Source organism: Poecile atricapillus, chromosome 5, assembly GCF_030490865.1.
Source record: "Poecile atricapillus isolate bPoeAtr1 chromosome 5, bPoeAtr1.hap1, whole genome shotgun sequence".
Taxonomy (NCBI): Eukaryota; Metazoa; Chordata; class Aves; order Passeriformes; family Paridae; genus Poecile; species Poecile atricapillus.
In genome coordinates this window covers 14,022,342-14,156,345 of record NC_081253.1, presented here as the reverse complement: position 1 = coordinate 14,156,345, position 134,004 = coordinate 14,022,342, and the positions used below count along the sequence as shown (strand labels likewise).

Below are 134,004 nucleotides of genomic sequence, written 5' to 3'. Positions count from 1 at the left end.
TTGTTTAGACTTGAAATACAGAACATATACAAATTTATCTAAACTTAATTCCCATAAAATGTTTCTATATAGTTTTTAAAAAAAAAAGTCTTAAAAATGAAAGTTTAAATGTCACATTGGAGAGTTTGAAGCCAGGCATTGTTCTCATCACCAAAGCACAAGACACTTTCATTGTTCTAGCTAATATGTCAAACTCAAATGTAAATATTAAAAGGAAGTAGTTGTTACATGTTTATCATTTTAAAAATACTACTTTTAACTTTATTCACAGTTCTTCAACAGTAAGAACTGTAAACTTCCCATTTTAACTTGCTGAACCCATAGGCAAATACAGAGTTCTGTAGGATGGAAATGTGACTACTGATGTATTCAGAGAGGTTTTTTGCTATCTGGTGCCTAACAGAAAGAGTGGACACCTGGGAGTTTGGGTTTGGTCTTTTAAGAGTAATTATGTTTGTTTGGTTGTTTTTTTTATTATTACTACTTTTCCTGTGACAGCCAACAGAAAACTCTTGCATGATACTTTGGATAACTTTAGTATCACTGCACTAACCTTACATTCTCATTTTTGAGAGAAACCTTGTACCCTGTATCCACTTTATGCCTTGAACAACATTCAAGCCTGCATATCCAAATATGATACGTATGTAATTATATATAGTTAGCTGTTTACATGTCAGGCTCTGACTGTTTTTTGGGAGATAGTTTACATAATGACAATCATAAATATTTCAGCTAAATAAACTTAGCAAAAGTTTTGCAACTTGGTTTTTAAAATAGCAAAATTTTTCTTTGTCTACCTTTGGAAGTCAAAGACAGGCTAGAAATTAAATAACACTGTAGTTTTAATGGTGTACATGAAATTTCACATTGCTAGCTAGCTACTACAGTTGCATTGTTATAGTATCTTGATTCCTTTTTGTGGTGCCTTTTCAAGGTTTAGACAAAAAATCCCAAAATCTCCTTTGTATGGAAGTCATATACAAAATAATAGCACTAAACAAAATTGATCTGATCTATAAGAAGATTAAGTGCTTACATAAAGACTTTAAAATGTTATCCTTGTATCAAGTGTATATGTGTACTGTAAGAAAACCAGGTATTCTGTTAGGAGTATTTTCCTAGAACAAGCTTGCCTTCTTCCAGGGCTTCCACTTACTCCATGTTTTGGGGTTTTTTTCCTTTTTTTTTTTTTTTTTTTTTTTTTTTTCCCCCATTTTCTCATTGTTCATTTCAATTGTCTCCATCTTAAATCAAATGAAGAGATTTGTATTTGCCAGAGCCAGCTGACATCCCAAAGGAGATGTTTTGCAAAATCAGTTTAAAAGTCTATGGACTATTTGACTCCATAACTCTGCCTGGTTTTGTTGACTTGGAGACAAAGAACTCCTGCCTTGAATCTAAATTCGGATGCCATATGGTGCCTTGTTTTTGCTTTGTCATAGCATCATTAGAAACGCTAGACACTGCTATGTTGCAGTACATTTGCTGCTTGGTATGAATCCCTAAGTAATACATCAGTGTAGAAGATGGAAAAGACATTCTAAAATGCTTTTTGTAGCATTTGAATCTTTTAATGAAAACAGCCAACATTCTGTTCTAATAGAGCACCTATCCATGCAAGTTGTCTTTTATACATAATAAAATATTTATACAGAATTTAAAAGTCTTGGTTCTTATTTTAATTACTATTTATACTTGCATTTTCCTTTAACAGATGAAAATCTTTAACTTGTTGTATTGAGCTGAAATATTCACTGCTTCATGGGAAATTAACAGTTCAGCTAGAAAATACAGGGATTCTTACAAGAATTGAAGGTGTGTAATGACTTGGCAAAAGGGGAAATTACATTATGTTAAGAATACTGTCATTGGGGAGGAAAGGTACTAGCAAAATTATCCAAGAAATACCCAAGGACTGACTCTAATGTTAATGTTTTGATTAATTGCTTAATACATAGAAGAGTAAGATATAAAGAAAAAAGGCATAAAGTGTGAAAATCAAACCAAAACAACAACAAAAACAAAAACTAAAATGTAATAGAAATGGGCTGGAATTTCATAGCAAAATATGTGTATGTAGGAAATAAAAATAATTTATTTGAGGAGCTCACTGCTTGAGAATGTAATATGTAGAGGAAGGCCTACGTAATCACAGGTGACTAGAAAGTGCAAATATGTGAGAATAATGACAAATACAGCCTACAATGTATGAGATGTAATCTGACCTATTCTTTCCCAATTTCTATCAGAGATACTTCTTAAGTGCTACAGTACAGTGTCCTTAAGTGTTCAAGAAAGGTGGAGTTGGTTTTGGACAGATGAGGATACACTAAGATTATCAGGTTAATAGTTTCTGTGAGTGGAGAAAGGGTTATACTACAATGGTTTTTGCTCTGCCTCCCTGTGGTTTGATGGCAGATCAAGCCCTGGCACATCTGGAAGCTATGTAACCGTAGGCTTAGGAGAGGTTGGTTTGTTGGACACAAAACTGCTGGACTGATTTTATTCCTTTCAGTTGGATTAGATAACAGATAGTGGAAACACAGATGTCTGCAAGAGACTAAATTTATTCTCAAAAAATTAATGTAATTAGACTAGAAAAGTGAATATTTTAAGAAGACATCAATTTTCTCTTCAAATACTTTCAGGTTAAGCTCTTTACTCCTTAAGGTAAAGGACAACTCCTGCTCAAAACAAGTATCACCAGTAACAGTGAATAAATGAACTGGTGTGGAAAGTTTCAAACTATCAGGACAATTTGAGTTTAGAATAAAGTCACTGTGAGACTTGGCAAAGACTGAAAAAAATAATATATCCCCAATCATGAAATGATAAAGCATGGTAAAAAGAATTCCATAAAGTTTAACTAGAATTAGTCTATTCAGTCAGTTTGTTCTCTGTTTTTCCATACTCCCTTGTAGGCAAGGAAGGAATCTATGAGGTCAGTGGTGAAATAGTCACAACGCCAGCAACACTGTATGCCAGTGGTGAATGAAACTCCGGAGCTTCTTAAATAGCTCAGAAGTGATGTGGCTGTGAAGATGGAGAGTAGGATGCCTGGCAGCCATGAACATGAGAAGTAGGCACTGGGGGTGTGTTTGGAACTAGGAACAGAAAGGTTGTGCTGGTACTTGGGACTGGGAAGCGAGGAGTGGGAAAGCCACACGGAGCAGAAGCTTTGTGGCTGTACCAAATATCACATGGGCTGCAAATTCAGGAAGTGGAGAGGTGAGCTGTGGACTGCACAGAGGATGGGTCAGGCTAAGAGAAAAGGGATGAAGCAGGAGCAGTTTGGGTGCCTGATTTGCAAAAAAATAGGCCACTACTGGTTTTGATCACTGAGGCTTTTCCTTCCAGTGGTATGTTGTCATACGATGTTTATATTAACATTAAAACATGCTATCATATAATTTCATATAATTACTAGAGATTTGTATCTTTGATAATGCCAAACTTCACCAGTGCATGCCCAGAGAAAGACTCAGAAATGCTGTAACAAACCACTGATTCTCAGTGTTCAGAACAATGTTAGTTTGCACTGGCAGGCTCCCATGGTGGCAGATGCATCCAAGGGTTTTTCACCTCCTGAAGTGTCACAGAAGTGTCAGTAGAGGATTTACAGGGGCAAGTGAAAAGCAGATGGTAGGATGATTTAAAATGCTACCAAGTGATAGTCCCAGCGCTGTACAGCTACTGATCACTGATGTAAATATGTAAGCCAATACCATCACTGGGGAGAGCAACTGGTCTTACACATTGGACCCTTCTGAGTTTTAGGAAGTGAGCACGTCTGTCGTGGACAATATTTATTGAAGCAAGATAAACTACAGTTTCCCTGGAATGTGTGTTAGAAAATATTTGGGAAGCAGTCCAAAGTTGCTAAGTATTTCTTATTCCTGTGTAGGTTTTCACCTAAACCTTACACATGCAGTAGTAAATAATAAAGGTGAATGGAAAGGTGTGAGTAGTAAATTATTTTGGTACCTGATCTTTTAAAAGTGTGTATATATATATATATATATATGTGTGTGTTTGTGTATAATAAAAAGAAAAATATTTCATCTGCTGTGATTAATGCATGTGTTCCCTTTATGCCTTTCAAGGGATACTTGCAATAGAAAATAAGTATACATATATGTATGCCAAGAGCTTGAAAATATTTATGCATGTTCTTGCTGGAAAAAAAAAAAAGACCAAACACGTAAATGTCATGTGGGTATTTCAAAAACAATTTCAGCTGAGTTTTGCCTGTTTTTCCAACAGGATTCTCCTCAGGAAACCACTGAAATACTACACTGTGATTTTGGTACCACTAGGTGGTGCTGCTTTTATATTATTCCTTAGTGAAAATCTGTGATTATATATCTATGGAGAAAAAATATATATAGCTAAGAGCAATGTACTTATTATGGCTTCTTAAAGACAGAGGAGTTTGGTTACACTTGTTTGACAAGGACTCTTAGCCCCTGTATGTATGAACATTCTCAATTTCTGTTCATCTTTTGCATATCCTTGCTCAAAATGGGAATTTGCGTGGAAAAAACTACAGTAAGTCCAAAGTTTCATATGGGAAAAGTTTTGTTAAGGAAAATCCAGCCTTTGCAGTCCTGTATGGCTCCTGCTGAGATTTGTCTTTAACAGTTTGTTAATCATTGAGCTTTGACACTCTACCTGTTATCATGCAAAATTCAAAATTAAGCCAGTTCTTACTCTGAAGAGATCACAGTCTAGGTGAGATAAAAGTAAAGGAGACAGGAAATAATTGAGGGGGGTATTTGTGTGTTTCAGACACTACTACAGTAAACATTGCAGTAAACAGGAGACCATCTGACACCATTTAGAGGGTGTTCTACAAATCTTGGCAATGTCTGAAACGTGTTTGCTGTCAAATGTTTATCTAGTTGGGAAACAATTACATTGAAGTGTAAACTCACTGAAGCAGCCCACTTTACTCAGACAAAAGGAAGGCTGGAGTCAGGGATTTTGGAAAGAACTGCAAGAGAATTTTTGCCACCACAGTTAAGTATGGGATAAGAAACATTTAGACAAGCCTTTCTTACTTTCAGCAGCTCAACTTGTGAAGCTCTTTGTCTACTTTGTGCAGATGGGGTGAACACTTGAATTTGTTTGAAGATTCCCAAAAAATGCAGAAACAGTCTCAACCCAGATGCAAAAAAGAAGCATTAAGTCTAGTTGATTGAGAATTAGACTAATCAGCTGGGAATCAGTTACACATATCTGGAAGGGCTTGGCTAAGAATCTTCATCTAAGATACCACTGAAAAGGCAATCAGTATTTCACTATCACATTTATAATGCTTCTTGTATGGTCACAAATTCATAAATAATAAATGCATAATAATCATGATAACTGTCAAACACCCATTATTTTCAGATGAAGCTGTATGCATTTCTTTTCACAAAGAATAAAGGCACCAAATTCATCCAAGAAATAATCATTCACTGCTAGTCAGCTTAGTTTTGCAATATAAATAGATACCAGCTCCAGAAAGTGTGGGCAGCCATTTGTCTCACCTCTTTCCTACATTGTATTTTAAAAAATGGTTACAAACATCCCAACTTTGCAGATTTCTGAGATATAAATCTCAGCTGGCAAAGCTTTCTAACTCATCCTGAGATGCAGAGCTCAATCATCACCTCTGTAGGGAATGGCTACACCTATCCATCCACTGGCAATGTCGGATTAAATTGAGGCTGGAAAGATCTAATACAGCCATGCTGCTCTATCAAAGCAGATGTCTCGAACGTTTGTATGTTTGCAAGGCTGTAAATATGAGGCCCACACCGATCAGTTTCATTGTGTTGAATTCCTCTTTCTGCATCTTCTGTGACTGGGTCATCTTGATTGACAAAACTTCATTGGCAAATGCATAGGTAGAGATTAATGTTTTGATCTGTCACAATTCTGGGTCACATTGGAATGCAAGAGTACTACTTGTAATTACAGCAATTGTGTTGATGTATAATTTGGTATTAAGTACTTTCATTATTTTGATGTTGGCATTTCACCACACAATACTATAGGCAAGACAAAATTAATTTTATGCTATTATTTGGACAGAAAATAATTACAAATAGTACATTGTCATTTTTCAACTGGAACAGAAAATAGTGGGCTACTAATGAGTTTCTGCCATGAGAAGTGATGAAATATCAATTGTGCAATTCATGTAAAATTAGAATGAATTAAATTACAGAAAAAAACATATAGTGGGTGGGGAACAACGTTACATTTCCCAGGTGCTGGGTTAGGTCAGGGTCCTCAGGCTTTTCCACTGAATTGGCTACTTCTCAGAGGAGAAAATCTTCCTAGGCCTTTACTTTACTTCTATGACTATCATGTAACTGCGTAGTGATAAGAAAAAAAGAGACGAGAAAAGAGTTTGTTATTTTGAGATGTCTTTAGGAAACAAATGGAAGCATTCTCTTTATTGGTTATAATCATGTACTTGACATCTAAAGTTTGGAAGTCTAATGTTGAACAATTTGACTGGAAAGAGGGATGTTTACTGTCAGCAGCAGGAAGCAATGAGAATCCATTATTTATTTCTCCAGGATCCATAAAGAAGGACTAAAACAACGAAGGCTTGTCATGCTTCAATGTTTTTTGAAGTATTTTTTAAGGGCAGGGCAACTCATGAAAAGTTAAGAACTGCTAGCTAGAAGACACTTTCTTTGGTTGGTTTTTGTGATGGTGATTGGTGTTTTTAGTGACTACTGGTTGCAACCAAGGGGCCAACAGAAATACATCAAACAGCAGTGAGTCAATAGAGCCTTTGTGATCAGCTGGACATTCTTGTGGGCTGAATAACAACCTCTAATTGCAAGATAATGTGGGACTAGTATCTAAAGAACTGCCTCTAATATTACATATAAACAAACAGGAACCTGTAAAATATTTTTTTTTATAAAAAGAGCATAACTGATCTACTTAGCTTTATCAAAATATGTCTAGGGCACTGTTCTATCCTATATGGTATAAAGCACAAATTTCGTGTATTTCCATTTATATATTCTGATATTTATATAAGAAGATGAATACTTGTTTGCTGTGATAATGGATAGGATAGGATAGGATAGGATAGGATAGGATAGGATAGGATAGGATAGGATAGGATAGGATAGGATAGGATAGGATAGGATAGGATAGGATAATTAATTAAATATCTCCAGGAAACATTCCATTAATGACAAGGTCAAACCTTCTTGTTCTCCCCCATAAAGAAAAGCTTTCTAAATAAAATGGAAAAAAAAAAAAAAAATCCTTCTAAATAGAAAGGAAAGAGCTGTGTGGTTTCTAGGATTACCACACCCTTATGAGGCTATGAGTTGGTGTAGCGTTGGTAGGATTTGCAAGTGGATTGTACCTATTTGTTGCTCTGTCTAGGGAATGTAGGGTTGCCTACCTTTCTAAATGTTTGCTGTGTAAGTCTTGGTAAATCTGGATCATGTTGGGATGCTAGGAAAGGCTATTTTTGCTTGTTTGGTTGGTTGTTTTAAATCTAGGATCTCAGAAGATCTGACAGCACACATACAGCCAGAGGATAATGTTGTGCAAGATTATTCTTATCCAGGCAGTTTGTTTTGTTTTACTGTGATGAAGCTCACTGCTGTTATGTAGACCAAAAATACTGTTCTCTTTTAATAGCTGCCTTTTGGGCTTCTGTTTGCTACCAGTTTCTAGAAGTTGTTTTACAAGCAGCACATTTCTACAATACATATAATAAATTTATCTTTTCCTCCATGTCCAAGAGAGAAGTGTCACGTTTTGTCTTTCCTTAGCTTGTGACTCAAGGCCATGAATTCCTTAAAATACATGAAAATGTTGAAGTGATGGCTTAATTCCCCCTAGCCTTCTTTGGTTTTCAGTTGTTAAGATTTAGATTTTGACTTTTTTTTTTCGCTGTCTGGACACCTATTCATGTGATTCCAAAAGGTGGGGTTTTGAGGGAACATCCCATATTGAAAAATTCCTAGTAAATTCCTCTTGCAGCTCAGATGCTGCAAAATTTCCAGACTTGTGCTTTGGCTTCCAGAGTACAGTAGTAGAAATAACATGTATTTCCATCACTTGTGCAGTGACTTGTTAAGAAAAATTTTCACAATTTACTACATTTGGTTCATTTATCTGGTAGTGTTGCCTTGTTTCAAAATCTAGCTTGGAAACAAAGCAGAAATTTACCTTGAAATTTATGTTTATTCTTCTACCATGCTGATGACCCTGATATCTGTGTACACATGGCTTTGACTCATTAAACTGCAGAGGATGCTTGCTTTAGGACTGTGAATGTTCTCTGCTAAATTTGGCAGGGAGACTTGAAGATGTCACAGCATTGAATGATACATTAAAATGTCACATAATTTGGGAAGATAAATATATCAATTCTAACTAATTCTAACTATTTGAGGCCTTCACTGTTTTTTGCTGAACCTTTGTGAAAGCCCTTTTATAGAGTTGATAGAGCTCTGGGAATGGCTGAGTTGTTACAGATAAAACTAAGTTTTTTTGCAGTTTTCTGTGTTGTATTTTCTTCAGTTCAGTCCTGATCGAGGTCTAGGAAAACATTATTATACATGTCAGTAATTATTAAATATAATAGATTGTATGAATAAATTGTATCTAATGTTTTTATTAGATATGTGCAGAAAAACAGGATTTGCCCAGACTGGAAAGTTACCATCCTTATTTTCTGAAAACCAAATCTGAAACCTCAAAAGTAAAGAGTTGGGTAATTTTGAAAGCTGCAAAGATTTGAAATGATAGTAAGCTTGCAGTAATTGAAGGAGAGATGGCTCTTGTAAGTAATGTGCAGTGAGTAAGTCACTCTATTTCGTTGCCAAGGAAATAAAATGAGGCTCTTGGTAAAGGGAAGCAAGGAGGAAGACATTGCAACTGGGACAACTGTTACCATTACATAATCCACCTGGCATGGTTATCATAAATGTGGAACCTTGTGGATGTACGTTTGATAGAAAATATCAAATATCTCCTGCATTTCAGTGAGAGTTTGTACTATTGATATGGTATCCTGGAGATTCAATAGCCTTTGTGTGATTCCACCAGTCAAATCATGTGTTCTACCACAGCTAGAGATGGGGATAAACTGGGCTGTCCATTTGAGTATATAATTAGTTCTGATTTTTTTGATATTTTAATAAATAGTTGAAGTCTTCCAGAATTCTCAGAATATTTTCCAAAGGAAGCACATGATTCACTTGCCTGTTCCTTGCTGACTGATGATAATGAAAAAGTAAAACCAAAATTATTTCATATTTGCCAAATCCCTTCTTTTTCTGCACAATAGGGTACACAGAAATTTTGATAAGCTTCTTGGAAATACATTTGTGCAAAGCTTACAGACCATCACTGTTCTTTACTCACTTCATTTAATAGTGAAGGGTAGCTAATCTGTCACAAACTCAGGGCCAAAGATCGCTTTGTGATGGCTGAATACACACAGGCAGAGAAAAAAATACTTACATGCAGGTGTATCGAGCACCCAAACAGGTATGTGGATGGAAAAGAAACATGATCTGAATTTTGAAGTTGTGAAAAATTGCCAAAGTTTGGAGGTCCCAGTAAGACACATCATGAACACCACATAATTCCTAGAATTCAAGCAAGCTTGCAATCATGGGAAAATCTTCAGTGAGACATGAGACAAAATTTAATTGCCATTTTATTTCCTGCCTCTCCCTCTTTCTGAACAGCCGAGTCTGGACTAGACAGACAAAGCTCTCAGCATTGGAGCCTTCCCAGTGCTATAATATTAATTTTTTTGGTGGTAATTTTGGTGTGTTTAGAGCATGAGAAGGGTAACTTGGGTATTGTGTTCTGTTTCTCATAAATGGTAATGGAGAGATTCATCAGGAATCGAGTGAGAGATGTGGGAGAGAACACCTTCGGACACTATTTTTAAATCCAAGTTCTTTCATGCTGCTCTTGTTTTAAAGGACGCAACATGTAATCAGCAAGTTCTTATCTGTTATTTTTATGGCAGAAACTTCCTGATTCTTCCCTGCGCCTTTCTTCAGGAGAACAAAGGGAGAGTTTGCAAGAAAATATAGTCAGTCAGAAAGGAATTCTAAGGCAAACTAGATAATAGTGAAATTGATAGCCAAATTACCCTGACAATGTTATCAGGTTAAAAGAAAAAACAGAAGTCACCTTTGCAAGCTCTTCTGGAATTCTGTCCCAGAAGAATGCATGATCTGCAATGGAAAGAAAAAGGCGGGCAAGGTTGGAGTTAGAACTTGATTAGACTTTGTATATATTATATTTAGTGCAATTTGTTGTTTTCAAGATGTTGGATTTACTGTCTCAAGTTAGTCCTTCAACTGATATCACTAAAGTGAGAGAATGGTGCTGCAGGGAGTGAGGCCAGCTGACCTGTAGTGTTAGAGCCAGAGTTAGTCAGAAAAAAACTACACATCCAAACAACCAGGTTGTTTAATATCTGAACTTCAGCTTTGAAGACCCATCTTGCACTATGTGAGTACTTGGGGTGAGGGGCTTTAGAGCTCTTCAAACAGCTTACTGAAAATATTATTTAGTACAAATACAAGCATTTAAATAATTCAATAATGATATATTTATATTTTCCATTAACATTTAATTGAGTGAATTCTATTAAATATTTTCTAAAAACTGTAATTATACACTTAAAATAAGAAGTACTAGCTGAAAAGAAACAAAAATAAATTCAACCAGCTTTTAATCCTCTTTGACACTGGAACAGAGAACATATACTTCTAGTTCCATGAATAGTAGAAACCACTACTGCTGTAATTTTAGAATTATTTTATTTAAATGAATTGGATTATACTTGAAAGATTTTGCCATCAGTAGCAGGGAAGATTTTATTATCACAGCTTGTAGTTTTAAACACACAAACTACAATTAAAAAGTTCAAGTCAGAAAAAAAAAAAAAAAAGAAGTTAATGAATACGCTGGAAATCACTCTTTGAAAAATAAATTTTTATACAGTTTAAATTACTAACCATGAAGAAAACATCCTGTTTCCAGATGGACAAAATTGGTAAAACAGGAATACTAATAATAATGAAAAAAAGAGCTGGAACAACAATTTGTGCAATGAAGGGAATAAATTGTACCTAAGCTACAAAATAATAGACTCCAAGCCAGTGAGCATTTAAGCGTATGTTTAATTGTAAACAGGTGAACAGTTCATCTCCCTTTAATGAGACAACTGAGAAGTGAAATGCACTTATGGGGCTGAAGCCTAACATAGTTATTATTGACTAGAGTATTAATCAATTAAGAAAGCCATAAAAAAGCAGTGGTGGGTATGTACATATTAAATATGCCTGTTTGTGCTAGAGTGTTTGACAGATTTGCTTTTTCCCCTCTGAACTGTGGAAATGAGTCATCCTGTCACCAGGGAGATGGACTACAGGTGGGTTTCATAACCCATCTGGCTTTCTTAACTTTAGCAATTTAAGCTAATCTCCCTCTGTAGCTAAGGGGGAAGGGAGATGTTTCTGGTTTACCTTTTATCAGCTTTGGAGACACGGATTCCTCTCTTTTGACTATAAAAGGAACCAAGGTGACTCAGCTTAAATTAAACATATTTAGCTGGTTACAGTCAGGTGAAATGATGTGTTCTGGGGTCTAGTGTTAGAATAGATTAGACAGCTATGCACACATTGAACTTAAATGAATCTCATTGCAGGAGATACTCATAAGCATTGAGTCTGATTTATTTTAACTCCATTTGTGCAGTATCTGTCACTAGTGGCTTCCAAAAGCTTTGACATTTCTGTCTCACCATGCCACAAAGCATAAACAAATATAAGCGTTATGTTGCTAGCCTGTATGTAACTTCATGATTGCACTGCAGTCTAATTGAAATAATTTATGTTTATAACCTTGTGAAACATGGTAAACTTGAGATAGAACAATAGTGGATAGATGTGGGACTGAAGCCACTCTTGTTCACAAAGGAACAAACTCCTGCATATATTGCCTGGCTGAAACGGCTTAAATGGTCATTCGGTTGCATGGCCACTCATAACACAAGGGTCATGCCAGGGGAGTACCTTTTGCAATACACCTGGAGCCCAGCAAATGCTTTGCAGCTTTGGTGCTGATCCAATCAAGCACAGAAATAACTGTGAAGTGACTCATGCTGAGAGGTGGATACTTGCTGTTAATCCCAGCTTTTAAAGTGTACACAGTTTGTCATCATTTTTCATTGTGGTGAACGTGTGTGTCTGGCGGTTTTTGTTTCACGATTGTCTGATGTTTGCTGTGGACTCTCTTTTCAGCTGCAATCGTTTGCTTTTCACTTGAAGGGACTTAATCAGACAAAAATCCCTTCAAAATCAGTTTGAAGAAAAGACTTAAGCAGGAGAAGTAAATATATGAGGTAAGGTGGAAAGGAATGTGTTCGGACCCTGATACATCTGCTCTTTTAAACGTGATGTTACAAATGTTTAACCACATGTGCATCTTTCAACCTGAAAAGCTCAGCTAAGATGGGGGAGGTGAGAATGAGAGAAAAATTACAGATGATACCCAAGAAGAAAGGTAATATGAAAATAACTAGTAAGGCTGAACTTATGGAAAAATCAGATGCATTTGGGACAAAAACTAAGAAAATGAATACTAAATTAATACTAAATACTAATCATACAGACAGATGCATGCTAAATGTAAAGCCAGGAAGTAATTGAATAAATTTGCAGTTTCCAATACAGATTGGCATCATGGGTACTCACACATTGAGTATGTCTTGTATCACTGCACTTTTCTCATCCACAACTGAAACACATGCCCTAATATTTTATTAAATGGGAACAGCATATCTACTAACATAATTGAAGTATATCTTAAATGGATTCTGAAGGAAGGTTTTGTCATTAAAAAAAAGCCATTGTCAAAACAGGCAAGAAATGCAGAGGCACTGTCTCACGAAGCCTTACAAAGAGGTGTTGACTGGTTCTCTGCCCACAGTTTCTAAGGGCTCTGGCAAGACAATGGTTTTTATTTTGTTTTTATTTTTATTTTCTGTTTGGAATGAACAGAAAGAGTACTGAAGCAGAAATGGAAAACAATAAATGACATGTATGTTGGAAGACCCGGACTAGCTCTCTTAAGTTATCACCTTCAACATTTATCTGTTGTTTTACTTTGCAGTAGTGCATGCTACGCTATTCCCTGTGTGCGTTAAACTGGAGATAACAGTCTTCATCTGGAAAAGTAATGACTGTGAAATGGTCTGGGGACACAGGGAGGTTTTGGTCCCATTGTTTAATAGGTGTTTCCATCTTAAACAAAGGTAAATGCAAGTTTGTTATATATCTCAATTTTCTGCAGAGCACTGGACTGGTTGGCACTGTTGGGTACTGAGAGCACACAGTCCCAAGCTCCCACAAAGAATTGGGATGAGCGTGCAGAAGCAGGATAAGAAGGAAGGAAGCTTCCCTACCACTCACCCAAGCCCTGGTGTATGGTACTGACGGAAGCTTGGGGGCAAGAATTAGGATGTGAATAACAGTGCTGAGGTGGCTTCCTGTATTCCAGGAAGCAGAACTTTGTCCTGACGTGTAAAGAAATAAAGTTTCACAAAAGGTATTTGCCTGGTAGATCTAGTAATGCAAAACCAAAGCCAGGTGGCCAGGAGGGCCAATGGCATCAGAAATGGATGGCCAGTGTGGCCACCAGGACCAGGGCAGTGATCATCTCCCTGCACCTGCCACTAGTGAGGCCACATCCCAAATCCTGTGTTCAGTTTTGTGGCCACTCAATTCAGGAAAGATGTTGAGGTGCTGGAGTGTGTCCACAGAATGGTGAGAAGGCTGGTGAAAGGTATGGAGGACAAATCCCATGAGGAACAGCTGAGGGAGCTGGGAGGATTCAGCCTGGAGAAAAGGAGTGTCAGGGAAGACCTCATCACTCTGTAGTCACCTGAAAGGAGATTGTATCAAGGTGGAGGTCATTCTCTTTTCCCAGGTAACAAGTGACAGAACTAGAAGAAATGGCTTCAGGATGTGCTGTGGGAGGTTTAGAATGGATATTGGGAAAAAACTGTTCACTGAAAGTGTGGTCAGACATTGGAATATGCTGCCCAGGGAAGTGGTGAAATCACCATTCCTGGAAGTGTTCAAAGGATGTAGGGAATGTGGCATCTAGGGATAATGGTTTAGAGGTGAACACAGTGATGCTGGGCTAATGGTTGGACTCAATCACCTGAGAGGTCTTTTCCAGCCTTAATAATTCTATGATTAGAGGATGGAATCTTCTGAAATTTCATATCACCTTTTAAAATCAGGGGTTTGATTCACTTCTAGGTACCTCCCCTCAAGGAGTTAAATTTCCTCTTTGTACTTGCAAAGATCCAGGAGTAACTTGAGAATTACCTTTGTCGTATGAATTTGGACAATCAGAGATAACGATTAGTAGTACAGATTTCTCAAAAGCGTCGTTTTGCTGCGGGATGAAAGACGACCGCAAACTCATTCCACCACCTAAGATTAATCCCTTGCGATGCTTCCCAGGCTTTCCCACCCTGTTGGCTTCCTCTGGGACAGGCGGCGGCGGGGACCCGGAGGAGGCAGGCAGGCAGGGTGGGGGAAACCCGTCCAAAACCTGCCCCCATCCTTGTCCGTGTAAGGCAGCACTATCCCTTTAAAAGGCGGCCGGCGGGCGGGAGGCGGCGGTGACGGCCGGGGCCATCGCCTGCCCGCCGGGTTTTCCCCCCCTTCCTGCCGGTCCGTCGCTCGCAGCCCGTTAAAAAGAGGAGGCAAGATGGCCGAGCTGGGCAGCAAGGGGGTCACGGCCGGGAAAATCGCCAGCAACGTCCAGAAGAAGCTGACCCGGGCGCAGGAGAAGGTGGGGGAGAACCGGGGCATCCCCGGGATGCGGGGCCGGGAGGGGGCCGCGGGTACCGGGGATGACAGCGCTCCCCGGAGCAGGGATGCGTCTCGCAGTGGGCGCTTGCGGGGGGTGGCAGCTGCCTCCCCTGGCTGCGGAATGAGGGCCCCTTCGCACCCCGGGAATGCCGAGTGTCCCTGTTGGAGCGGGGAGCGCTCACCGGCCGCCTGCGGAAACATGGCATCGGCTTCGGCCGGGAGCGGGAGGGAGCACGGAGCGCCGCACGCTCGTGTTGGATCGGCAGATGCTTATTGTTTCAACAGGAGGAGACCTTCCCGTTGTGGCATTTAGGTTCTGCTTTATGCAGCATCTTCCAGAGCGGCTCTGTGTTTTGCCACAGCGCTAAATGCGTAACCTCAAAGATGGTGAGGGGAGGGAGATGGACGCTCGCCCCTTATCTTCCAGCAGCATCGCGTGATAGTCGCTGCTTGCTGCTCTGACCTTGAGCTCCTCGCTTTGGAACGCTGCTTCAGCCAAAGCCATTCGGCCTTTAAAGATTGTGCCGATCCGCTGAGAGAGGGGGGCATTTTTGAATCCCGGGAGCCCTTTCGCTGCTCTCCGCCCACCCCTGTGCCAGCAGAAGGTGCCAGGAATATGCAATGGATACTTTTCCTGTTCATCTCTCTGGCATGCTGCATCTGATGCCAGACGCCTGCTCCGTGTAGGGATTATCGGGCGTTTTACGCAGGGACATTGATCAGCTGCTTTTATTGCAGGCACGCTCGTCTTGGTTTTCAGTGGTTTGCTGTGAGATGACATTGACTGAATAAGGACTGGTGCATCTTGGTGGGAGGGCGGGCGAGCAGATCTGCCCACTGCTGCTCGTGTTTCCTGGGAGTTATCTTTAGCAGCTAGATTTAATCTAGGAGGGTTGGGATTAAATGTAGTGCTGGCCTGAGCCTTGTACCAATCTCCGACACTGCTCAAAAACGCTGCTGGGTCAGAATGGCAGCCCAAACCACTTGGATTTAATGTTGTATATGCTGCATCCAGTACTTTTAGCTCACTTACTGAGACTAGGAGCATCCCTTCCTTCAGCTTGTCCGGTTGCTTGGAAAAAACCCCAATGACTACCAGATCCAGTATGGAGCTGCAGCAGCAGGGTCCTGGCTTCACTCTGTACACAAGAGTGAGCATGGCCACATCTGTGTATTTCTTTACCCTACTGTTGTTCCAGAGGGGACAGGACAGGGAATCTGGTCCACCTTGAACTCATCACAGATGCTACCTTCATTCTGTGTTAGCCACCAGATGGCAACCAGATTTGTAGTTAATATTAGGGTAGGTGGTAGAGGCTGAGCTCCTGGGCCTGCTGATGAAGTTACTGTGTTTAGCAGCTTGGAACCAAGTGTGTCCTGCCAAGCCCTGCCCTGCCTCTTATCGAACATACACAGGTTCTTTTCCTAGGGAGGATTTTCCACACATTTCTGTCAACTGTTGATCGAGCTCACTTCCTTGCTCACGCCCTGGTGGTGTTTGGGGATGTGGGAATGACAATAATAATTGAGACTTAGCTGTGTATTTGTACGATCTGAAAACAGTTGTTTGTCTCTTTGGGAAGAGAAAAGCTCAGCTTGTTTTCCTCTAAGGAGAAAAGGAAAACAGCCCCAAAGCACTTGCTAACACAAGTTCTAGACCCTTCAGCTGTTGTTATCCTGATTCAAACAGTATAACTTTAATCTCTGGGCTCTCGAAAAAAAGAAAAAAAATGGCATTGCTTACTTCATCACCTCATTTGCCTCTTCATACTGCTACAGGATTGTCTGTAATAATTCCTCTTTGGTGAAGCATTCAGTATTTTACCCATAAGGGACACCCTTTCACTGAGGAATATACGTCCGTGTTAACTTTCAGGTTGTGAGGAGAGATACAGCTGAATATGAAGTGATGTGGAAGCACCAGTGGTTATGACACTCTACACTTGCAGTATTTAGTTATAAATTGAGATGCTGTGTTTAGTAGGAAGGGTAAACTCTGTGTCAGGAGATAAGGACCAGGTGTTAAATAATTAAAAAAAAAAAAGTAAACAGAAGTGTGCAGATGTGGATCTGGTAGCAACTTAAAAATGTGTTCGATTTTTGTGAATATATTTTGGCTAGGGTAGAGCTTTTCCTTTTTGAGGCTTAACCAGCTGACTGTTCCTTTTCCGTATCATATTTTGATTTGAATCAAGGATAAAAGCTATTCCCTTGAGAATATCTCCCTCTCAACTTAAGCCCTGAGGCTTTGACCTCAGCAGTTTTCTTCATGGTGAATTTCAGCCTTGTGTTAAGCAAAGAATGATGTCTTTTTGTTCGGTGCAGAATTCACACTGAAACACTGTACACATCTTTTTTTCCCTTCTGAGATGCCTATTATGTAAACTATGTAAGATACTCCTTCAGAAGTGTTATTTGTTTTGAGCCTTTCAGCAAAACTGTTGGCTATTTTTGGAAGACACTTGAGCAATTCCACAGGAAATATACGATGGAATGGTCAACTGTGCTTTTTAAAATGGGATGGACACACATTTAACGTCCATCTCTACTCAGAGGTAGCCTCAAGTACAATACTTGGAAATAATTTGCCAATTGTCCAGTGAAATGTATCAAACAAGTTGATGCTGCTGTCCAGGTAGGAACATACCTTGCAGAAGGAAGTCATGCAACTGTTTCTAACTCATATAACCTTTTTCAACTAATTAAGAAATTTAGGCTAGAAATCATGATCTAGTCATCCTAAATTTAGCTGAAGGATTTTCAGACTGAGATGCTGAGCTCTGGACTTGTCATAATTCTAAACTTTGTAAATATGAGTAAAAATGTAATGCCCCCAATGTCATGATGTCTTAGAGGAGAGCCTAATTTGCAGCACTTTTAAACTCTTCCACTGAGGCAATGAAGTTTTTTTATTGTTTTTGTCTGTAATCCATCATCTTGGTTAAAGTTTGTTTTTCTGGTTTGTGACCAGTTTTTATCTTAACACTTTTGAAAATTTAAAAAATCTCCCCAATTTCCACAATTCCCATTTTCCTCTAATAATGTCCTGTTTCTGAATGTGTCTATCTGCATATGCATGCTTCTGCTTTGGACAAATTCAAACAGCTTCTTGGTGACTTGATGCAGTCCTGGTGTGAGGGTAACTCCTCTGTGAGGTTTCAGTAGGGAGCTGAGCTCAGGGAACAAATGAGTTGGGGTTTAGTAGCTTGGCTGTCAGTGAGGGTCCTTGTCACAGGATCAGGCTCTTTGCTTTCCTTCTGCATGTTAAGCTGAGGTTCAGTGTGGAAAGAAGTTATTGGCTGTATGGGCATCAACTGTTGATTTAAGCTGCGTACAGATTTATAGCTTTGTCTGAGGAGGTGAGCTATAAAGTTGACATCAGAAAGAAAGATTTTTTTAATTTTTTTTCCCCTAGGGAGCTTTTTTTGCATGGAGTAGAAAGGAATTAACTTATTTTTACTTAGATTGAATGTGGGAAGTTCTTATATGGTAGTGGTGGTCTCTCACTCTCTTTGTGTTACAAAGCTGGGCAAAATGAGGAGTCTGTGTTCTGTGACATGAACAGACTGCTGTATTTTGTCATGGGTTTCTTCTGATGTACCAAGAAACCAAGACATCTCCTTTTTACCCCTCTCCATCCCCAGTCAGAGGGGAAGGCTTTGTTTTCCATGCAGGACCTGGCAAAGTTTAGTTTGGACATCCAAACTCCCTTGTGTTAGGGGGTCACGTTTAGGTCATAGACTGCGTTTATAGTCATGGACTCTGACTTGCCGTGTTGCCATGAATTATCACTTCTGCTCTCTGTTCTTGGCTTTGTTAATTCCACAGATGTTTGCCCACATCTGTTTAAAGTTCTCCTGCTTAAACCATCTGTCAGAGCAAAGTTCTGCTCTCCTCTGGCTGCACCATTCAAGGAGGCTGGGCTGTAGTCTTGGTCTCACAGATTGTGGTTTGGGTGGAACAGGGTTTGCAGAAGGCATGGTTTGCATTTTGAGTTTGCTCTGATAAGACATTTTTCCTCCTTCTAAGCTCAAGCTAAGTAGGTGGAGTATTGCAGGAGGAAACACCTGGAATGAAATTTCAGCCCTGTTGAAGCAGGGGAGAGTCCACACTAAGGAGCAGTACCCAAGAACCTTAAAGCAAATTTAAATACAGCTATTATCAGGATTCACCTATCAGAGGCTTCCTGCTCTGTAGAAACTCTGCAGATGGGGAGGGAGCCTTTCTATAAAAATGATAGATGCAGAAAGCTCTCTTATTAAGAAGTATGTCTTGACTGAAGTTCCTTATTGGTTTTCCTTTGGGAGGGTTCCTTTTATCTCTTCAAAGGTTCTTTGGTTTTTTCTTGGCTTTGCATAGGGTAGGGTGGTTTGGTGGCAGTTTGCCTTGTTGTGTCAGTGAAGAACAAATAGCCTGAAGAGCTACAAGTATTGTTCACCTACTGATCTGGCAGGAAAATTGATGTTTTTGTTTTTTTTTCTGAGGGACTCTCCAGATGACAAAGATGGGGCTTTTTACTTTGTTAGCTTGCTTTCTCAAGAGTGCAGGGCTTAGGGGGCAGATAGAGTCTCAAAGGTGCTTCATGCTTAAAGGTTGCTGGAAGACAGGCACTGGATACGAGAGGGAGATCTGAATTAATGCCCCTAATGTTCAGATGATTCCACTATGAGCTCAGACTGTATTACTGGTATCAGATAATCTGCATGGTACAGGGAGGAGGTGAAATAGGAAACCAGGCTCCACATGTCTCCTTGCCCATGGAATGGTTTGATTGGCAGGGCACTTACAGTGCCGTGCTGAAGGTGCCCTTCTGTCTGGCTATTGGCAACAGATTTCTTATATGAGGTAGAATCTCATGGATGGATGAATTTTCTGATTGGAAAAGGCCCAGCCCTATTCCTTGTCACTTTATCTTTCCTGTAAGTTCTAGACTTGCAAACAGTCCTCTTCAGTGCAGTTCTTGTGAGATCAGGTTTATAAAGCAGGATCTAAAGATCTCTTTTCACTGTGGACTTTTAAAGAGGCTCTAGGCCATACAGAGTTACAGACCTCATCTCTCAGGGGGTGGCATCAAAGCTTGTCTGGCCTCTCCCTCCATCCTGCATGCTGTTAGGCAAGGTTTGTATTTCCAGGCACAGATGTTTGTTTTCTGTCCAGCATCCTGGTTGCTCTTTGCACATGACTAGCAAATGACAAGGCTCTGGCCAAGGCACTGGGGAGAGCTGGGTGCAGCCTGAGATGTTCAGCATCTAGCCTGGACTGGGGTCTTTGGGAATAATGCAAGTTTTCCTTTGTTCATGACTCTTTAGACAGAGACACGAGACCCTTTTGCTTGGGATCAAATGTATAATAAAGCTCTGGTTCTAGAAACATTTAGAATGACAAGAGGGTCCCTTAGGTTTACAGGTATTATTAGGGTGCCTATTTTTCCCTCTGTAGTGGTGGTGGCCAGACACCTGAGCTGCCTGTTGTGCGAGTTCTGCAGCTTTGGAAGGATCATCTTACAGTCCTGGCTGTCTACCTGTACACAGAGGGATCAGCCTGTCTTCCCAGAAGTTCTGTGCTGGCAACCTGACATGATCACAAAGCCAGTCTCAATTTGCCAAGCAGAGCAGGCTGGTCTGTCACCCTGACCTGGCCACAGCTCAGCCCCCTGTGTGGGCTGGCCCATTCTGGGTGTGCAGACCAGCAGCTTCTAATGGGGGATGTGATTGTGTTAATGTTGACCAGGAGACTGTGCATTCTCTACCCCAGAGCAATGAGATGGGAACAAATATTAAAATAAGAATAAAGCACTCCTGGCAGGTAGAATAGTGCAACAAGGTCCATTCTGACTTCAGGCTCTATTTTAGCCTTCCCTTGAGGGAATAGTAGTATATAGTGAATGCATGAGTTCCAGTAAACCTGTACCATTCTGGCATTTCTACTGCTGAGCTAAAAGGGGACATCTCTCACAGGAAGGGGTTGGGAGAGGGAAGAAATTAATTTTCATTGTCTCACTAGTCAAAATAATTTTTAAATATGGTATTAATTGAGTGCTTAATACTGTCAGAACAGGAGAGAGGAACCTCTGCAGATTTGCCTGAACTATTGGCAGTGGCACAAGGATGAATAAATCTTGTCAGGTGTCTTTTCAGCAGGTGCATCCAAGTGACTGGTGGACCTCAGACAGTTCAGGTTTCCCTGGGCAATTTCCTAGCCTCTGAAGCTGCTTGATCTTCACAAAGCTGGGAAGTACTGCAGGGTAGGTCCTGTGCTGCATTCCTGGAGAAAAACTTGAAATGTATTTATTAGCAGAAAATAGGATTGATGAGTTTTGGGTTATATTTTCATCATGCCATCTTGCTTGCATAGTTTTGTTTCTTAACTGCTACTCAGAAAGTACCTCTCTTTAGATTTGTAGATTTGTGATCTGGAGGAACAGAAGAAATCCTTCAGCCTGCTGAAGTTGTACAGTTTAATTTATTTTTTTCTCCCTTTTTCTCCTCTTTTTTTTTTTTTTTTTTTTTTTTTTTTTTTTTTTTCCCTGGGTTTTTCCTTTTTTTATGTTGGGAGCTTGAGATCCTGAATAGGAAGGGTTTGCCAGAGCAGGCAGGTGCATTTTGTGGAAAACTTGGAACCCAGAGCTTGGGGCATTCATAGACCTAGACAGAGGTCTCACAGAATCAGTATGAAGCAGCTTTATGAAATGAGGAATAGGTACTGTGTTTGCTCAGATCTCTGCTAGTACACATGTGCAACATTGAATTTTCTATTGTTTAGGCTGGGTTGGAGTGAACTTTACTCAGACCTGTGGCTGGGAGGTTGAAGTTGCTGAGAGTCGGCGTTTCCACAGAAGTGCTGTTGGGGGAGTCATGAAAGCCAGACAGTGTCGCCTTTCTTGTTGTCCCATCCTTTACAAGAAAGGAGAAGTCTGGATGGCAGTGTGTTCTTAATATAGGCTGCCAGGCAGGATGGAGAGTGCAAACTTCACCAATAAGGAGGAAAGCAGCGCTTAACAGCAACTAATCCCTCAGTGAAAACCACGGGCTGTATTTAATCTCTTGATATGCAGAAGTGCTGTCCTCTCTGCAAGGATTTGACAGGCAGTTTCAGAAAGCTGGTAACCTGTTCTGAAATTCATTATTTTTTGGTGATTCTGCATTGATCCTGTTTGGTTTGTTTATTTTAAATTGGTTTAGAACTTTTAGTTAAGCTTGGTTTAAAAGCCACATTAGTTTCTCAGTTGTTTTCAAAGTTAACTCTTCAGGAGGGAGATTAGAGGTTGATACAGCTGAAGTGCAAACATTTTTCACTGGGCAATTGCTATTGCTCTGCTTTGGAACTGTATTAGACAGAGCTGATGCTTGTTTGCCAGCAGGGATGGAAAGGGAAGTTCAGTGGTACGGAAACGACAGTGTTTGAAAACACAGCTAAAGTGTTTACTCTTTTGTTTGTTTTTTGTTGGTTTTTTTTTTTCCTATGTACTACTACTTTGTACTACTTGGCTTGATTGCACATTTTATCAGGCCAGAAACAATAACATGTGACTTAACCAACTCAGAACTGAGTTGGATGGTATTTGCAGAGTGAAATAGCAATTCTTCCTATTGGATTTACTTGGAATGGTGCTAGCAACAGATGTAAACTTATACCTAGGAGATGTAAAGACTGATATTTGAAGAAAATGTAGATATCTGCATCTTTTTATTTAACAGATATGCTGGTCTTGTAGCTCTCCTGTACCACTGTAGGTGAAGTTTACTATTCCTGTAAGTTGTTACAACTTCTTAAGTCTTGATCCTGCCAGCTCTGTGAGTCTTGAGTGTGGAAGGACCAACCTTATTTCCATTCTTGCTTCTTCAGTCATTGTGGGGAAAAAACGGGCAAAACCTTGAGGGGAAAAAAAGAGTATGTTTTCTAAAAATACAGGAAATTCCTTTCCTGGAATTTGAATGTTCAGCTCATTAATTTGAAATTTTCAGGCAGTAAAGTGTTGTCTTGGAGAGCTACTCTCTTTCCCCACCTTGAGTGCAACGTGAACCCTTGGTCCAAGAGTTGAGTCTGACACGCCAGGCACAAAAGGGGTTTGAGTTATTGTAGTGAGGGACAGCATATTTCAAAGGTTGCTTGAAAACATGTTTTTGAAAAAATTCTGTTGAGAGAGACGGCAGTTTCTGTAAGAGGAACAGTGCTCAAGGAGAGTGTAAAATCATTCAGACAGACAAATACACTTGGGTTCTGTACTGAAACACTCCTTAAGGTACAGTTTCCTCAGCAGAGGATTGAAATGGCTGTTCTTCAGCGTATTAAACCGACCTCTGCAGCAGAAGGATACTAGGGATTTTTCTTTTTTTTTTTGTCTGTTTAGACTGGACAAACATTGTGAAAGGCCAGGCTTAACTGTGTGTTAATAAACTTGAGCTATTACAAGTACTTGCTCTGATAATGTTTCCTACATCATGCATGCAGACAGTATGATTATTTATTAGTATCTGCAGTGTGATTGCATTATGTATTGCCAAAAAAGGCCATTCCCTATTCTGAAACAATTCCAATATAAATATTGGACAGTCTCAGTTAATAAAGATAATTCTGGTTTGTTTCAGTAAAAGTGTATTCCAAAAGACTTAAAAGGGCTTTCAGATATTTTTGCAGAAGTTTAATATGGATTGTTTTGTATGCAAAGGTGCAGGACTGTTTTTGAACAGTAATATTTTTGTCAAAATAGCTGAAGAAAGTGGGAAAGAGATGGTCTTTCTTTGGAGAGGAGGAAGAGTTTATGTGCAGGGCTGTGAGGGTGGGGTTTGGAGACCTGACTGTGGTGGGAGTCAGAAGGTCAGAGGGATGACGTGATCCATCAATCACAGAGCTCTGGAATGGTGTGCTGCACCCAATTGCTCATGGTCTGGGACCTCTCTGTGAATGGATATCAGAGTTAGTTGCCAGACTAGAACTTTTTGCCAAGCTGGAGGCTTTTGCTCTCCTTATTCCATGACCCTTGGTGGCCATAAATAATTCAGGGAGGAAGTGTGTGTTATCAGGGCTGGATGCCCTTACCATGAGGCTGTGGATATCGTAGGTTAAATGAGCTGCTTTGTCATGCTGGATGAAGGTGACTTAGAGCTGGAGTGTTTTAGCTGGAATGTCTTCTGAGCTGGCAGTCCCAAGTCCCCAGCTGAGGCCTTAATTTTTGAGGAGGCTCTTTGGGGAGCACTTTGTGGTGATTTTCCTCTCCAAAACCAGTGTGGCCCAGATTCTTAACAAGTGCTCTGGCAAAGAAGCAGATGGACTTAACACTCATTCACTGCTGAGGATGTGCCTTATCAAGCCTGGTTCTCTAATTTGCTGTTCCTTGTCCTTCAGCTCTGCTGAAGGAAAAACAGTCCTCCTGGGTGAAAAGGAGAAGAGCTGATCAAAAGCTGCTAGGGAAGAACCAAGAGCTGATCATCTGTTGATCCATATGTTCACAATTCAATGGGACAAACCACATTCTGTAATTCAACCTGGCCCTGGAGGGCACTGTTCTAAATCCCCCATGGCTGATCCCTTGCAGCTATCGCCTTCCAGCGCAGGGAATTCCAATAGCTCATCCAAATGCCTGTGTCTTTCCTTTGCCCCATTGTGCATGCCACGTGTTCCAAATCTTTTGTGCATTTGAGAAGCTCTCATTGTTCAGCAAGGTGGTTGTGAACCCATGAAGGTGCTTTACTGGCTTCTTAAAGGCTCTGTGTCCAGCCTGTCCCTTCTGGAGTCCCCCTCTAGCATTGTTTGGCCTTATAAGAGCTCTTTGGCCCCTCTCCCTCCTAGCATGCACCTGCTCCTTTATCTCTTTCTCCAGCTCAGTCATGGCCTCAGATGCCTTTTATGTTTTTTCCAGATTTGGTTGCTTCATTTTGCATCAGGGCCTGTGTAAAAATAAAAATACCTCTTGCAAAAGTATCAGCATTTAAAATGAGTGTTGCAGAGGGGGAGGAAGAGGAATTGAGAAGGGGAATTTGTGCAAACAACACTATTTATACTATCTATTCCTCTTCCTAGTGTTACTGTTGGCTATAGATAGGGTTTTAATTAAGCTATGTTAAATGCCTACCCAAGTAATAGACGTTGATGTTGTTGAAGTCCTGTTGCCTGGAATGTCACATTGATGCCAACTGAATTAAATGATGCCATTTGGCTTTATTAACTACAGATCTATGATGTAGTTACTGTCTAGCTCCACAGTTGTGCCACTTTTTTTGGTCTCTGATTGGTGTCTGCTTAAGCTGGGGCAGACAGAAGGGAGGGTGGAAATTTACCTTCTTTCTCAAGACTGAAATTTCCTCCTTTATTTTCAGGGTATTGATAAATACATAGTCTCTCCAATTTCTGCTTTGTTGAATAGCATGAACTCAGGAATGCAACATTTTTAGCTGCATTTTAGCTAACTAATTTTAAATGCTAATTTTAGCATTTTAGCTACCTGCTTTGAATAAGAGTAGAAAAAAAAAAGTAGAAAAGTAGAAAAAAAATTGCCCCCAAAGTTGTGAATTAGGCATACAACTATTATTGTTGTATTAATGTTGTATTGTTGTGTGAGGCATATGGTTAAGATGGCCAGGTGTCACCAGCACACCTGAGAGCTGAGAGCTCGTGGTCTGTCTCTGGGGCAGCTATGTGGCAGAGTGTTGGTAGAGGGGTACCTATGTGCAGTTTGTGCACCCAGACTTGACAGACTGAGGCTGACCCTAACAGAGCCTGTGTCTCCTGGTGAAGCTGTGTTTTCAGCACCTCAGGAATTGGGCCATCTGCTTAAGGTGTCAAGATTAAAACATTCAAAGTCTGAAAACTCTGGCTTAAGCTCTTAAGATTCTTAATCTCCCACACTTCTTGATGCAGGTGCCTGCTTGTGACATTGGCATGTTCTGGTGGGAGAAGTGACCACTTCTGAATGGTTATTTTGCTGCCCTGTCTTCTGCTCTATGCAGCTGCTGCTGAAGCACTTTCTTTGTGTCTCCATCCCCCTGCCTTAGATAAAGTCTTCTCTTTACAGACTGAAGTTTAAACTGACCCAGCTATTCCTGCTGAGGCAGCTGCTTCACATCACTCTTAAACCACCTCTACCACTGAGATGTGTCATCTCTAGCTGCACCTGTTCTGGGGGACTAGAGGGCAACAAAAAGTGTGGGAACAGGGAAAAAGACTAGCAATCCACAGGGCAGTGGGATGGTTCCTGAGCTGGAATTGGCCTCTGTCCCAGCTCAGCTCAACTAGATGCGTAGCTAGCACCCAGCTTCTTAATTTTATGCTCTCTTTAGCTTATATTTTGACACTCTGAAACCCCTGACTGAAGGCTGTAAAATAGATGAGGAAAAAGTTGGAAATAAAGTTTAAATCACATTTGCCAGGATTTGTTTTTATTCTGAAAAGCTTGGGTGGTGAAAAAGCAGGACATTTTCATGTCCTTAAAGATAAATTTGGGGGGGAGGGAGGGTAAAGAGTAAAGGGTAGAAGAGGGAAATATCTATGCTTTCTTTTAAACTGCTAAAATCTGTGAAGAAAAGGAAAAGATAAATAAATAAAACCTTTTTTTTTTTTTTCCTAATAAGCTTTTATTTAGCAAGGCAAGCTCATGCATTGATAGAAGGGAGAAAAAAAGTCCACTAAATAACACAGTGAGTTAGACCTGGAGGGAAGATGACGTATCAGCTGAATAATTTGGGATGGGTGGGAACGTAGATATATTTAAGAAAGAAAAAAGCAAGTAATAATTCTTGTTTCAGTTTGTTATATAATGTTGGTTTTAACTGAGAACCAACCCTTGAATTTGTGCTGGAGTACAAACATAGTGCTTGGACTATACCTACAGGGCAGACATAATGCAAAATGACCTAAAGATATGAGAGAGAGAGAGAGAGAGAGAGGAGTAACATAACAAAATGAATCAACTAATGTAGGAGGAGTCTTTAGAAGGAACCTGCTTTTGAAGGTGCTTGGATGGCCTTGGGGTAGGCAGACACTGAACTGCATTGCAAGTGTGTGAGCGTAGCACAGTGTGACTGCAGGGACCAAGCATCCTGCCAGGAAGGAAGGGAACTGCTTTTCCATGCTGTCTGTCACAGCTCCACTCCTGCTGTAGCATCACTTAATTTAGACCTGACTGACGACAGGAGCTAAACTGCAAAAACTGTGGGTGAAGAGGGAGGGAGGAACAACCTAAGATGTTGAACATAGTGGAGGGACTAAAATCTTCATATAAAAAAATCCTGTAATGTCAGGATTTGTGTCAGTGCTAGATGCACACCAGAGGCCCCAGCCGGTTTACCATCTCGATGCTTGTCTTGTTTCTAAGTGCCCTCTGCGGAAGAGGAGATGCTTGGTTTGAGTCTGTGGCTATAAAAGAAACTTTAATCTTAACTGATTGGCCATGTGCAAAGAGTGCTTGCAAAACATCCGGAGAGCTGGGGATTTATTTGTATCTTTCTGTAAACATGCTATAGATCGCTTCGAGGAAAATAACTCTTGCATCCTGGAGGTCTGTTCTTGTGTTTCCATAAACAGTCAGTATGGCTGTCTTCTAGAGAAAAGTGGTCCTTATAAAGGCTGCTATTAGACATATAGAAGGTGCATTAATTTTCTCTTAGTGAATACTTAGTGAAACAGTGAATACAGACTTTTAAGAGAAATCTTTGCTTCTATACAGATTTCAGTTTAGGTCAAACTATTCACCTATTTCCAAGGCTGGCTTTTTGTTGCAGTGCTGTTGGGCCTGTCTTTCACTTGTACTGGCCTTTTTTGTTGTTGTTAGAGCAGTTTCAGAGGTTAGTGCTATATCTCAGTCATTTCTGAAAGTCACTTGAGTGATTTCTATATAAGAAGTCACGTCCTTAATGCTAGTGTCCTAACCTAATCAGTTTTGGTTTGTTTTTAATGTTAAGTGGCAGTAAAAATAAATTTTTACTGTTGGCTGAAAAACATTGTTTTTATCTTTGGTTGTTGAATTCACTGAGTCTGAGCTCCTCAGGCTGGCAGGAATGGGTGAAAAACCTGCCTCCCTTCCAGACTGTTCATGCATGTGGTGAGCTGACTGAGACCTGCTGCCCAGAAGGGGAATGAGAGATGAGGATACAGTGGCACTGATTAATGAAATCTAACTGGCTCTTTTCCTGGGACAAACCAGAGAATTAAATGATGTTACAGTTCCTTGCCACCTTAATTTCAAGGCATTTGATAGGTGCTGCTAGCAGCTTTTTCTTTCTGCTGGTTCATGGTGCACCAGTTTGGTTTCTCCTGCAATGGGTGCCAGAGCCTCCTTTTCAGTTCCTGCTCCAAGGTCAGGGAGTCAGCAAAGCAGATTGTTGTGATGGGGAAGAGTCCCAGCGTCTTTGGTGTTCCAATGCACCGACTTTTTGGCAACTTCTGTATAGTATGGATGCTAATAACAATTTACCAGGTAAGGAGGGGAAAATAGTGCTTCTAGCTCTTCTCAAGATGATTTTCTTTCACACAGACAGAAATTATTCATCCAGCGTCACTCTTAAATTAGGTGAGATGTCATCCAGGGTGGTTGGAGGAAGGGAGGGAACACTTTGATTTAGGACTGCAGTAAGTTGCTGTCTAGCCAGGTGTATTTGAGTATGCCAGGAGACTCAGCAGAAGTGCCTTTTCTGCAGTAGTCATGTCCTGTTCTGGGGACTCCTCTCCATAAATGGATTATTTGGAGGCTCTGGAGCATAATATTTCCAGTCATGTTACCTGCAGGGTCACCATGCCCTCTAACACAGCTTGCAGACAAGAGAGTGGATTTGCCCTGTGTTATGTGTTTAAAGAGCATTACTCTGATTATCCAGGAGGGTGGATTAATGGGAGTCAATAGATACTTGAGGAAGGAAGGAAGGGAGAGGTGCTCAGGAGGTGAATTTGAGCTGGCAGACTTGTTAGCAAAACAGTGCAGTCTGCTTGGGAAAAAGTCAGCCAGAGAAGCAGCTCTAGGGAGCTGATCTGCCCTGAAGAACTTGAGGGAACAGTAAGGTGCTTGTGTGGGAAGCTGGGTCATTAAAACTGTCACTAGTGAGTTGTAGCGTTGTTTGAGGCACCCAGTAAAGTCTCCTGGAATCAAACAGGAGGAAAATAAAAGATCCTTCTGTCCTGACAAAACTTGGAAGCTAAACTGGAATTGCTCTAAAACCTCTGTTTCCTATTTCCAGCCCTCTCCCATGGTGTAAGGAGCAGAGTCCTACTTTGGGGGATGCTGGGATCTCAAATGGGGGGCAGTTGGATGCTACACAGAGCCAGATCTCTGCCACCCGAGTGGGCAGGGCTGGTGAGGAGCTGCCCAGCTCTGGGGTGGACAGAGGAGGGAGGCCCTGTGGCAGAAGGGGATAAAGGAGTCACCTGGCCATCAGAAACCTTTTGATGTTCAGTGTCTGACAGCAGCACACTGTGCTGGGAGTTACACAGGCTGCTTGAGGAAGAGAATGGAAATGTTCTCCTTGTCACAGGAGAAGATCTGATTGTGTAAAATGAACAAATATTTTTAGGGAGAGGAATAGAAAATGAGGGTCCAACTGCTCCAGGGGTAATGAAGAACAGGAGAGAATGAGAGCTGAAATGGGGCTTCCAGGGGAGGAAATGAGGCTTTTTTCTTTAGGGGAAGTGTCACTAGTGCCAGCTCTTATCTAAAAAAGTGCTGCTTTAGAAGGACAGGAAAGAAAGGGATTGCCAAAGAAATCCCTAGAGCGTGATGGTCTGCCTTGTTTTTCTGCAGCAGGTGTTGGTGAGGGCTGAGTTCTGCTCTTGAACAGGTTCTCAACACCACTGCTGCCCTTGGCAGAGGCTGCCTGTGCAGTGCCCCCCGTGCCTGTCCTCACAGACCAGCAGACACAGATGCTGAGCTCCACAGTCAGCAAGGAGCAGCAGCACAGCTTGGTTGCCTGGGTGAGTTAAGGTTTCACCATCATGAATGGAGGAGCTGTGAATGAAAACCAGGATGGGTCAGTGGAGTGGCAGGCCTTGGGAATAAAGCCCTCCTTGAGAGCCTGCAGTGTCTGCCTGCCAGCCTGCAGTGGTGGGCTGTGGGAAGGAAAGGGACAGCTGACCTCTCTGTTGAGGGAGGAACCTTGCAGCACATTCTTGGAGCCCAGGGATGGCGTGGGCCTGAAGCCAGTCATGCTGTAGGTATGAAACAGTATCAGAAGCCTCAATGGGTATTTTTAGCCAGAATGAGTAGGGGCAAGGCTTGAAGGGGCCAGAAAAATATGAACTATTCCTGCATTTTCAGTCTCCTGATGCTGAGGAACCAGGTGTTTTTTTTAAGTGATGACTAATTCCTTGTTTCATGGAATGAAGAACAGAAAGAAAAGCATTTTTTTTCCTCATCAGATGAAACAAGTACTTGTTTTTAGAGATGAATTTGTCATGTTCGGAGCCTGCTGTCTTTAGAGCTTCCTCCTCTGTTCTTCCTTGAGTTGTTGGTGGATCTGTGGCACTAAGACATGTCTTTGTAACATAAACATCAGCTCCCTCCCACATGGAAAATCAAAAGACTTGAGTGATGTCCCTTTCTTTTTTAAAAAAAGTAGGGTTGGAGTTGGAGGGAAGGCTGTTCAAGCAGAGAGCATCATTCATTTGCTCTGGTCTGTTACTGTAGGGTTGGTTATCAGGGCTGGGCTGTGCTAAGTCCTAAGTCCTTCCTGTTCCCTCCCTAACCTGACCCCTCCCATTCTTCCTCCCATCCCTAAGATTTTTTTCTGTGATGAAGCTATTGGGGAAGATGCAAAAATGGGAAACCTGGGGTCTGAAAGATGTGCAGACTCCCGTGCCATGCTTAAAGCACTCACTTGTAAGGAGTCTCCGGATGGTGGGAGATTAAAATGTGGAAAGGAGGGTGTGTGTTGAGACAACAAACTCTTCTTTAATTTCTTCCTTCTGCTGCTGGCTCCCTTAGTTTTCTGACTATTGTAACCTTCTGATGATATTTTTATTCACAGGATATTTTCTCCAGTAATCATGGTAGCCCCACTACTCTAACCCCATGTGCATGTACCAACCCAGACAGATTTTTAGTGTGTTACACTGAAACTGTGGCCAGGATAAGCAGGGATGCTCCTTTTACAGTTATGGCCAAGTTACTTGTTCTCTAGAGGTCTCATTCTGACATCTTCAAATAAATGAAGAGGAAGTGGTTCTATGTTGCGGTGGAAAAAAGTCTTTGAACACACGTGTGTGCCTAACCTTCTCACGTAGCCTGTTCTGCTGGCAGTGCTGCTGTCATGTGGGTGAGACTGCCCTGCTCTCTGTAGCAGAAATGTACTGGGTTTGTGTTGTCTGTGCTGGTGAAGATTGGCAGAGACAGACTGCCTGCTTTCAGCGAGCATCTTTGGTTTATTTGTGTCCCTGCTCTGAAGTCAGAGATGAGAAAGAAAGTGTTTTGTGCTTGCACTGGGGCAGTACCAGTGCTGTTGTGTGATGTGCTTGTTTCTTTTGATACAGAAGAAGGTTCTGTGTGTGTTTCAGAGGAAGATGTCCAAGCATTTTACACTCGGCTGCAGGTGCATGTGGAAAAAATAGCTGCAGCTGGATCCTCCCCTTCACAAGAAACTGATGATCAGCTCTGATTCTGCATTTATTTCGTCCTTTCATCTGCTTAGCTAAGCACCTAAGGCCTAGATAACATCAGCTGTGCATCGTTCAAGTTCCTACTTCCAGTCCCACCTTCCTTTGGATCCCCCATGGTAATCCCCAGCCATCTCTGCCCCTGGCAGACAGCCAAGGGCTTAAGGCTCAGATACCCTCCTCAGCTCCCGAGGAGGGCTTTCCCCACAGAGATCCAAGGGGAGCCCTGGGAGCCTGGTCCTGTCTGTGCTCCCAGCTCCTTTTCCATGTCACAAAGGGTGCCCCTGCTCCAGCTGTGTTTTCCTGCTCTTGGAGAACCTGAAGCTGTCACATCAAACAACTCCTCAGAGCTTTGTGTCTTCTAATCATTGACTAGTCAAAACACAGGCAACCCTTCCTCTTCTAAGTTAAGACTTCTTTCTCAGGATCTGTGGTGTTCCACAGTAATATCTATTTAGTTATTACTCTAGGTCTTCCTTGTACTATTTTTTTCTTTCTCTTCTCATATTCTTTAGCCTTTGCCTATGGCAGCTGTGCAATCAGACCAGAATCCAGATGAAGCTGCCTCTTTGAACCTAGCCTGCATTTAATAAAAGGGCTCTGGTTCTTACTGAGGAAATTACATTACTGGGTGCATTGGCTATTCTTTCATTCAAAAGTTTAATTAGTGATTCGGGCAATATAGAGTCATTTTAAGCTCTTAACTTCTTTACAAAGTACATCCTGACAGCAGCTACCACAATTCCAGAATGGTCTCATCAGCCTGAGAAACTGTCTGAAAAAGCTGCATAGTTCTAAAATCTTTTTAGATATAAGAATAATTCTGTACTAATTTAGATGATACCTCTTTAAAAATCTGATAATAATGAAGTCTCAGAAACCCAGTGCTCCGTTTCTTGGAAGGTTTGTCCTGAGTAGCTAACAAAACCTACCCAAAGTGACATGAACTGTAAAGCTATGTGGTAAAGTTGGTTTGGAGCTTTGCCATTACAGTTTTATCTCCATAATATTGTAGGTCATACTCTGTGTAGCTTAGAACAGTAGATTCACACTTTTTTTTTTTTTAAACACTTGAATCTCAGTGAGAACTTCAAATCTTATAGAATGTGTAAATATTGAGGTTTGGAAATTACTCCTAGTGAGCAAAGCCAAAGTTTTCAGTCAATTAACTGGTTCCTAAACCACTGAATTTGAATGTGTTTGTCTCAAATTGTGCCTGACTTATCTATATTTTCCTATAATTAAGAGTTTAAAAAAATTTGAAATGCTGAGACCAGAATTCAACATCTTATCTTGAAAAATAGAAAGGCTTGGCAGTGATTCTCCCTCTTTAGGAATGGGTGGGAAATTTTTAGTGTGGAAATACTAGTTTATACAAGTTTAGCAAGTCTGAAGCTTGTTGTTTTCCAGATAGAAGCAGGAGACATTCTGCTGAAATAGCCCAGCCTTTCTAGTCCTTCAGCCCAAAATCTACCCTCACTGGTGTGACAGTGAAAACAATGGCCCAACAATTTACAAGAGGGTCTAAGTGCAGCAGTGCTACTTGGAAAATCAATTCCACCCCTTGTGAGCCAGGCTGGGACATCAGAAACCATTGGTTACTTTCAACCCAACCTGTATTGCTATTTTTAATTGAAGTTTATTTCTCAATCCTGTTTCAGCATTTAGCCCTTGTATTCTTGGGCTAGCACAAGGAGGGACAGTGATACAGAGGCAGGAGAGAGAGTGGGAAATGAGGCCTTTTCAGTAGTCTTCTTGGGAAAGCTTTTAAGTATTCATGGCCTCTGCAAACTCTGTGCTTTGGGAATTTCTCCAGTCCAAGGCAGATTTTCTTTCCATCCCCTGAGCAGGATAGTTCCATTGTGGAGATGAGGATGGAGGGGATGCTGTATACATCTGTGCTGGAGAATGTACTTCAAAGGAGGGTCCTATTGTTTCTTGCAGGAGATGGATTAAAGCAGAACTTTGACCCTGGAAACTGCTACCATCAGGTCTCTCAGAAGTGATTAGGTGGCAGTATTTATGAATTATGAAGCTGTCTACAGAAAATGGATCCCATGTCTCATATCCAGTGCCTGTATGTTTTTAGGATGGTATTTTTCTTAAAAGCCAGGTCCCTTTGATATGCAGCTCCCCCAGTGCAAGTCAGAGGTGCACACAAGATAGGAACAGCCCAGCCTATTCTTTCCTGCCCCATCCTGTTTCCCAGTGCTGCTGGAATCGATCCCTGTTGATTCTGGCACAGTTGTGTGAAAGCCACCAGGGGACAAAGGCTCCTTTTGTTGGGAGCTGCAGCCGGGGCATGGACGTGCTTCTCAGCACTTGCCTCTTGCTGGGGCATCACGCAGCGGTTTCAGTGTGATTTCAGAGCCTTCTGGCATACCTCTGTGTCTTAGCTTGGAGTTGCCACACTGACCTGAGAGTGTTTCCTGTTGTTATATTCTGTGAGAGGAGAAAAGGCATGAGTGAGGTCGCGGTTTGCACAGGAGGAAGCTGAATATTGGGTGAGTGTGACCCTTTGTGGCAGGTAACAAAACACTGAATTGACAGCGACAAATAGATGTTGTTTCCTGTTCTCTTCTACCTTCACTCGTAAAGATACTTTATGCAGCTAATCTCAGTTGCATGTTGTTTTGGGGTTTTGTTTTTCCTAAACCCTCTCTTTATTCAGTACTATTTTTCACTATTGAAACTCTGCAGGCTGCATATCACTGAAACTGAAGTGTGGTGGTTGGTGGGGAGAGGTGTTGGAGGAGCAGACTGGGACTCCAGGAACGAGCTGGGGAACACCCACCTGTTAGAAGTTCTCCTCCCTTCTCATATTTCTGTTCCCCTCCATGGGAGCACTCCAGTTCCTGTCCTTGCTTGGCTGTGGTCACACAGAGCTGTTTAAGGAGTGGGAAGTGAAACCTGTGACAGGATAGGATCCAGCAGGGAGGTTTTGTTCTGTGCCCATGACTAATGAGGAAGAGAGTCAACAGAGCACCTCTCTTGCCAGTGAGAGCTCAGAAGCTCATGTTTAATCTTTGAAACATTGTCCCATGCCCGTGAGGTATCTGCAGCATTGTCCACTGTGGTGGGGAATGGAGCAGCTGCTGACAGCAGCCTCAATGCCTGCCCTCGTTCTTGCAGGTAGTAGCAGAAGTATTTTAGGTAATAGCACTTGCCTCATAGGAACAAAGGCACAGATATGTGTGCACATGCCATTTTTGTTTTCCTGAGCTACCAGCACGGATAGCTGCAGCCATGAAACGCTGGTTGCTGTCATGACTCATTTTTATTAAAACCATGCTGAGCCAAAATTAGTGTGTAGGAGCTGCCCAGGAGGCTGGTGTGACTGTGCTGGAAGGACATCCGTGTGAGCCAGCTCACACTGACGCCTGCAGCACCAAGGGCTGAGGTACAGTGGCCACAGCCATGACACTGGTGTAGCTGAATGCTGCTGAATGTGGCTGAGGTAGGAGCCTTACTGGATGTTGTGTTGTGTTAGTCTTAATGAGGTGCTTGTTCTTTTGTCAGACACACCAGGTACTGGCTCCTGTTGGAGGGGTTAGACCTGAAAGATTCTGAGTTGTGTCTAAGATGGAGTATTTTTTTTGTTCCTGAAATTGTATGTGTCAGTGGTATTGAAGGAGGTTCCCTTAGAACCATGGAGAAGAATGTACCTCATAAAAAAAGTCTCATCCATGTACTAGATGAACTAGAGCAGGGCTTCAAAGCTTTTCTTGAGTCATGGGGCTTTAATTTTCTTTTCCAGGGATTTGGCCTTCTCTGTAAATGCTGGATATACAGCTCACTTTCCATAGTTGTTCTTCATTGGCCTTGAAGTCTGCAGACCACGTGCTGAAAATCACGCGACATTCTTTTGTATTTATTGCCAGATCTGTAGCCTCAGCCCAGTATCTTCTGGCCTTGCTGTCTAACTCCCTGTGCTGTTTACAAGAAAAAAAGTTGAACCACCTTCCTGCAATCTAGCATGACTGTTGCAGTGAGCTCAGACATTATTTTTTTCCTGACATTGTCTCCTGTATCTGGAATCCTGCACTGATGTAACCGATTTGTTTGTGACAATGGTCTGAAAACTCAGCGGGATTTTTTTCCCCATTCTGAAGAAGTTGGATGAATGACAGTGTACTTTTCATGTGTCTTTTGTATTCTTGGGGTACCTTTTAAGTAAACCCTGGCAACCCCCACCCATGCTGTGTTGAACCACTAGAAGCACAGTATGTTGGTGAGGGCTGGACACTTTGATCCAAACATGAGTGAAGCAAAATTGCCTGCTCAGATCTGGCTCTCAGAGTGGTGAGATGCCTTTGCACTGAGTGCCTCCCTCGTTGATCCCCTTGTCTCTTCTGAGAAGGATGATTTTTGGTAATATATGGTGGAGGTTGTTTGGCTGGCTGTCACTGTTCATCTCACCTCCTGACTGACAGTTGCTTTCACAGATAATCAGAGAAGTAAATCCTATAGCAACTCCCATGTGTCATCTGTGGCTGCTTTTTGATGCTTCCTACAGTGCCAGATAATTTGTTGTGGTTTCTGCCTTATTTCATGTATTGAACCCTTGCCCTTCCTGTTCCCCTTGAGCATAGATATAGACTGTCCTCTGCAGGGTTTGTTCTCTGGGAATTTCATTTTCTGATTAGGTGAACAAAACCTTAAATCACTCTAGTCACTGAAATCTTAGTTCCCTTCTTTTGCTGATTCTTGCTCTTTCCTGACTTCAGCAGCAGCAAGAACAGAATCAGGCTCGGGAACCACCTGGATAAGGGGGTCTATGTCAAAACAAAAGTTAATCTTAAGTTACCTATGGAAAAAGTCCATTGCAAGGAACTGGGCAAATGGAAAAGGCCTGTGTTGTATTTCATGTGTGGGATTAAGAAGGGCAAAATCACTTGTGTGTAATTATCTGGAATAAAAATGCTTTAGATGTTGACTTTATAGTAAAGATGCAAACATGGCTCTATTCCAGAGACAAGCTTTTCAAGAAGCTGTTTGAGAGACTGATCATTACACAAAGTTGTACATGACTGTCTGGAGACAGTGTTTAGATTAGTCAGGTTTTACGATAGATAACTTGCCCTGTTTGTTGTAACAAAGCATTTAAATGTATCCTGTGGGACAGAAGTACAAAAGCTTGTTTGGGTCCTTCTTTTTATTTGGCTTTCACAGTAAATTTTGTGCAACAGAATGAGTGGAATGGAGCGCTGGCATTTAAGTGGCCCTACAGTGGTGAATCTACCTGAAGGTCACAGCTTTGGTGCTTTTGTCACTGTGGTAGTGACCTGTAGTGACAGTAAAACTCAGAGCACTGGACAGGGTTGTAATGCATCAAAGTGTGAGTTAGAAAGTAGGCTATGCCGAGATTGCTCTTGTTCCAGTGTGTGCAATCAGCTCTTTGTGTCTTTTTTACAGTGCTATTGAGTCTTTCAGCAGCATTGCACAGCCAGCTCTGAACAGAAAAGGAGTCTGGCCACTTTGCTCTGAGGGCAGAGTTGCTGCAAGGCTGGGACATACATGTCAGTACTGCTGCAGAGTGAGTCCAGGACTGGAGGTGTATTAAGTTCTTTGGTCCAACTTCTTAAGTAGATTGTGCATTTGAATCCTTCCTGGTCATCCAGCGTAGTTCAGGGGTATCTATTGCATGTCAGTTCAACATGTTGGATATTAAATGTAATGTAAAAAAATGTGAATGCTCTTAGATATCAACAGGGACTTCTCTGTTCTGTGTGTGTGACTTAAAGTGTGTAAGGTGGAGTTTCAAGGGACTGGCTTTTGGTACTGCAAAGGGAATCCAGAAAAACAAAAATACAGAAATCTTGGCATAGAAGATTTAGTGACTTTAGACATGAAGATGTCCTGATGGTGTTCTTGCAGCCCATGTTGAATGTTAGAGGGGACTTTACAAAGCTGTGCAGTTGATGGTGGCATAACCAAAGGTGGCCAGCAGTGAACATGCATGAGAACTAAACAGGAGTGATGTGGTTAAAGAGGCTTGCTGTGATCCAGAGACAGCTTGGGTTATATCTGGACTTGCTGGCTCCTGGTAACCCTTTACAAGTAAACTCTTTTATTTGTAAAGGAGGCAAGAGGAGATAAAAGCAACTAGTTGCAGTTCCAGCCTTCTTTTTGTGAGTGCTGCTAGCAATGGAATAAATGTGCTTTAACCACAGAAGGTCAGTGAGGCCTTTGGGCTCCAGACAGACATTATGATTTTATTGTTAGTCTGTATAACAAGATTAGCACCAAATGACTCACAGAACAAGCCAGGTGGTCTTTAATCTTCTGTATCTGGGTTGGTATGAAGACATTTTCATTATCATGACAAATGTTGTGGCTGAAAACTTTGACAAAATCAGGTCTTCAGTGACAAGTGTTTTCTGTGGGAACTCTTTATAGAGTATGACTTTAATAAACACAAATCATTGAAAGAGTAGGTTTTATTTTTGTTGTCTCTGGTTGGTTGGTTGGTTTTTGTTTTGTTTTTCTTTTTTTTAAAGATGAAAATTCCCACAGGGAACCCATAAAGTTTTTGAAATTTTTGGTGGGAGAGAAATCTCTGTGGTGAATCCAGAGGTGGTGCTGAACTTCCTGACTGAGTGGGCAGTGGATATCACAGCTGAAGCTACAAGTTCTATGAGATTTCCTTCTGGAATGCAGGTTCCTTTCTGATTCCTGGGATGCCTTCACTTGTGTGCCTACAGACTGGAAGCTCCTAGTGGTTGCTCCAGCATGAAGATATAACGTTCGTAGTATTAAAAAGTAGATGAATCCTCATAATAAATGAAGTCTATGCTAAATAGTTTTGCTTTAACAACCTAGTTATGCCCCTTTCTATTAACTGTTCCTGTGATTGTGGCTGACCTTAATGCTGCAAGACTACACAGCAGTTTTCCGCCATGCAGGAGAGAGCTCAGATCCAGACTGGAATATCTTTATTTTGTCTCCATTTCAGTCTTACTGTCAACAACACAATCAACAAAGTCAAAGGAAAAAAATCACAACCACCCTGAAAATACCAGTTTATATGTCATGTTACAACTATTACGGAGTTTTGAAGTGAAGTTAATCCCATCTTTTTTAAATGAGAAGCATCAACCCATGCAAATACTGTGTGGCTTTTGCTTATCAAATACTGTGATATGATGGGGAAGGGAGTTGTATTTTAAAAGCTGAGAACCTGGGTTGACAATGAAAATGCAATTGGAGTTAATAATTTCTTGCAAGGTAACTTGTCCTCTTTGTAACTTTACATCTTTCCCCTTTTCCTTATTATCTGGTCATGGTAACTTTATGGTTCATTGTAACAGCTCAAGAGGTTTGCAAAGGACTTTTATTTTTACAACTTTTGTGGGAGTGAACAGGGAAACCCAGACTCTGATCCCTGAATTTCCAAGAGGTCCCTTAAACACCTTTTGAAAGTGTGCTGAGGGCAAAGTCAGGTGTGCAGGAAGGGTGAGAACTGTGTGCTTGACTCTTCTTGCAGGAGATGGTGCCATTTAGAACTGTGGCACCAGAGGTACCAGATGTATACAAAAATGTGAAGATGGTGAACAGAAGAACACAAGCAAGAGGGAGGCCAGGACAGAGTAGTGGGGGGGTAGCACTGGGCATGTGGGTGTCTTAGCAACTGTTATGATTCTGACTGATATTAGTATAATTTTAATTATGACAGAGGATTGAAAGAATGGTGATGGTGTTTGTAGGTGTACAGGTGCTTTTTGGTTGATAAACAGAAAGATAAGTAATGTGATGGGCAGGGAGTGCTCAGGCCCTGGTGGCTATAGTTCCAGTGATACACATGCCTAGGGACCAAGGTGAGAGATGTAACTCCCCTCCTTTAGGTACTACCCAACTTTGCTCCATGCAAAAAACCACAGATCATATCTTCTGGTTACTCTGCTTTTCCTATAGGTGCTATCTCTGCTCTGCTTTAAAAGGTCTGTATTGGAAATTTTAAGTCTGTACTGTATAACAAGTCATCCCCTTCTTTATGTCCTTTCATAGCCTAGACGCAAAATGAGTGGTCCCAGTTTTGTCCATAAGCACTGCCACCAAGCTGCAATCAAGTAAAAGCAAGAGGGTTTGCTCCCAGGTTACCGAGTACCCACTAGCTTTCCAGAGAATCTTATATTTTCATTGAGCCCACTTTGAGAGATGAGAGATTGCAGGTGCCAGGCTGCCTCCATGTTACTCTGTAAAATGGGATGTGACTGGGATGGTGCAAAGTGAATTCTGGTTCTTTGTGACACCCCCCTGAGTGATGATGCAGGTGAACTGAGCCTGTGCTTGGCTCAGTCCACTCACGTGCTGCTCTTCAAACCAGGGGTGGCAGCTGCATTGGTTCTTAAATTAAATGCTCTTATTTTCTATGAATCCACTTGAAATTTCAGGCTTTTCCAAGTGAGGCTGTAACATCAAGTGGTGGCATGTGGAGCTGGGCTTTGGGAGAGCTGCAGGTTGTTGACAGTTCCCCATGTTATTAATGGCCACAGCAAGGGCTCACAGATTCTGAGAATAGAGCCTGCGTTTGCTTTGGGAGAGACAGCTGACAATGGTGTTTGATACAGCAATATGTCTCTGCCTGGCCTTTGATTGACAGTAACACAAACTTGTTCTCCTCCCAACCATGGCTTAAACCCGGTGACATTTACAGCAGAGTTAACTTCTCCGGTCTAAGTTTAGATGGTGGTTTTGTGTTTGTCTGCATGAGTGTGCTTAATAAGATAGAAAAACAGAGGAGGCCTTCTGCAAATTAAAACGTAACAGGAATTTCAAACCATGGCTGAATGTGAAAGAGGGAGGTGTTAAACCTTCATGGATTTTCATGGACTAGTTGCCATAGATTCTCATTTAAGATACTGAAGTGTTAAAAGGTTATTACCTATTTTGGCACATGGTGTTTGCTCTCATTAAATGTGTGGTAAATACTCATAACTGTGGGGCTGTCAGTATGAGTGGGTGGTTTTGGGTTTTCTGGGAAAGCTGAACCTAGAATTGGCTGGTAGCCTTAGCCCCACCTGTGCACAGCTAATGACATGTTTTGTGGGTGTATGTCCGTAAGCCATCTGGAAACAGCATGCAGTCTTAGCTGGCTGCTGAGATTTCATTTCTTGCCTTGCATCCCTGTTAGTCTTTCAGAAGAGTCTCCTGTTAATGAACCTTGTTGCAAGACAGAAATTCTCCTGCCTCCCACAGCAGGTGAGACCAAAAGAGCAGAGCTGGCCTTGAGGGATGAGGAAGTTTGTTCTATTTGAATCTTGAAGCACATGGTGCTGAAGCACAGTGAGAGAGGAGCAGATCCTTGTCCAGTTATGGCTGAGCCAGAAACGTCCTGAGCTTATGCATAACTTGACACCATTAAATGGTGCGTGAGTGAGAGCACCTTTTGGCCACTATTGCTTAGAAGGCTGTTTCAGATGGATGGCCCAAAGAGGAATGGTTTTGTCTTCCATTGCAGACCTTTGGTAAGCTTTCATTCTTTCAGGAACATGACTTTCTTCTGATGCTGCCTTCTCCAAGGCCTGGTCTGGAAGCAGATGTTTAACCCAACTAGAAATATCTGTCTCTTCAACTAGGCCCTGACACTTCATAACCTCCACTAAATGCACGAAGGATTTGCACCACTGTTCCCCTGACATTATGGTGAAAAATGTATTATAAAAGCTGGTGGAACTCCTCAACACTTTGTGAACATCATGAACAATTTACTGGCATCATGTTTCTGGAAAGTTGGCCTGTCACTTCAGACAGTGCTAACAGTTACTTGGGCCGAAAGGTGTGGTTTTGAGTGGGGTCCAGAGAAGCCATATGCATAAACCACATGAACTGAGAACACCAGCATTTAAAGAAGTGGTTCTGTCCATTCTTTATAAGACAGGAAAGCTCCCGGGTTTGGCTCCTTTTCTGTCTAAAATGAAGGTGCAAATGGACAACCAGGTCAACCCTCTACAGGGTAGAGGGACTGGGTTGCATCAGCCCCCTCAGAACTGCTCTGTCATGTTAGCAGTCAACATGTCTTTCTGTCCACCTTACCTCGCTTCTGTGTTCCTGGTCAGAAACAATTGGATGCTTATGACAGGTGGGAAAAATTTGCTGGAAAGGGTTTCTTATAATTACTTTTCCCCTCTGTTTCCACTTCTTTCAGTCATTGCTCTTCAAGTTTGCAAAACTACACTTATATAAGCAGTGCTAGGAGAGTTATCCATTGTCACTTGATATTTGTGAAGTGAGCTGCATCTTTTGTCTTTAGGAGACTTGAGGATTTTCAGTTATGTGTGCTTTGCAACCCTTCTGCCCTTTGCTAAGCTGGACACATGGTCCAGTTTCATTCTTGTTAGTATGATGGTGCATTAGTACTGCAGCACTTCTGAAGAGTCAAACTCCAGGGCTGGGATCCCACTGTAAACAAATCAGGAAGGGAAAGGGAAAGGAACAAGAAAGGCCTTTTGCCTTGAGGTCGCATACGAAGAATGATGATATGAAGCAGACCAAGCTTTTGCAGCTGCACTGATGCTGTAGTGAGCAATCCTGGTTGCCTGGATTTGGGATTTTCTGGGGCATGGAGTACCAGGGTAAGAGAGAAGAGTTGTTCCATCAGCACTCCTGTGAATGAAAGGTACTGAGTTGTGATAGATACAGATATTGATACAGGCATCTACGATTTCTATCTCTCTGTCTGTCTGTCTATCTATCAAGATATCTACGATTGGTACTGCCTTTCTTGGAGAAAAAAAAAGAAGAGGAAATACTTTTTCTTTCCACCACACCTCATCAAATAAAGAGAAGTTTTGAGCCATTTCTAGCTGCGTAATGCTCTCCTTGCAATACTTTGCAACAGTTTTAAGTTGTCATTCCTGTGTTGTTTCATGGACCTCTTTTAATTTTGATGAATGTACAGTGTACAACAGGAATAAAAATAATCTGAAGATCTTTTAACAGACCCCCCTCCAAATTTCCTCAGTGTGCCCTTTTTTTCTGCTTAGGGAGTGACAGCTCATGTCCACTTGTTTGTAATATATTCAGCATCTGTCGACACCCTTCCAGCATGAAGCTGAGCAGAGCCATCTTGTCCAAGGCTGGTAACTGAGCTCTGAGACTGCTCAGTCTCAAAATAAAAGCTGCTGAGCTTGAACCAGATCTGTCTATCTGAGAACTGGAAACTCTGAAGAAAAGTGACTAAGTTGATAACTCGGAGCACCACATGCTTTGCCATGTACCATATTTAAGGATTTAGCAAACAATTGTTGTTGCTTTAGCATAGGAAGGAGCCATCTCTCTTTAAAAAACAGCAAAACCAAAAAAGCAAAAACACCCTGAGGTGCCTCTCCCACTCTGGCTTCATCTGCCAAACTCACAGGATGCAGACACTCAGCAGTCCCTGCTGTCTGGTGCAGGTGTGACAGAACCTCAGCACAGCACCCTTGCTGCCCTGTGCTAATGTCAGCTGAGCTGGGCTCTCTCAGCAGCTCTTGGCGTCTTCTAATATGAAAGAAAAAGACACTTGAGAAGTCTGCACAGCTCTGTGTTGAGAACGTAGTTGTGATCCTTTGGGAAGAGGGGGCAGCTGAACTCCTCATGTCACTGCCTGCTGTGGGAACATATGTGACTGGTAGCATGGGGACAACATCTCCTTTCACATTGCTGGGAAATCTGTAGCTGATGTCGGCAGTGAAATGTGGAAGGGCCCTCTTCTCCCCAAATGGTGCAATCAAGAAATGTCATTTATATTGTTCCTGATACAGATGTGGTGAATGTCCTTTGCCTTGATTTGTACTTTTGGGAGAAAACAGTGAAGCATTCTGGATCTGACCACTGCAGATGAAAACATTTACTGCCAGGCCAGCCAGTCTTGACATAGTCTCTTTGTGGTATCTTCCTTCTACAGATCTCCAAGTTTAGGGTCCATCTTGCTGGGATCTAACAGAGCAAATCTGCTTGGTGCAGATGTGTTCACAGGAGTTGTTGTTAGAAGGAGAGAGCTTGTGCTTGGCAACCTTTTCTTAGATGGAAGAAAATCTGGGGACTGGTCATATGACTTAAAGAAACAGCTGATTTGTTCAGAAATGTCTTTTCACTATAGACCATTGAGACAGTGTTACTTAGGCTCTTGAATAAAAGAAGGCTCCTACACTGCCAGTTTTAAAAATCCTTGCAAGCATATTTTAAGCTTTTCCTAGGACAGCTAATAAAAAATACTGGACATATTACTGTTAAGGGAGAAATTCTGTTTGTGGCTTTTTTCTTTTATTTTTTTTAAAAAATTACTTCAAGTAATATTTTAGATGGAACAATGGGCTTGAGGTTTAGCTTTTAAATAGATCCCAGTGATATTGGGGAGCTCTTGAGTTTGAGGTTTTGGTTTTAAGTTTGCACTTTTTTGGTTTGTTTTGTTGTTTTTTTTCTCTAGAACTCAAATGGAGCCATTCAGGAGTAATATTTTTCCCACTGAAAGTGATTATCTGAAGCAAAAGCAAGGGAGGGCATATAGAGCTTGCCCATTTCTTCAAAGAGCTTGTTTGTTTTTGCCAAAGCTGATGCCACAAAAAATTGACTGAACCCCTGGGCTTTGTGTATGCTCGAATGTCATCTTTATCTTTTTCCTTAATGAGTCTGTAGGAGACTAGAATCAGCACAGATTAGCTGCACAGTACTTGCTGTGCCTTTTGGTTTAGAATTCTGACCTGAACAAGTCCCACTGCTGTGGGAATCCAAGAACCAACCCCACTTAGATATTGTAGCCCAGTTCTGTGGGAAGTGGCAGTGGGCCTTGTAATAATGTAAAGGACTATGAACATTTTTTTTAAGCATTACTTGATGATGATATACTACAGTTAGACAGTGTTAGCAGATAGTGAAGGCTTCCCAGAGTGGGAGTGTCATTAAGGCAGGGAAATGTCAAAGCCCATTTTAGATAAGTGGTTTCATCACAGCATGGAAGTTGAAGAGAAAGTGTTTGGTGCCTTTTTCAAGAAGAACTGAGTGTTGTCAGTAGGGTGGAAATGGCCTGGGGAGAAACTATCATAGGTTCTACTCCAGAAACAAAGATGCTTTTAATGTGGGTCCTCAGGGATGTTGGTCTTGCTGAGACAGAGTGGGGTCGGAAGGTGATATTGCAGATTCTGAGAGTAGTAGAAGGAGAAGAAGAGGCAACCAGGGAAATGAAAATCAGCCTGGCCTTTTCCCTAGTACGGAAGATTAACTGGGCTTCTGGCCCTGTGTCCAAGTGGGACACGGTTCTAACCATGGGTATAGCAATTTTGGCCAGCCAGACAGGACAGGAGTTCTCCAACAACAGCATGGAGGAGAGGAATCTTGAGCTCCAGGTGCAGGAACAGCCTGAGATCCACTAAACCCATGGAGGTAGTTGTGGGAGGAATGCTCCAAAACTGGGATTAGACCTGATTCTTCATTGTGGTCATCTATAGTATTAGGACACTCAATGTCCCGTGTATTTTAAGATGCTGACTTCAGCCTGGTGAAACATGTTGCCATGGACTCTCTCTTGAGCCCATTATGGGGAAGCAGGTTTTCCAGGAACTAATTCTGAGCAAGAAAACTGGAATTTTATTTTTTTCTGTATTGGCTACAGAGTGAGAGAGAAGGATGAAGCATGAAAGGCATCGCAATATGATCGCAGTGAGTCATTAAACTTGAGGGATGTGTCCTGAAGGTGCAGGTCATGGTGAGGCTGCTGTTTAACAGCTGTCAGAGGCAAATACTTGAGATGAGCCTTCAAGGCTATGCAGCATGACTGGCTCCTACAGAAATACAGTTTTTAATATAATGCTATTTAGGGAAAGGTGATGGTTCTTTGACACATACGTGGTGTTTCTTTGGCTATAATATCTAATCACTTGGGTTTATGTTACACTTTGTGTTGTATGGAGGAAAGAATGAGATCTTTTTAAGTAGTATATTTGTTTGGAGACGAAGTGATTTAACTTCATTGAAGCTGTAGTTTTTTGATTTGGGAAAAAATAGCTTTGGAAGGGCCTTACAACATCTGACTCCTTTGTAGAGTGGGATCAGTCTGGCTTAAATCACACTTGAGATGCTTATCTTAAAGTCTTTCATTAGCAAAGGACTTTCATGCAATCTATCCTAATGATTTAAATTCCTCACTGTTACCATATTTTTGGGGGATGTGTACAGAAAATTGTCTTTCTAGTTGTTTGTGTTTCAGAATATGGCTCTAAGCATGCAAATTCTCACACAGTTTAACTATAGGGACACCTGTGCAAATCAAACTCATTGTGCCTTGATCTGAGCATTGAAAACTGGTCATGTCATCTCTCCATTCCTCCCTTTCCCATTTGCCAGCTGGAAATGCCAGGGATGAATTTGGTGACTCTGTGACATGCTGACCAAACACTCCTCCTTACAGTGGGATGGATGTGGCATTAGACATGGCTTTTCCAGGTCATTCAGGAAGTCTCTAATGAAATGCAGTATTGGACTCTCACTTCCCAAGACTTAGTTCTGTAGCAGAGGCAATGTCCTGTCTCTGTGGGATCTATTGAACCTTGTTAGCAAGTAAGAAGCAAACAAGAACTGCTCTGTCTGTGCCAAGTTTGACATTGCCCTTTCCCATCTTCCGGTGATCCAAGGGTCTTGGTGATTGCTCAGCTATGGGAATAATTTCCTCAATTTAAAATGAAGTGTTCATGTTTGGAGTTTCTTCCTCTCCCCCCCCCAATCTTCCTTTGTCCAATTGTTTGAAAGAAAGACTTAATTGTGTCAAGCTTGCATGAGGAAAGCCAGGCTGTCCCCAAAACCAGCCTGGAGTCAGGCATGGAGGGCAGGAGGACGTGCCCTTCTCCTGGGGAGGGCTGGAGGGGGAGCAGATTCCCACTGCTGCTCATGCTTTTCTCCCCAAATCTGAATGCAATAACCAAAGTATTCCATGAGCACAAATCTACTTCGTTGAACAAGTCACATTGCATCTGGGGCACAGAAGAAATGAGGCTTAAAAAAGCTTATGAAACTTCCTTTGTCTGTACCATATTAACTTATGTGGCTTTGTGCTTTCCATCTGACTAAGACACTATTTCCTTCTCCTCCTCCTCTTCCGAGTAGAATGTCTTCCATGGAATAACAGGCAGCAGCCTGAGATCAAAGACCTATTTGTTCTGTTGCTAGTTGACCCATTGACACATGCCAATTTCTTGCAATTCAGAATTAGTTGTGGTAGTTACTGGCTCAGTGCCCATTTGGTACTTGGGGATTATGCACTGGAGTTGACAGATACAGCAACAGTCAGAGGTGCTGTTGATAAGAGGTGGAGAGGTCAGGAGATGGAGATGAGGTGGGCTCATGTCAGTAAGTGCAGCCCCTCTGTGATACTGTGGGGAGTGAGATGTGGACTTGTAGCGCTGAAGTTCCCTGGCTGCGGGCTTAATGACTTCCCCTTCATCAGGGGTTGATGAACCACTCTCAATTCAGATGTTTCATAGGCAGATTTAGCTTTATTTGAGATCCACAAAATAAATGCACTTATTTTATTGCCTTCCTGCTCATCACTTGCATTCCCTAAGCTGGTCTTTGGCCTGGGTGACCCATATGCCATGGAAAGTAGAGTTTTAGTAGGTTATTGGTTCACATAATGAGCATACATGGGGTTTGTTGAGAATATTTGGTGTTTCAGGGCTTTTGTTGTGTTGTGGCATTGATATTTCAAAAGGGAGTGAGGGAAGGTGCTGACTGAGAGCCGTGGCTGCATTGAGCAGCTGGCATATATTTCTTTATTAGAAAGCATAAATGTGTTTGCAGTTGCTTTTTTGAGCAAAGCAGAACTGCATTTTAGTTGGTCTGATACTGCTTCTTGGTGCTGCCAGCTGCTGTGCTGCCAGCAAGTGTTTGTCCTTACTGGGGATTGCTGCTCTGTATCAGAATTTGGTGGTCACAGGGCTGATGTCCACATCTACATTCCCTTCCCACCCAATGTCTGAAGCAGAGCTCTGGAGACCCTATGCTAATCAGTGTGGGGGCTTTTCCTTCAGGAATGTTTTCACCTGTACAAACCTAGGAAAAAAAGGGTAAACTGCAGCCAGATAAGATGCTTCCTTTTGAGTTGTAAGTGTTGTGGTATTTAGGTAATGATCAGTCATTCTATGAATCTCATGGTCTTTGAGGAGAACCTGCAACTTGGATAGCCCAAAGCAAATGTTCAAATTTGCTAGGAACAGCTGCTGTTTTTAAAGGCTGTTTCATGCCTTTACTTCTCTGACCACTGCTAGTAAATGCCACATGTTCTGGTATGAGGATTTTCATATTTCCCTTTCACTTCTATGTTACCTCACTCCTTGAAGTGTAGCAGTTCCAAGTTTACTGCAGATGGTTCTGCCCACAACAGCAGATTACAAACACATCCGTGATATGAGAGGAATGTGATTATTCAGTGATTTGTTTATAGCGTCTTGCCTTCTAGGTTCTTAGAGTGCTTCAAAAACTTCAGGCAAACTCTTGAGTCTCCTTGTTTTGTTTGTTGCTTTTATTCAAATGCAGGAAAAACTGAGGCTCTACTGGCTTGCTTTGCAGATGCTGCAGTAGCTGGTCCATGCCTGTTGGTCTTACTGTGTGCAGAGCATTTGCAGGTCTAGCTATAGTTATTAGAAGAGACCTGGTTTCTGAGAAATGCTGGAAAAGCTATCTGGTGCCGGAGGCAAAAAACACTGGCTGGGATGACAGCCCCATCCTGTCATAGTAAATCAAGACTGTAAATCAATATATGATAGTAAATAAATTTGTTGCTGCTATAGTAAATCAAGACTAACCCACAGCAACAGTAGAGCCTCTTCTGAAATCCGTTTTACAAGGAATTTTGTAGGATTCATACAAAGTATTCCCTCCTTCACCCGGCCTTGTACCATCTTGAAATGGTCCCTGTCCTTACGCAGGGCCAGGACTCCTGAGGTCAAGGGCAGACCAGGGAGCCATGGTTGCTGCCTAATCTTTTAAATGCCAGATCCATGCCTGCTTCTGCTGTGGTTTGCCGCCCGACAGCAGCTGACACATCACACCATCTCTGATCCGCCCCGAGATTTGGGAGCTGCGGTGGAGCCCTGTCTCCTACCCTGGTAAATCTGCTCCATTAATAGCTATCAAAGAGCCTGAAGTTTCCATCCGAACTTTATCTGGCTTTGCAGTGAGCTGGAGGATTAAAAACTGTCGCAGGGGAAGGGAGGGAGCAGCCGTGGCTCACCCGGAATAGCCTGACCTATGACGGCACGTAGCAGCCCGGGGAGGGGAGCTGTCCTGTGAGCTCACGGGTTATTAGCAGTGAGCACAGACATGTCTGCAGTCAGCAGCACACCCAGGGCCAGCTGCTCCATCCCTGCCTGCTTCAGGGAGTCCAGGGGATTTGTTAGTACAGCTTGCCAGCACAGCTCTTTGATGGGGGAGCTGGGAGGAGGCTTGAGGGCCAGCGTTGTGGCGCCAGCCCTCTGTGCTGCTCAGAGGACTTTGGGTTTGACCTCTGGGCTGGTGTGTGGGGCAGATCTGGTTATGAGGAAGAGCATTTTGAGGAGATAACCACTGTCCTGCTGCAGCTCAGGGCTGTTGTCTCTCTGCTGCATCACAGCAGGTAAAAAAAGGGATTGTTGTGAGGCTAGGGCTTGCCTGTAGGACCAGCAGACATGGGGCACAAGCTTTCATCTACCACATGGGGAGTAAAAATTGAGATACATAAAATTGAAATACACAGAAAAGCCTTTTGCCAAAAGTAGCTAAACAAAAACATGAAGTTATATCAAATGATGTATTGGTGCTTGTTAGTTTTCCTTGCTTGCTTTTGCAGTGCAAAGATGCCTGTAAATCAACCAAAACCAAATGTTTAAGTTGCTTTAGCCAAGTCAGCGAGCTCAAACACCATATATTTAACCAATTCAAGCCCAGACAAACCCTTTTTTGACCCTGAAAAACAGTTATAAGGTATTGTAACCAAGAAATTTGTTAGCTTCTAATGGGTAGCATTGAGCGTAATATTTTTAAAATCTCATCCTTCCATGAGACTGAAAATGCAGTAAATTCTTTTAAAGCACCTCTCAGTTGCCCCATCTCTGTAGAGCTATGATCTTCCAATAGTGTAGGAAGCAAGAACAGGGTTTTTTTTTGTGTAGTCAGGGATTGACTTCTCACAACCTTTCTCTTGTACCTGGTTTTGTTTTCCTTGCTTTATTTCTCTGCAGGCATCCCCAATTCATCTGTTTCACCCACCCCTTGTCACCACTGTGGAATCACGCAGGGTTTCTTCTTCCTTATTTAGAGCTTCTCCTCACCTGAACAGGCTCCTGTTACAGCAGGAGCTTTTTCCTTAGAGATAGGCTGGGAGTTGGAGCCCTTTGCAGTGCCCAGTGTTCTGCAAGAATTGTGCAGAGCATCTCAGTGGAGTGGAACAAGATTTTCCCAGCTGGCCAATGATCCCAGACTAAGTGTGCATGTTCCCCAAGGGGCAGTAGAATTGGAAATTAACTCCTTGGATATGATGGAAACAGGCAAGTGTCTCCCTAATGAATAGTCTGTGAGTGCTGCTCAGTGTTTTACACCAGGAAGCACTGAGGCTGTTCTAAACCTTTGACCCTGATGACATACTCCAGATTCCTCCCAGTTAAATGCTCCCCTCCCCTCCAGGCATGAAAGCATCACATCTTTTGACTAGCCAGACAGATGCATTGCCCTGTAAAAATCTCCTTTGTATCCCCAGTAATTCTATTCATCTGCACATTGATAACATAATTCTGTTTTGGAATTCACAGCTTGCATGCTTTATTGTTATCAGTGATGGGTGCTGTTGGTGTGCCTGCTCTTGGAACACCTAGAAAGTCACCCAGCAGGTGGGAAATCCCTGCTCCATAGATGTGACAGCCTAGGGGAGTGCAGCTGAACAATATCTGGAGGAGTTGCCCATGAGAGATGAGAAAGATGAGGCCATACTGAATCCTTCTCTCCTGCTGGCATGGCAGAGGAATGTGTAACCTCAGCAGCAGTGTTGGGATGTGTCCTTTGCTAGAGTGGGTGAGCACTGGAGACACCAGGGCCTGGTGTACAGGACTCTACCAGCGCAAACAACATTGCCCCTTCTCTCTCCAACAAGCTCTTATGTGCCAAGGGGTTGTGAGGAAGAAGGGAATATTCATGCTGTCTATGTCCTGCTGTGTAGACAGATTTACCAAGAACATCAGGCATTTGTAGCTTCAGCGTTTGTTGCTGGCATTTGAGCTGTAGAAAGTTGTACTTAAAATTCTGGTGGTTCTTGGTGACAGAGACGGCACTTCTTGTCTGTATGTCCTTTTCCTTCCTTTTGCTGACACTGGTATATCTCAGCAATTTATGGAGGTGAAGAAAAGCTGTTGAACAGAGGGAGAATGAAAAACAGTGATTCTCTCCTAGACATTTAATCCCAGCTGAAATAAGGGGATTTAGGAGCTGGATGCTGAATGATTGCACTGATTTATCACATCTTCCACTACAGTCAGTTACTGTGATCGGGGTGAGATGGGAATATCTGTTCATGTATGGGGGAGAGAGGAACTGAGATTAGTCACATAGGCATAACAAGTGTCCTCCACCTCAATAATATAAAAAAACATGAGAGTGGGCCAGTAGGAGCATGGCCAGTTGGACTAAATTGCTGTTGTAGGTCACTTCAGATTGAAAATATTCTATTCTACATCCTGTTGCATGATCCTTTTCAATTACATTTTGGGGACTAATCATGAGAGATTGATCCCTGCCTTGCAGGGGAAAAATTCTCTGTTGTTCTCTGAGAAGATCCATGGGTAGCAAAGGCAGCTGGAGGAAACTGGTTTGGGTGACTGTCATGGCTCTCTGGCAGTTCCTCAGATTCTGGGAGCAGTTACTAATGGTCTTCCTGAAGACCTGATGTCAGTAACAGGGACCTGCTTTTTTTGCTTTAATCCCCTTCTTCCCAAAAGGGGCTGAACATGATAGCTGGGTCTGTGGGTAAGGGGCTGTTCTGCTATGCTTAGCAGAGCAAGGGAGACTCCAACTTTCCAATGCTTTCTGCCTCTTGGGCAGTCATGCCCTTTCCAGACAGGGCTGCCTCACTTTTTTTATTTTTTTGGCATGATTAGGTTTTAGTTTTGATTCAGAGAGATGATATAATCAGCCCTAATCAGTTACAGGGTATATCCCAGTCTCCTTACAGCTGGAGTTGCTTGGGGCATGGAAATAAATAGCTGCTGCCCTCCTCCACAGATTTTCCCAGACTTCTTGTGATGAATGTACCTGCCAGTCCAGAACATGAAATGCTGTTTTGTTCTAAGCCTGGGAGCAATCCACTTAGCTGCATGGAGAGGAAACTAAGAGAGAAGGGTGATAAGAGAAGTAGTCTGATAAGGATTTTTTTACAGGCTGTGGAGAGCTGTGTTGTGCAGGAAGGTGGCTGCTGACACTCTCAGAAGTGACACTTGGACTGAGTGTCACACAGATTAGTGGTGTAAGGTCCCCAGTGGCTCTCAGCAGCCAGCTCTTGCCAAGCATGTGCATAGTGAGAAAAGGTGGAAGGAAGGTGGGACTTTTGCTGCTCCAGCCACCCTCCCTCCCTGAGATCTCTGCGCAGCTTTCTGTGTTTGAGAACCATCCAGCTGTTCTTGGAGCAGAACCCCACCCTGTCTGGACTAGAGACTAGTGTTAAATCAGGATAAGTGTAACTACACAACACAAGGCATAGTAGGGATGTGGTTTGTGTCTTGGTGGTTCAGGAGAGAACTGGATTGCTATTGCCTTGTCTGCAAAAAGCATTAGATCAGCGAAAGACAAGCCTCAGTCATGCTTTTCAATACAGCAGAATGTAAGAGGTCCAAGTTCTTCCTGACTCATCTGTAAACTTGTTTTCAAACTATGATGTGTTGAAAAAGATCCTGAAAATTTTGAGCAGAAGAATAAGGGCGACTTTTAAACTTTTCTTCTCTCAGCCTAAGGACCAAAAACATGCAACTGTTTCTTTGTCTCTGCTTTGCTGTATGTGTGTTTGAAGTCTCCTTCTTCTCTCTACACAGGTCCTTCAGAAGCTTGGTAAAGCAGATGAAACAAAAGATGAGCAGTTTGAACAGTGTGTGCAGAACTTCAACAAACAGCTGGTAAGATAATTTGCAATATGTAATTGCACCCTGGGTTTCAGTATTAGCTTCCAGTTATGTGCTGCAATGTGTAATTAAAGGCCATTAAGTTAAACAATGACATAGGCCTATTGAAGTGACCCATAACTCATAACTTTTCTCTTACAAGAAATGACACTGTGACTTCAGGGTCCCTTTCGTGGAATCAGTGAATCATAGAGCGTGCTGAGTTGGAAGGGGACCATCATGATCATCAAGTCCAACTCCTGGTCCTGTGCAGGACACCCCAAGAGTCACACCATGTGCCTGAGAGCATTATCCAAATGCTTCCTGAACTCTCTGTCTGGTGCTGTGGCCACTTCCCTGGGGAGCCTGATCCAGCACCCAGCCACTCTCTGGGTGAAAAACCTTTTCCTGATATCCAGCTTAAACTTCCCCTGCCTCAGCTTCATCGTGGGTTTTGCTGGTGCTTGTTGTTAGGGGAAGTATTGCTTCTGTTTTGTGGTAGGAAATATGTGCCACAGCATAGCTCAGGTGGTGCTGAAGAAATCTGTTACCCTTTTGTGGCCTGACACATTTAGGACCTTTTTCTAGAGCTGTTAGTGGCAGCTGCATCATGTCTGTTGAGACTCAGCAGATGTGGTTGTGTGTCGCAAAACCAGCTGAGTAGGGATTTGCCACAGCTGAATGTAATGAAAATCCTTCAGTCTGGCTTTGACTTATGTGTAACCAGAGCTGATTGCAGATTCCTGGACACTAATTCTTGCTCTCTTGGCAGCAATAGTAGCTATTGCTCCTGAAGCTCCTGCAGCATGTCTGTAGAATGGCCAGCAATGATATTCTCTTGTACATGGCAGAATACATTTTAATTGCTTTCTGACAACATGACATTACCAGATGTGATTTTTTTGGTATAATTTTTAAGCAATTAAGAAATAACCTTTTTAAAAGAGAAATACAAAAAACCTCAAATCCAGATTTCTAGATGTGACTGTCTGGGTTGACTTTTTCAATTTCCAGAGGTATGAGTTCCAGTGGTGCAGTGAGGAGCCTGTTAAAGGCTGCATCTTGTATCCCTTACATCTGATTTTTTTTCCTGTTTTATGGAGCAGACCATGAACTAAATTCCCCAAATAATTAATTAAAGAAGCTGGAGAATGCTCTGCATTTGCTACTTGGGGTGTGCTGGTTTTACTTAGGCCCTCAGTTTCCTTACTACTAAAATAAATGCAGACAATACCTGTTTTACAGGGCAAACCATGAATGTGAGTTAGCTGGATTCTTAAGATATCCAGAGCTGAGGACTAGGGGAATAAAAAGTCAGCTACATATACATATATATACACTTCTTTATTTTTTTATGTATGAGGTGTATGTAGTATATTTTCTGTGACCTTTCATTACAAAGTCTGCTCCAGTGGGGAGTGGAAGCCTGGAGGAAAGCTGACCTTTTGCTGCAGGCTGGTGACAGAACATCGCTGCTCTCTTGTGGAACTGGCTAGGGTGTGAGCAGACAGTGACCTTGTTCACTGGCTGATTAGAGGTTCCTCTGACTCTAATAACTGTGTTGGACCACTTTGACATGTGTTTCTCTGTGTAGGCTGTTGAGGAATATAGTCCTGGTCTAAAAATCACTTAAACATTTTCAACCAATGTATTTATGGTTCTCTCAAATAGTGGTTGAGTGGACATAAAGGAGGGCATTGCACTTCTTAGATAACTCTCTGTCATCAGGTTCATATAAGAGCACCACTCTGAGGTCCCTGAATGGTATGAACTTTTTAACTCAGATGGATTTGCTTTGTGACAAAAGAGATGAACACAGCCATGCAGGTGCAGGGCATGCCAATCTCCTGAAGGCTTGACAAGCAGCAGAACTGCCCCTCATTACTCCCTCATGGAGATTCTTTGGCTATTAACCTACCCAAACATGTCTTTGAAGGCTCTCTCCCCCTTCCCTTTCCCAGTGTCACTTGTGTTCAGTCATTGGCACAAGGAGCTGTCCCAGATATTGTCCTTGCCGACCTGGGAGCAGGAGTCCTGCTATAAAGGTGCAACTCAGCCCCTGCCTGAGGTGTGCCAGGCTTTGGCTTCTCTTGCCCTTTCTGAAGTGCTCACTGCAGGGACAGTGTGAGGCTGGTGGCAGCTCTTACACCTGGCACTCTGTGTGCTTCTGCTTGGTAAAGCAGCTGGGTTTTGATACCCTTCATCAGCTGCCACTTGTGTGAAAGTTCTGGGCTGGTTTTCAGCCTTTCACACCAAGCACAGGAGAGGGAAGCTGCTGCTGGCACAGGCTGCATCCATCTCTGCCTGCACCACGCTGTGTTGGGCACAGCCCCTGCTGCAAGGCAGGCAGTGGGGACTGCATCTTCCCTCTTGCAGAGCATGTTCCCATTACAGTCAGTAGCTCAGAGAGAGGGTTTCTTCCCAGACAAGAACCCTTCACACCCAGCAGTTTCCATTTCAGCCCTAGGTGGCAAAACAAGTTTAACAGCCTCCTTGTGGTACCCCAGGGTGGAACTTCTCACCAGTTGTTCAGGCTCTGTGTCTTAACAATTCTAAAGTTCTGCTGAGTGGGGGCTTACCTGGAGCTGTTGTTTCACTGCTTCCCCTCCCTATAATTACACAGTCTGCTCTTCTAGCCCTATATTAATCTAATCTGGAACAGGACATTACCTCCTGCCCCCTCACATGTCGAACATCCCTGCTGATAATAAAATCATTCCCCCTAGAACTGCAGAATCAGAGAGCTTATGTAAAGGGCTTGCAGTCTAAAATTAGGATGAAATAATGCCTTTTTAAGACTGGGGGAAAAGGGTTCTAGGAAACCTGTCTGCTACCAAGAAGCAGCTCTACAGAAAATCACATACTTAGCTAGGGCTTGGTTTCAAGATAAGAAAGCACAGAAAGTTATCAAAACACTTTAGTGTTTTTCTTTCACAGAGCTGTAAGTAATGGGCGGTTCATTAGGTCTTTGGGAAGGGAGAGAGGTTTTCCAGCCTCCCAAGCATAGCACTTTTAAATATCCATCTGTACACTGTCCTTCCTGTTATACCTGGTTGTGTTACAGGCTCATGGGTCTGAATTACACTGTGATTGCAAGTATGGCAATATCTACTCAAACAAGATGACACTTACGTGTTTAAACATCTTCATATTAAGCCATACCTCTGTAACTTCCCTCTGCACATCTTTCAACTCTTTGATAACTGGGAAGTTGATTTGTTTTTCTGGTTCCAGTTTGACTCTTTTCCCTACTTTTTTTACCATTTGGTTTAAGAAGCATCTTTTAAATGTGCGTTCAAGAGTGTTGAAAGTTTCTGTTTTGGATTCTATTTGACAGTTTCTAAATGCATTGTGAGAGGTATTTTGGAGAGAGCATTGGAACAGGCTCCCCAGAGAAGGCATCCCTGAAGTGTTTGGAAAACACAGAGACGTGGAACTGGTTTAGTGGACATCGTGATATTCAGTCAAAGTTTGGACTTAGTGATCTTGGAGGACTTTTCCAGCCTTAATGATTCACTGATTTATGCAGAATTGTGGCAGTACTTGAGGGTTTACTATAGGCTGCTTGAAGAAAGCAGGTGCTGCATGCATAGAGAGAAAGCAGTGGTCTTAAAGTTACCCCAAAATTTTATGGGAAGGCATTAATGCTTAAAATAATTTAAAAAAAAGCCTTTGTAGCAAGGGAGCTGCTTTACTGGTGGACAGGAAAAAAATCAACAGAAATGCCAGAGAGGAAACTGGACAGGAGCCAGGGGAGCTGGGAAAACAGGATTCAGGGTAAAACTCTCAACATGGGTCTCTCATTGAAAATCTTTCTGCTTATAGATCTTACAGGCTATAAAGTCTGTTCACTCTCTCTGTCAGTCTCAGTACTTTTAAGAGACTTAGTTGACTCCATAATGGCAGAGATCAGCTGTAACTGTGAGTTTAAACATCAGTAAGAGGTGACTGAGACCACTCCATCTGCAGGATGCAGCACCACATTCTGGTGAGGATGCCTGGAGAACACAGAAGGCTGGTTCTGCATTGCTGCAATTGCTTGCTCCAGTTTTCAGCCCTGACTTGTAGGTTTTTCAGGTGATCTATCTAAAAATATTGATTAGACATTTGATTGTGGCACTGGCTTTCTGCTGAGATGAAACTTTTGTCTCCATGGCTTTGGAAACTGGGTATTGAGACTTGAGGAATTCTGAGTTTGGCTTGTGTCATGTGCTGGTGTGGCAGGCAAGCATGGACACAATTTTAGAGGTGGTTTCTGATTTTAAACGTCGTCGTTTTGAATGTTACTGCTCCAAACATTGCAGTGCCCAAGTGTGTAGCAGGCAAGTTCTGCAGAGGACATTCCCTGCTGATAGTTTTTGATAACTTCCAAGTTGTGAGTTCAAATTTAGTTATTAAAAATGATACAGCTGCAGAATGATATATCCATTGGTAGGACTTTGCATATCTATTTCAAAACACGAATGCAGAAAAGAGACCACTACACCTCACAGCCTGCTGTCATTCTTCCTCCTTCCCTGTTTGTGCCCCATTGAGGGGGCACCCCAGCATAATGAATTTTGACAGCTGAAGCCAACTCCAAAGACAGGGAGCTCACAGGACATCCTCACCAGCTGCCTCAGAGCTACTGACTTCAAAAATGTTTCCCATCAGCTCTCCCCACCACTCAGGCACCTCTTGTCTCAACTGAGCTCATGCTGAGATCCTTTGTGCTCCCAGTGCAGCTGTGCTCTTTAAGCAGAGGCTAAATCTGCCCAGCTGTTGAAGTTGCAGTGATAACATAGCTTTGTGAGAAATCCATCTGCTTCCAACAGCATGGCCCAAGTTGTTTTCCATGCCTCGAAAGTTCTGGATGAGTTCACATTTGCTCTTTTCCTACTACCATCAGCAAAGGAAACAAGGGATTGGAAAGAGCTGGCTAGTTTTACAAACAGTCTCCTAGTCTGGGGAAACATTGGGAACTGACCCAAACAGAGTACAAGAGGAGAAGAGTTACAAGTACATTTGCTGCAAAAGTCCTAGAAGTTCCTAGAACACAGAGCGAAAAAATGCAAAAAATGTGATAGCTTGAAGTTTCATGTGATCATAGGACTGGTGTCTAGCCCATCTTCAAGACCAGTTTTCTTTAATTGGAAATGCTTGAAGGCTTCTTACACTCTTTTTAGCTGAGAGAATAACTGATGATCTCCTTATGTTCACAGTCTGAAGGCACGAGGCTGCAGAAGGACCTCCGAACTTACCTGGCTTCTGTCAAAGGTAAGGTCTGCACGAGCAGAGGTCTCTTCCCTCTAATGCTTACCTATGCAGTGAGGTTTCTGCAGCCTTCCCCTTCCTGGTGTTTCCCCAGGCATGAGCTGCAGGACAGGTCAGCCTTGTCTGGGGGAGGATCTTTCAGAATCCTTTGGGGCCAGCTGGGATGGAATGGGGTTGTGCTTTGATGCCAAACATGTGGTGCTGTTTTAGCAGATGGACATTCATGTGTCCTTCTAGGAGAGGATGAGCACAAAGGGTTGATGCAACTGCACTCATGGTTCCTTTCTCCCTCTTGTTACCTTCCATCTCTGTGTCACCAAGTGTCAGACTCAGCATCTGTTGTAATGCTCCTGTGTCTCCATTCCTCAGCAAAAGGGTTAAATGTGAGGTACACATTATTTTCTTCTTTGTCTGAACAGTTCCCTCTTCTTTCCTAGCTATGCACGAGGCCTCCAAGAAGCTGACAGAGTGTTTGCAGGAAGTTTATGAGCCAGATTGGCCTGGGAGAGATGACACAAATAAAATAGCAGAGGTAAGACTTTGTCTAGGGTGTGGGGATGTCCTGCTCTGCTCTGCTCTGCTCTGCTCTGCTCTGCTCTGTCAGCAGAAAGGAACTTTGGAAGCTATGTCTGTGCACCACATTTTTTCAGGCATATGACTTTGCAGAAGAATTGGAGACAAACTCAGCACAGTGAAGAAAGGAAGGCTGAAAGGATGTGGCCTGTATATTTGTAGGAGATTGTTGCCAGGTGTTTGTACATTACACAGAGCCATACACTTATGCCAAGAAGCTGTTTGTTCCCCCCAGAGTGGCTAAATAGGGACAGAGGATTCCAAAAGGGTAGGGTCAACTGGGTGTGCTGCTTATATTCTGTGTAAGAGAAAGGGGCGGATAAGACCATGGCAAAAGCAGTCAGAGCAGCCAGTTGTGTAGCTGCACAACCCCTCATGGCAGTAGCACCAGCTGCCTTGTTTCAGTTGTTCCCTTGTTTGGCTGAGCCATGTGTCACCCCAGACTGCTGTTCTCATCCCTTGGCGAGGTGATGCCTGCCCCACTTGCCCAGGTGTTTTCTGTGGAGCTTAGGGAACAGCCTGTCATTTGGCAGTGTGGATCCCCCTTGGCGTGTGCCTGTGGTGGGTCCAGCTGGAGGCAGCACCCTCTGCTCTCTTGCTCAGCTGTTCTGCCGAGCAGCAGCTGTGGCAGTTCAGCTTCTGGATTCATTTGCCATGAGGCTGCAGGACTGGGCTTATCTGCAGCTGTCTGTGGCATTGGAGGAGTGGTGAAGGACTAGACAAGAGAGCAGGAGGAGGATTTTTTCCTTCCCCTTCTTTCCCCTGCAGAAAATCTCACCTGAAATAACATCTGTATCTTGCTCAGATACAAAACAAGAGCAGATAATTCAAACAAAACCTGAATGTTTCCAGGTGGATTTTTTCATTAACATGGAGACTTTGCATTAGGCAGTGCTGGTGCAGTAAATAATTGAGTTGTATTTCAGCTGGTTTGGCTTCACAGTCGCTGTTGGCCTTGTTTCTTCCTGAGCCATTGTGGTGCCTCTTGAGAGATTTACCCTTCAGAAAATTTGAGCCAGAGGTCAAAGGGGACATATCCTGAGAACTAGTTACTCCTTTGGGTCTGCAAGAATGTTTCCAGCTTTCTACCTCCCTCTTTAATTCCTTGTTTGTTTTGCTTGTGAAAAGATAGGTGAGAAAGAAGAGTTACTCCTGCCAAATAAAAAGCATGAAGTGGGAACTTTTCCTGAATGTTTTAGCCAAAACCCTTTGTTTAAGTGGAAAAATAGGAGAGAGGGGTAATTTTCATCTAATCCAAGGTGTTGATAGGAAATTACTCTCGCTGAACTAAGGTTAAGGATAAAGTGGGCACAGCTCAGGGTGCAAGCCTTGGCTGTGGGCTTCATTGGGCTGTGGAGGCAGGTGGTGTGAGGGCTGAAGACTGCTAGTGTAGCTTTCTGTTGTTCATGGTTCTCCAGAAAGTTGTATTATTAATATTGTAATATCATTGTATTGTAATGAAAAACAGAAAATGCTGCCTTGTGGTGTCAGGTGTCCCTTTTTTGTAGCTGCTGGGAGAAGGAGGCAAAACAAGCCTGACAATCATCTTCCATTGTACTGACTTGAGTTTACCATTGCAGGGGAAAGATAGGGCTTCAAAAGCATTTTGTCCTTGGAGAGGTCACCTGAATTAGCTGCATTAGGCTTTCTCATTTCTGCCAATATCTCTGTTATCATTAGTTTTCCAAAGAAATTATTGTTTCTTAAGTGCTCTGAGGGCCCAAGATTGTTGGTTGTAGCACTGACAGAGAAAAACAGAAATGTGGAGCCCTGTGTTCTTAATAGTTAACTCATTACTTTTGTTTTCAGAACAATGATCTCCTATGGACGGATTTCCATCAGAAGCTGGTGGATCAAGCACTTCTGACTATGGATACATACCTGGGCCAATTTCCAGATATTAAAGTAAGATTCTCTTTAAACTATTCGATCTAGAGAGTCACAGCAGATAAAAAGCTCTGAAGATCTATTTCTTACATCCCCACCTTGTTTAGGAGAATGTGTGCTGTCCTTCTCCAAGATCTTCTTTGAAAGCAGCCAGATCTCTGCAGCTCTGGGTTAATTGAAAATGTTTTGTTATATTTTTGGGCTTAAAACAAGAGTGAAGAATGCAGGGGAAAGATGATGAAGAGAAAATATAAGTGTGAAACAGGAGGATCCATGAAATTCCCTTTTGCATCAGAGTGCAGGGAGGGAAGTGTCAGCAATAGCTCAGATCTCAATCTCTCTTTTTGGCCCTTTTGTCTTTTAAATTCTTTGTAAGCAGAAAACATTGAGGAGGCAGTTAGTGGCAAATGTACTCTATGGGTAGAGGCTGGTGTGGAGGGCAGATTTCTGTGAGGCTTTGAAGTCTTGATGTGTGTGTAACCAGCTTTTTTCAGGGAAGGGAGAATGCTGGATAGGTGTCTTTTTGGGAGAGATCGTGTCCAGGGACTTGGGTTTGAATGATGTCCCGTGACCTTCCCTTCCCCCACGGTTATCTCCTCTCTGTTCATTTAGAGGTTATGCAGGAAATGTCTTCACCATATGGAAGCACTAGTAATGATATCACCATATGGAAAGTATCAGCTTGGCTACTTGCCAGTGAAAGCAACCCTTTCCCCACCACATGTCTCTTAAAACGTTTGTCAGTATTTGTTGCTTCAGGAGGATAGTGCTGTATCAGATGGGGGCAGGTCACAGGCTGGTAAAATGAGCACTAACAGCAGTGTCCTTATCTCCCGGGACTCCCTGTTTTTGCTTCATTTTTCCAGCCTCTTCTGCCCCTGGAAGTCTGAAGTGGGGAAGGGCTGTGGCTTTCTACCCACTGAAGACTGTAGGACTGATCTCTCTGGGGTGTAATGCCATGTACCTCAGTCAGAAGTGCAAGCTGTGCTGCTTCTTCAGCCGGATGGCTTATTTTGGGCTTGCTGTAGACTCAGACTTTGGCACTGCTTTGGACCAAATCCCATTTTACCAACCTCTCTGGCTGTGCATTGGGTCATCTCAGAGCGTCCCTTTTTTCCATTTTTAAATTCTTTAATTTTTAAATTCTGCTGGAATTCTGCTGAGGTTTTCCAATGGGATTTTAAAAGGAACACAAGAGTGGGACCACCCAAATTCCACCAAAACTCAAGGTGTTAAGTACTGGGCACCTTCAAATGCATTAAGATTTATCCTGCTGAGAAAGAATAATGGGTTCCTGTTGGCATTACTATCACAAAGCCTTTGTGTAGGAATTAAAAGGTATGCAGTGAAAACCATCACACATGCCTGTAAATGCTGGCCCTTTTCTCTCTGAATTAAACAGTGATGTTTGTTTATATTAGAAGGAAAAGCTATGACCTTTGTACTGAAGTTTTAATTATGTCTGCAAACTAAGATTCTTGCTACACCGTTTTCTGACACTGATGGTTTTGCTCTGTTGACATCACCACAGTTGCCCTCAGCAGCCTGAATTTCACCCATGGGTTTGAAAAGTATGGGAACAAATAGGTATGCAAAGATGAATAAATATTAAAGTATTGCTAGAGGCAGCTGATTTCTGAATGGGTCACTAGAGAGTTTATTACTAATGTTCTTTGTCAGTTGTCAGATGATGTCCTAGAAAAGGTGAATTTTATATTATTGCATAAAAGCAATTTCATGTGCAATTCAAGTAATGTTTTAGAGCACACTACTCATATCTGCTTCCCTTCCTAAAACGAGTGGCTTTATGTTGGTTCTTAAAGTAAGATATGGATGTGTTTTGCTGGAGTTGACTATTCCTTTAAAATGGACTTTCAGTGGTATGAACCTAAAAAGGTCAGTATGTTCTTATAGGTAATTCAGCTGGATGCAACATTCTCCTTACCCCAGAGCAATAAGAAGTGTTCAAATTCAAATACGTTTTTGTCAAGTGGTAGAAACTCCTAGAAATGCAGTTGTTGAGCATTGCTGTGCCTGAACAGAAGTATAGTTAGGCCTCACATAAGGAATTAGAGTTCTTGAGATTGTCAGGCAAAAAAAAACCTCCGGTCTTATGTTATTTACAGAATATTTGAGTTGTTTTTTGTTGGTATGATAATAATTTTCTGCTTTTTGTTTTCCACAAAATGAAATTTTCTGCTTTTACTGGAATTCTGGCATTACTCTGGTAAAATAAGTTGATTTATGGAGAGAAGAGGGTTTTAATTTAGTTTTGAAAAGGCTTGTTTTTATTAATGGCCCAGTAACTAAAATGTGTGATGAGTTAGATCATGCATGCATTATATTTTTTTACATTCTATCATGTTCTGAATCCATCTTTCCTTGAGGGGCTGTAAAAATTCCCTTGGATTTTTTGGACTTGAAAAGGGATCCACAGCAGGAATGTGAAAACAGAGCATGCCTTTAGTAAGGAATTTTTGTGTGTTAAAGAAAATAATTTATCCAGTGTTGGATGTTCAGCCCTGAGCAAGGCTTCCCCATCTTCTCTAACTTGACAAATGGGAATGCAAAAAGTACTTTAAACTTTCTTTGCAGGTCAGCGTCTGTACTTCTTGGAGTAAGACTCTTCTTGCATAATCTTTAATATTTCTGAGTGAGTTTTTGGTTGGTTTTGCACAATATGCAATAAGAGTACAGGCCTCTGCAGTGAGGCCAGAGAATATGATAAACTACAGCCCAGGTTCTGAATAGCTGTGGAACTGGGGATTTTCTGTCTTGCACAGAAAACTGGTGCTCTACTAGCTGTAAAACCAAGTGTCAGTAAAGAAGGGTGTGGAGAGTGGAAGTTTTTTGTGATGGCTTGGCTTTGGTTTGGGTTGGTTTGTTTTTTGAAGGAGGCTCAAATGAAGATGGATTTGTTGCAAAGTAGTAAAGTCTGTGGGAGTTCAGCTATTACATTGGGGTGGTGGTGGGTACCTGCTGCTGTCCCAGGGTCATACCAGGGAGCCCAGCAGCCTTCCAGGACTGGGCTAAATCTTGTTAGTGCCATCACAGGCATTGGTGTGATTGGTGGTCATGCCAGGAGGGCTCACACCCTGGCTCACACCCACGTGGGGGTGGGTGTTAGAAGTCTGGGAGCTGCATAAACACGGAGGAGTTATTTTGTTTGAAAGACGGGTGACATTGACTCAAACTCCCTGGTGGGGTAGCCGGAAAACCTGAAGTGGCTGTTGGCCATGTCAGAGGTGGGGAAAACTCCAGTTGTCTCTGCCAGGCTGACCTAGGGGCAAAATGGTATCTCTTAGATGCCAGATGGGGCCATGTTTCCTCTGGTGTGTTTGTAGGATGCATCACCTTGCATCTCAGATCACTGTGCAGCTGGAAGCCCCCTCCAATACCTTGTCTCCTGGCTGGCAGTGCGATGATTGGGAGGTGTCTTTTAGTGACCTCGACTGTGGGGTGGCTCAGCTTCTTCGTGACTCCTCTCTTGGAGCGAGCAGAGCATTTAGAAGAGAGTTTGGGTGTGCGTATGGCTGAGATCCTGCAGGCCTGCTGTGACTCAGCCGGGGCTGCAGCAGCGTTTGCTGGAAGTGCAGAGGAGCATGTGTGGGAGATGTGCGAGCTGCTCCCAGCTGGTCTGGCAGAGAGATCAGCCCTGAGTGCGGTTTTGCAGTGTATCTGCAGGAGCCTGGGGAGAGGAAACCACAGCTCCCTGCCAAGCACAGGAGAGAAGGGGATTCTGCTTTTGCCAGTAAATCCCAGCGCTGATTCCTCATTCTGCACTTTCTGTGTCCCTGGGTTTTGTGGTTAATTAGAAATCCTCCTGGCTCCTTGCCATGCCTTTTCACTCTCTTATCCAGCCTGTCTCTGGACTGCTGATTACTGACGCCGGTCCAGGCTCTCTGATCTAGGGGGAAAGTGTTATGGTCAGGCTGGGAAGATGTGTGCTCCAACCCAGATAGTCTGGAGTGCTTGCAGACTGTGTTGGAGTCAGGGGGCTGAGGGGATGGCTAATTCCTAAAACAGGGAAGCCCAGTGGGTAGAGCCTCAATAAAGTGCAACTCTCCTGGGAGAGAGAGCCTGAGGCTCCTCAGTTCAAGAAAAATAACACAGGATCAGGCCACAGGCCTGACTGTCCTGGATTCTCAGCCATGGATTTGTCAGGACTCCATTTCTGAATCTAAGTCTGGTATGCAGTCAGCTCCCTCCTTGTATTTGTTTTGGCTTCAGTGTTGCTTGCTGGTGACCAGGTGCTGCGGGTTTTCCTTTGCACTTCCTGTCCTTATATGCTGGTGACAGCAGACCTTTGCCTGTGGCTGCAGTCACTACTGCCTGCAGCTTCTGTTACAGGGTCCAAAAGGCTGTTCATAGCATATCCTGAGCATGTGGACAAGTGCTTCTGCGGTGCTGGCAGCAGAAATGCCTTTTTTTATTGTGTCTTATCTCCCAGGCTTCCACATGAGCTAGTGAGCTGGTTAGTTAGAGACTGGCTGCAGCCCTCAGGAAGCCCTGAAAAATAATGAAGGAACCTGTAGGATGGAGGCACACTCTGGGGCTTAGGAAGCAGTTGAGCTAAAGTTCTGAAAACATGCATGTCACCCAGAGGTGGGGCCTGTTGGCTGGATCCCTTTGCCTTCCCTTGGTGGGTCCTCTCTCCTCCTGAGGCACCTCTGGAATGGTGCTTGCCACAGATGGCTCCCAGGGCCTCCTCTCTGGGCAGCCTGTGTGAGGATCTGGGGAGAGTCCTTGTGTGGGCAGAGTGTGGGGTGTTCTGGAACTTGGGTGAAGAGGAGGTTTTCCTGGGAGGTTTTGCAGTTTTGGCTGCTGGGGAAGCTTGGTGTGACTCTTTTCTCTGTCTTTCTAGTCTCGTATTGCAAAGCGAGGAAGGAAGCTTGTGGATTACGACAGTGCCAGACACCACTTTGAAGCCCTGCAAACTGCAAAGAAGAAGGATGAAACCAAAATAGCAAAGGTAAAGCAATTAGGAGGATTTGCAGCCTTCCTTTCTATTTGGGAGGTCTGCATTTGCCGACCGAGCAGCTTTTAAGTTCACCTGTACCTCTTCATTGTGGTTTCAAAGAATTCATTCATATTGGAAAGGACCTTTAAGATCATTGAGGTGTTGTGAACTGGTGTGGTTTTGCTAGGTATTTCCTTCCATTTGTTTAGTTTTCCTGGAAGGCAGGATGGCCTCTGTTGGGTTGGTTCAGACTCACCATCATCAGTCTGCATGTCTTGGCCAAATGCTTGGGCATGGATTTTATCATGTGCACAGGAAGAAAAGCCTCTGTGCCACTTGGGGAAGAAAAATCTTGCAGCACTCCAGAAAAATGTTACAGTTTGTCTGCTTCTTGGGGCTCTATCTCCCCATTCTAAAGCAGTGGTAAGAATGTTTGAGTGTTGCTTGAGGGTTGTGTTTGTGAAGTCCTCTGATATCCTAGGAGAGAGACCCTTAGGAGTGTGAGTGACGAGTACATTGATGGAAATGCACCCTATGCACGCTTGATGAATGTATTCTGTTGTCTGTTGGCCACAATTACTGGATAATAAATACGGTTAAAAGCAGAAAAATAAGAGTTTTCTCTTATCACGTTTCTTTCCTGCCTATGATAGCTTGATCCAGGGTTTGCCCAATATTCAAGTGAAGGATTTTATTTTTAATGAGATTTACTTTAATTAAAAATAAAGTTTACATTTTTTTAATGTAGTAGAAGAAAGATAATTGTGTTAATTTTGTTCTAGAGTAGGTGCATGGATTGAATACTGCCCCTTAAATTAGTTAGGGATTCCTCTTGTACCCTAAATGTTTTTGAACCCGTGTTCTTCCCTTCACAGGACACTTCTTGACACAACAGAATAGTCCAGGTCTGGGGAGACATCTTTAATTCTCTTCAATGTGGGCCATGGTAAATTGTGACTCTTCAGGGTAGAAGCAGTACAGGAAAGAAAGACCCTGTATCTGTATCTTTTAACCAGGCTGACAAGAGTTGTCATCCTTTGCTTAGGGTTATTTTGGCATGGGGGAAGAGGAGCTATGTATGAGATCCCGGTGTTTTCCCTGCATAGAAGAAATTAAGATGCATCTCCACCCCGAGTGAAAGATGTGTGTTTAGTGGCCACAGTACTTTTATTGTTAAGCTGCAAGTCATCAGTGATCTACACTGCACTGCATGCACTGTGATTAACCTTGACAGACAAAAGGGAAGAGAGATTGATGGCCCAAGTGTCATTGCATCACTTGTGTGGCAAAGCAAGTCTTGATTCTGTATGCAAGGCATGAGGCCCAGCTGGTTGTGCCTTCAGTTCAAAGCAGTAATTCATTGTGTTTGGGGTAAGAGCAGAATTTCCCTGGGGCGTGTTATTTTATTGGTGCATGCCAGTGGGATCTTTGCTGCAGCGGAGACAAGTTTTCCTAGGAATTGATTTACTCAGGCTGGTTCCTGGTGCTCTGCAGCAGAGGTTTGCTGCCTTTATCACTGCTGCACTCACTGCTGCCCCAAATACTCATCTAAGATGATACAACAGGTATGGAAAAAAGTACAGTTTGAAGAGTAAAATATTGAGTTACGAGTTGGTGCTCTATTCATGATGTAGCCTGTGAAAGGGTCTCTCAGCACCTGATAAAACTCTTCTCGTTAGCCAAAGCGTGCACTGGATGAGATCCTTCCAGCCTCTGTAATTTAGGCCCTAAGCTCATGCAGAGGATAATACGTGACACATTGCACTGTCCTGCTCCTGCAAAGATGGGAGCAGCAAGTCCCAGGGAGTTATGTATGCGTGGCCTTCCCAAGTGGGCAGTTTCCACTGCCCAGCCTGTGATCTGGCATTTGCAGGCATGCAGCTCTGCAGGGCTGTGGGCAGCAGCTGGGGCTCAGTGTGCACTCAGCTGCTGTAGGAAGTTCACCTCTCTGTTTCTGTGCCTGGAGTTTTGCTCCTGTGACCTTTGAATTAGGATTGTTCCAGTGTAAGTTACTTTGGAATGTGATGACAGACCCCTAGGAAAGAGAAATCATGTTTCTGATACAGGATACAAGTGGGAACTGCCTTGATTAAGGTTTCATGGTACAGTAACAGAAACAGCAGTGCAAATACTTTTTGGCACTGCATGGTCTCTTTATTCTTGTCTAATATATGGATGTTCTTTTCCCACCCAGGACCCCTGCCACTTATTGCTAAACTTACCTTCTGCTATTAAAATAAATCACTGTGGACTTTCAGCTGTTGCATGCAAATAATTATGATGGTTAATTAATCCTGACCTCTCTTTAAGGAGCTCCAACTTCACAGCCATGCCTTGGAGTAGGGTTGTCTGTGTGCTAGGTCACTAACAACTGTATCTGTTGCTCTTACAGCTGCCTGGCTGGTCTGCAGTATCCAGCCCACATGGGAACATTAATTACTGCTAAACTTGGCATGCTTCAAAGGATTCATAACTGATCAGTCCCAGGATGTTTGTTTTTTTTCTCTCGTCTTGGTGATATTGGTTTGGCCCAGCCTCTAAATACTCTCTGTTGTGATTTTAATTTTTTTATCCTAAAAGATATATGTTTGTGTCTCTCTTGTTCTCTGTTTATTTTTTTTTCTTTTTTTTCCCACTCAAACATGCTCCCTCCCCCAGCCTGTTTCGCTGCTTGAGAAAGCTGCGCCTCAGTGGTGTCAAGGGAAGCTACAAGCTCACCTCGTTGCACAAACTAATCTGCTCCGAAATCAGGTGACTGCTGATCTACCTGGCTCTAACCCTGCATGCGCTATTTTGGGCTCTAGATTGTACCATGCAAGTAATCTCTAGGCAACGTTCACTCTAGTCCTCTCTGATAAGTGTGTCCTTGACACTCCTTAACCACGGTGGGCACCTGGAAGTTGCTGCCCAGTGAATGAATCTGTGCCTACCTGATTGATTTCTAGTCAGGTGTGTCAATACTGGACTGTTGTTTTCTCCCCCTGAAATGAAATGCAGATGAAGAAAGGCTGTGGAATACCTCCAAGGCAGAGGGTGATGTAGTACACAGTTTCTCCAATTAGTGCTTCCATTTTGCTCTAAGAGAAGCAGTCAATTTTTATTGTTGCTGTTTTGAAAAAAAAGAAAAAGAGGAAATGCTGAAAAACTTGCCTATGGATTCATGTCATTGAATAAAGCCACAAAAAAATAACATTGAGATTTCTGTGGTTGCTGAGTTAGCTTGCAACATTCTCCTGTGGTAAAGTTCACATTTCCCAAATGAGCGCTGTCCTGGCTGTTGTGGTTTAAAAGAGCCATTTTTAAATATAATTTTGGTCTGCACAGGAGAAGAGATGGGCCCAGATCAGGCAATTTGCACCCTGTGTGACATATTTGAAAAGTTCCAAGCTGAGGTCAAGGTGCTGTCATCTGGCAGAACTTAGGTTATAGCATCTTGAGGGACATGATCAGCTCAGAGGAACTGCTGGGAATAAAAATTTCAATCCTACTTGCATAGAAGTGTGACTTTCTGATGAAATCTTGATCATTGTTTCCATTGGAACAAATTAAGGGATAAGAGGGAGTTGTCAGGAGACAACTGGTGAGAAGAAAATGCTTTCAATGAGCAAGGGATAATAAATCCTTACCCAGACTGGGAGAGCATCAGCTACCTGCTCACAAGTTCCTGGTGAGCTCATATGTTCTCACTCAAATGCTCCTATGTCTTCACATTCCTTGTCCATGGATGAATTGCAGTTTAGAAATGCCTTTCACCTTACGAAGTTCCTGGGTTTTTCACAGTTACTTTTTTACTTTGGATCAGGGAAAAGACTCCATTACCACATCAGTAAAGCTTGGGGAAAGACCAGCTGTTAGCAGCCCTGCTTAAGACGCAGAGCAAAGGGAGAAAATATGTATTCAGTCTTGACTGAAGGGGGAAGGACACATGGCAGGCTGCCGGGGGCTCTCCCTGTGCCTCTGCTGGCCCAGCTGGGGACTACCTGCACACTTGTGGTTCCTGATTGGTCTGTTTGATTGGTGGTATTTCTGGAGGACTAGCAAAAAAGTTTCTCAAGTCACAAATAAATATATATACATATAGTCTACCAGCTCCTGGGCATTTTTCCTCTTCTCAGACTTGGCTGTAGTGACTGCTATAAATGCAGCACACACAGACTGCCCAGAGAAGCAGTACCCGTGAGTGCCCTCTTAATCCATTGCCTGTGGATCTTTGGCTACCAAGAGTCCATAATTTCATTGTACTGGGTGACTTTGCCCTACAGCATGTGCAAGGGACTGTGTAATCTTACCACCCACTGTGATGTGGGGGTGTTAATCTCCTAATACATGGCATTAATATTTTTGGTGACTACAGATATTTATTGTCAAAACAGGTGCTTTTATTCCTCAGCTAAGTAATGCTATTGCCAACCCTAATTTTTTGTTCATATTTGTGTCAGTATTTGGGGTTTTCTTCTTTGCTTTTTTCTTTATTTTAATTTTACTTTTGGTTGGAAACTAACAAAAAAACATAATAAAGAACATTAGTTGTATTCTGAACCTGTAGGTTTTCCAGCTTGCCTTCACAAACATTAGCAGATAGGCAGAAATAGGGTTCAGCTTTTGTATTTGTATGATTTCAAGACTGAAGGTGTTAATGACAGCCCTAAATGTCATTAACCTCTTGATGAAACTGGGAGGGCTGATGACACTGGATTTATTGAGAAGCCTAAAATAGTCTACTTATACCAGCAGCTGTGTTGCTGTCTCTTCTTGCCTGATAATAACTCAATGCAAAAACGGGGTCAGTGATCTGATGCTTCTACTGTAAAGCAAGGTTCCTTCCTCCAGTGTGCAAACTTCTGGCTCTTTAGGCCTTTAGCAGATAATAACAAAAACAACACAGTGGGGATTTTTTGGGAAGTCTGCTGTAGGACTTGCTATTGCACACTCCTAGTTAGAAATGTCAGTGACTGTGCTTTTTGAAACAAAGAGGAAAATGGCTTAGAACAGCAAATTCTTGCTTTTGACTAAGCTCTGCTGACATGTTTAATGCAGACTGAAAAGCAACATACTTGGTGCTGCAGTGATAACAGAACAATATCTTTGTTTGTAGGAGAAAGTTAACAAGTTGAGTCCTGAGAGGCAGGTCTGGTTAGGACTGGTGGGGCTCAGGCCTGGAGGGAGTCTTCCTGTTCTCTTCCTTATCCCTGCCTCTGGGATATCTCAACTATTTACTGAGCAGTGCCTAATTACCACAGTTCACAACATAGTCTTTGAAGTGAAATACTCAACAGACTGCCTGAAAACAACAGGCTGGATATAATCAGACACTCAGGAGTGCTGAGATGTCTGGTAGGGTAGAAACTGTGGAAAAATTGCCCCCTGCCACAACTGAACTGGTTGTGCTGGGAACTCTGAGCTTTGGCTAGGTGGAAGGTCAGGAAAGCATTTGTTGTCCATCTCCTGCTCAAACCTTCCCCCTTTCAGGCAGGGAGAGGAGAGAAAAATTTTTCTGAGATCATATTTCATGGGTGTGGGCATTAAGTCCTGCCTCGGTTTCCCCTCAGGGTGGCGAGGATGGCAGCTGAAACAGAAAGTGCAGATGTGGCAGTGGGCTCTTCCCTAGAACCTGTCTCTGCCTTTCCTCACCTCACTCCCTGAGCTGGCTTTTTCTCTAGAAGGGTTTGTGACCAGGCTGATGTCCGGCTTTAGCTCTGGCTGGAAGCAGTCAGGCCTATCAAGTGCCAGGATTGCAGCTTCATTCCAGCAGAATGAAATCCCAGTGGTGTGAAGATCCCTGGGCTGACTAAGGACTGAAGAATTAGTTCAATGCTCTACCTGGGGATGAGAGCACTATCTGAGCCACAGGCCCTGGATGGATCCCTGATTCCTATAACTACTCTGGAGTGAACGTTGCCTGTTGATTTTGCCTTTGCCTCGGGATGTCACAACATTCTTGCATTGCTTTCTAGGTTCTTTGACCTTATAAACAGGTAAACGAGAGAGGGAAAGAATGTTAATGATATTCACCACGTCTGAAAAACTAACAGCATTCAGTGATGCCTCATCTCCCAGCTTTCACATCTCCTGGGTTGATTGTGGTTCCAATGTAGTTCAGAAGTTAGAATAAGATAAAGCCAAAGGGTGGACTTGTTGGGTTGGGTTTTTTTTTTACTCCCTTTACTCCCTAATGGTTGCATAGAAGCATTCATTCATAAAGGTGTTTTAAAAAATGAGTCTTTGTGATCATTGTCTCTCATTCAGCACAAACTGTGTCTCTGTTTAAAAGACTTTTCGTTTGTTTCGTGCAAACCCTCTTGAAATGTTGAGTTTTTCAGTGAGTGTAGCAGCGAAACAGGGGTTTCTGGGTGGAAGCATCATGACCCCTTCTCCCCTTGCCTGTCCCTCACCAGGTCTTCTTAATTTGAGTACCTCCCGGATGTGTCTTTTTACAGGGGAAACACTTTCCCCTGGTCTTGAGGACAGAGCCTTAGCCTTGCCTCTGGCAGCAATGAGCAACTCTTTGACAGGTGAAGCTAGCTGGAAAGTAGGAGCTCCTGTGGTTTGCTCTTGAGTCAGGAGAGAAATGGAAAGTGAAAGGATCATTCCCTGTAAAATAGAGAGTGATTCCTGTGAGGAACAGGATTCTGAACTGCAAAATATTTTTAAGTCCTTTCTCCCATCATTCCTGTCATTGTATGTAACTGTCACTAAGGAGCAGTAAACGGGATTTCTGTAATTAAGCTGACACAAAGAAGATAAAATTTGATTTCATAGAAGGTGTGGGAATCTGACTGCAGGCTGGTAGGGAGATCCAGCTTCCATAGCTTGTGGGCTCTTTGCAGAGGCCTGTGGTGGTGTGAAATTCCTGCTGTTGTTATGTATATAGGCACTTGTGCTGACCTTCCAAGTTACTCATGCAAGGATTTTTCCATTCTACATCCCACTGCATGGCAGAATGCTGTGCTGCTATAGACTACAGGATAGAAACATTTTAATTAGAAAACTTTAAGTCAGGGCACTGAGAAGAGAAAGAGGTCACCTAGGACAGATGTAGGAAAGGGCACGTGTTTGTTGCTGGTGTCTACTGTCAGCAGCAGAAATCAGGAGTGTCCTTTTTGTCACTGAAACCTGACAGAATTCATCCATCGATGTTGGGATCTGTCAGTGTCTAGGTCCAATGAACAGATCAAATTTAAACTCTCATCTGGGAGAAGGAGATCTGTTTTAGTGTTGGGGCCGACAGTTAGCCAGGGATTGCACTTGTGTGAGACCACTGAAATCAAGACGTGCTGCTGAAGCCCTGCAGCCTGGCCTCCTGCTGGCACAACTCATGCTTTGCATACCCTTCCTTGCTTCTCCAGTCAGCTTTGTGGGAGAGCTATATCAGCCAAGGATGCAGACCTCCTCTCTTCCTCATAAGAGATGGGGTTTGGCATGACTTTACCTCAGCAGAGTCCCCATGAGGAAGGATTCTTCTCTAATGCCATTTGGGATGGATTTCAACTCTTTCTGAGATCTGGCAAGGGACAGAGGCCCCTATTATCTTCATCTGTATCCAGGCTGGAGGCTGAACTGCCCGACCAGCTCCATTCAGTTCTTGAAGTCAGGGAAATTTAAAGTACTCGAAACACAGCAGTGGTTGTGGATTAATTGCTGAGTGTATAAATGGGGAAATCTATTGAGAGAGCCTGCGAGGAACACATTCAACCTGAAGGGTCACCTATGGTGCAACCCTGGTCCCTGGGAGACTCATCTGGGATGATGGTTATCTCATGGCAGAATCTTGCCTGGTCTCCCAAAGAAGCCAACAGAATCACAGCTGTTCCAGCCCTGCAGGGTACTTGTCTGTGCTGGAGCTGACAATCTCCCTTCTCTGTTACTAAGGCTGAAGAAGAGTTAGTAAAGGCTCAGAAGGTGTTTGAAGAGATGAATGTTGATCTGCAGGAGGAGCTGCCTTCACTATGGAATAGGTGAGTGCTGGAAGTTTTCACAAGAGCTGGTTGGAAGGAGATGAATATCCAAGCTCTTGGATCAAAGTTATTCTTAACCTGCACTGGGTGTCTGCTCTTTTTTTTGCTGGATGGTCTCCATCTGTCTTAGGATTCCCTCCAGACACAGGTTCACTCTTGTGCTTTACTTCATGATTTTCCTGAAAAACATGATTTTACCACAAAGAAAAACTGTATTTCTCTGCTTTGTCTGCTTAATCCCTTTTCCCTACCAACTCTGCTCAACTTTCTTGAAAGACTTGAGAGACCATGGGTTTGCCATACCAGTGATTGTGGTGATGAAAAGGGAGGTGATTTAGCTTGGGGGATGAACTGTAGGGCAGCAGAAGCTGATTTATGGGGGTAACACAGTGGAAAACTGGCAAAATCTTCCTAGCAGTGTCCCAGTTTCTTATTTTTAAATGCAGTGGTCATGTTCAGGTTGACAGTGCTGGTCTGTGAGGATTGAGAAAGTGGGCAGCAGCGGGGAGGGAAAGCAAAGTGCTGATGTCTGCCTTCACTCTCCTTTCCACCCAGGCTGAGTCAGGACTCCTTTCTCACAGCAGCATGCAGGCCTGGCTGGGGAAGGAGCTGGGAGGGACACAGGCATCTGGGTGGTTCCCTGTGCAGAGCTATGACGCTGCTGGCCTTGGACAGCCTCTCCCTGCTGCTGGGAGAGCACTCTCTGTTGGCAGCTGGCAGGCTGGTGACAGGCAGCTGTTGGGATTTTAAGGTGCCACAGGTTTTTCACAGGCTCTTGCTATCCAGCTGATCCTTCTGCTTCCTTGCTGCTCTCTGTGCTATCCTTTGCTTTCTTACTCCTTCTGCTCCTGAAGCAAACAGTTCATGCTTTTGCTTCCCTGGTGTTAAGGGACTTCTGGATGAATTAATATCTGTCCCCCCACTAATTCCCCCACCTCTTCCAGCACTGTCTGCATCACAACCTCTATCATTTTTTCTTCCCATCTTCCTACTGCTGGTGATTTTTATTTTTACCTTCTTTTGTATTTTTTCTTTCTTTTTTTCCTCCCCTCCCTATACTTCCCTCTCCCTTTAGCCAGCATAAATTCAGATCCTGTCCTATTTGGTCTCCTCTTCCCCTTGGACATGTTTGTCCTGTGCCTGGCCTTTGCTCCATTATTCCATTTCCTTGCCACCATCTCTTCTCAGATGTACCATACCTGACAGAACTGAGTTTGCATGGGAATGGTGGGTGGGAGGTAGCAGAAGGGGCAGGATTGAAAGGTTTTTAGAGAGTATTATGCCCATTAAATTCTTCTGTCTTGTTTTTCATTTCGCAGTCGTGTTGGTTTCTATGTCAACACATTCCAGAGTATAGCTGGCCTAGAAGAGAACTTCCATAAAGAAATGAGCAAGGTAAGGCAACTAACAGCTTATCCTACTTACCATCTCTTTACTGTTAATAAAAGAAAAACAAAACCCAAGATCCAGCAAACCAACAAAAACAAATAAAAACAAAGAAAAAACAAACAAACAAACAACCCCAAACAAACAAAAAACCCCCCAAAACATCAAGCTAAAAAAACAACTGGAGAAAATGGCCCTATGTTGGAGCATAATACAACCCCTTAGTTTCTTTCTGTCCACTTGGGACAAAAGCAGTCTTGGGACAAAAGCATAGGAAATGTAAAGGGATGGAGCACAGGGAAGAGACCACAGGGCCATGGGAAGCAGTGGGGAGTTCATGTCACTTGACAGCACTTGTTTGCAGGTCCACAGAGGAAAGGGAAGCCACTCTCAGACCTATCTCTTTTTAGTTCATGTATATTATGGATCTGTAACCTACAACCTGGTTAGGCTAAGCATGGTATCTGTTTTCCTCCCCCTCTGCTGCCTGGCAGCCAGTTGCTGTGTTACCCTCATTGTACCCAGGTGTGGGGTTAAAACCAGCAGGGAGCTTGACTTCAGCAAGTCAGCTGAAGACTGAGACATGCCTCACTCCAGTCCTTCAAAAAGGCTCTCCCCCCCAGTACCTCTCTGCTTTGGCTTCTTTCCTGCCCTGTGACCCAAAAGAAGGCATTTAAGTACTTAGCATGGGCCTTATATGGGCTACCAGTGTGCCTTGATTTGGGAACCACAACAGAAAGAAGTGTTGGCAAGACAAATCCTGGGGCTGTGTGGCAGCTCCCAGAGGAGACCTCAGGGCCAGTGTGTGGAGACATTGCCACTGTCATTTATAAATATGTCCTTGTTCTTTCAGTTAAGAGCCAGAGAAATCCTGAGTTCCTTAGGTCTGTATGCTGCTTGAAAATGTAAATGCTGCACTAATCTTGAGGCAGGACTGAGAGTCCAGCTGGAAAGCCCTTATATTCCCTCTGCTCCTTAATGTCATCCTGACAACAAAACAGCCACTAAGCAACAGGAAACATTATAGTCCTTCAATTCCCAGCAGTCAGGGGCCCTCTGCCTTGGAGTAACATATCAATTTTGAGCCCTGCTGACATTTTATGGGGTCTTTTCCAGTTAACAGCCTGCTCTTCTCCACGGAGGGATGAACTAAGTGTTAAGAATAGGGAGGATTGTTACGATTGTTATACTGGTTTGTTGATGTTAACTTACATTCAACAAAACATAGGAAAGATGCTTGTTAGACAGGAATTTTCTTCCATGATTTTTCTTGTCATGATTTTTTCTTTCTTGATGAACTTTGTATGAGGGCAGGGCTTTTGCTTTGTTCCATAAGAACCATCTGTTTCTTATCACATCATCCAAATAATTGCTGGTGTTGCCTGCACAATACCTCCAACCTTGATTTCATGGGATCCTTCCTCCTACCAGTGATAAATCTGGCATCTTGTCTTGTTTATGGATTGGCTGTTTCAGAATAGGAGTGTCTGGAGTGACTGTGGCAGCCTTTGGTTCCAGACAGAGTTTAACCCCTAATATTGCATTTCTGCAAAGACATCCAGGTCCTGCCCAAGCCTAGATGACCCAGGCAGCTGGTGAAGTTAAGAGCTGTTCACCTGAAGGCCAGCTGCCTTTGGCTCCACAGCTGAAATGGCCATATCCCAAGCTTTGGTAAGCAGGCCTGAGAAACATCTTTTGGCTACAAATCCAGAGTGAAGTTCCAGCTGTAGCACACAGATCTTAGGTAAACAATCAACCTGCCTCTGCAGTGGTACCTGGCAGCATAGTGGTGGGCCCAGGTGATAGGGAAGTAAAGAGGATGATCCCTAAGGAAGACAGAGCATTCCCAGAGATGCCAGCAGCTCTTTAATAGGTCAGGTGCTGTAGCACTGCATACACCACAGAGAAGTGGAAACAGATTCAGGGTTGTCCTCTCTTGGGATAGCTGAGGAACTGTGCATGTCCTGCCACAAGCCTGCGTTTGGTCAGTCTGTGCAGGCCAGCCCAGGCTCTCTTCTGGCATCTGAGCTCTTTTCTCATTCTTTTTCTGTCTTCTGTTTTTGTGTTTTGCAGTTGAACCAAAATCTTCATGATGTCCTGCTGGGTCTAGACAAGCAGTACTCAGGCAATGCCTTCCCTGTTAAAGCACAGCCCAGGTCAGTAACTGTGGGTAGTGTCTTTCCCTCAGCAGGGGAGGTGGGATATCTCTACCTACCCAGGGGTATTGAAACCTCCAAGTTGTCAGTTTCAAGTGATTTGCCCAGCTGCCGTTGCTCTCCTGAGACTTCCTAGAGCCATGCCCAAGATTGCACTTGGCACTGGGTGATGCAATGCAATACCTATTACCTTTCTAGGATAGAATCTAGAGGCCTAAACTTTCACTAGGTGCTGATATTTAGGCAATTGACCCTCAGCTCTGCTTTTGAAGTCTAATTCCAGCTACTGAGCTGCCCTTCCTTCTGGGTCCAGTTGCCCAACACCTGTCCTGTTCTTTCCCTCAAAAGCTCCCACCATGTACCTGCAGCTTCTCAGCTTGAGTACCAAGAGCCCATTTCCCCAGCCCCTTCTTTGGCCCTCCAAACTTGGAATCACCATTTTGCTAAAGCCATATGCCCATCCTGTGTACCCAGCAGAAGTGTATTTCTCCTTCCTGTGTGTTGTGGAAGTAGTTGCAGCATCAGTAATACAAGGCCCCCTGAACTCAGAGCGCTTTCAATCCATGTGTGTGCAAGGAGTGAGTGTCTTCTGGGCCTTCAGTTTTCTTTCCTCAGCTGGGTCCTGTCCTGTGTGTTTAAGTGCAAGTTTGCACATTCCCTAGCACTGAGAAGGAAGGGAGAGGTTGAGCTCTGGATTAGGCTGACTGGCTCCCATCCAAGTGCATGAGTGATGAAATAGTGTTGGGGTCTGTCTTCCAGCTGCTGCTAATCCCACATGCTGGGTGAGCAGGAGCACAGCCCAGGTCCTCAACTGGTGTGTTGATGGAGGGAGGTGATGAAGTCAGCATGAAGTAAGGGCTAGCTGTGGTCTGAGTGAGTTGGTTTAGAAGGGGTAGATCAGCTGAGACCTCTGTGCTGCTTATGTCTCCTCCCGGTTTAACCTGTTGCAGTCATGCCCAGAAAACTTGAATGTCTTCTCCCAGCAATTCTGGGAGAAACACACTGGAAGCAGGGGGGTGTTTTCCAACTCCAAAGAAAGAGAAAGTTTGACTTGAATTTGGCCCCTGAATTCTGGATTGCTCACAGCAGAATTTAGTAATGCTAGTTGGAATGCTACTTGTGAAATTAATGTCTTCTTCCCAAGTTAACATCACAACCCACCCAGACTGGAACCTTGTGAGGAGCCTGTGGTGCGCATTCTCTTGCTGCCATAGGCTGTGTCATCTCTGTCAGCAGCATCCTCCAGGGTCCTTGGAGGAGGATGAAGTAACAGGATAGACGAAGGCTGTAGCTATTGCTTTGCCCAGCTCCTTCTTCCTCCTTTTCCTATTCCGTGAAGAACTGATTGTAGGCAGTAGTGGCAACCTGTCCCAGAGATGTTCATTGCTGTTGTGGCAGAAAGTTTCTGGCCTTAAAGAGCTTTCAATGGACAAATTACCTGTTTTTACAATTCCTGCCCCATCTCTGTACAATTTCTGTCCCTCCTCCCCAAACTGCTAGCTTCCTCTGGAGCTGTAACGAGTGTCTCAGCTGCAGTTCTGTGCCCTTTGCCTGGCTAGACCACATGGCCTTAAAACCCAAGCTGAGTGCATGCACAGAGGTCCCTGTGTGGGCGGCAGTCTGAGTGCTGCTTCATTACCTGCTCGCTGCATCTCAGCTGAGATGTCAGACCTCTCCCAGAGTGACTCTCTTCCTCCTGAGCACAGTGGAGCAGGGTGCTGTAGGAGGATATAGCAAAGACTTGCCAGGGTAGTTTTGCAGTGATCAGGAAATGCTGTGAGGCACTTCTGTGTCTGCTGCACATCTGGCTTCGCATTGTGGTGTAGGGCTGGGGTGGGAGCGTGCAGGAGGAAATAGCCCTCACTCATCTGATGGCTTATTGTGGTCTGCAGTAGGAACAGATGCTTCCCTAACCATTTTCTACTGGGCAGGGGATTGGAAATTGATACAATGGCAGGAAGTGAATGAGGAGGTGTGAGAAGAGAGACAATTATCTGTGCACATCGTTACGGCATTCATGTGAGGCCCTACAGAAATACTACTGTGGCTGATGTATCTGGTGCTGGCAGTGTAGCACAGTAGCAGAGAACAGCTGGTGTATTTCTGGGAACCTCAGGCATATGTTTGGGATTTGCTTCTCAAAGAGTTTGAATGTTCAGGGCTCAGATGTCTCGAAGACCGGGGAGATCTGTGGGATTATCCTAGTATGATTGGGCAAACTGGGAAAAGACATGGTAGGAAAGCTGGTGATTAGGTTCCATGTATAAGACTGCACAGACTGCATAAGAAAATAAGACTGGGGAGCTTGTTTCTTTTGCAGCAATATTCACAGGGGAGAGTGAGGAGCTGTGAAATGACATTTACAGTACTCTAGTGGTTCATACAGTTTCCTTTTCCTTCTTCTCCATTTGCACCCTGGCCCCATGTTCCAAAGTGCAGGGAAAGTTCTAGTTTGCTTGTGTATATATATATCTTTGACAGGCATAAAGAACCTTCTTCTACTTTCTCCAAACCTTGCCATAGCTTACTAGTAATGAAGGAAGTGTGTATGTGTGTATTCATGGGTGTTTGTGAGAGAGGAGATCCTGACATCTTAATTACAGTGAGTTTTGTGACACCAACTGAATGGGTACTTGGAAGTTTAACTTTTCCTCCCTGGTTTGACTGTGCTGTCCTGTAACTGAAATGATTTGCGTGCCATCCTCAACAGAAAGAAAACTAAACTGTTCGCCAGGCTGAGGAAAAAGATGAGCAGGTACCGGTATGGAGAGCAGCATTTCGATACATGTTTGATTTAGCTCCTAAGACTGGAGAGGCTGTTGCTGGACTCTAACAGCCTGGCACGTGTTAACCTTGTGGTGGGAGAGGGGTCCTTTGCATGATACCATGTGTTCGTGGCCTGCTGGGTCCTGCTGAGATCTCTCTGTGTCTGGGTAATCCCATTAACTGCTTGTGTGCCTGGTTTGAATCCTTGCTTCTTTTCCTATCTAAGAGGGCAGTGTGAAAACTCAGGCATTGTCTGTCCAGTTGTTTTTGTGTGATGGAAAATGCGGTGCTGGGTTTTCCATGGGAAATGCAACTAATTTTGGTGTTTAACAGCTTCTAGTTTTATCTAGTGGGTTTATCCTTTTGAACAGGTCTGAAATGCTGCATTCTCATGCCCTGCCTGGCCAGGGAGGACCGGTAGGCAGATCTTTCATACTCAGAAGTGCTATCCTACCTACCTGTTGCAATTGGGAGAATGATGAGATGGGAGAAGGATACTTCTGGCTTTGCTCCTTATTTGCTCTGTTCTTGAGGATCCTCACTATCTTGCTCCATCCATTTAAAGTTTTATGGAGGGCTGAAGGTAAAAGGAAGCCTCTTATCTTGTATAAAGACTATTGTCTGCATCTTGCCTTCAAAACAGTGATGGCATTGATTAACTGGATTGCTACAATACCTGAAGTTACCATAGGTCAGGGGCTCTGACAAGAACATGCTCTGGAGCAAAGTGGAAACTACTGCATAGTGGCATGGAAAATTCCTCTAATTTTTGTTTTTCTAACTTTTTGTGTTGGTACTCCCTCCATGGGATCCTTACAGGAAGAAAAAGAATAAATTATAATCAAGATGGTGTCCTGCCAGCAATAAAAGAAAGTGGTGGGATTGGGACCCTTGTTTTTCCTGATCTGGTTTCCTGCTGACTAGGACAAGTCTTGCAGCCCTTTTCTTTGTGTCTCCTATGCATACCTTGTATAGTGGGAGGTTGGAGAGTGAAGAGTGGTAATTTCACAAAGAAGCTGATGGGCAAATTTAGATACTTATATCTTCAAATGCAAGTAGTAAAGCAATATATTGTGTTGCTACTATTCTGAGGTTTTCTACTGTAGGAAAAGGAGAATTCACCAGAGTACTTCTCTGGATGTCTGTCTCTGGTGTTGGTTGGACTGGTGTTGTATATGTACTAGACAGGAGGTTTAATATGTCAAATCACTGAGAGTGGAAGGATTATACAACAGAAGAAGAGCCAGTAAATCTCCCCTTGGTGAGCTCTATTCATTGTGGGCTCCTGCTCTGCCTTGGTAAAGCCCAACAGCCCCAGCAGTTAAGGTGCCTGACCTGGGTTCTACTGGGAGTTTCTGCTGTCAGAGCAGATGCTGGGGTCACAGAAATGTGCAATCCCTGGTGCAGAGAAGGACGATCTGGAACTTGTTCAGTCTGATCTGCAGCAGGAGTATACATCTGTGCCACCATATATTTGGGTATGTAGGTTCTTTTTTCCTACTTTCTCCTACCCGCTCCTTTCAGGTTTTTAATTTCTAAAGAGTTCTCCAGCATGCTCTGGTGGTAAAAAATTAATTACCTTTGGCTGAAAGGCTTAGTGTAAGCCTCAACTGAGATGCCAACCTTTTTTACTTTTTTAACTTGAGAACTTGGCAGGACATGACTGATCTGTTTTTACCATATTGGAAAGTAAGTTTTATCCTCCAATGCAGGATTGTTACAAGTGCAAGGGAAACTCATCTGCAGATGTTACTCTGCCTTTCCAGAACAAATGAGTGTCATGGAGTGTCTGGGAGCTCAGCAGCACTAAAAGAGGCTGGGGGATTTTGACTTTCCCTTCAGCTGCATTAGACACAACTCTCTTTCCAGCTCTCTGTTAGCATAAGAAGGTTGACACCCCTTTCCCTTCCTTGCCTGATATTCCTGGAATAGGCATCACTTCCCATTTGCTTTTGGGAAGGAAAAAGAGCAATGACCTTGTTGTTTTGGCTTGCTTTTACTGTGATGCTCGTATTTGGTCAGTAGGTAGAGTCCCTACACTCTTGCTTTTTCCGGTGTTTCCTGGGGCAAGCAGTTAGCTGGAGACAAGACTTTGCTCTGTGTGGGCAGTGTGTGCTCCCTGGGGACATGTGAAGGACAGAGGATCCTGGTGACCATCTCACTTGACATTGGTTGCACTGGCTAAATTCAGCAAAGTTGCAAAGCAACAAGTGCAGGAATGAAGGTGCCACTCAGGGGGCTGAAAAAGGCTCAGCCAAAATTAGCACTGGCATTTTCCTAGGGGGACTGGCCAACACATCAAACAAGCTGTAAATAGTATTGACTTAATGGAGGCTTTAGTGTGGGGCCCTCACAGCCCAATTCTTCCTCTCATCCTACAGGGGCTGACTCACATGGGAGTCTTTTACCAATATATCTCCAAATTAAGTCTCTGCCAGGCACTGGAAATAAGTCACTACAAAACTCTTCCATGGCCTTTAGAAAATAAGCCTCAACTCCTTTCTCACTGGGAGACCTGGCCTTTTCAAGTCCCTAGAAAGAAAAGTCTACCCTTGTCTTGGTAGCTCAGCTGATAGCCAGTAGTCCCAGTATTCCCAGGGTAATCTGGGAATTTGGGAAGTCCTGGCACTCTGGATGTAGATTACTGTGTCCCCCATCTTCTCCAAAGTGCCTTCAACTCCAAGGGAGGTAACATGTCCTTTTTTCTCCCCAGCTCTAGTATTATAGTATGTTTATTAATGTTTCCTGGTAACTCCTGTTTAGATCAGGACTTTACCTTCATCCTCCAACCATGACTATGTTGAATCTGTAGCACAGCTTTGTAAATTTTGCAGAATTCTTTACAGAACCCATGTACTGAAGTTATTTCTGGGAATTTCTGAGGAAGGACGCTGTTCAGTCAGGCTGAATAGCTGCAGGGGTTGGCATACATGTTCTTTAGTCTCTCCTTTGCTTTTCCTTCTTTATGTCCCTCTTTCTCCCTTGGTGTGTGTGCCCCTGGTTGAGAGCTGCTGGCAGAGAATGTCACTGGGTTTGTTGCATCATGTTGGTGTGCTGTTGGCATCAGTGTCATCAAATATATCCAACCTGCATGTGGACCTGAGAAAAAAGTGCTTTGTGGGGAAATGTGTGTGGGGGGGTATGGATACGGGGGGGAGAAAGTTGGGGGAATGGGTGAAGGTGAAGTGAATGAAGAGGGAATGGGATGGGGAGCTTGAAAGCTGGAATGCTGAGCAGGGTGAGATGCTTGCTTGTGAGAGGAGGTTTGTTGAAATGCCTTGCTATCCCTTCTTCCTCTTGCTATCCCCCACTCACAAACAAATGTTTAGGAATGAGGCCATCATGCATGTTGGCCAGTGACCACCACAACTTGGGCATCCCAGTGTGTATGTACATGTCTGAGGCTCTGGGCTGTCTTGGGACAGAGCAAAGTAATAAATTACTTCATCTCCCTGCAGAATCAGATCTGCCTTGCTTTAGTGCTGGCTCTATGCCAGGATTTAGTGTCTCAAGTTGTAGGACAGGATATGTTTCTTTCAGCTTCTCTCAAGGCCTTGAATTTCACAGGAACTGTGACTTTATAAGTAGAGTCAAATATCACTCCCTGTAGATGAGGTTGCACAGCCCTTCTGCAATGTGCTGTGGTATATTTTCATCTGTGTATGGTTTTGCCAAACTGTAACCACTTCTGCTAAAATATCTCCCAGCAGTGAATTTTCCCTGTTGAAATTCCTCTGGTAACCAACTTTTCAGTAAATCCCTCATGATTTTGTGTTTTGAAGCAGAGACTTGACTCCCAGCCAGGGCACGCCTGTAGGGAAAGGCATGTGCCTCTTGCCATTCCTTTGAAAAATCTGTCCAAACTGTGAACCAACAAATGCCACTGGCATATGCTACTTGCATCTTAATTCCCTGAATTCCTCTTGACTGTGTCTCAGAAAGAGTCTTGGAATAAAGACCAACTAGGGAGACCTTTCATAATAGAGAAATGTCTATTAGTAGCCAGTACCTCACTGTTCCTTTGCTGTCTGGAATGATCTGTGAAACCTCTGGCTACTTTGCCTCTCTACTAGCTTAGTCAGTTCACAGCACATCAAGGAATAAGATATTCTGTGATTACAGATTTAGTTCAGGTGTTGTTGAATCTATTAGTCATAACCCATGCAAATGTCCATAGACCACCACATAGAAAAATTCTAATCTGTGGAATTTAAAACTAAATGAGCAGCACTGAACTCCTTTCCTCATCTGCTTCCCCAGTATTAAAGACTATAACTTAATGTCAGGCACTTATATATTTTTATGTAAGCAAAATTAAGGATGCCTGGTTGTTTTGTTTTTGTTTATCTGTGTTTGAGGCAAGTATATCCATTCTGTAGGCATTGAGTGAGTAGCCTGCTGCAAAATAATGCTGCTGTAGTGTGTTGGACTGCGAGTGACTCAGCAAAGATGCTTCTCAGAAGCTCCAAATGTCTTCATTGCGTATCTGGGCAGTGAAACAAAGAGATAAGGGAGGCCACTGATCTGTGCTGGTTAGCACAACTCCTCCTAGGCCTGGCTCAGACTTCTCTCTCTTTTTCTTTCCCCCTCTCTCCCCCTCTCTCCCTCTTTCTCTCTCCACTTCCTTCAGTGACAGCACCCCAGCGAAAGCAAATAAAAGCCCCTCGCCTCCACCAGATGGATCTCCCATCACCAGCCCTGAGACCAAGACTGTCAACCATGAGCTGGAAGCATCCACTTTGGAAGCACCTGGGGCAAGCATCCCAAAGTCACCGTCTCAGGTAGTGTCCCCATGACATTGACCATGTCTCTGCTAATGGCACAAGCTCTGTGGGTCAAAGACATCCATCAGGTTTTTTTTTTTAGCCCTTATCCTGCTACTGAGCACATGGAATATGACCTGATGGCTGTTCTCTTCCACTGGTTCCTGAGAAAGTTCCTAAGAATCCAAGTTGCTTATTTGCCGTCTTTGTATTATAAGAATTGAGTGTCTTTGAATGGCTTCACAGGGGGAAGGCCAGTAATACATTTTGCTGTCTGGGAGGATGGCCAAGAAGATCCAGGGAGGATGGAGTTGTAGCTAGGCAAGGAAGTTTGTTCTTCACATTTGAATTAACCTGTGGAATTCAGTGGTACAGTTTCTTCTCAAGAACTTTTGTAGTTGAGAAAGGTTAAAATAAAAAAGCTTAAGATTATAAGAAGAATATCTGTACTTTGGATGATGTTTCACTTTACTATCAAGATATAGAATATTATGCTAAAAAAACCCCAAAAGGATTATATTTTTTTGCTATGAAGAAATTAGGTGGGTTCCAGGAAGAAGATAGTCCATTGTATGGAGTCTGATACCTTCCAGATGGCCTTCATTAGGCATTTTCTTACTTAGGAAATATCCAGCAGCATGTGCAAAAAAGTGGATATAGCTACTTGGCATAACATATCATATATGTCTTGCTTTGGGAAGATAAAACATTTATTTAATTTTCTTGTCCCTCTGTTGCTGAATGGAGGAAAAGCTTAGTAAGGAAAAGTAGTAACTAGGCCAAATTTACATTGGGTTCCAATCCTTGTATCTCAGTAAGTGGGAAACTTAGGAAGAACCAGGAAGAATTGAAGCTAAGAGGGGTTCTGGCCAAACTGGTAACAAAACCCACTGCATCTGGGAAGAGATGGGTGCAACCCAGGACTTCCTTGATGTTCCCACACATGGCAGTGTGATTCCAAATCCAAGCCTGTTGGGTAGTTTTTCTCCTGTTTCTGGACAGCATCTCACAATATTTTTATCTCCACTGCATATTTGATTTTTAGGATTTTTGAGGGACAGGAAGGGGATGTGTAAAAGAAAAAAGATTTCTTTTACAGCCCTGTGAGATGTGTGGATGCCTGGCAGTATCTTTTCAGGACTTCTCCAGGCTTTCTGAACAGCTCAGTAGTGCAGAGCCTAACCATGGCTTTACCACCAACTCGGTCAGGACCTTTGGAGTAGGCTGTGTGTATGGAGAGAGAAGATAGGATATCCAGAATTATCCTTCTTTTGTAGGTTTCTTGGTTTCTTTTTTTTTCTTTTTTTTTTTTTTTTGGTTTTCTTCCCCTCAGAGATTTCTAGAACTTGACTAAAATTTGGAACAAGAAATCATAGAGATTTATTAAACTGTTCACAACAGACTTCACTCACCCTGCCTGTGGACTCGTCTTGCTGAGTTTGGACTCTTCCCTTTCCTTTAAATAGCACACAAAACCCTTGTTTTTGCCAGCCTGCAAGTGCTTTCTCCCTCTCTTGCTGCCTGCCTGCCCGCAGGAATGGGGCCAGAGGCACCCCTGGAGGAGCAAGCAGGAGATTCCAGCACAGCCCTGGCTTGGATGGGCCACAGGCAAGACAGAAATGACATTTGCAGCAAATGCTGCCACCGCCTGGCAGCTTCACTGCTTAATTCATCCTCCGAGCATCACTACTGTGACCAGCAAGAGCCCCGCTCCACATTCGCAGTAGCTGCTCAGAGGTGGAGCTGGCTCCAGGGGCAGGGAAGACAAAGGCAGGAGTTTCACACTTGGAGCCAGGCTGGTGTATGTATGGATAAAATCTAGAAACCAAGTGTATGTCAGCTTGCTGGGCAGCTGGGAACACAAGCGTGTGCTCTCTCAGCAGTGCCCGACTTTAACACTGAAACCTTCACAGGTGTCGCTACTCTTGACCTTTGGGTAAGTGATTTATTCAGGGGTCCTCCAAGGGAGGCTGAGGGGCCTCACCCTCTTTGGGAGGATGGAGCATAAAGCAACAAGCAAGAACAATTCTCTGGCCTCTTTGCATCTGAAATACCAACGCAGAGTGTAAGCCAAGGCTGTGGAGAGAAAGGCAAGACCAGGAGTGATCAAATAAGGGCTAACTAAAATTTTGAACTGTTCCCTATACAACCCAAAAAAACCCCAAACTTTTTTACTGGAATTTAATTGTTAAAAACAGTTTATTTCTGTCTTTTGGAAGAAGTGAATGCTCTCAGCTCTCCACAGAATAATTTGATGACAACACAAGACTTCAGGGGGTCTGTGAAACTTAAAAGGTCAGAATTCTGCTCTCAGTTACACCACTGAAACTCTGTAATGAGACTTTAGAAATCAGTGCAACTGTGCTGAATTTGGGCAGATAAAGCTCTGTGAGATCCAAATCAGCAGAAGAATTTTAGAGGATTCGTTTTATTCTAGGCAACAAAGTTGTTAGTGCATGATGAATTTATGGGTATAACCCAACATTAATATGCAATTATCTTGTCTTTGAAATGTGGTTTTAGACTGCTGTTGGAAGTAATGCTGGACAGTGTGGAAGTGGCAGTTTCCAAGACACTATTGCATTGGAATGAAGGACACTGACTGTCTATATTAGAGGAACAAATATTAGAAGAGTTGTGATATTTTTGACTTGAGAGTTAGTAATTGGAGCCTTCCATTTCTGCAGGGGGTGGTTCTGTTCTGAGAACAGTATTTCCCTGAAATTTCTGGTCCCATCTTGCAACTGGCAGGCAGGGGGTTTTCAGGAAGGGATTGTTCTCAGGAGATATGGACATACCACCTTCTGCAAACAGTGAAAAGTTGGAAGTGAACACACTTGCTTTAATTATTTCTCCTAGCTAGCTATTCAGGGGGAAAAAAAAGTGTGTTTTCATACACAATCACTCTCTCTAAAGTAGGTTAATCCATTAGAAAATTGGGCATGTCCTTAGAAATCTGAATAAAGGCTTTGTAGACTCAGTTATGTGCTGGAAGAGTGTGAAGACAGGCCTAGGAGTAATGGATTTCTGTGTTTCAGATCTGGGCTTGACACTGATACACTGGGTGCAGATTGTCAGGTCTCTGAGTCTTGCTGCCTTGAATGCAGTGAGAAGATCACGTAGCTGGAAAAATTCATTGTAAATGGAAGGCATTGTCATTGCTGAGCATTGCTGTGGTGCTGGGGACTTGTATGGCTGATTTTTTCCAACACAGCAGCAGCTCCTCAAAGTCTGATATGATCTAGAAATGATCATTAAGCCTTGTTTGCAGCAAAATCTGAAAAATATGTGGATGGGTTGGTCTAGGCTGGGTTTACCGCAACTTCCATGGGGTTGTGGATGCAGTGTCAGGCTGAATCTTTAGCATGAAGAGGAGTATTAGAATGGGTTAGAGTTACAGAGTGAGGTGACTTTATGTATTCACTGAGATCTCTGTTTGGGAAGCATGACTTCATTACTGTCAGTGCTCACTGGTGAAACTGAGAGCAGAGTTGGGCTCACAGCAGTCATGGCTTCTCAGGAGTTTGAGTTGTTCTTGCCTAAAGCCGAGATGCCGTCAAGAGCTCCTGTAGGCCTTTCTTACAGCACACTGAAAACCAGTGCACCAGGGAGCCCGTACTGGGCAGATCAGTCCTCATGGCCACCTGCCCATTGTAGGACAAATGGAGTCTGTTCTCTCACTCCCTCAGGTATGGTAAGTACGGCAAAGGGAGGCAGCGCTGGCCTGTTCTGTTGGATCCTGTTCTCAGTAATTGATCTGCTCCCTTCCCAGTGGTTCTTTGGAAGGTTGCACATGCTTTAATTATGTATGCATGTCCTGTCGATGCATATTAATTGTGTTACGCTTCTCCTCTGCAGAGGGAAACTTGCCCACGGCTGAAGTGTAACTAATGATGCCAAACCTTCTCTGGAGGCGTGTGGTTATTTATTTTGTTTTGTTTCAGTTCAGCCCTTCACCCCTTCCCCTCTCTCTTCAGATGGAGTTGATTGGACCCTGCTCTGTGCCAGTGGTTGTGATTTCCCTCACCTTCGGTTTTTGTGACTAACCTGGTTCCTGTGTTTGGTTTTTTTGGGTGTCGCCGTCTGTGCTGTGGCCATGTGCTCACTTGCATGCAGTTGAGGAAAGGGCCTCCGGTGCCTCCGCCTCCAAAAGTCACCCCCTCCAAGGAGATCAAGCAGGAGAACATCATCAGTCTGTTTGATGACAATTTTGTCCCCGAGATAAGTGTGACAACCCCTTCGCAGGTTAGCTGCTATGCCCTGCCTAACTTTTCTCTGCCTCTGAACTCTTCCTTTGGACCTTTCTTCTCTTTGGAGGTGTTAAGCCATGAAACCTGGTCAGGTGAAGGAGGAGAGCAAGCTCAGCATCGGATCTCAGAAGGCAAAGAATTACTTAGGAGCTGACTTAACGGGGAGAGTATACCTAAAAGGCAATAACATGTTGCCCTTTGAGACCTTTCATTCATAGAAGAAACAGGAGAAATGTGCCTGGTCAAGATACCAGAAAGTAATCACTGCATTTGTTCAGCAGCAGTGCACATGGATTATGACTCTCTTCATATCCTGTGGTGTGGTATGCTCTCTCCAAACCCACTGATCCTGAGTGTGGATGAAACATGTTTTTTCCTGCTCACGTACATCCCTAACTGCTGACCTTGGCATCTCTGCCAGTTCTGGGAGAAGAGAGTTTTGTTCTCTCTGTGCCTTCATCCATAGGCTTTGTGGTTTAAAGCCCACGTCTGCACAGGAAAGGCCAAAAGGAATCACCAAAGTTCTCTTTGCAAAAAGTAGCTGATGTAGTCAGATGGGCAGGACTGTGCCTGTGGTTAAGATGGCTGACACAGTCTGCCAGTATTGTCAAGTGGCACCTTCTGAAGCCCTGGAAAAGGAAAAGCATTTTCATATTACAGATTTTTTTCTTCATTTTCCCTTTGATTTTTGCCAGAGAGGCTATCCAGGTGGGAAGTTCTCTGTTGGATCTAGGAGAATGGCAGTCCTTATATAAATATAGGAGCCTGACCAGATTTCTGGCTGTATCATAAGATACCTACATCTACTTCATTTAAATATATATATACATGTGTATATATACATGTGTATATATATTTTCCCCAAATGCTTGTTAAAGCACAAATCATATCTCTATCATCTGTGTCTCATTCCCTGATTTCTCCTTGCATCACACTGCTCCATTGCCTCTGGTTTGCCACCTTCCACTCAGCTGCTGAGGGGCAGAGACGGAGTGGGGAGGGAAGGAAGTCCATATTAGATTTGGCATTGCAATAGATAAAACATGCAGAGTGGAAAGATGATTTGGCATCAGCGTTGGAAGGCGGGGACTGCAGGCAGCTGAGCAACTCTTTATCATTTTCTGTGCTTCCTTCTGCTTATATTGTAATGGACAGTTCTGTCTGCCCCATGGTCTGTATCATGTATTTCCATGTGAATGCCAGCCCTTAGACATATTCTTCTGCACCTGATCAGTGCTCTGAGCCAGGATGGGATCTGCTGTGACTTTTGACCAGATGGGAGTTCTGAGGGAGGACTCGGGTTTCCAGAACAATCTTCTTTGAAGGTCCCAACAGCCCCTGGCACTCAGTTGCCCAGGGCCGTTCCTGTCAGGTGTCTTAGTTCCAGTGAGCTGGCTTGTGGGAGATTTGGGTAAAGGCAAGAGGTGTTAGCCCTTGCATTCAAGTCTTGAAGGACAGGTAAGGTTATTCCATGGCTGCAGCCTTTGATGCCTCACTACCGAATAAAGCTAAATATTGGGGTTGTAACCTCTCTGATGGGTGGCCTGGATGTGCTGGAAGAGCACACTAGAATTACTAGAAAGCCAGTTGATTTTTGCACACTGGTCAGGGCTCATTACTGTGAGATGAATTAGTTTCTTGTCCTCATCCTTGTGGATCTCAAAAAGACATGTTCATAAGGCAGAGAAAAATCTGTAAGAGAATTAGGGTAAGAGAAAATCAGAAGAGGTGAAAATGATGGTGGTATTCAGAGGACTTACCTTAAATGGTATCTCTTGCTACTTTCCAGAAGCTTTTCCATTGTGGGATTTTGATACAGCTGTGGAGACCAACCTGCCAAATTTTGTTATTGAAAAGGTGGCTGAAGCAGTAGGGCCAGTGAGCTGGGAGATCATAGGAAAACAGGGGCAAATCTTCCTGACCTCCCAGAGACAGCAGCTTCCTCTGAAGCTGAGTAGAAAGCAGTATCTTCTTGTGGTTAGATTAAATCTAAACCATCATAGTCAAGTTTTAAGCTCTAATAACTTGTGTCCTTTGTAGTGGCTTCTTATTAATGGTAATCAGAAAATGTGGGATCACTGTGTTTAGGTAGAACATTAACCACTCAAAGGGAGTTATTCTGCTGACTTTGAAGAAAGAAGCAAAGCTTCTCAAATTTATGCTTTTTTAGAAGACTTGTATATGTAAGTTTATGAGATGCCCAGAAATTAAAATAATTGAAACCAGCATTTTTGAACTGGGGAGGGATTCAAATCCTGTAGCTAGGGTGAGCTGTTGTATTGTATTTCTGACTCAGAAGGCAGGGGGAAGCTTTGGGAGTTAGCTCTGAGGTCTCTCAGACTTCCCTTCCAGCAGTTTGAATGGTTTTCTGACAGGATTTATGTTCCTGAGTTAGGTTGTATGGATGGCAGCTCTTTTATATGTGTCTGAGGAAGTCAGTCTTGGTCTGTCAGTATGAAGGCAGCTGGGTGAGCTGTGGGGAACAGAAACACATAGAGGAGCAGCTCTTCTGACTCATCAGTGGCAGTGATCCTTTTGACCATAGCAGATCAGGTGCTCACACCATATCAACTCATTTGGCCAGGTGGGAAGATGAATGAGTGCTGTGGAAAAGGCTCGGATTTGGTTTACAGGGACCCCCTGTGAGCTGCCTGTGATTGTGGGCACCAGGCAGTCAGGAGCCACATCCAGTGTTTGCGCTGCCACCATTTCTTCTGCGCTTGCAGCCTCAGCTCCGGGATGTCACACATGCTCCCTCCAACGTGCACGCGCGTCTATCTAATGCTCATACTACTTTTCTCCCTCGCTGCTGCCAAGTTTGATGCTCCTGGGCCCTTCCAGGAGGGAGCCAGCCTGTTGGATCTGGATTTTGATCCCATTAAACCAGATGCCACAGTGGGGAAGACCCCCACACCCGCCTCCCAGGTTGGTTCATATCGCCGTTCCTTTCCCTTCATGAGTGACTTGTTGCCACGTGTGGTGTGACTTGCACCCACCTGAATGATAACATGGACCTGAGCTGTGGGTGACTGGGCCTTGGGTGTGGGTGCCCAGGATGGGGACCTCGGTCTTCTCTGCTGGACGTGCAAGTCCAGGAAGAATCAGGTGGCTGCTGGCTTGGCCACAGTCAGGCACTAGGTGTTTGTGGGGTGCTTGAGCTTTGCTCTGATGATCCACTAAAAGTATGTCCCTCCCTAGAGCAGCATCCCCTGTATGCTGTATGTATTTAAGTTGTTACTCTGTGGATAGGAATTCAGCCTGAGCTCTGTGCTCCTGCTATAAATTGCTCTCAAATGGATTTTTAATTAACAGACATTTTGATAATCTGCAGTTACTTAAGATGAATGGATAAAAAAAAAATAAAGCTGTAAATGGATATTCAAGTGATATGAAGCCCTTTTTTTCCTGTGTATGACACAGACTGCATCCATAGCTGTGAAGCAGCTTCCTGCCTGTCACAGTGTGGTATCAAAAAGGAAGATGCCTAATTCTGTTCTGGCCTGTACCTGGTCCTGTCCTCTGTCAGAGGCAGGTGGACTGTGCCTCGTTTTATGTCTGAAAGACTGGAGGCTTTGAAGTGCATCCTGAATATGGTTGTTGTCCTCACTGAGACTTTCCATTTTATATGTATGAACTGGTTATTTTTTGCCTGTGGATGCCACTAAAATTAGTAATAAACATAATTGTGTTGTTCATAGTGCATCTCCAGTATCATCCTGTTAAGTAGGTCTGTATGGCACAGATTTTTGTAGGAATAAGACTGCTTTTGTCAGAGAGATCAAACATTAGGCATATGATTCTCCTAAATTAAAATACTCTCTCTGCAAGATACCAGTTTTTATCATAATTTGATACTCACCAATATGGCAAAACTATCCTTTTTTTGAACTTTATGTGGAGACATGGTGTCTACTATGTGCCTTCCAGGACAAGCTGCATATCAGGATAAGCTTTTTTTTTTTAAAAAATATAATTACTTTTAATTTTTTTTTCTGAATCACTGGTTAGAACTCAGATAATTGGTTATACTGACATAGGATACAAGTATAAATTTGACTTAAAATGGAATTATTACCCTTCCAGCAAGCAACAAGTATTACACTAAGTGGGTTTTTCAAAAGTGCTCAGCAACAGCATATTTATTGTTCTAAACTAATTATTATTAGCTTCAGAAGTCATTAAAAGAGAGTCAAAAATCAATGATTTCTACTTGTAACCAAACTACAAAACATAGTGAAAACCACCTACTTATCAAAACAGTCAGATTTATTTCCTATAGGGTGGGCAGTATGGCAAAGTGGTTATGGTATTTTACTACTGATCCAAAGACACCATAAAATCATAGAATGTTAAGGGGTTGGAAGGGACCTTAAAGGTCTTCTATTCCAGGGATGGATAAATTCATGTACTAATAGATATTTTCAGAACATGCAGAGATAAGTGCTGTTGAATGTGTATGTCTGCTTCAGTCTGATCAGTGTCTGTAATGTTTGTACTCGCTGAAATAATCATGTATAAATATGTTTTATTTTTGTTGCTCTTTGACATGCTTAGTCTTTACCTTGGGATTTATGGGAGGTAAGAAATTCATACGGCTTTTGTCTCTCATCATGTACTGTTCACGTGCTAGTGCCATCTCTGTTCACATACCTGTCTCCTTTTCTTCACTGCTTCTCCTTCCTGCACACCCTAGACCAAAGTTGCTCTGTGTGCTGCTGGACCCTCTTATGCACCTTGTATGAAGCCCCAGGGCCAACAACATTTGCAAGTCTAAGACTTACAGTTCTACCAGTGCACATTGCCTTTCCCTGCTAACCCACTCATCTCGCCCTTGGCATAATGCTGTGACCTTCACCTCATACTTAAAACCACTGTGGCATCATCCTCGCTCTCCAGAACACAGTATTTCCTAAACTCTCTATGTCCTGTTGGTCTTGTGTGCAGTGCATAAATATCCCAGCTGCCCCTCACCATTACTGCCTGTACCATTAGATATATACACATCTGGAATTGTCTGTGGTGTTTGTTGTTCATTGACCATCGTTGTCAGAAAGGCTGATGTGAATTAGCTCACCCTGTGTCTACACTGGAAGTTAACTGCAGGCCCAAGGCTTGCCTGGCATCTGCCTCAACCTCAGCTTTGGAGCTTGCTGACAGGGAGACTCTGCACATGCCCTGCATCTGAGCAAAAACCTGACCCTCATTTATGCCCTCTCTACATATCTGGCCTGGGCAGGTCTCAGGTTGCTGAGATTAACCCTTTGAGAGATATTTCAAGCACAACTACTTTTGAGTCCCTCTGGACTGACAGTGCCAGCAGTGTGGACAGAAGAATGCTTGATCTGGGTACTTAGGCCTGCTGTTGGAGCTGGCTGTATCCACTGAGCAAACTCATGGCCTTGGCTCATGCTGGGGAATTTAGTCCTGACAACCTTCCCAAGGGCCAGATCACCTGCTAGAGTTAGTACTTGGGAGGACGTGACTTAGTCCTGGCCTAGGGACTCACTGTGGCCATTACTCTCCTTCACGTGGGCCATGGGGATGTCAGGAAAGAAGGTTTCCCCTGTGTGTTTTATCAGCCATCAGTGTTTAACATCTGTCATTCCCTTGTATGTGCATTGTCAATCTGTCTTTGTGGGGAAAAAGAGACTGGTTTAGCTAGGAAAAATCTCATTCCTTTCAGGTGAATGGGTAGGGGTGAGGTATGATTGTATCTGATTGAGCTGTGCTTACAGTCTCAGCTGTAAAAAGATTTTTTTACTACGTCTGTCATCCTGCAAGCTGATTTTACCCAAAGGAGAATTTGCTCAACCGGGAAATGCTACTAGTCAAGGTATTTGCACGGTACCAATTCCCACCTTGGCATACCATACACAAAGAGCAGAGCTTCCTAAAGCTGAGGAATCTTCCTCTTCAAGTCTTCTGAAGTGTTTTTGTTATAAATGTTCTTAGCTGTTGATGAGAAGAGACTTTTTTGGTGGTTCCTTAGTCCTATAGGCCATGAGGTTAACAACTGCATAGAAACTTGAGTGCAGCAGAGCTGGCTTAGCTCTGCAGAGTGGGAAATGTGCATTTGGTGTTCATGATGCTGCTGTTGGAATAAGCAAAGCTTTTAAACCTGGTAACGGCAGTGAGCAATTCCTCTCCCTGTACTATCTTTCCATGACTATAAATGCTTTTATAGGCCTCAGGATGCCCTACAGGTATATAAACTAGGAACAATAGTAGCTGACATGAAAATGCCCTTTGTTGAAATCCAGAGGATTAATTTAGATCAAATTTCTCTGATTTTTCCATACTATTTTTGCAAATTAGCTGCTTTAAAAAAAAACAACCCCAGACCCTCACACTGAGCTCCTTTTCACTTGTCTGTATAAAACTCATGCTTGGTCAGATAGAGCTGGCCTGGCATCTGTCCCAGTTTCAGTTTCACTGAATCCAAATGAAAACCTGGGAGAGAATCCAATTAAACAGGAGAATCCTTTGTAGCATTTCACATGCATATATTTACCTTAGCTCTGCCAAAGCTGCTGAGGGAATCCTGTGTAGGATGGGAACAGCTCTGCTCTTTATAATATCTTCTGGCAGTATAGGCCTGTGGACATTTGGAAGGGTGTGATAGGGAAGGAAAGCATGTGTTAGATGACACCACTGGAGCAGCTGAAGGTAAAGTAATGGAATTTTATTAAGTCACGGATTTCTTTCTTTATTTATTGCTGCTGTTATTAGAATGCTGCTTTTGGAGCATTGTGCTAGTAGCCAGATGGCTGGACATTTAAGGTTTACCATGGTGATTGCTTTACTCTGGGGTTTTGTATGAGAACTGCAGAATTAAGGAATCTGGACAGTGCCTTGTTTTGAATATGATTGTATTCAGGGGTACATGTGTCTTGATTTAATGCTAACTGGAAACTAAGCACCACACAACCCCTCGCTTGTTTCCCTCACATTGGTGGGATGGAGGAGAAAGTTGGAAGAGTAAAAGTAAGAAAAATTGTGGGTCGAGATGAGACCAACTTAATTAAAACAAAATAATCTTAATTGTAATGAGAAGGAAAATAACAGAGATAAATGAAACCCAAAAAAACCCAAGTGAGGCAAATGAAAAACAATTGCTCAACACCAGCTGACTGATGCCCAGCTCATTCCTAAGCAGTGCTGCCAGATCAGCTTTCCCCCTAGTTTATACATGAGCATGGTGATATTTTGGATATCCCTGTGGTCAGTTGGGGTCAGCTGCCCTGGCTGTGTCCCCTCCCAGCTCCTTGTTCCCCCCAGCCTCCTTGCTGGCAGGGTAGCATGAGAAGCTGAAAAGTCCTTGACTTGGTGTAAGCACTGCTCAACAACAGCTACATCATTAGTGCTGGCAACATTATTTTCATCCTAAATCCAAAACACAGCCCTGTACCAGCTATTAGGAAGAAAATCAACTATCCCAGCTAAAGGAGGACAACACATGTTTATCAAATGTATGAGGCATGTAGGCATACTAAAGCTGGGTGTATCTGGATTAAAAATGGCAAATCTTGGGAGTCTTTCCAGATGCTGCCTGGTCAGTCTCCCACAGGGCTCATTTGCAGCCTTGGTGCTGCCAGATCCAACATACTTCCTGCATTGTTGCAATTTCTGGGAAGGGCAAATGAATATCTGTAATTTTGTGTTAAAAAGAGTTAACCTGACTCCAGACAAAGGAGAATAAAAACTTGAACTGCTGGAAGCCTGTCATAGGTGTTTGGTTGGTCTTCTGTTGTGCACAGAAACCCTGTCCCCAGGCTATTTAGAACAGTCTTGGCCAGGCAGTGATTTGTGGGTGATATTGAATCTCCTTGGTGGTGACAGCTTTTGTGCAGTAGAAAGTTTCCATCAATACAAATGTGTTACACACCCCATCTGGAATATTCATAGAAAATTCTTAGTAATAGAATATTCACAACTCTTCCAAATTCACAACTCTTTGGGCCTGTCTGAAATCGAAGGGTGTGGAAGTTAGCGCAGTCCTGTTTGATTCAGTGCTTATGTCATGTTGATGCTGGGTCTGGACTAAATTCCATATCTGGACACATTATTACCATGCTCTTCTGTTTCTGGGAGTAGGCGAGTACTTAAATATTCTGTGATTGTTGATCCTGGGAAGTAGACCATGGAAAGAGAGATCCTTGTTCTTTGGTGTACAAGAGAACTTGTATTCTCTTACAAGTAGGCAGTCGAGATCTAACAATAAATACTGTGTGTGTGTAAAGTAGGTCTGCAGTTTAGATCGTGAGGAGAAAGAGGCATGAAGAATTTTTGGAGTTTTGTTGATTGCCTCTGAATTACTCCCTACTATGTGTCTGGAGTTGAGGGATTCTGGCTTTGTTGTGATTTCCATGAGTTGCAGAGAAAGGGGGAGATGGAAATGTAGCCAGACCCTTCAGTGTGTCACCTGTTAGTCAGCAGATGGCTCAGGCAGTGGCACAGAGCACTTGGGCAGGCTGGGCTGCACTTCGCTGTGCACATGTGCAGCTGGAATGAGAGTAACTTCCCATCGGGATGACTTTTGTATTGCAGCCTGCAGAAGCAGCCCGTGCAGGAGCTGAAGCAGCTGGATCAGAAGCAGCAGCTGGAGCTGAAGCATCTAAAACTGAAGCTGACTCAGGATCGGTAAACACCTCAAGGGACAGCAATCCCTTTTCTCCATCCCTTTCTTACACAGCACAGGTGGGAGGCTGGGCTGGAAAAAGAGCTGTATAGCTGTTTGGAGAAACACATCCCTGCCACTGAAGGAGTTACAATGCTCTTATTCAGGGATCAGACTTTGTTGTTGCATTTTATCTGTGTAGTGCTTAGGGAGAAGTTCTGCAGGAAAATTCAGTGAAAGAATTGTCCCTTCACCCACGTTATCAAGTCAGCCCACAGCCCATGCTGTCCTAAGCTGTTCTGTCAGCTGGATTCCCCCTTGTTTGCCATTTACTTTACCTGCCCTGTCCTCTGGGCTCTGGCTGTGTCTCCTGAATATTGAGGTTTCATCTTTTTGCTGACACTGCTGCACTTTTAGGGGACAGGGGTAGGTCCCATCTCGGCAGATTGGTGCCTACAGGCTGTCACATTTGAATTGTCTGTTCCAGGGGGGCTCTATGAGATTGCATTGTGACCACAGCAACTGGAAAATGCTGGGTATTATGGTCTCAGGAAACCTACAACTCATCCCTGCCTTTCTGCAGCCTTAGGCAGAGAAAGACAGCAGTCACCAGTCCTGCCTTCTCACTGCTGCCTCTGCTGTCCCTTGGGGTGTTTGTATTGCTGACTGGTGTGCTGGGAAAACCCACTGAAGCCATGGGATAGTTGGGGTCTAGATCATCCAGGGTGGACTTGGAGCTTCAGTTTTGGAATCTCTTTTCTCAATGGCTTTTTTTCCCTTCCTTGGCTGCTACTGCCTACCAGAGCTCTCTGCCTGCTGTTGTTGTGGAAACTTTCCCTGCAACTGTCAATGGCACTGTGGAAGGAGGTGCATCATCTGAGAGAGCTGACATGCCCCCAGGATTTCTGTTCAAGGTGAGTGTGCGGTTGTGCAGCATCAAGTTCCTGGTGAGGGTTTTTTCCTCCCCTGTTAGACAGTAACTGCCTTCACTCAGCATGGCTATGGGCTAAGCCACATTGAAAGGCAGAACATAAATTGAAGGAGAGATAAACTTTCCTTAGTTTGCAGCTTTCCTTCAATGCATCTTCATGCAATTCCAGATGTTTCAAAGGATTATGTAAGAGCATCAGCATCTAAAGGTCTTGTACTGTGCAGCAAAACCTGTTCTCTCTGCTGCAGAGGTTTCTGTCTTGGTGATGTTGGTCACAGACTCTAGGTAGTGGATAAAATGTTGTACTCCTGACAGGAAAAGTTAAACTTTGGTACAAGTGGCAAATTGAGAAGAGCTGGGAACATCAGCAGGAACAGAGGACTCTGTTTTTGGGCAAGTTAGAAAGCCAGGATTAACAGAGAAAAGTATAGGACTAGGCTGGGAAGTTGAGTGGGTATTCTGCATATGCCAAAGATCACTTGCAGCAAAGGTGTGGAGGAAGGAGTGATTTTGGGTGAGGATAAGCCACAAATTTAGTGTGCATAAGGGAGTATGGTAGCAAGAAAGCACAGATGTATCATGCCCTGAAAGTGAGAATTTACAGCATCTTACTGTAGGAACACTTCTCTACTTTAGTCATTCCCACTTTTTTCTGTGAGTTCTGCTGAAAGTGGAAGAATGGCAAAGCCCTGAGGAATGACAGGAGGTTCATAACACTTAGTCTGGTTTCAGGTGGCATTAGAGGCTATAGTGTTCAGTGTTCCTCTCCTGTCCCTGCAGGTCCAGGCCATGCACGATTACACGGCCACCGACACTGATGAGCTGCAGCTGAAGGCCGGGGACGTGGTGCTTGTGATTCCATTTGAGAACCCTGAGGAGCAGGTGAGTGGGGGAGGCAGGCTGTGAGCCTGAGCCAGGTGGAGCCAAGGGGGTTACCTGAGCTGCTTCTTTGTTCACTAACAGTTGGTTGGCTGGATGCTGAGCCATTAGTTTGTGGCTGGGAGCTGGCAAGAGAGACAGTTGTCCTTGAGCTTGAGATTGGCTTCCTGCAACAGAGGGGAGGGCTCTGCTTTGTTACTGGAAAGTGGAGACATTATCCTGCATAAAACATGTGGAGTAGCCACGAGTTCTTGTCCCTATCAGAACATTTGAGTCAATACAGTGGCTCTCTTGATTAGGGAGCCAAACAGAGCCCATACTTTGCCTCCTCACTTCCCCTAAACTTGATGCACATTCCCTGTGACCACTACAGCACAGTCTGTGGCATTGAAAGAAGTGACTCATACTTATGATGTTTTCTTCTCTTTTTGACAAATGTGGTAACTCTGAGAAAAGAAGCTGGTGGTGGATGATGTCTTGCACTTCAGCACAGCAGTGGCTGTTCCCAAATGACTGTGTTTGGTCAGGAGATGGCAGCAGAATCAAAGGCTAGAGCAGGTCTCAGATCCAAAGAACAAGTCTTGCCGCCCATCTTCAACCTGAGTTTACTTGTTCATGTTTTTCTTTAATTTGAGCTGTTTCTAGAAGCCTTGAGTAAGTCCTCCTCGCTTTCTGTATTTGAGGGCACCCACCTGAAAGTCTGCAGCAGTTTTACTACTTTGATTGAGAGAGGTGGTGAGTTTATAAAATTAATGCTCACATCTCTATGTTTCTATTTGGAAAAGGAAGAGAAATCTCCAAATAGATTGAGCAGTCATCACCTCTTTGGGTTTGGCCAAGTTCAGATAAGATCTGGATTCCACAAGGGGTAAAGGGAAGGTGATGTAGTTCACTAACTCAGAAAATGTGGATCCTCTTTGTGGCCCAGCTGTTGGCTTTGTGAATTATGGAGGCAGACCATGCTGATACTTGTGAAATGGAGCTATGAAATGCCAACAGTTCCCACACAGCTAGGGGAGGAAAGGTTTTTGGGGAACAGGCACTGATTCCTTCTGGAGATTCCACACTGTGTGGGACTGCCCTGCACAAGCATTTGTGAGCATTTTTTTCTCAGAAAGCTTTCTGGATGGGAAACAGCCCTCAGTTTCTGTGGTAGGAGATGGTGTTTGTGGAGCAGATGGCGTTTTTGGATCAGAGTTTTTCAATGCCCTGTGTTTGCACTTTAGCTGGATGTGGGTGCAACAGCCATGAACTCGAGACTCTCCAAGCTGCAGAGGGTGAGCTCTGAGTGTTGCTAACATGACTCTAGCTGCACTGAAGCCCTCTAACCCTTCTACAGTGTATCCTGTGCTACAGCTCATTTCCCTAACCTCAACCATACCCAGCCAGGAGGTGCTGGCTGTTAACATGTGCATGAACTGTGCACGTGAGTGGAGGGAGCTTAGGATACTAGACTGATTCACATCCCTACCTCACAGCTTAGGTGTCAGTCTGTGGATACATCCAGGCCTGGGTTCATCTCTCTTGATAGAAGAAAGGGTTGAGGGCAGCAGCAATTCTAAGCTATCACTTCAAGTGATGTGATTTAAAATAGTCAAGGCGCCATCTGGGTCCTTGTGGCTAATCCCTACAGCCGAGGAGACCCTTCCTAGCAGGATGTGGTGGGAGTGATGCATGCATGCTGTACGGCGCAGCACTATGTGCAAATGGATGAGCTTTGATGCCTGACGTGCTGTGAGCTGGAAGCTGCATTCTAGACACTTGGGCCCCGTGTCTTTTGCCTCGTTGTTTGTCTTCCTGATTTATGGCATGTCAATCCTTCTGCAGCCCCTGCAGCTGGCTGCTGCAGATGGGCTCCCATCTCATGTCATTCCCGTGATGTCTCCAGAATGTTCCAATCTAAGGCAGCAGTCTAAGTGAGCCTGCAGGCTCTGGGAGCTGGGCAACTCTTGTGCCTCACTCTAAACCCATAGGCTGCCCCACTGCAAAGGATGGGGTGTGTGCATGCTGAAGGGGAGCTTCCATGGTGGCAGCTCCAAGGCATGCAGAGAACAGAGTTGTTGTACACCTGAGCTGCAAGCTCAGTGCAGCCCTCCTAGCTTGAGTATCTTGAATACCTTGAATATCTCCCTCATCCCTAGGATGGAGAACAAATCTCAATGCCAGACAGCCTGCAGGCAGAGGGTGGGAGGTCTGGTTTTGCTCATGAGCAAGTTCTACCAAGCAGGGTTCCTTTTGCCTGAGTGAAAATTCATCTGTGTTTATAGATGTATAGGTTGGAGGCTAGGGAAGCCCTTATTGAGAGACCTAAATCACGTAGCCAGGATTTGAGAGTTTTGCTAACCTCACCTTGCATCAAACCAAACAGACTACTGAGTTTTGGGAAGATGGGTTGGGTTCCTCAGCTCCCAATTCCCATAGATCGGGATTTTGGCATAGCAAATAAAACTCATTTGCCGGTACCACCTCCAAAATGCTGATATCTGGGCACTCTAACTGGAGCAGGGATGAGCACCTCCTGGGGCTGATTCATCCTTTCCAAAGACTTGTACCTGAGATGAGTGAGGTGAATTACACGTTGGAGGTGCCTGTCTCTTTTATGGCTATGGAGAATGCTAGACCCCTCGTGTGTGCATTGTGAAGGGTGCAACAGGTGATCCCTGGAGTCTCTTTTGGCAAAATTTCTCCTGCTTCAGTGGGTGTAAATTATGACATGTTTCTGTTACACTTGCTTATTTTTTACTAGGTCTGCACAGTCTGGGTCAGATGGGAGCTTTGTTATGAACTCAGGTGGGATGTAGCTTTTTATCTGTTTAAAAGGGAACAAAACCATTTTTTCCTTCTCCTCCATACTCCTCCTGGATTGTCTCCAAGCCAAATAAGAGCATGGCTTTGGTAATGCCTTGACACCTCCTTGGTCTGCACTGCGTAAGAAAAATCCCTGCTTACATCTGTCCCTTAGCATCTGATCTATGTCTTCTCCTCCAGGACGAAGGATGGCTGATGGGTGTGAAGGAGTCTGACTGGATCCAGCATAAGGAACTTGACCAATGCCGAGGGGTTTTCCCTGAGAATTTCACAGAACGGGTGCAGTGAAAGTTCAAGCCCACCAGCTGCATTTCTGCTGGAAGAAAGCAAGTTTTCTGGTAGATAATTGAAAAAGAACAACAAAATCAAAAGAAGAGAGAATTCTGAAGGAATAGAAGCCTGAAAAAAAGTCAACTTAAAGGGTGTGTTCTTCTCAAAGGGCAAGATTTCAGAAGTTTATTGAAAATCAAAGTGTTATTGAAATATATACATATTAATAATAATAAGGCAATTCAGATACCCTCTTCCCCTTTGGTTTAAACAGCATTTGGATTCAAAGGACTGATGCAGAAGCAACTCTGTGAGGTTCTCCAAGTACTGCATTGACTGAATGGTCAGATGTCAGTCTGATTCTTGGAAAGGCAGTATTTGTCTAACAGCTTGAGAGTAGAAGCTGCATTTGCTCTTGGGTGGGTTAATCTGTTTTGTCTTGAAGGTGGCTTGCATGGCAACCATAAAAATTCAGCCTTCCCTACATCTTCAACCTACAGTAGGCCAAACTTTCTGTTATGCTGTTGAAAAAAAAATTTAGTGTAATAGTGTTCACCACTACAATGTATGTGTGTGTGTGTGTATTTTATTTTCTTCCTTTAAAATAATGTTACATAAACTGTGATTTTATACATGTAAAGATAGAAGAAACTACATGGAAAGGGCATGAAGAAGGTGAAATGTATGAAGCTGTGCTCAGTCCAAAGCTCTTGCAAATGCAGACACCTAAATTCTAACAGTAGTGTTGGCCTGTGAAATCCTAAGGGGAATGGACAAATTCAAGAAGAGAAACAAGATAAAACAAACAGATGACGTTTGGATGTCTCTGAAATTTAGGACAGGGAATCCTCTACCACATACATCCCCTTCCCCTAACCCCCCAAAAAAACAAACCCAGATCTATTGGTGGTTTCAGAAGAGCTTAGATTCACGTAGATGGAAAATAGCTCTAAAATCTACTGGTTAGAAAATTTGCTTTTAAAGACAGAGATAAGGGAAGAATTTTTTTTTTCTGTAAGAATATCAAAGAGAAAACACTGATAAAAACCAATTTACTTTCTGTGCTTTTCATTGGCATTGTTTTTTGTGGAATTGTATTTCTTAGTTTCCTTTGAAGAGTTCTGTAAGTGAAATATCGTTAGATCAGCTTTCTCCAGTGCTGTGCTGATGATCAAGTTAACCTCTATGAAAACTGGACTCTTGAAATGCTCGTTTAAAATGGCTGTGTGACTTCATGCTATTGTAATGCATTAGAAAGGAAGGCAAGAATATCAAAGTGTCAGTGTCAAGAAGACACTCTGCAGTCTAATACTGACGCTGAGTCCCTTCCTTTACCTTTCCTTTGCTTCTGTTTTTGAATTTTGTTTTTTTTTTTAGCTTAGACAAGCAGATGACAAGGCTGTTTCTAAGTGCATATTACACTTGTTAATATAAGCCGGTCTGACTCTCCAAGACTCTAAAGTCCCACGAAGGTACTTTATAAACTTTACTTGAATACTGATGCAGCTGGCAAGCAAGTCAGGCTATTTTAATTTTTTACAGCTTCCCCTCCTCCCCCATGATCGTTTTTCCCCTGAAGGGATTTTTAACAGTGAGGTTATGCTGTGCTCAGGATCATTCTGAAATAATCTTCCAAACTGGAGGGAGTTGGCTTTTGTCAAAGCTGCACAAAATGCTGACAGAGTATTGAAAATCTCACCTTTTCAAATCTGGATTATTTGTAGAGTAACAGAAAAAACATTGTAGGGCAAAAATTGTGATTTTTTTTAAAGAAACAACTTTGTTTGGAGGAACAGATCTGATTTTGATTAGAAAATATATTCTTATAGATGCAAGTATTGTTGGAGTTCCTCTTGCTTTCAGCTTGGGAGATGATCCATGCTAGTTATTACAGCAATGTAACAGGCATTCAATCTGTCCTATGTACCCAAATCCCTTCTCCTTTTTAAAAGAAAAAATGTGCAGGAATTTATTTTCCATCACTGTTAGAAACCCCAAGTGTATCCAGGAGTAACTGCTCACAATACAGAAGGACTGGACTCCACAAATTATGGTATGGTGAGCTGTTGCTTTAGAATACTGCCCTGTTTGACTTTTTTTTCCTTTTTCATCAGGGTTGTCTTTATTATTACTCTTTTTTGTTTTTCAAAATATCTATTTTTATGCATTTGTGATTCCCATTACTCCTTTAAAGATTATTCATATAAAAATATACATTTAAATATACATAGAAATATATATATATTAAAAAGCGGGTTGATCCAATTAACATAATGCTGTCAGCTTAAAATGTTTATTTTTATGCAAAACCTGTGGATAATAGCTTTGTTTTTTTAAGAAAAGGACAAGATTCTAAGTTACCAGAGCTGTGATTTTTGTCTTGTAGTAACTGTTCTAGACCATTTAGAAAACTGTGCTGATACCTAATTTATTGTGGGATTTTTTTGCTGTTGTTGTCCTCTGCTGTGCTTGAACCAGATGACTGTCCCAACAAAGATCCTTGTAAGGCCTTTTCATTTTATTGAGCTTGCAGAGCAACTATCCAGTACTGTATTGTCCCTGCAGAAGTGGTAACACTCTGCAAAAAAGGGATGTTGTTTTTCAGGTCACCTGAGTGATGCTCCAATGTTTCTGGTGGGGAGAGTGTTATGTCTCTCTCCATTTGCTTCCCCTGACCCCAAACCCCCAGGTCCCCTTGCTTTAGAGCAGGTTTGGGTGGGTTACCTGGATCTTGCATTGCTCACAGATAAATGGTGTCAGCACATCTCAGTCAGGTTCTGAAAATGCGGGATCAGACCCACAGTTTATAAATTGCCTTATGTGAAAGTAGGATGGCATAGCAGGAAACTTGTAGATGGCAGTGTTCTTTAGAGCCAGGAGATCTGTCTCCTGGGTCATTCAGCCCCTTGTAAACAGCCATGGCTTCTCCCATTTTCAGTGTTTTTATGTCTCCTAAATACCTTGATTCTGGTTGGTATTACCTGGTGAAATGAACTTCCCCTTTTCTTTGGTTTAGATCTGAATCAAATAGAAAGAGAGACAGTAAACTCCCAAGTAGGCTGTGCCCACCTTGTTTTTCAGTTTGCAGGCTGAACTGAAAAATCTGAGAAAAAAACATAAGGGTGACCTGAGACAATTTTGTTTTTTTCCATTTCTCAGTGGAATGAAAAAGGGAAAAAATGAAACAAACAAATGAGTCCTTTCATACCAAAATGAAACATTAATTCCTAGGGTTGCATTTTAACTTTTTAACAAATGTTATGTCCTGGGCTGTAACAAGTTGCTTTGAAGCAAAAATGTGAAAACTTCTGTTTTGAAAATGATGAAAGAAAATGTTTTAATGTTAATAGTCTTTTTGCCATTGCCTTTTTTCTTAATCCGATGACTGGTTTCAGTTAATTCTAGACTGTATTTTTTTCCAAATACATTATCCACTGAAGAGAACCCAAAGAAGCCCAGTTCTGCTCCTGACAGATACACTGGACACATTTCAGGGATTACTTGGTATCTGGCACATCAAAGCTGCTGTTTTCCCCATTTAATAATCTCCCACTTGATTGTTCTACTGGGTGAAAAATAAAAGCATCTCTCATCCTGTGCCACCGACTGGTTTTGTAGCTGGCCTTAGAAAGACATTCTTACTCAGTTGGCTTCAGATTTTTATTTTTTTTTCAGATCTTTGGTTACAGATTTATGATACCTCTCCAGTTTGAGCCTAATCGTAGTATGAGATGGGAATTAATATTTACCCAACTGATAAAAAAGAAGTAAGGCACATTGCTTTTTCCCCTCTATCTATCTTAGCAGTGTCAGTAATAGATCTGTTTGATAGAATTAAGGAAAGGTCCCAGGGCGAAGAAGAGTGTGGTGTTCCAGGTGAGACTACCACATACTCTTTGCTATTTTCCATGGGCATTCCTCAGCTGTCTGCTTTTATCACCTTTGTTTTGCTTGGCTGTTGAGGTGATGCAGTAAATGGGGTTGTGCAGATTCATTTCCAGCTGCTCAAAGCTGGTAGTGCTTCGTGTGAATTGTGCCACAGTCCTTGAAGCTTTGTTCACTGTTGCAGAACCCTTTCCTGTCCCAATATCCTAAGATTGTGGCCAAGGCAAACAGCCCCAAATGAAAGGGGACCTGGAACAGGAGTGAGGACTCCATTTTCTACCTGGAACTGGGGTGTCAGCTCAATTAGGTTTTGCAGTAGCCCCTTGGAAGGAAAAGGCCCAAGGCTAAGGAGATGGGGGAGGATGGAGGGATGGTCCATTATCTTTTTCATTTTGCATTGATGCAATGACTCCCTCACCTCTTAGTTCCAGGGAGAAACTACATAGGGCTGAGAACAACATATGAATGGCCGAGAAGCGTATGTTCAATCTGATAACAAGGGCTTCTTGCCTGCCTGTGGCACTGAGTTCAGAGCATCCTGTTTCCTGCTCTGGGCCAGCCAGATGCAATGCTCTGCCACAGATATTTTGGATGCTGTGCAGTCAGTGCCCCCAAAACAGTGAATGTCCTTGTCTGAAGGGTGCAGAGGTGTCTCTCAGCCCTTTCTAGGAAGACCTGTGGATTTCCCACAAACAAGGCCTGTGTGCATCTAACACAGCCGCCTCTGATTTCAGGACCTGTGTGTGTCTTTCAGCACTGGCCCCATTCTCCAGCTCCTCTCACTTCTCAGCCTCTCCCATGCTCTTTGAGGATGATGGCAGCATCAGGCACATCCCACCAGCCAAAAAGTGCAAAGCTAGAAGGTGCACAAATATGTCCATCAGCAAATCCTACACAATGCGGCTTTGATAGTGCTGAAATCAGGAAAACAAGCAACAGCTTTGGGCTGCCAAAGGGAAGCTACTCCTTGCCACACAGGCACTGTCACACCTGGTAGTGGTGCAGACACCTCTCTGCTTGCATGCTCTGGTTCACACCTTTTTGCGTAACTCCTGATGGAATGGAATCCTGGGTGGTGCCCAGAGCTGGATTGTGTCACCAGCCCTCAAAAAACACCGGGTCTACTTGACACATGGGGGCTGAGAATTAGAAGGCTCTTCTGGAAATCTTGCTTACTAAACTAAATGGAGAAACTACAGCTGTGAACACTGGTCTGTATAAGCCTGTACTTTGATGTGTCCTATGGCTATAATTCCTTCACCTCCTTTTGCAGCTTATTCTGCTAATCGTGACCCTAGTCTGCATTTCATGTAGAAGGTCCCTACTTGAAGCTTGCCAGATGCAGTCCTGGGCTTATTGCTTCTCTAGCTGAATTAAGTGGGAACGACTTTGGCAGTGTATTAGCAATCTCTTTTCCTTCTGTTAATTCAGTCTTGAGTTTAATCACAATGACCTGAAACATGTTTGGGGGTTGAGTGGTTTTTTTAATTAATTTTTGTTTTGTTTAAACAAAGCTGAACAATTCCCATTGTATTTAGAGCTGTAATGCCCAGTTCCACAAGTACTAGATGAATTTGTCCCATCTTGTTTCTTGGTGATGTTCAGAAATATAATTTGTGTCATCCTAAATCCTGAGTCAGTTTCTCTCTCTATTCTTTTCCGACCTTTATATGAAGAAGCTGAAATAATTCAGGACATTTTTTTCCCCACAGAGGTGAGTAGCTTCATAGATTTTTGGTATCCAGGCACCTTTAACACTGAGAGTTCTTATAAACACATGGAATGGAGAGGGTGGTGCTGGTCCTTACAGCAGCAGAGTAAGCTCCTGTAGCAGCCATCTCTGTTCCAGTTGATTGTGATGCCAAATGAATGTAGTAAAAGGAAGGATTTGAGATCTTTCCTTTTTATTAGCTACTGACCCCAAAGTGATGTAACCTTCATCCTCTAAGGCAAGTCTGTTGGTGGGACTGTGACACTGCAAGAGCGCTCTGTGCCACCTGGCCAAACTTTTCTCAGCTCCCTCTGGCCTGCTGCCACACCTGTGTGAGCTCAGTTTCCAGGCTGGCTTTGGGTTCTGCTCTTAAAATTGGACATTTCCTTTGTAGGTAGAAAAGGGGTGTTTGTGCCCGTCAGCCACAGGGACTGAGAGACAGGATTAGAGGGGTTCACAATTCATAGCTGACTGGTTTTGGGGCCACTCCCTTGGATGCCTGATTCCAGACAGGCTTGGCACAGCTGCACGTGGGATTCGGTGTGTAAATAGCAAGTGCTGGCCAAAGGCCAGACTGGGGTCTGATGTAAATTGCTGCCAGTTAGCACCTTGATGGATGGACTGCCACAGTTCTCTGCTTTAGGATGCAGCTCCACAAGCCCCAGGGCCAGCTCAGGGAGCTGACCAGGCTGTCCTTGTACCATTCCTTTGCTTCCAGACAGCCTGGAGGGTTTAGTGCCTTTTAGCCTCACACCTCTATGGCATTGGGATGGACCTGAGTCACATCTTGTTGCAGAGGGAGAGAAAGAAGCAGGCTGTGCCCCTGGAACTGTCACCTCAGTTGGTGACTCAGGCTCTGCCTTGGTGTAGTGGCTCCTGTGAGGCTGAGCTGGGCCAGCTCTGCTGGAGATGGAAGCTCACAGGGCAGGAGCAAGACCCAGAGGTACCCTGTGCATGCCTCCTGCTTGTCCTGCCTCACACAGTTGCATTCCCATCACCTAGAAATACAAAGGAAATGGGAGGGGAGAAGACGGATGAGTGGGAGCAACGAATAATTCAGTCAGTCTCTGCTCAGCTGCATAATTCATTCCCAGTGATGTTTTGTTGCTCCAAAGAAGCGGCACTTGGTGTCATTGCAGGCTGTGGCCACATAAACCCTGGCAGCATATCGGGAGCAGGATCAGGCTCAAGGGGCCCTGGTCCAACCTCAGTAGACCTCATCACACCGAGGGAAGACTGGGCTTCCTTCTGGGAATGCAGCTGGAGAAGGAAGCCTCTAAGATGGAGGAGACACATGTGGCACCAGGTGAGGCTGGGGTGCCTGGGAATGGGCAAGGTGAAAGCCAGGGCATTCCATGCTGCAGTGAACTGGCAATGACTGGTGTCAGTCACTCCATGACATGCCCACACGAAGGGACATGTTGGTAGCAGGGCTGTCCTTCAGTAGGAGCCCATGCCACTTGGGAAGACCCTGTGACAGGAAGCTTGAGCCCCAGTGTGGAGCTAGGAGTCAGTCTGCAACGGTGAGGAGGAGAAGATGGGAGTTTGGGGCAGCACTCAGCAATTTCTCCTGTTTGCTGGCTGGGTGAAGCTGGTGCCCTTTGCAGAGCAGAATTGCTGCTTCAGCAGATGGAGAAGCCTCTGCTGCGTGCCCAATCCACAGAGCCATTAATAACGGTGTGGGAATAGGGATTCAGCAAGTGCCCATGATTAATTGGCTCATCATGGGCAGTTAATGGCCAGGCTGGTCTCCTTGGCCCTGTGGTGCAGGTAATGGAACAGGCATCACTTCTCACTGGATGAGGCGTAGCCCCCTGCCAGGAGCGATGGGCAGACTCTGTGAGCTGTTCTGATGTGCTGCTGAGAGGTCTTGGGTGAGATTGGTTTTTTTGGATGCTGGGGAATAGATCTGTAAGGGAACTTATTATCAAAGTCAGGTAGGCAACTCTGGCACAGCCCCAATCTAATATCAGCTTTCCTTTACCTAGCACTGGTGTTATCTCATGTCTTGCTTATGCTCCCTCTTACTGAGGCTGACTCCTTCACACATATTCTGCTTGTCTCAGCACTTCCTCATTAATTAATATATAGAAATTCAGGTGCCACCTATGCTGCATCAGGCACTGGAGATGACAGAGCCATGCAGTAATGAGGACATGAAGGCAAGGCTGCTTTTTGAAATCCAAGTGATGAGGAAGCAATCCTCTCTACTAGTGACCCTGCCAGGGAGAGGGCTGAGCTCCACCAAGTGCAAGTGATTGCCTCTGTCCCAGCTGCTTAGTAATAAGATAGGAGAAAGAAAAGCTCTAACAGGAGTGCAAGGTATAAAAATTAAATTGCACACGTTTTTATCATTTGAGCAACATGACACAGCTTAAGGTGTGAAATGAATGTGATGGGAGTGAGACTGCTGCTGTGCCAGCAAGGAGTGCAAGCCTTATTCTGCGTCCCAAAGGGACACGTTTGTGTTCCCCTTTAGGGCATGTTCTGTGACGGTCATGATGATGGCTATTACAGCAGACATGAAGCATGTTCAGAAACACCTGTGCCACAGACTGTAATTTCTCCTATCTCCAATTCAGAGACCTGTGAGAGCCTCCTGGAGTGACTTTCCCTCTCTAATGTCCAGGATTGCCTCTGTACATCTCTATTAGAGGCCTCAGGAGAGACCTGACTATTGATTTTGCACAAAGTGCTGCATTTGCTGTTGAGAGCGATGCTGCTTTAGGAGGCCACACGGAGGCACCCGTGGCATCCCTGCCTCAGTACGAAACATCCCAAAGGTCTGAGAAACCCCTTCTGCATGCCAGACTTCTGGCTGGCTCCTCTGGGGAAATCTGAGGAAAGCTCAAACTGAGCATCTCTGCTGGGAGCAGTCACGGTGTTTTAGTGGCTGGGCCATGGCATTGCGCTTGATGATTGCATCAACCAGAGATGCTTCCAGCCCTCTAAGAGCTTTCCCCATAATGCACAGCAGAAGCGGGCTCTGCTTCTCTGTGACAAGTGGCCACCCTCCTAAATCCTCAGCAAGTTTCACCTGGAGCTATCTCGTGAAGTGTCATGTCCATCTTCTTCCTCCTAAGCTGTCCTTCCTGTGGGAGACACATCGTGGAAGGCTGTGCCTCTTGCCCCACAGAGGCAGTGATGTACCATAGCAGGAGGACAGGTATTTGATTTGCCTTGCTCTGCCCTCTCTGGTAGCTCCCAGCATTGCTCACCACTGTGTCTCAGGCTTTCTGCTGTAGCTCTGACAAATCGTTGCTCTTTCCCATACGATACAGATGTTTTTTGCAGGACTGTAAATTACTCCCATCCAATAACTCTTTTATGAAGCACTTTTTCTCCACACAGTAAAGAAAAATGCAACCGAAGAGGTAATTAAATGTTTACTGTTAAGTACTTTATATATTATATACTATAGATCATTCCATCCATTAAACAATCCATTTAACTCCCTTTAACAGCATTATTGTCTATTATTAGGTTAATCAGCATTCACATCCTGTAACTCTGCATTTCTATCTAATTATCCCTTCTTTCTTACTTCATATTTCTATTTAATTAAGCTCAGAGTCAGAGCTGAATTTCCCATGCTCAGCACTAGCAGAGGATTTGATCCTTTCAATGCATGAGGGGCTGAGGGGCACCAAGTTTTAAGCAGCCTCCTTGGATATCTGCTAAAGTTTGCCTCCAGAGTCAGTCCCTGCTAAACTCCTGAGAAACTTGTGTCCTTGTAAGAAGCTGTAGGTCTATGACCTTCTCAGTTATCTCAGATTATCAAAGAGACCCCATAGGTGTGGTGGCTGCAGCTGGTGTGTCTGCAATGTTGCCTGCAGCATCCAGGCACCTCACGTGGCACGGTAAGGATGGATAGGGATTTTCTTTACTTGCTGACTGGAAAGGCAGGGAGTTTGTGTTGTCAGGGGCTCACACTTCACTCTGCATGTCGGGGTAAGTAAGGATCAGCAGCTGGGAATAGCCCATTTCTTACCTGACCAGGGCAAAAATGTACATGCTGCTGCTCTTCCACCTGGGCTCTGGGGCCGGTGGGGCAGGACAGTGCCTGCCTATAGCGGGGTTTGTCAGCATGCACCTGTTTTAGATGTAGCTCTACAGGCCCTGTTTGACAAACCTTTGCAGAACTGCTCATACTTTGATGTGCACTTGTAAGTGGTGTGTTAGTGGGCTGCTGGCCCTGACCCATGCAATGTGTGGGTGTGAGGAGGCTGTGACACTGCACAGGGCTGCCTGAGGCTGCTGCGTGTTGCAGCACTGCTGGGACCTGAGCTCACATCGTGCCTGCTGATAATGCACTCCTTTGGCATAAACACGTGCTCTGTTCTCAGTCCCCAAGCCCTGGAGTCTGCTACAGGAGGATGTCAATTGTAATCTCTCCCCCTCAGACGTTTTTGGGGATACCCAAGGCACGCAACATGACAGCATCACTGGAAAGAAGATTAAATAGCGGACAGGGAACACCTTGCTTGTCACCACTTAGCATCCAAGCTGCAATGGCTTTGAGGAATTGTCTGGGTCCTTCCAGAGTCCCTGAGCAGCTCTTTTTGCTAGTACCAGTCCAGAACAATCAGCAAATTGAGTTCTTTTTATTAACTTTAAAAGAAGACATTAGCCTCAGCCAGGAGAATAAAACCAATTTATGAGGCAATTAGCTCTGCAAAAACATTTCAGTCTCCCCAGAGCAGCCATCTGAGGAGCATCTTATTCCAGCTGCACAGCTTCTTCCGGCCTTGGGTTTACAGCACACTTCATTTATCATAAATAATAATAATAATGAATAAACAAATGGCTTCCTGATGAGAGTGTGAGGCAGCCAGGAAAGTCTTCTCTGCCTGAAATTAGATTATATTTTTGACTTCCTCCTTCCAGGTGTCATTCTTGTGGCCTGTTGCTTGATTGTGATTCATTTTGACAGTCAAGCTCTTTATAAATGAGCTTCTTGTGGGATCTGCAGCAGGGTCAGGTACAATTCAAAGGACCTGGACTACATGGAGGTGTCCTAGCAGCAGACTTGGAGAGCTCTGTGTGTATTTTCCAAGACCCTTTGTAGAAATTGCAGCTTTCTCAAGAACTGCCTATTAATGCTGGGAATTTGTGCAAAAGACAAGAATAGGGACTTCCTCTGCCATTATTGTTCTGATACAGTAAGTTCTGGGCGATGGAGGTGGTGCAGGAATTAATGTGGTGTGGAATTAAAACAAAAGTTTGATTTTCTATTTCTGGGCTAGCCTGAGATTTCCAAATTTGCCTTAAAGGCAAATTGAGATTGAAAGTTCAAACTCAGTTTCAGTGAGCTAATGCATAATACCAGTCTGCCAAACACTATTTTCTGTATTTTCCTGTTCCAACTTTTCAATTTTTATTATAAATATCTATTTCTTGATTTTAATTACACAATGCTATTGTGGAAGTGAAAAGTAGAAAGTTGAAACACTAGAACATAATATTTCTACTACAAATATTCTACAAATTTTACACTTTTGTTAATTAAGATTTTTCTTTTTTTACTGTAAGGTGATGCAGCTGTTGACCAGTTTTGTTTAGCTTATATATGGAGCACTCCCAAGCAGAGCCCTTGGCCTGCACCATTTTTATCTCCACTAGCAGGAGGGAATCCTGTAGATCTTAGTGTGTGTTAAGAAACTCAAGGGGAAAGAAAGTGCAACTGCTGTGATCTTATTAACATATCCAGAAAAAGAAAGAGCTAAATCCCAATCTTTTCAATAGGAATCAACATGCTCAAGAGAGAATTTCCTGTTGAGGTTTCTCAGGTATTAAAGTTGGGTTGCCTGTACCACTGTTTCTCTCCGAGCTCTCTTTCTGAACCTCAGGAAATATGTATCCAGGCCTGAAATGCAACACTCCTTATATTTATTAGGCTAAAGAGCATGAAGGAACAGGGGAATTTGATGAAAGCCAACGTTAAGAGTCACAACCAGCAGCAGTCCTGTTGCTGTGACTCCTTGATGCAGCTGTGGATACAGCACAGGATATAGCATGAATACCTTTGGGTTAAAGACCACCTGGGATTTCTACCTCAGGCATTGTGGCTGCAAGTCCTTGAGAGGTGAACTGCTTGGTGTCACGGGGTCCCTAGCTCTGTTTTGTTATTAATACCATAGTTATTGTTATTTACTTGGCTTGTTATACATACTAGTAAAGAACTGTTATTCCCATCCTTATATCTTTACCTGAGAGCCCCTTAATTTCAAAATTATAATAATTCAGAGGGAGGGAGTTTACATTTTTCATTCCAAGGGAGGCTCCTGCCCTCCCTAGCAGACACCTGTCTTCCAAACCAAGCCACTCAGGAGAAGGCAGTGTGAGGGATCCAACGTGCTCAAACCTTTTGCAGTAACTTCCCGTGCAGTTTCCAGTTGTGCATTTACCTCATGCTCCACAGTGAAGATGGGATTCACAGCCACTCAGCAGTGCTGCTGCCAGTAGCTTGACCAGTTCAAGTCCATTGGAGCTTTAAAGGAAATTTTTTTTCTTTATTTTTAAAAATCCTTTCTTGCTCCACTTCTTTCTCCATCATTGAGTTAAAGGTCTGTTAGCATCTCCTTTGGAATAATTCTGCCTTTAAATTTTGATGAGTCAGTGAATCCATGCAAAGCTTTTTAAAAGCTTTTAATTCTAAGCTTTGGGGGTTTTACACAGCCGGTTTAATCTGTAATGACTTTTTTTTGTTTCCACTTGAACTTTCTGCTGTTCTGGTGCTGTTCTGGTGCTCTTAAACGCCTGCAAGGCCTCATTTATGTTCTGTTGAAACACTTGCACTAGGAGACAAATGGTTCTTCCAATACCCCTTTTTTATTAATGTGTAGGTTTATAAGTGATGCTGCCACTGAAGGGATTAAATGTAGCTTGAAGAAGACCTAACCTCCTAAGGGGTGTTTGCTGTTGTGGCTGCACCATTCTTTGGGGAGTCTATAGCAACTGAGCTGCAGCCTCTGTGTGTGTGTGTAACAGACAATGTGTGCACAGCACTGAAGTCATTCCTGCATCTCCCTTCCCTGTGCACAGTAAGATTCATCCAAGCAATTTTCACATCTTAGGGAAATGGATGCTTCAACAAACCATGTCAGCCTTCCTGGAAGGACCTGACCCAGCTTAGTTTTTTAAACTGAGGGTTTGGTTTTGTGCTAAGGGGTGGTGCCAACCATCACACTTGCTGAGCACAATGATCTTGAGCTGCAGAAAACAAAATTGGGCTTTCCATGGCTAAAGGTGAAGGGACACATTGGCACAACAGTAGCAAAGAGAGCAATGTTTCAGCAGCCCATCTCTGCAGGACAGGTAGCCAGGCCAAGCCTTTGTGACACAGCAGCAGCACTCCTAAGGCATCTCTGCTTCACCTGTATTCAGGTGTGAGGTAGTCACTAGGCAGCTGCTCGAGTGGAGAAAAAAGGAAAAATAAGCAAAGAAAATGAGGGGAAAAGGGTGATTTGTGTTGTACTTTGAAACCATCTTCTGTTATCTGTGTTGTTACATGTCTCAGCTTTGATAGCTGCTTAGTTATCTTCTGGCCAAACGTGATGATGTACAAAAGCTGTCCCCCTTTTGATACTCACACAAACGTAGGCACTGCTGTAGTGGAAGCAGCTGTCAGCTGGGAAATTGCACAGAGGCTGCTGGGTTTTCTTGTCAATTATGCAACTATTCAGACATCCTAGTGGGAGGCTACAGTGCGACGTTTGGGCTGGATTTTCTACGGTGTTTAGGTGCTGGAGGATTCATATAAATACTTTTGGGGACTGACTGAGAAGCCTCCATGCCTACATCCTGCTGAAATCATGGGTGTTTTGCTGTCAGAGGTGCAAAGACACTTCTGAGAAGTCTCATTTTCAAGAAGAAATGTTGGTCGTGTGTCACAGGGAGCTGGCAGCTACAGAAATACCCAGTGCCAAGGTAGAGTAAACAAGCTAAGTGTATAATTTAGTGTCCTTGCCATTGATAAAGAATTGCCTCTGGAACATTGAAGATTGTCTCTAAATAAGGATAGGTGGGTCAGGAAAGGAAGCTCAGCTGGACAGGCTTCAGGAGGGCTGGCTTTGGTCCTTGCCTTGCCCCGGACCTGCTGCATAATCACGGAGGTGATGGAGTTCCAGGCTCTTAAGAACACAGCAGCTGAGATTGGTTTATAGGTCTCTCACCCCACGTCCTGTTTAGTCCCTGAACAGGTTTTGGTGGCCACTGTATTCAGTTTCTGTCAGAAATCACTAACATATTAGGCTTCCTGTGGAATGAGATGGACTTCTTATTTCCAAAAGTAATATTATTCATGTTTTCTCAGCAGGAAACCTGTCACAAGAGTCTAGGGGCTGATTTTCCTTTTGGAAGGAAAAATATCCCTGGAAGGAACATGTCTCTTATATAACAGCCATTGCAGAAGGGACAAAGTGTCAGTGAAACTAGGGACAGCACTGTATGATTTTGCTTCTTCAAATTCAAGACTACATGGCAGCAGGTCACCAGGTATTGGGTATGAGAACAAGGAATGCCCTCCTCTTATGACTTCTTTCAGATTCAATTCTTCCTTATGACATTCAGATCTTGCTTTTCTTCTACAACCAGGGTCCTGGCTCAGGAGCTGACTTTGACAGGGGTGAGTCCTTGCTTGCAAACCATTCCTTTACAGCTCTTGGAGGACTTGCTGCTCTGGCATTTGGAGCTTTTGCTATGATCCTACCATGCAGCTGTTTCTGCTGAAGAAAAGCATTCAGCAGAAACAGCTCACAAAGACCTCAGCCCTGCTCTCTTGCAGCCTGGCTCTGAGTTTAGGGGGAAAAAAAGAGTGAGATGGAGGCTGTGGAGCCCCAGCAAGAGTCACACTCCTTGCATCCTGTCTCATGCTGTGACTGGAAATTGTCTTGCAGGTGTCAGTGGTCCATGGGATGGGATGGGATGGAAGAATGGAAGAAAGCTAACAGGCTCCATCTCAGCTGGGGAAAAGAGTTTTGTAATTAGGATAAAGCCCTACAGCTGCCAGAGTTATCATCTCTTTTCTGCTTTCTTACTATTGGGATCAAGCAAATCCACTCTTCAGAGGATCTTCTCTTCTTCTGTTGGATCTTCTGTTGTCAGAGGATGGATCACACCCAGGAGTGTGGTCCAGCCATCAGATGGAGAGGGGCAGAGCATAATGGCAGCTGGGCAGACCTTTCAGCAGCAAATAGAAGACAAGGCCAACTTCTTTGATGAGGAGCTGGGGTGTGTGTGTTATAGTTGTTAACATGGACTTTTTAAAAGAACCAGCAACTCCCTGTGTTTTTTTAAAGTCCATTCAATAGCACTTAATAGCCCTGGCTCTCTGCAGAACTCCCTCAGCCTGTTTGCAGTCACTCCCAGCAGTGAGACTGGTAGATTTATATGACTTTACAGGGGTATAGAAGAGTTGCTTTGCAGTGCAGCACCATTTCCCCTTAATGGACTCTGTGACCAAGCAAATTTTGGTGATGTAAAAGTGCCTGGGCTGCTAGACTAAAGTACTCCATTTGCAACACCCTGTGGTGAGTGAAAGCCACAGGACTGGTTATAGCCATGCTGAAAAGTTGTGAAAGCACTGATCACACCAGGCACTCATAAAAGCCAGATTTACAGCACTGACCTATGCATTATAAAGAATAGCATACTTTTTGCTCCTAAATTCAGCCTAATGTTAAAGAATCAGTGTGCTGAGTGTTGCACAGAGCTTTGCAGACAGGATATCTCCATGAACACTGCAGGGGACTGCTGTGTGTTACTGACATGCTTGTGCAAGGGCACATTTCTTCCTTCAAGATGGCTCATCCCCTGTGAGGAAGCAAAAGAGTCCCTGTGAGGTGGCCAGCTCCCCTGGGAGCAGCACGACCCCTCAGCCATTGGAAAGTTGCAGGAGGCAGGCTGTGAGCAAGGAAGGATGCTTGAAGAGTGGCCCTGGCAGAAGAGGAATAGTACACTGTGGGGAGAGAGGGGAGATCCTACAGTCAGGATTGAAACACTGCCACAGTTTGCAGATAAATGTCCAGGTATGGGACTTTATATCATGATGCCAAGCAAAGTCTCTGTCCTTCAAACACTTCATGTTGCATTGTTTTGTTTTGGTTTTTTTTGAGCTGCAGAATTTCTCCCAGTGAAGGAGCTTGGGAGGCTCAGCAATGGCTCTGTCGCAGGGAATCTGGACTGATGGATTGGTGTCACAGCTGACACCTGGCAGGCTTTCATCTAGACAGCACAGCCATGAGTGCCATGACTGCTTAACATATTGCTTGGGCTTTAGGAATGAGATACATCTACTCCCCTTTGGTAACTTGTCTGGCTGAAGCCAAAGGCAGCTTGAGACTTCACGGCTATGGGAGCTCCTGCCTAAGCCAGGCAAGACAAAGATCCTTTTGCCTTATGCAGCTGAACTTCTTGCTGCCTTGCTGTGGTGCAGCTCCGCAGGAGCAGCTCAGGGTGGCAGTGTTGCCCTGTGAATTGCGCTGTTCCCCGTGCTCATTCCATTTTCTTGCTGACACACGGGGAGCTGTAACCCCAGAGGGAGCATCGGGGGCTTCATACAAAATAGTCCACAGATGCAAACTGCAGAAATCTGTGTCCTGCCATGCTGGGTTTAATTAAGGGCACTCTGGAAAAGTCCCTGTTTGGTAACATCTCTCTTTCTCCAGTCACAGTGTGTTGGAATTCAAGTGGCTTTATGGAAAGACTGAGTTTGGGCTCACATCTGGCAATATTAAATCACTGCCGTGTAGGAAGAGAAGGTTGTTTCTATTTTCTCTATTTTTTGCATTTCAAGTGACCACGTATGCCAAACACACATTTCTGCCATAAATGGTAGAAAGGAAAAGTGTGTAAGCTCTGTAGGCAGTATCAGAAAGGAGCACTACAGAATGCCACGCCACTGATGGTTAGCACTGCTTAGTCCCAAAGGAAAGTGTCACCTTTGAGTGACAACTCTTCATCCCGACATCATCTGGCTGAGAGGGAGCAGTGGCACGTGAAGCTGGAACAGACACAGCTTCATGGTGCACTGGTTGCTGTTTCATTTGTGCTCTCAGCACTGACCTGTTTCCTGGGGATGACTGACAGAATTTCATGGGTTTGAGAAACTTCAAGCAGCCAATATAGGGACATAAAATCTGCCTCCTAAATACATTTCATTTATTTTCCCTTGAAATTTGTTATCTGTCAAATCTGTTTATCCCATATAACCTACCTAATTAGACACAGTTGTATAAATAAAGGCAATGGAACATTACATTTTCTTCTAGGCATTTTATTCACAAAAATAATTGTTCAGTTTGATGTTAAGAATTTTCCTTGTGTTCCCTGGATTTCCAGTGTAGTCTGATATAAGGTACCTAAGCTGTTCTGTTACTTTTTTCCTGACAACATCTGCTGTGTGGATGCTCTGTGCTTTTGATGTGAAACCTGTGGCCCATGTGCTTAAAAGCATGTATATCTGTCCAGGGGCTCCCAGACAGAAATAAGGCAGCCCTCATAATGTATAAAGAGATATAGAAATACATTTACATGTCTATATGTGAATCATAAATCCACCCACTGCTATTCACAGTGTCTTTCTGACAGTTTTGCAGGGGAGAATTTCAGAAGCCCTGGCAGGGAGGTGTCCTGTCACTGCCATCCTGCTGGGTGGCACAGCATAGGTAAGTACATATGTATATCTCCATGCTTCTTCTCTGTAATACCTCACTCAGGGTTATCCCAGCCTCAGAGGTAACATCCCATCCTGGTGAAGTGGCAGATTTAAGGCCTGAGATATCCTTGGAGCTTTGGTGATTTGGGAAGCAAAGACTCTCCACTTGTTCTAGATAGTATCAAGGCTTCCCCTGAGCTTTGATTTGGCCAGGGCAGCTAGCTGGATTTTGAATCATTATTTCTTCTACTCATCCAGCTGGAGGCTTCCCTCACCAGCTCCTTTCCCCTTGCTTTTGCAAGGATCCAAAGATCCTCTTTGGATCTGCTCCTTGTACAGAGAAGAAGTAATTCTGAGCCATATGTGAGCTGGTGGTGCAGACACAGCAGAGTGTCAGCAGGGCTTGGGCAGAGCAGGTCATGGTGGTGGACAACATCTCCACTTGTTTCCAGATTTGGTTTCTATATCTCTGTGGCTATGTGGAATCAAATCCTGAGTTCCCCAAGGGGAAACAGCTCCATCAGAAAGATTTGCTTTCTGTTCCTGTGGTCACTTCCCCTAAGCATTAACAGCAGGGATATTTTACTGAGGTGATTGAGACTCTTTGTCTGGAACTAGGAAAAGGCAAAGCACAAAAAATAAAGACAAGTAGCAATATGTAAAATGGAGCCAAATACAGTTTCCCAAGATTTGCAAGCCCTACAAAATCCAGGCAAAGCATTTTATCCATGAGAACAGGGACAGCAGTTGGTTTTTTGGAGGATGAGATATTCTGTTCACAGGTCTTTGCTGCTGTGTCTCTCCTGCTGCTGCTAGAAAGGGAGCATAAAGGCTCCTGCTTAGTAGATACGGCCAAGAATTTCTCCAAAGCATCAGATGTCAAATCAACATTTTCAATCTCTTCTCTCTGCCTGAGTTACTTTTCCTTCATGTTCCTTTCACTGTTTTTCTACTTCTAAATCCTCCCCCTCCTTCTCACTTCTCAGTTTCTCTCATGGCAAACATCATTACTTTATCAGGTGAGATGAAATACTCCTCAGTCTACCTCAGTCCCAGTGTAGACAGAAACCCAAGAGAGAAGGGCAAAGAACAGCAAATAAGGAGGTTTGCAGAATGCCAACACAGCAATGACAGTGAGAAATACAAGACAAAGCAGTTAACCACACAAGGAAATAAATGCTCCTGTGGGAAAAATCATACACTAATGCCTATTAGCTTAATAGCTGTGTGGTTTAGGCAGAGGGCTGAGAGACAGGGGGTCTGGGCTCTGAGTGCTGCTGTGCTGCAGCCTGCCTGCCACTTGGGAGGCTGGATCCTCGCTCTGCCCTTGGCCAGCTTTGCTTTCAGCTTTGCTGCTTTCCAGAGTAAAACAGAACCCTTTTCTCCTGGGGCTGTCAGGCACAGGCTGAGGCCAGGAGCATCTGCAGGAACCTGCACTGCTGGGTGAAGGATTTCCCCAGATGTATGCACACACTTCTGCAAGGGACAGGTCTGTCTCTGTGGGTGGTTCCTCCTCTCCCATCTCATTCTCTGTCCAGAAGTTGGAGCTGAGTGAAGGTCTCCAGCACTTGTCTTCAGAGACTTCACACAGGCCAAACCCCAAGTGCTCTGGTGTTCTTCAACTGGTTGTTGGGAATTCGGGGGCTGAACCTCAAAGCAAGAAAGGTCAAAGCAAAAAAAATAGATTAAATGGAAGCAAATGGCAGAGCCAGTCCAACAGAGAGCAGGAGATAATCAGCAGTACCAGTTTACCAGAAAGGTTTATGAGGGAAGGAAAGCAGATTCCCTTGGAGAAAAGATAAAGAGGCAGATTATGATATACTTTACTTCATAGTTCTTCCTGAAATGGAGCTCAGGGCATTGTTTTCTGCTTTAATATATTGTGTTAAACATTAAAGGAATGAAGGCAGGGAGCCTGAGTAGCAATGAGTTAATCTGGAAAGCAGACATTTTTTAGGCTGGGGAGTAGAAGAAAGCAGAGGAACTTTATTGGTTATTATTAGACTTTTCAGCTTACAATGGACAAGTCAATATTTTTTCTTTTGACTGCTGCTGTTTCCTCCTTTGATTGTTAAATCCCCTCTCTGCCTAGAAATACCTTGCTTTGAACGGAGTCTGCTTGTATTTAGCAAATGGCCTGAGAACACTGATCATTGAGTCCATGGGGCACATGACTCAGTCTGAGCACTGCAGAGGCTAGATTTGGGCAGGTGTTGGGTTAATAAGAGATAATGCCCCTGCTGTAGCTCTTAGCACAAGATTTTGGGGCAGGAATGTATCAGCTCCCAGCATCTTTTTGTTGTAGGAAGGATAAGACCTTAGGGGATGAATAAGGGGATGAAATTCTTTGTTATGGGTTATGAATATTCTGGACAAGAAATTGTAAAGGAGAGTGGTTGAATGGAGGTCCTACTACCAGCAATCCCAAATGATGCCTAAACACCCCAGGGGGAAGAGAGGTCTCTAATGATGATGATGTTGCCAAACACTCCAAAAGGTTTCATTAAGACAAATATTACAATTAACTGTTGTTAACAACTGCTTACATTGCTTAAGAGGGAACAACAAGGTTACCTATACCTATACCTATACCTGGAAACTTCTACAGGCATGGGGATGAATTTTGAGTAGATATTTAAAAAGAGGATGAAATATTATATGTTTCCTCTTATGACCATGCCATGTCAGATTTACTGCCTTGCCAGCAGTGGCTGGCAAGAAACTTATTAGGAAATAATACTGCTATCTCAGAGCTGGGATATTAATTTTTAATCGATTACTTCTTTGTGATGATGATGGAAGTGGAATATCAAAGATTGGTGAATAGTGTAGCACATGCTCTTGCTCTTCTGGAAGCACATGCTAAGCTTTAAGCTGTTTTTAAGGCTTTCCTTTCCCAGCTGGCCAAAATAAGATGTGCCAGCCTTCTCCTGCATCCTGCTGGCTTGTGAGCATCTCCCAGGCTCTAATGCATTCTTTATCACCGTGCCACAACAGATGACAGATGGGGAAACAAGGGCAGGAGGAAGAGTTAAAGCTTTAGATTCCAGCAGGAATGAATCACTGAAAGGTGGTGTATGATATGTATGGAAATGAATAGAAATCCCCTGGTAGAGGAATGAAGCAGAATTTGCATTACTCCATGATCTGAAGGGGAAAACCAAAGCATGGCACATGAGAGCCACGCTTATCTTGGAAGGGAACTGCTGTGTGCAAGTACCACCAGAGAGGCTTGAGCAGGGGAGCCTGGCTCCTGCCACGACTGCTGCACTGGCAGCCCAATGCCACTCACCAAGATCCGGCTCTTCTGTTTGAGTGTCCTCAGGCTTTCCTGTGAGGTGGGTACCCAGGGCTTTAACCAGCTCCAAACAAATGCTCCCCAAAAACTCTGCTTGGAAAAGCAGCTGCTCTTTCCCCCAGGCTGTCCTCTCTACCTGCAAAACATGTTATTCACTGTAAAGCAAAGCATCTGTTGCCTACACATGGTAGGACTGAAAAGCCAGCGTCTGAGGATAAAATAGGAAGGGAAAAAAAATTACTCCAGTTGCAGCTGCCATTGGGGAGCAGCATGTAGTCAGGGAGGCTGAGAACCTGCCAGAACACCAGCTCTCAGGCCTCAGGCCCTCTCTGGGTAAGGTCTCTGCTTGCCACAAATGGTCAACAACTGCCTTGCTTTTCAATATTCCACCCAAGGAAATGGCTCCTCTATGCCCCCAGCTCCTAAAGGTGCAATAATTTGGCCACTAATGTGAATTAGGAATGCCATTTTCCCAAAGCAAGCTGTAGTTCTCCTTAGAAACTTCATGAAACAGTTATGAAGCAAGAGACTGGCTTTCAAAGAGCAGGTACAATCAGAGTTTCTGATGGTGGGAGGATGTGCACATATATGCACAGATGTTATTTACAAACAAATTAGGGCTTGTTTTCCAAAAGGACTTAACTCCTGATTTGGGTGTGTTTGGCTTTGTAAATTTAACAGATCTTTCTAAGGTAGCAAATTCCCCCAAAAAGCTTCCAATCCCGCTTAATCTGACTCTGTTATCTCAGTTGCATAACAGTCCACTTCAGCAGGGGCTGAGGAGCATGGTTTTCAGCCTTCTCTGAAAAACACAGGAGGAAAGGGCCCATTGCAGCTGGCAGATAGAGATTGATATTTTGTGAGTGTGTGTGTACACCCATGTACATTTCAGCCTCAGAAAACACACATCTGCCACCTGCTTGGAAGCCTGCTTTGAAGCCTCAATAGCAAAGCAAGCAACAATGGGAAATGTGAAAGCATTTCCCCCCACCCCTTTTTTTTTCTTTTGGTCTTTCTGATTCATAAAGAAATCCTCCAGTGAATGCTCTTTAATTTGTAGAAGCTTAGTTAGCAAAGAAAGGACAAATTAGAAGTAATGCAGTGAGTTGGAAGCCTGTTTCTATTCCTGATGGTTCTTTGCAATATCCTGGGTTGTAGGAACACAGTGTGTTTCACCCAGGCTCATACTGCAATCTCTTTCCCTCAAAGGCAAGTGCTGGAACTCAAAGAAATCACAAATCCAGCTCTGCTCCCATATTGCAGATGTGCTTTTAAGGGTCACAGATGGAGGAGAAAGAGGTAATTATGTTTTCAGCCCCTGATTCCACTGGGCTCACAGCAAGCACTAACCCAGGCTGTGGCTCCTTGCCTGTTATGCAAAGCAAATATTAGTGCATCTTAAATTCTGTGCAGTCACAGACTCCAGCTTAAAAAATTCCCAGAGGGGCTTGTGACTTAGCACAGGCAAAAGATCACAGCTGGAGGAACCAGGGGGACAGTCCTCTGAGAAGAGTCCACCAGATTTGGTTCCACCTGAAAAGGGACTTTCTGGGAAGAGGAAGCAACTTGTTGCTTTCTTTTTTTCAAGAAACACAAAGATGGAAAAGCCTTCCCAGTTCTCCTCAGTCTTACCTCTTTGTCTGACTGCTAGGTGCTTGTTGAGGAACTTAAACCACAATGTGGAGCACCTGACTCCAGTGGGAGCTGGATTTGACTGCTCTGACTTAGATGAGTTAGAATTTGTCTCCTAGAAACTGTCAGAGGGCATCATCCACTAGTGTTATCTTTGGGTTTGGATCAATGAGTGTCATCTGCCCACAGGGACAAAGCTGTCACTGGTCAGTCTGGACCAGAAGAGAAAAGAAATCTTCTGTGATTTCAGAGAAAGGAATGTCTACTCTTTGGAAACTAAGTCTGCTAGGCTCTTCAAAAAGTAGCATTTTTTACTGATTCATCTTTCTCTAAAGGATAAAAACCAATTCAAGAACAAGAAAGAGGGAAAATAGAACTGGAACTTATAAGCAAAAGGAGTCTATTGTATAGCAGGACTGAACCCATCCTCAGGTTTACATTTCCCTGCTCATCTGGGGGCAAAATTCAATCCTGAGGTTCGCCTTCTCCTCTGCACTGAACACAGTGATTATGTTCATCCTATTCAGATTTCAAACTCAATTTTCCTTTTTCAAAGGCCTGTGCTGTTATTTTCCATCTATCCATTCTTACAGTTAGAAAACGTACATTTTGGAGGCTGACTTGATATGCTCTTTCCCTTGGGGAATAATAGATGTCATGCTGTTTAGAAAAATGAAAAGGAAAAGAACCCTTTCCATGCACCAAAGGGTGTGGGGAGAAAACCCTATTAAAAACCTGCATTCTAAATACTGTTATCTAACACTGACAAAGAGGGTCACGGACTTATTTTCTTCTTCAGGCTCAACCTTCCTTTAACCAATACAAAAATTTCTTGTAGCTCCTGTCTCTCCAGGGAGCTGGACCAGCATTGTCTCAAGCTGTGCTTTCCTCACTATTAATAGGTAACAACTGAGTAAGCTCTGACTCTTTTTGTTAATATTCTAACAAAACAGATTTTCCAAACAACCACAACTCTTTTGTCCCTTTCAGTCCTGTCTGACACTCATTGTAGGTGTCCATGAAAGGCAAATAGACATCTGTGGAATCTAAAGAGGAGCTCTGGCAATTTTACACAGTCCCCTACTGCCTGCCTCCATAATCTGACAATAAAATTGGATTTTTGGTATCTCTTTAACACTCCAAAAAGTAAACCCCTTTCATAACATGTATCATTTTCCAAGGTAATTTGAAGAGAATACCTTTCACTTTCAAATTGCCCTTTGGCAGCTTTGAAACCACTGTTGTTTTGTGAAAGCTCTCGGCATTTAAAACTGCTTTGTAAGGAAGAGGAGGAATAAAAATAATAATAAAAAACTCCCAACTCTGGCTACTTCATGATCCTTCTGATCTGTCCAGAGCTTTTCAAGTGAATGGGAACACGCCGACAAATGCATTCTGAAGAAAATCTCATTTCGACCCTAAATGGTTCTTCACAATTTCCAATTCACGCTGTTGCCATTTTTGCAGGAATTGATGGCTGCCATTGTTATCAGAGCTGACAGGCCCCGGGTAGGTTGCACAATCAGCGCAACCTGCCCGAGCCTTTCATTATTCCCAAGTGGCAGGTTCTTATGATATCTCTCTTTTATAGGCATTGCTCATTTCTATTTTGCATTTGACAGGGCTCCCCCACTCGCTCGCTGCTGGGGTGCCCAGATAAAATGGCTCCTCTGAAGTTAAAGGAACAAAGCTCCCACATGTGCCCAAAGTGGTTGGCAGCTCTGTCCTTCCAGCACATCCCAGATCAGAGGCTGCTCTGTTTGTGGCAATTAGCAGTTGGGTAATTGCCCAGCACGTGGGTCCATTCTGCTCAGCTCTGGTGTTCTGGCAGTGCTTTGCAGACATGCAAGTGTCCTCTAAAAGCAAATCCAAATCAAAGGTTTGGGGAGCTTTTGTGTTTACAAAAATAAAGAGGATAGTGTATTTGTTGAGCTGTTTCTTTCCCTATGAAAGTCTCTCACTTTATTTCAGCTGAAAGAACCTGAAAGGATGCTGAAACATCCCCCAAATGACCAAACTGGCCATCAGACTGTGAAACAGGATGAGTGGGAGAAGGATGACCAACTCCCCAGGAGCATGAAGGAGCTGAATGGAAGATAAACAGCCAAGGGCTGTCTCCCTGCATGAGCACAACTCAGGCAACCTTAAAGGGTGATATCCCCCTCTCTTACACATTTTCTAGTCTGTAAAACTCCAGCTAGAGGTTCTGCTCAAGCCTGTATTAGGTCTATGATTGCATGAGTTTTTTGTGTGACAGACAGCACTAAAGGGTAAAAAAAAAAAAGGCCTTTTGACTACACCTTGATAAACCTAATCTTTCAGGATATTACTCTGTAAGATTTGCATAATGTCAAATAGGTGATTCCTGGTAGATCAGATAGGAGATCCTCCATTATTATCCCAAGGGCTTTGTGTTTATCCTTACCAGATCCTCATAGAATTCTTATCTTGCCTTTGCCTTCAACCCCAGCTGTGCTTTCAGACTGATTTTGTTTTGTTTTTTTTTATATTATTTAGATTGAAATTTAACTTTGAAGTTGTCCTTTATGAAGATAACTCTTTGTGAGAGGACCACAGTGGTTGCCAGCTGTGTCTGTCCTACTCAGAAGTGTAGGATCTGATCTGCAGTGGGTCTCTGGACTTGGGGTCAGCTCTCTGAAGGTAGGAGCTAGCAACTGGTGTATGGGACCAGTTGTATAAATGTAGTTCTGCAGCTGTTATGTGTTTACACTTACACAATTTAGAGGGAATGTGAGGAGGAGGGATCTCTGCTTCTGCACCAAACCTGGCCTCTCTAGATTTAGTTGACTTTAACCCAACCTCTGGTGAGTATTGTAAGTGGAAATCCCAAGGAAATCACATTTCTCCATAGGAGAGTGCCCAGTGAGAGATGTGGGTGGTTGCAGCTGTCAGTGAACACCACAGGGATGGAAGGGAAAGTGGGGCACAGGCCGACAAAAGCTACTCTAGCAGAAAAAGCAAAGGAAACATCTCCCTCATCTTCTGGCCTTACACCATGAAGGCAGCCAAAACCCTAGGTTTTTATGGTGTGAGCCTTCTTTCTTGTTTCTGGTGCTTGGAAACATTGTCATAAAAGATCTATTGCTAAATAGATATTAAAAGAAGAAGCAAAAAACAGCCTTGCAGGTAAATTAAAAAAAAATATTATGAACATATAAATTAGTGAGCATATATTGACAGATAAGTAACTCTACAGCCCCTAGTAACGTAATCACCATAAATATTTGAGATAAAATTGGCAGACAGGGATAATATATTTTCTTATTAGATCAAGAGCCATATCTAGAAAAAAATTAAGAACTGAAGGAACCGGTGGGCACAACAGCCTTTCTTTGGGACTAAAGCACAAGCAGCCAACTTCTAGGTAAATAAATGTTTGAGACAATTACAATACTTTGATTTAATTACAGCAATCAGTGAAACAATTAGAGTGAAAAGGGTTGCTAAAATCTCAGAAACAGGTGGGGACATTCAGGTTTGATTTCCCAAGTCAAGCATTCATGATGACACTGAGTTGGGCACTCAAACCTTTCCTTACTCTTGCTGTTTCTGGTCTTACCTTTGCTGCACAGATAGCACTGTCTGTGCAAAGGTGCTGGAACAGGGTCAGAGAACCAAGTGAATTAAAAGAGAATTAATGAAAAAAATTAAGCTCTTTTTTTTTTTTTTTTTTTCCTTTAGGTCACAGGACAGCTGTAGAAGTAGAAGGAAAGGACAGTCTGCTTAAAATTTCAACCCATGGCCCCACTGCTTCCAGAGCTACTGCTATGAACAGCTGATGTCTATCTGGCTCAGCTGGACCTGGCATTGCTAGAAATTAGCAGGTAGGGGGAAAGGGTTGTCTGGCCACTGTCAATGCTCATCAGACATACAGTGTTGTGGCATGCTGTCCAAAGGCTATTTGTCATGTGAGCTGGAACTTAGGCTGTGCCCTAGAAAGAGCCTGAAGACAGGAGGACTTTTAATGATGGATGGTAGAGAAATAGATATATTTGATATGTGTGGGTAGGGTTTAGGATAGACTGTTATTATTTGCTTTCTCAGAATTGAAGAATAATGCCCCCCCATGTAATTGTGAGAGACTCAATTTTAATAAATGGTTTTGATATCACTGAAGGCCAGATGCACTATGAGGATAATGGGCTCTTCCCATATTGCAGCGGCTTTGATAAACCAGATATTGCTCTTCTGCTAAAACTCAGAAGAAAACACATTCCTGATGAAGCAAGACACTGGATAAGTTTCTTTCTTAAGCTCTGATGAAAGATCCAGCATGGGATGGGTTCAGACTATTTCTCACCTGACAGGAGGGCAGCAAACACAGACTCAGAGCCTATAAACAAGCCAGGTGAGCAGACAGCTCTACACCTGCATCCCCTGCCTCTTTCTCATCTGAGGAAATTCTTGCTTGTAAATTTCCAAGGGACATGCTGGAGTCTCCTACCCTGACAGAAAACTGGTAGAGCATGCTAGTTACAGACTCCAGCTGCCCAGGGAACTCTACTCACATCCATGTTCCCTACCATTCCTGCTGGGCGGTAGCATCAGTGATGAATTTCACACTGTTCACCATCAGAGAACAAAGTGACAGTTCCTTTGTTTTAAGAGGTTTCACTATTTTTAATGTGACAGATAAGCTTATTCAGAGGATAAATATCTTGTTTAGAGGATAAATCCCCTGCAGTGTACAGTTATCTGATGAGGAGAGAAAATATTTTTTCATGGTCATTCCTCCAGAAAGTCCCCAAATGCTGTGGACACACATCCAATGTGGTTCCTGTCCATGCACCATGAGTAAAACACAGTGGCCAGAAATCTATTGCTTTCATGGACATCCCACAGCAGCCACAGCTGTTGTTCACCCTATAAGTTTTGGAGAAAGGAGAACCTCTGTGCTTTTGACCTGCCATGAAGTAAAGCCCTGGCCCAGTTTTTATCTTTAATTCGTTTGTTGTGCTGCTGAGATGAAGAAAGTCTTCCATGTCAGAGATTAGTTCTTTTTTCACTGAAGCCTTCTGCTCTGTGGGAAGCATTATTTAGATGAGTGACCAAAAGGTTATTCAATATCAGGTATTAAGGGTAAGGACTTGAACAAGCTGGTGCCATGTATGCCTCCTCCTGCATGCTGCTCCTTGTCTCATTCCTGGGGATTTTCTGTCCTTACCGCTTGTCTCTTCTGCTTCCTCTCACTGTTAATGTGACTGGTGGACCATATATGAGCCTGTTACCTCTTCCTGTGGTAGCAGCATAAGATCTAGGCTGAAATTGCCATTAAGTGATTTTTTTGAAGGACTGTAATTTATATTGGGTTAGAGGCAAAGTGTACCATGCCCTGCTGTCTGCCCTCTCCCCCATCCTGATCCAAAATTATTCCCGGTTTGCCATCAAATGCAGTTTTAATGGCATTTGTTGAAAAGAGAAATTTTATTGGATGAAGTAGTTAGAGTTACAAAGCATCATTCTCAACACTCAGTTTGTCCCTATGAGTCTGTTTAGGTTTTTTCCAAAGCAGACTGGAATACCTTTAGATAATTTCCAACATTATTCTGTGATGTCCCTTATAGCTCTCTGGGATTTTACCATTTTTCATCTTCCAGTACTGAAAGCTCCTAATACTGGTCATGGCTACATAAGAAATCCTGCCTTTCATGTGCAGATCCAAGTTTGGGCAAGGTACATTTGAAATATTTTGGCCTTGAAGAGAGCTTTTAAAACCATATACCCTTGAGCTTGCAGCCAGTCATGCTGACAAAGGGGCTGTACTTTGTGTGAAATCCAAGAGCTGGAATGTTAACTCACGTGAGTCTATCCCATATCCTGCCTGATTTGATATTTTGGGGAGTATCTGAAAGAGAAGTGACTTCTAAGCTTCCTTCAGACACTTTTAGACAAACCCAGAAGGTGTTTTTGGAAGATGCTTAATAGCACTCTTTAGCTATTTGTAATCTACTGTGTCAGTAGATTAAAAATATTAGCCCTTTGTAGTTACTATCTTCAAAGTGACAATAAATGAGCCAGATTGGCCCATCTATAAGTAATTTGCATTTTGTGTTATTTTTGTACAATTACGTGTTTGAAGAGAAAATGATTTTTTTTTTTTCTTTTATTTTTTTACCCTCCCCTTCCAAAACTCCCTTAATTACTTTCAGTTCAGGTTGACTTACCATCTTATTCTAGGTAATGAAAGTCAGATGGGAAATAGTGAAACTTAGTTTAAAGTCAATCAGTTTTTTAAGTTGAATACAAAATGCGCTTGTGGTTCATTCACTCTTGGTAGGGAAAAAGAGATGCTGACAATTCCCACAGAACACCTCGAGAAGAAATGAAAAAAAAAATCATTAAAGCAAATATCAACACTGCAGATAGGTGAGGGAACAAACGCAATGTGCGCTCTCTCTCTGAAGTGCTGCTGCATTACAAAAGCACGGGAAATAGTTCACATGAGTTTCAGAAGTTTCTATCTTTATTTTTCTTGCCTCCTGCCCCAGAAGCTCCATCAGCCCAGATTATGTGTGACACAAAGAAACGCTGCTGCCATTGCAATTTGCATATTCCCGTGCATGAGACTAAAGTGAAGTCCCCATAACTAAACCTTTCTAGAGCTGTGGAGCACCCTTGGAAGGGAAGTGATTTTGTGGAGGGGACTCAGCTCTATCTCCTCCAGCACAGAGGCAGAGCTGGGAGAGGTTGTGATATTTTGGGCTGTTAAAAATAACCTGTGTGCTCTTGTGCTTTCAAGCTCTCTTCCCTACCCAGAGGGCTGTAATTGATTGATAGAGGTCTCGGGCAGAGGCTGGCAGCTGCAGCTGGACCTCAGCAGCTTGTCAGGCTGTTCTCACCACCAGCAAGTTGGCAGACAACTTTCTAAGACACTCCTGTCTCCCAGCTCCCTTTCGAAGCAGCATGGGCTAGTGGAACTGCAGACTCTGTCTCTTCAATGCTGGTCAGGTCAAAACCTGTGTGCATGTTCTTCCTAGATACGGGAGTCAGAAGAGACCAATTTTAGTGCCATTGTGCCTTTCCTTCGGTGCTTCACTTTCCTTGGCTATAAGATGAGGGAAAGATTTCCAAACTTGTGCAAGCAGATATTCTGGACCAGCTGCATGCAGAGTGCCACAATGAGGTTAATTGAGCACTGGCTTCCCCAACCTTCTCAATTCCTTAGATGGAAAGATCTGTCTAAGCAGAGAAATTATCATTTTCAGTTCAGAGCCTGCACATTAAAGCTCCAGCAAAATTTCCAAGGTAGGGTGACATATGTAAAATATTGTAACTGCTGATTTCTCTCTGGCTTGCAGGTGTTGGGTTTGTTTTCGGCTCATTGCCATTAATTGGAATGAATTTTAATGAGTTCATGTGGCTTAGAATTGAGGCAGTTATAACTAATTCCATGTGTACATGCCAGATATATGTGTATTAGAAATCTCATGATCAAATAATTATTTCCTTGCAGGAACAAGAGCTGACAGTGCCAGCAGCTACCTAGTACCAGCCTCGATTATGCAGCCTGAATTAATCTGAGGCTTCAAAACCAACTCAAATTACTCCTAATCCCTGGGACCACAGGCAAGGTCCCTCACCATGATATACTTCAATTTGCCCTCTCTGCAAGGATGTCAGTGCCAGGAGCCACCTTTCAAAAAGGTTTTTCAGATCACTTAACAAGCAGTGCAATGTGACCAAATCCACCTACAGAACAGTTTTGGTCAGAAGTCCAGTCATTAGCCTAACACTGCCAACTATGTCCCTAAGTGCCACATGTAGGCAAAGTAAGTGGAAATCACTCCAGGAAAGGGATGACAGCTTAGCTTTCCATGACTATAATTTAGTGGCATCTGTGAGAGGCAGAGCATGAAGGAAAATTGCACATCTCAGCATCTCTCACAACTGGGGGCTCCATTTACAGTTTTCATAGAATATTCTTTCCTCATATGAAAAGACAGGGGTGGACAGGTGGCCCTGTGTTAATTTTTCAGGCTTTTTCTGCCCTTTCCTTGTGCTTGATTTTTCCTTTTCAGATGCAGGGCTTTGTGTTAATAGAGATTAAAAAGTCTGTCCGACCTTCCTTGGTGCAGGCACAGAACAAGACAGTCGGTGTCAGTATGGCTCTGGCTTTCCTCAGCCCCTTGTGCCAACAGCCCATGGTCTCACGGGGAAGAAGATGGGTGGCTGCTTGAAATGACCCATTTGTCTCAGAGGCAGAAGGCATGAGAGGCTCCTGGATGGCTGCAGCACACACGTGTTCTTATAGGAGTTGGAAGTTAAACATCCCTTTTAATAAGGATGGGACACTTACATTTGCATAAGTGTCAGCCTTAATGGGCTTTAAAATGTATAAAACAGCACAGGGAGCACTCCTTTACAATTGGAGAGGCTGGTGAGATGGGCTGAGGGGAATGGTGCATGTGTCCCTGTCATGGAGGGTAATGCCTGTGATCTTCCTCAGCACCTGCACAGGAACCTTAACAAACTGTGCTCTATGAGAGACCACAAAACTGCCCTAAGCTACACAGCCTAATATGACAAACAGCCTCCAGCATGCATATTAAAAGAAATACCATGAAATATGGGGCTTAGACAATTTTCCAAATTAAAGTGGCTCAGTATGTCACTGGGAGGCAGCTGGGCACTGCTGACTGCCCCTCTGTTCACATTGTTTTGATCTGAGACTGAAGCAGCATGATGTAACCTTGTTTTTTCCTGGGGATAAGCTGTTCTGTATTATCTGGGATGTTACCAAGGCTAAGGAGGAGTGCAATTATTGTAGCCCAGCTGCTGTGTAATAATGTACTGATCATCAGCATGATGTTCTGCTCCAGCCTGAACTTTGAGTGTGATTTAGTCTGAGTGTCCCCTGGGTGGGTTCACAGCTCGGGATATTTTACTAAAGCTTGGGGAGGGCTTCCTAAGACATATCGGTTTTCTTGCTGCCCTGACTCTGTGCACTGGAGGATGTGAGAGCCTGCAGGGGAGCCATGCTGACTTTGACATGATGGACCAAGACAGGTCTCAGCAGGAACAACGTAGCTGAACTTGATGTTGGTCCTATGGCAATCCAGTATAGGAGTTTCTCTGAGAAGATGAGAAAGTGAGTATCCACTGATGGCCAAGAAGAAAGAGTCTTAATGAGATGTTTACCTAATTTATCTCAGGAAAATGTTCCCAAAGAGCTGCCACAATCCCTGACTGGACACTGACAGAAACCTGCCTTTCTCTCCCCGTGGCTACAGCTGCTCTTGACCTACCACAACCCCTCTTTGGGGATCTCAGCAGGACTGCTAATTCTGGCTCACTACTGAGCTAAAGCAGGAATGCAGTTTCTAAAAGGCTCCAGTAAATCAGAGGGTGGCCAGGGGGCTTGGATCCAATCCAGCTGTCAGTGTAGACGCAGCAAATAATATATTGACTGAACTTGTCGATGTCCCTTTGCAGAGATCAGATCCTGGTTCCTGCTTCACAACTACTAACACTGCTCTGACAGAAGTGACTGATGCCTTTAGATGCCAGAGTCACAGTTCAGCTCATGTGCATGACCTATTCAATGGACAGCAGCATGGTTTTGCAGAAAACTGTTTCATTGCAGTATAGATTTGGTTTCACATTCTTACACGGGAATGTTAGTGCCTCAGAAAGGTTATTTTGTAGCTGCCTTTATTTTTGTCAAAGGAGTTTTTTGTTTTTCATTGGATCTGCTCTGTAACAGCTATGATTATAAATCATACTTGATATAATTTTCCAGTGCCTTAAAATTCTGCTCATCTGGCCCTTGGTTTAGCAAGCTTTGATCCCACA

The 134,004-nt window shown here is 43.5% G+C and overlaps 1 protein-coding gene and 1 long non-coding RNA gene across 13 annotated transcripts in view; both read left to right on the top strand.

Annotated features, from left to right (window-relative positions):
- Nucleotides 1-14,684: 14,684 nt before the first annotated feature.
- Nucleotides 14,685-107,523, top strand: BIN1 (bridging integrator 1). 12 transcript variants are annotated; one of them, XM_058839324.1, is made up of 19 exons: nucleotides 14,704-14,877; nucleotides 52,490-52,570; nucleotides 57,757-57,811; nucleotides 58,246-58,340; nucleotides 60,191-60,286; nucleotides 65,133-65,240; nucleotides 73,098-73,183; nucleotides 74,503-74,578; nucleotides 76,643-76,725; nucleotides 79,436-79,486; nucleotides 84,122-84,272; nucleotides 88,371-88,499; nucleotides 91,322-91,429; nucleotides 93,059-93,082; nucleotides 97,052-97,144; nucleotides 97,925-98,035; nucleotides 98,833-98,934; nucleotides 100,158-100,208; nucleotides 101,920-107,523. In XM_058839324.1, exons 1-19 carry the CDS (start codon nucleotides 14,794-14,796, stop codon nucleotides 102,025-102,027), a joined length of 1,692 nt encoding a protein of 563 aa, XP_058695307.1. In that variant the 5' UTR covers nucleotides 14,704-14,793; the 3' UTR covers nucleotides 102,028-107,523. The 12 variants fall into 12 exon arrangements, with proteins under 12 accessions (XP_058695319.1, XP_058695307.1, XP_058695310.1 ...); XM_058839326.1 differs by having other exon boundaries at nucleotides 14,705-14,877; nucleotides 79,436-79,480; XM_058839327.1 differs by lacking the exon at nucleotides 79,436-79,486.
- Nucleotides 107,524-126,767: 19,244 nt separating this feature from the next.
- Nucleotides 126,768-134,004, top strand: part of LOC131579399 (uncharacterized) — an 8,954-nt gene continuing 1,717 nt past the window's right edge. Inside the window, exons 1-2 of the long non-coding RNA XR_009277703.1 lie at nucleotides 126,768-126,852; nucleotides 127,894-128,036. This is a non-coding gene — a long non-coding RNA (uncharacterized LOC131579399). The remainder of the gene's footprint in view (nucleotides 126,853-127,893; nucleotides 128,037-134,004) is intronic.

What these genes read in the sequence shown, in the direction of transcription:
- BIN1 (XM_058839324.1), top strand. Translation starts at nt 14,794, where the DNA reads ATGGCCGAGCTGGGCAGCAAGGGGGTCACGGCCGGGAAAATCGCCAGC. An exon ending in ACACAAATAAAATAGCAGAG is followed by an intron (nt 58,341 to 60,190) that starts GTAAGACTTTGT and finishes TTTTGTTTTCAG; the next exon opens with AACAATGATCTCCTATGGAC. An exon ending in GACTCTCCAAGCTGCAGAGG is followed by an intron (nt 100,209 to 101,919) that starts GTGAGCTCTGAG and finishes CTTCTCCTCCAG; the next exon opens with GACGAAGGATGGCTGATGGG.